Genomic DNA, 129,917 nt, shown 5'->3' on the forward strand with positions numbered 1-129,917 from the left:
CTTTTCTCTCCTATCAGAAGGGGTCTCCACTCTCCATTTCCTGCCCTCCAAACAGTGCCCCTTCCCTCAAGCTCCGCCCTCTTCCTTGTTCTTCTAGATTTTTATAGCCCAATAACTCAAAAGTTTAACCACTAGCAACAAAGAAGCTAGCACTTTCCTAGAAGGACGAAAGCATTTAATCTTCAAACCCTCCCCGGAGGAAAGGAGAACTTTCCATTCCATCTTTCCAGCACCACTAGAAAGGGAAGAAAACCCAAAACAGTTAAATTTCCGAGTCACTCAAGGCAGTGGCCTTCACACAGTAGGCGCTCAAGTAAGATTTTCTGAATGCAATAGCTTCTCATCTCAACATCTTTGCCTCGATGTTTTTCGCTAGGAAGGAACCCCGAGCCCCTACCCGATCCCTCGCTAAGGATAACCCAACGAAAACGAAAGACTACAAGTCCCAGGCTGCCTTGCGGTCGGCGCCGCGCGCCGCGAGGCCCTGCGAGGAGACGTGGCAGAGCGCGGCGCGTCCGCGCCAGACCGGAAAGCCAGGGGAGGTGGCAGTGGCGGGAGGGTCGGAGCCATGGCAGCTAAGGCGGCTGGTGGGGGACGCTGGGAGGTGGTGAAGAAGGGGCGGCGGCCCGGGGCTGGCGGCAATGGTAGAAGCGGCGGAGGGGACCGCCGGGCTCTCGGGGAGGCGAACGGTGTGTGGAAATACGACCTGACCCGTGAGTACCCACCCGGCCGGTCACCCGCGTCGCCACCCGGCCCCGGGCCTGCCCCTCCGGCGAGGTAGGGAGCAGCCACCCGAGCCCCTGGGCTCTCCTGCCCATCGGCACCCCCCCGGTCAGCTGCCGCGCGTTGCCTCTTGAGCCTCACAAGAGGTAGACCGCTTTGGGAGGGAGCTGTCCTCGCCTTGCCGATGAGTAAACTGAGGCCCAGTGGAGTTAGATGCCTTTCCCGGGATCACATGACAGAGGGGACCAGGACTGTGGTCTGCACACACGCTCTACCAGCTGTTCCCGGCCCTAGCCTGGCTTCCCTGGGCAGGTGTCTGAGAGCTGGGGAGAGGCATCCTTCATTGTACACGGTGCCGCCTCCTTGAGTAACCCAGCAGTGTTGCGGGGTGGGGACGGACCGTCGGGAGGCCTCAATCTCGACACCTACCGAGCATCGTAAGTGGTGCCTGTCTCCCCAAAGTCTCCTGGAGGAGTGGAGAAAGCTTGCCACTTGTTGATTAGAGAGTTGTCACACTGGAACCCAGATGGAAAAGGCCTGACCTCCCGGGCTGGCAGCCACTCACCAAGGAAGCCAGCCCTCTGTATCCGATTCCTCCACTAGTTCCCACATACTCTGGTTTATCTAATAAAGAAATGCCTTATCTCTGTGAAAGAGCCTGTGAACTCAAGAGCTGCCATGACTGAAAGCAGGAGGGCTTCCCACCCTGCTCCTTAAGCATGACAGCAAGAAGGGGTTTTGATTCAGGTTCCTCGCTGAAGATGAATTAGGTGACAATGTGGGGGAAGGGACCACTGTTCCTGTGAGGCCCTCATGACTCAAGGGCCCTCATGACCTTTTGTCTGCCTGTCATTACCCCAGCTCCAATCCAGACGACAAGCACCCTTTACGAGCGGGGCTTTGAGAGAATCCTGAAGCGGCAGAATAAGGAGCAAGTTCCACCCCCTGCTGTGGAGCCTAAGAAACCAGGGAACAAGAAGCAGACTAAGAAGGTGGCAGCCGTCACCAACCAAAACCAGAAGCAGGGTCGCTTCCGCAGCCTGGAAGAGGCACTGAAAGCTGTGAGTGTACCTAGACTTGAGGTGGGGAGATGACAGGGACATGAGGTGTAGAGAAGATGAAAGGAGCAGGAAGGGGGGAAGGCCACTGAGGGACCCGTGGAATTTGGGACATTATTGATTGGGAGGAGGTGTTCAGGAAAGGGCAGACACCCCAAGGGATAGAATGTTTGCATTTAAGATAGGTGAAGAAATAAGTTTATAGGGAAACCTAGATGAGTGCAAGGAGAGCCTTGAAGACTCAGGGATATCGGGGAGGGGGTAGAGAAACAGCTGTGGCTCCTCGCCCCGTGGAAGCAGCGATCTTCCATTTTCCATCTGGTCCCCTCGAACATGTGAAGGGCTTAAGAGTATTGGGCCTTGAGATCAGCAGTCCCAGCTGTGCTGTTTTCTAAATATCAGATGCAGCGATATTGTGGCATTCCACATCCTTAACATTTAAAAAGCAGGAATCCTTTGTTCTTCTACCTTCACTTACTTTAACCATTTTCCCACCTCTGTCCTGTTTACCTCTACTCACTCAACTCACCACGGGGGGGCCCTGTGTCCCTGGCAGCTGGACATAGCAGCTCTGCAGAAGGAACTGGACAAGAGCCAGAGCGTGTTCTCTGGGAACCCATCCGTGTGGTTAAAGGACCTGGCCAGCTATCTCAACTACAAGCTCCAAGCGCCTCTAACTGAACCCACACTAAGCCAGCATACTCACGGTTAGTTCTTCCAACTCCCTAAAATTAGATAAGTTCAAGAAATTCTAGAAAGGCTGTGTGTAAGCACATTAGTCAGTGACAGAGCCCAGTGCCCCCCACTGTCTTGATGTATGTGCGTGATTCAAGCTGTTCTCAAGTTATCACGGCTGTGAGAGTGGGCCTCATGGGGCTAGGGAGGCTGCCAGCCTTGTGCAGGGACCTCTGCGTGCATTCGCCGTTCTTGGGGAGTGCAGCAGGGCCCTCAGAGTCGGCAGAGGCTCCTGGTCCTAGCACTCAGGTGGAGGCCTTTCGGCCCCAGATTATCCCTACAGTCTGGTAAGCCGGGAGCTGCGTGGGATCATCCGAGGGCTGCTGGCCAAGGCAGCGGGGTCTCTGGAGCTCTTTTTTGACCACTGTTTGTTTACGATGCTGCAAGAGCTGGATAAGACACCAGGTGAGAGGGGACCCCTTGTGAGGGATAGCCCCACCCCATATTGGGAACCCTCTATTCCCTTTTTCCTACTTCCAGATTGGCTGGGTGGTTCTGTTTCCAGCAAAGAAATGTGCTAATCTCAATACTCTTTTGGAAAGAGAGGAAGAAGTTAGGAGTTACTGGCCCTGGGTTCTGGGCTCACAGCTGCTGGAAGGGAGATTTCAGGATTGGGGTACCAAGTAATGTATGTAGGTCTGAGAACACCTGTCTCTCCAGGGGAGTCACTACATGGTTACCGCATCTGTATCCAGGCCGTTCTGCAAGACAAGCCCAAGATTGCCACCATGAACCTGGGCAAGGTGAGCTCAGGTGGTGGTGGGGACATCAGGGGAGCTAGGACAAGGGAGGCTGGGCGAATCTACACTGTTGGACCTAACTAAGGGATAATGGAAGATGCTGGAAGACCAGTAACAACAGCTAACACTGCTAGTATTTGCTCTGGATATGCTTTATCTATATATGAGGTAGGTACTGCTGTTATTCCTGTTTTATAGATGAGAAGATTGGGCCACAGAGGGGTTCAGTAACTTTCCTAGTTAGCGAACTAGTAAGTGGCAAGGATGGGTGAAGGCCAGAGCCTGGTGCCAGAGTGCACACTCTGAATCACTACCCTGTGCTACTCCAGTGCTGCGCTACTCCGTGGCCTGGCCCTTCTCTCCCTGCCTGGCCTTGGGGGTGCTCCTGGTGCTTTGCCCTATTGCAGCTTGCCTTTCCCACTGGTCTCCCCAGTTCCTGGAACTGCTGAGGTCTCATCAGAGCCGACCAGCAAAATGTCTGACCATCATGTGGGCCCTGGGTCAAGCAGGTTTTACCAACCTCACTGAAGGACTGAAAGGTAACAAAGAAGTGGGGAAGAGAGAGGGATGGTCTTGGAGGCAGGAAGCTCCTCTTTAACCTCCCCAGTGGGTCCAGGCGTGAGGCTTCCTCCCTGACCTTTGTATCCTCAGTGTGGCTAGGGATCATGCTGCCTGTGCTGGGCATCAAGTCTCTGTCTCCCTTCGCCATCGCATACCTGGATCGGCTGCTCCTGTGAGTAATTGGGCCGGGGGTCGGGGGCGGGGGTGGTGTCAGCCAGGAAGGCCCATGGTGTCCAAAGTAACTGTTTGAGCAAAATGGGGTGCTGTGATCCTGGTGTCCATAGATGTGAGGAAAACCAGGACCAGCTCCTCCCAATCAGAACGTGATGGTGAGGAAGGAAAGGGAGGAAACCATGGAGGGGTAGGGCGTGAGGCTGAGTTCATGCCCATTTCCCTAGCTGGGATCATGGCCTGCCTGGTAGTCTCCAGCAAGTCTGTTTCCTCCTTTCCCCCTTAGGATGCACCCCAACCTCACCAAGGGCTTCGGCATGATTGGCCCCAAGGACTTCTTCCCACTTCTGGATTTTGCCTACATGCCCAACAACTCCCTGACACCCAGGTAGGCCTGCCCTGGGGCACACCTGCTGTGAAGGATCCCAGCAGTGGGTCAGGAGCAGGCAGAATATTTCCTGTCCCTTCTCCTCCAACCACCCTAAATCTGAGATTCTCAAGTTCAAGCAATCAGTGCAAGTTCAAGCAATCGGTGAACCCCCTAAAATTGTATGGACCCTCAAGTGTGATTGGCATATGGGCATTTTCCTGGGGAGAAGATCCATGACTTCCAACAGATTGTCCAAGGAGTCTCTGAGTCTGAAAAGACTCCGAGCCATTATAAGGCCCTTAGCGACACTCCTCCCGCAGGCAGGCAAAGGGGCACGTCACGTAGCTCCATTTAGAGCCTGTGTCTGGCTCTCCTCCCCACCCCCACCCCCAGCCTGCAGGAACAGCTGTGTCAGCTCTACCCCCGACTGAAGGTGCTGGCATTTGGGGCGAAGCCGGAATCCACCCTGCATACGTACTTCCCCTCCTTCCTGTCCAGAGCCACCCCTAGCTGCCCTCCTGAGATGAAGAAAGAGGTGAGGAAGTAACAGGAGGCCGCCACAGAGCTTCCTACCTGCTGCCAGGGGCCCTGCCTTCGCAGAACCTGTTTCCTGGGCCTCCCCTTAGCTCACTCCTGACAGCCACCTGTCCCACTCACTCGTGTGCCCCCCTCACAAGGACAGAGCTGAAAGGATGCACGATCAGGTGTGGCTGGTCCCTCATGGCCTGCCTCTTGTCGACAAGTGATCTTCAAGCTCAAGCTCTAGCTTGGGAGCCACAGCCTCTCCCTTGTGGATGCTCAGAGATTTCTGGGGTCTTGGCATGATTTCCCCATCCTTTGGGGCGGGTGTGTTGCATGGGCGGCACTCTCCCCCTCCAGCAGCCCCAGGCCCCAGCAGTCTCTCCTGTCCCCTGTGCAGCTCCTGAGCAGCCTGACCGAGTGCCTGACGGTGGACCCCCTCAGTGCCAGTGTCTGGAGGCAGCTGTACCCCAAGCACTTGTCACAGTCCAGGCAGGTGGGGTTGGGGGGCTGCCCACCTCTGATCCATACAGAGAAGCCTTAATCTGTGCTTCCCAGCCTGTCCCTGGCCTAGAAGCAGAAGGGGAACATTTGTCACTGTCTTCCGGGTTTGTGCCTCTCAAATTGGGAACATGGCTGGGGTGGCCTCTAGTAAGCTGCTCACTGTGGGAGGGAAGTGAAGGAGCCAGAGCCTAATGGGGGACTGGAGGATGGGAGGGGCTGAGTGGGCCCCCTGATTGGAAGGGGTTGTGCTTTCCCCATAGCCTGCTGCTGGAGCACCTGCTCAGGTCCTGGGAGCAGATTCCCAAGAAGGTGAGGAGCTGGGAGGACATGGCAGGCTGAGCCTCGTCTGGGTTCTGGGTTCGTACCCCTCAACCACCGCCCTCCCTTTGCTGAGAAGGCACTGTATTCGTGCATTTGGCATGGACAGCAAAGCAGGATGGAGGCTCAGAGTTCCCTTACAGACTAAATGTTATCCTCTCAACCCAGACTTTCTTACCCTACAGACGCAGAAGTCTTTGCGAGAAACCATCCAGTCCTTCAAGCTTACCAACCAGGAGTTGCTAAGGAAGGGCAGCTGCAGCAATCAGGACGCCGCCGCCTGCGACATGGCCTGCAAGGTGCCGGCACCCAGCCCTCCCCGAGCCGCACGCTCGCTGACACCACTCTCAGTGCCCCCACGAGCCCCCACCGCCGCCTCTGCGGTCATGGGAGGGCTTGATCCTCTTCCTTCGGAGGCAAAATCACCCGCTCCCTCTGACCACCGCTCCCTGCCGCCTCTCTCGCAGGGCCTGTTGCAGCAGGCACGGGGCTACCGGCTGCACTGGACACAGCTACTCCTGTTGGTCCTGATCTTTCTCATCGGTTTCCTGTGCCATGACTTCCGGTCGCACAGCTCTTTCCAGGGTGAGCAAGAATTGGCAGGCAGGGGCGGTAGTGTGAGGGTGAGGCCCAGAGCCAGGTGCAGCACCCACTGGCCCTATCACATAGCTTTGCCCTGATGCTACAGAAGACAGGCTTTTCTGTCCACAACTTCAGATTGCACTGTTGGCTTTGCCGTGCAGAAGTGTCCGTGTATTCATGGTCCTGTTCAAGTGCTGTCTTCTTTTTTTTTTTTTTTTTTTAAAGATTTATTTATTTATTTGAGAGAAAGAATGAGAGAGAGAGAGAGCACATGAGAGGGGGGAGAGTCAGAGGGAGAAGCAGACTCCCTGCTGAGCAGGGAGCCTGATGCGGGACTCGATCCTGGGACTCCAGGATCATGACCTGAGCCAAAGGCAGTCGCTTAACCAACTGAGCCACCCAGGCGCCCAGTGCTGTCTTCTTTTTAACCCCTGAGGAAATTGAGGGTCAGATTTAGCAATTAGCTTAAGGTCACAGCTGGTAAGTAGACGGGCGGACCCTCTAACCCCAGGCTTCCTGCCACCTACCTGACTGCCTCCCTCCTGTTCCCCGGGCCCAGCAGGAGAAATGGGCTTCAGCGCCCCAGGCCTGCATCCCTCCCTCTGAGTGAGCGTGCTCCGGCGCAGACTGGAGCACCTGAGTTCTCCATCCCTCACGAGCCCTGCTCTGGGGCCTGTCGTGTCTGTCTCCCCACTCCCTTGCCCCCCCTCACCCCCCAGCTCACCAGAGGCCCCCTTTACGCAGCCTCCCTTTCTGGCCGGTTGCTTCGATCATCTGGGTTCTTGCCTGCTGGCCAGCAATTGTGTGCGGGGGTCTACTCCTACAGCCTGCGGGGCTACAGGTGAGCTCCTGGGGAGGGGAGAAAGGTGGGAGGGACAGGGCCTGCTGTTCGGGGTGGTGACGGCATCAGTGGGAAATGATGGCAGTTTTCCCTTCCCAAGGCCTCCCTTCCCCTCCCCCGCCCCCGCAGCTGTTCTTGGGGAGCCGAGCCATCTGAGGAAACTCAGCCTTCCTTTCTCCCCCCAACTTCTCCCACAGCTGGCTAGAGGAGACATTGCCGGCCTGGGGCTCCCACCTGCTGGCTGTGGTGAGGCCCGGTTTGCAGCTGGCCTGGGCCCACACCAGTGCCACCGTCAGTGTTCTTTCTGCCCACTGTGCCTCCCACCTTGCCTGGTTTGGTGACAGCCTCACCAGCCTCTTCCAGAGGGTAAGCCAGAGACAGGGAGGTCAGGGAAGGGCTGGTCTCCCCAGGGGCTGGAAGGTGCATCCCCACATGGAGCGGGTCCTTGGGGCCAGGATGCTTTCTCCCGGCGCTCTAACCCCTCCAGTCTCTGTGCTCCAACTTCAGATCCAGCTCCCCGCTACCCTGGTGCAGCTGCTGCAGTCTCTGAGGGAGCTGCTCGTGCTTCTTTACCAGAATGTACTGCTGCCATGGTGGCACATACTACTGGAGGCCCTGGCCCGGGCCCAGGAGCACTGCCACGAGGCGTGCAGGTGAGAGAGACCCTCATCTCGAGCTCCAGCAGGAGCCCCAGAGCCCCATGCCCTCTCCCCAGGGACGAGGCTCTCGTTCGGTCTCTCACCGTGCCCCACACCACCCCTTGCACATCTCTTGGCCACTCTGGGATGCAGGTTATAGGTCTGAGCTGCGACCCTGTGACTCAACACAGTGCTGCTTCCCCACTCCCACACGTGTTCTGCTTTCCTCCCAGAGGTGAAGTGACCTGGGACTGCGTGAAGACACAGCTCAGTGAGGCTGCCTGCGGGGTCTGGCTCCGCCTACAGGACATCACCATGGCTTTCTTGGACTGGGCACTTGCCACGATCTCCCAGCACTAGGTCCTGCCCGCCTCGCCCCCGGTGCTGTCTGGGGCAGGCCGTCTGAGACTGCTGGCGGGTGGAGGACAGAGAGGCAGTTCTGCAGAGGCCGCTTTTTTACTTGGTGCCCGAGTTCTGTCTCCTAGGGACTGGCCGGTGGCCTTGGCCCCAGTTCTTCCCTCTTCGGTGGGGACTGAGCCTAGAGATCTCTCAGCCTCCTACCCATGATCTCACTGAACGTTTGTCTGGCCCTATTGCATGTAGCTCCCAACCTCTGTCCTTGGGCTGCTGACTTCTGTCGCCCCCTCTCGTCTCCTGCTCTCCACTTCCTTCCGTCTCATTCCCAAAGCCCCAGACAGCTAGCTCGTCTCCAGAACGGTGGGATTCCACTGAGGGAAAACTGCATTCTTCTGATGAAGGATTCCTGCTCCTAGACTCTAGCCCCAGTGGAACAAGGAAAGAGGCCTCCGGAAGAATGTCGCATCACAGTGGGCAACAGCAGCTTCACCTCAGCCCACAGCCTGGGCCTGCCTGTCACTGGACATGAGGGCTGGGCAGAAGGGTCTCTCCCCTCCGGACGCCCAACTTCCGTCTCTTGAGGCCTCTCACTGCCCCCTCTGTCATGGTCCTACTTTACTCGCCACTCCCTTCAGGCCTGGGGGGCTCTGCCTCAGGGTCCAGCTGTTCCCCGTTGCCCAGCCCTACACCATCTGTCTGGAGAGCAAAGCCCAAGTAGTTGTGTGCCTCGGGCGCAGTGAACCTTCCAGCAGCCTGTTGAGACAGGAGTCAGCATATGGCTCCTCGGTACACCTACTAGGTGGAATAAAGGACACAGATTTGATCTCCAGCTTTCCTCTCCGCATCCTCATATAGGAATTCCCGTAGTTGTGAAGAGGACAACAAAATACTGGGCACGCACATGTTCTTTGGCCCCCTGCCTCCTGCGGGTTGTAGCCACTGGCTGCAGTTGAGCTTCCCATCATTCTGAACTTTGCCCTATTGAGGATTCCAGACACTTCTTTTGCTCCCCTAATCATATTGTCTCACTTGTCACTGTGATTCATGTCCCAAGATTTGCCTCGATAGCTTGAGTGTTTTAAGCTGGGAAAAGCAGGGAGAGTCTCCCAGGAGAATTCTTGGTCTGTGATCAGTGGGGTCTTCTTCCTTGCCAAGACCTTAACTTATTAATTGGTTTTATAAGGCAAGAGTGAAAGTTAGGACTCCAAGAGACACATGAATCAAGGGTCTATCACCGAAGTCCCTTTTTGTGTTTGACTTGAGACTCTGAGAGCTGAACAGGCTTTCAGGTCTCACCTCAAGTTTCTTTCCTTGAATGTTTCAAATCTAAGCAGTACTGGAGGTACCCTGCCCACTCCAGCTCCCACAGGCTGGTTCCCGCTTCCATCCTGCCTGCAAGGACAACACGACGATAAACAGCTACCACTTTCCCATTAGCTTGTCACCCTGAGACTCTGCCTCAACTTCTCAGTGGGGAGATGATAAAGTAGCAAGTGTAGGAAAATCTTGACACAATGTGAGGTCATGAGTACAATAGCGCCCAACATTTGTATCCCCTTTCCTTGTTAGGACAGAACTATGTTACCTCTCGAGAGTTAAGCGGCCCACATTGGGCAGAGCCCTGCTCCCCTAGTAGCAGGTAACCATGACCACTTTTCCCCCGGGGGGGGGGTGGGTGGAATTCTCACCTGGCAACTAAGGTCTAGGCAGGACTGCCCAAGGGTCCCAAGACCTCGTTTCTTCCTCCCCGATCAGAAACAAACAGGTTCAGTTCTTAAGAATAGTGAGTCCTTATAACTGGCCTGTATTCAAGGCAAATTGAAGAAAGGGCTGGTGTGAACCTGGGTTGACAACAGCACAGGACAAGTAAAATGATGACCCTGTCCTGATGACATTGAATCACCAAGGCTGCTGGACTGCTACAATCCAGCAACTCCAAGAATGTTGCCTGAAGTGTGCACTGGTCTCCAGTGTGCGTACTGGGTTTACCTTGGTGGGTTCGTTCAATTTCTGACCTGGAATCCTGGGGTTCAACATTTAATCAACTTTGGCTAGCTGGGGTCTCCACAGACTCTCACGGGGACACTGACACCTTCATTGGCTTTATTTGATAAACACAGTTGTTTGACCCGATACTGGAATTGTCCAGAATTTTTCCTGGGTCAGTGAAGTAGTCCCAACCCTGCACCTGCTGCCCATTAAAACTAAACCGGACACCCAGATGTTTCACATTTTGCAGACCTGTCAATGCACAGGAATCCGAGTGGAGCCATTGTGGACTAGGAGAGCAGACTCGTGCTGAGAGGTGGGCTCTCCCACTACGACGATTGGTGTTCTTGGAGGAACAGAAGTAACCTGACACCTCAGAGGGTCACATCTGGACATTGTAACTTTACTTTTCACAGAGCAGGTGTTGCACAGATAACATGCCAGAAAAGGGGGCTGTTTGAATATGGTTATGTCTTAACCAACTTGAGTTATTACCAACTCTTGTATGGGCCTACAAGTTTTAGCACATGACTCATTTGAAACACCTCTTTCCAAAAGTCTTGAAGCACGTATCTGGATTTGAACCCAGTCTACAGCTCCAGCTTTACAGCCGGGCAGCCTGATGGGTGGTCTGCTTACTGGGAACAAATAGCATTGCTAGACTCAGCTGCAGCATTGCCAGTCCATTCTCAAATGCCATCACCCTTGGGGTGGAGGGTTTCCCACGGAGACGGGCATGCCTGCCCTGCTCTATTCCAGAAGGACCCAGTTGACAATTACACAGAAATTTCAATGGTAGTCTGGCCTGAGCATTTTAGTCTTCTCTCTCCTAAAGGACATTGGGTTTAAGTGAACACTTAGACTGATCGGTCCTTTTTTACATACTCTTCACGGTTCTGCTCTCTAAAGGGCTTGAGGGGACGAAGGCTCCGCTTTTCCCTATGGGGTATTCCATTTTACTGGGCAGTTTCATTGCCCCAAACTTGAAGTATAAGAAGAAATTTGGGGACGGGGTGGGGGGAGCTTCCATCATTCAGGATATGACTGAATACTTGTTGAATATTGAATAATCTGCCTATTAATAAAAACATTGAATTCAGATGCATTGTTGGATGTGCCTTGGTATATATATTTTTTATTATGTTAGCACACTGGTTATTAATTTTTAATAGACATTTTTAGAGTTTTAGGTTCACATCAAAATTGAGCAAAAAGTACATATGCCTTGCCCCCTGAACTCACACAGCCCCCCACTGTCAACATCAGTGAATCTACACTGACACATTGCTATCACCCAAAGTCCAGGTAGTTTACATGAAACATACTTTGTATGATTTTAGTCTTTTTTAAGTTTATTGAGACTTGTTCTGTAGCCTAACATGTGGGCCATCCAGGAGAATGTTCCATGTGTGCAGGAAAGGAATGTGTATTTTGCTATTGTTGGGTGGAAGGTTCCGTGCATGTCTGTTAGGTCTAGTTGGTGCATTGATCAAGGCCTCCATTTCCTTACTGAGCTTATCACATATATATCCTTAATGTTAAAGAACTCTTACAAATCAAGAAAAGCCTAAACACAACAATAAAAATATGGATAGAAGACAATTCATTTAAAAATGCAAATGAACAATAGACTTAAAGTCCATTTCATTGGCAAAGTGCAAATTTCAAATAAGTTACCACTTCCTTTTGCCAAAGATTTTTAAGTGATTGTATACTCAGTAGATGCCGTACTAGAATCAGTGTAATGTTTCTGGGAAGTAATTTGGTAATATCAAAAGGTTTAAAAGTTCCATGCTATTTTACCAAGTAACTCCACTTTACCAAGTAATTCCACTCCTGAAAATATATTCTAGAGACTAGAGAAGAGAAATATGGGCAAAGATTTATGTACAAGAACATTTATTGTAGTAGTAGGAGTAGTAATTAAAATTTGGATGTAAACTGTGTCCAATAATAATAAGATGAACATTATGATAAAATTGTTGTAAAACCAAAATGGAAAATAGTTATTTGAATGACGATTTCAAAGAATTTTTAATAACATAGGAAAATTCTTATAATTAAATTGAGCTCAATTTGTTGAAATATTGGCTATAATAAAAAACAGAAGAATGTCGGCAAGGGTATGGAGAAACTGAAACCCTCCTACACTGCTGGTGGGGATGGAAAATGGCTCAGCCATTGTGGAAAACAGTTTGGCAGTTCCTCAAAGAGCTAAACATATAATTACCATAAACCCCAACAATTCCACTCCTGGGTATACACCCAAGATAAATACATATATCCACACAGAAACTCCTACACGAATTAATAGCACTTTGATTCATGAAAGCCAAAAGGTGGAAACAGCCAAAATGCCCATCAATAGATGAATGGATAAAAAAATGATATAATGCTACAATGGAATATTACTCAGCCATTAACAGGGAGGAGGTGCTGACAAATGACACAAGGTGGATGCGTTTCAAAAACACTATGACAAGTGAAAGAAATCAGACAAAAAAGTGAAAGAAATCAGACAAAAAGTCCCATATTTTATTTGCCAGAATAGGCAAATCGATAGAGCAAAAGCAGATTAGTGGTTGCCGGGGTACGGAGGAAGCCATGGTGGGGAATGATGGCTTAAAGGGTACAGGATGTTCTTCTAGAGCGATTTAAAAAAAAAAAAAAAGTTTGAAAACTAGAGAGAAGTGATCATTTGCATCATACTGTGAATGCACTAAGTGGCACTGAATTGTTCATACTTTAAAATGGCTAATGGTACGTTATGTGAATCTCTCCTTAAAAAAAACAGAGAAGTCAGCAGAAGTGAATATGTTGTTTCCCAGCATCCCCTCCCCTCGAGAAAGAGAGCCAGCCAGCACGCTAAACGCCGAGCCAAGAAAACTGCCCAAGTTAACGCTCTCGGACACAATGGTAGCATTTGCAGCAACAGAATGAGGTTAAACCAAGAAATTGGTGGGAAGACGTCAACCACTTGCATTGTGGGTGGGCGCAAGGGTCAAAGCGGTGCTGTGCTCAATGACAGCAGAGACGTCGGATTTAAACACCAGCCTGAGAGTACCCATAAAGTGTCGGAGCTGCGAATGGGCCTGAAACCATGTCCCGACCTGAATTTGCGCAGGGAGACTGACTCCAGGTAGCACAGGCCGCAGAGCGGGGAATGGCCCAGGTCTCCCCGCACGCCCGCCCCGCCAGACCACCAAGCAAGGCTTCACCCGGCACCGGGGTATTAGGTTTGTTTCTAAGGCCCAGGAACTTATGGGGGGGCAAAGGAGTGGAGGCTGGCATTCCAGGCCCCTGGAAAGAGGCGCGAAGGCGTGACGGGGTAGGGGCAGGGGCGGCGGAGTGGGCTCGGCCCGGCTCAGGGCCCGGAACCGCCGGGTTTGTGTGCTGGCCGACGGGGCGCCGCCGGCACGCCGCTAGCAGCTCGGTGGTTCGGCCTTCTCATGCTCCAGCCAGAACGAACAGATCCTGGCCAAACGGTGGTTAACTGACCGAATGAATGTCCTTCACGTCGGGAGAGCAGTAGGATTTTATTGGCGCCCCCCGAGACACCCAAGGGAAAATTAGAGCAAATAACGAAAGTAAACCCTCGGCTTTGCAAACGGGGCTTGCGCCTTGCAACTGCGGAGCACGCTGCGTCCCAGCCGCGCTGGGAATATGCTGCCCAGCAGCCCGAGGTTGCGGGCGGGATCTCAAATTGCGTCCGCAATCCGATAAAAGCCACGGGGGGTGAGGAGGTGCCAGGTTTTTTGTTTTGTTTTGTAAAAAGCAGGGAAATGGAAGGGAAGTGTATTGCGCATTTCCTTCGTCCAGAGTTGAGAAGTGGGTCCTTTGCTCGCACTTCTGTTTCCGGCTTCCTTTGTTCTGTGCGGGGGGCTCGGCGGGGCGAGCTCCTCTATAAAGTGTTGGGGTGGGGCAGTTTTCCTTAAAACCCTTTAGATTCTGTCAGTGATGCGGCCTTGGTAAGCATTAGGGAGGAACTGGCAGGTGTTGGGGAGAGCGGAGCCTTCGATAGCTCAGTTGGTAGAGCGGAGGACTGTAGTGGAGTGAGCTGCGGCAATCCTTAGGTCGCTGGTTCGATTCCGGCTCGAGGGACTTCGTGTAATCTTTTTAGCCTCCGCTTAATTCAATTATCCCGTAGGGAGAAAGTTTCACTCAGACGCCCGCTGTGCATTTGCAGGAGCACTGCAGCTCTTTGGTAAAACAAATGTGCGGTACGTAGTCAGGATCCAATCCCGCGCTCTTGTGGGTTAGATGCGAAGATATGTATTACTATTACTTGCGTGTGATTATTATATGCCTGCTTTAAAAAATCTTGCCCATGACCCCCACCGTACTCTGCTGTATAAACGTCTTGAACTACGGTCGGTCCTCGGGTCAGCGGCCAGCCCAGAACAGCCTGTAAGGCAAAGGGAAGAGGAATGGCAGTAAGCGGGGGATTAGCTCAAATGGTAGAGCGCTCGCTTAGCATGCGAGAGGTAGCGGGATCGATGCCCGCATCCTCCACTCGGGCTTTTCTCTCTTTTTTTTTTTTTTTGCCCCGTGCATCAGAGGATCTCTTAATAGCGGGAGATCCGCTGACTCAGGAAGGTGTTTTGTAATACACGGAGGAGTACGGTAAGTAATGATTAGCTTCGCACATTGTCCTTTTATTTTACAGGTGAGTCTTTTCCAGTTTATTTCCTGGTCACTTTGCGTTTTCCTCATCTTGACCGGCAGGCCGTTAACCGTCTTCTGAGAAGATGCGGTGGAACCCTCCGGCCCGACCTGCCGGCCGAGCCCCCAAACGCCACTGGCTCAGGTACCAGCTAACGTGCGAGGGAACCCCGGCGTGCTGACCAATGGCAGCGAGCCTTACTGGGCGGGTAGCCAGCTGTACCCGCGGCCAATAGGCGAGAGACTTCTTGTTTCCTGGCAGAGCGGGGTCCCGGCACCGCGGCGCTCGGGTTTTGTTTGGGTCCTGGGTGGAGGGCCCGGGTGCCGGGGCACGAGGTGGCGCCTCGCTAGCGGGAGAGGGAGCGGGATCGCCGGCCCCGAGAGAGGTGAGGGGCGCTGGGTGGAGCGCGGGCCCCGCCGGCCCCGGCCCCGCCCCCTTGTCAGCCCCTTTCAGCCCGGAGTCCCTCTGGAATGCCGCCCCGCCCCCCCTCCCGGCCCGGGCCTCCCCGGCCCCACCCCCACGCCCGTGGCCGCACCTCTGACCCCCCAGTCCCTCCTCGAGTGTGAGTCTGACTCGCCCCTTCATGCCTCCGAACCCCACCCTGCCCTGGGCGAGCTCGGTCAGTGTGAGGCGAGGGTCTGTCGGAGTCGAGGGTCGAGAAGCCACCCCTTGCCCCCAAGTGGGTGTCTACCAGCCACTTTTTTAGGGGTGCTCAGGATACCCATCCCTCACCCACAACTACTGCCAGCGTAGCTTTTTCAGGGACTCCAGTGCTTTGCAGGGCGGGAGGGGGCTGCAGACAAACCCATGCCCTAACTGGAATTGAGCTACTGTCTCCAGGTGAGCAGGTGGCTACTGCCCAGTTTCTTTTGTCTTGGCAAAGGCCGCAGTTCTCTAGTTTTCTTTCATAATAGGCATAAGGTAGTAACAAAAAAAGTAAGACCCAGCCCTTCCAGGGCTCAGGGGAGCGACCGACTGAATGCCTGTGAGGACAGAGGAGGGAAGAGAAGCAGCTGCCCGTTTAAACTTGGAACTTTCTTCTCTCCGCTCTGCTGGAGAGGGGGAAGCCAATCCAGGAACCAGAGATCCAGAAAGGCCACCTCTCAAGATGGCCATGTGTTGTGGTGGGTTTATCTGGGCTAGGTGTGGGAAATCTGACTTCTCTAATGTTATTCTCTAACCTTTGGGCTGCAGAAAAGTTTAGAATCTAGCATTTCTCAACATAGTTAAGCCATTGAGTACTTCATTTTGGAATAGCCAAGCTGTTGTAAAATGGGGTCGTTTTAGGTCAGTTATAAACTCTTAGTGTGGGGACAGAATACTGCTTTCTCTTAGTGTTTGCCAGAAAGCCACTTCTACCTTTTCTGAGGTGGAAAGAGCCTGTTGCTTCTTAGGGCACTCCCTAAGAATAGCTTTCATTTATCAGGAGATACCCAAAAAACTTGGTTTTCATTTTTCTTCCTCTCCTTCCTACGCTCCCCACCCCCAATTTTTCCCCAGCTCTCAGGGCCAGAGTGGGCAGGAGGATGCTTTCCCAGCCTCACCATGGAGCTGCGCTGTGGGGGCTTGTTGTTCAGTTCTCGCTTTGATTCAGGGAACCTAGCCCACGTGGAGAAGGTGGAATCTGTGTCTAGCGATGGGGAAGGAGGAGCAGGTGGGGCATCAGCCCCCATCAGCAGCATTGCCTCTTCCCCTGACTACGAGTTCAACGTGTGGACCCGACCCGACTGTGCCGAAACAGAATTTGAAAATGGGAACAGGTAAGAGGAAAGAAGTGGAGGGCGGAAGAAGGAGAAGAGAGGAGATGTCCATGTCCCCAAATCCCTGCTCAGTCAGCTCTCTTACAGTTCACTACCCTTCCTCTCTCCTTGCCTCCTCCCTACCGAATAGGCCTTTCCCAATTTCGCTTGCTCCAGCTGTCCCACATACGCTCCCTCCAACCCTCAGTATCCAGTGACCTGTTTCTCCTCTGGCCTGCAGGTCCTGGTTCTACTTCAGTGTCCGGGGAGGAACTCCAGGCAAACTCATCAAGATCAACATTATGAACATGAATAAGCAAAGCAAGCTATATTCCCAGGGCATGGCCCCCTTTGTGCGCACACTGCCCACCCGGCCGCGCTGGGAACGCATTCGAGATCGGCCCACGTTTGAGGTAAGTTCTCCATGAGGAGAAAGACAGACTGGGGTACTAAAAGTAGAGGAGGGGCAGGAAAGAGGAGTTAGCCTCAATACGGAGTACCAGGCAGGCGGCACACCCGGTTTTGGTATCCGCTTTCCCTCCAGTGCTAGCTGGAGTCCAAGATAAGCCCCTGCCTCAGGAAGCCTAGAAGGAGCCGACTGTCCTACGGAAAGTCCCAGAGGGAGGGAAGTTGGTCACTGTGCTGAGGGTGTAGGGTCAGTTCCTGGTGATCCCAGTAGGATCTTAGTTTTCACACCAATGGCCCCCCCTCTTCCTCCTCAGATGACAGAGACGCAGTTTGTGTTATCCTTTGTTCACCGTTTCGTGGAGGGCCGTGGGGCCACTACCTTCTTCGCCTTCTGCTACCCCTTCTCCTACACTGACTGCCAGGATTTGCTAAACCAGCTAGACCAGCGCTTTCTGGAGAACCACCCTACCCATAGCAGGTGCCGACCCCATCCTTACTCCTGCCACACAGTCCCGGACCAGACAGCCCCTCTGCTACTTCTGGAACTTGCCCCAGGAGCCCTGAACCATAAATGTCACCAGTTCTTTTTTCTGTACAGAATGTGGGACTTTGGGTACCTTGACAAATATGTGTATGACCTTGATCTCACTGTACCACCACCTACATTCCACTCAACCGCCTGCCCATTTCAAGCCTCTTAATATCCCAGCTCCCATCAGGTATCCAGAACTTAGCACTGCCATTGCCCAGCGCACCTTTTTTTCTGTCCAACAGAGGGCAACCGTGTACACAAAGTCATCTATCCTAGGGAGCCATAAACTGGGGAGAAAACAGTAAGTTCACCCTGTCCTGTACTCTGCATCCTAGCAGTGCAGACCACCCAAATCCTCAGCCTCATTTAACATTGTGAGGGACTATAAGGTCCCAAAGGTTAAGGTAAAAGACCAGATCCTACAAATCCTAGGCTGGTGATGAGGCTCACCTCTTGTTAGGACTTTAGGGGATTCTCCTGGCTTAATGATTTCTGTCCCCACAGTCCCCTGGATACCATCTACTACCACCGGGAGATCCTTTGCTATTCTCTGGATGGACTTCGTGTAGATCTGCTAACCATCACTTCCTGCCATGGGCTTCGAGAAGATCGAGAGCCCCGTCTAGAGCAGCTATTTCCTGATACCGGCACCCCCCGACCATTCTGTTTCACGGGCAAGAGGGTGAGTGGGAATATGGCCGAAAGATAGTACCTGGGCCTTTCCTTAGCCCCAGGCCCTGCTGACAGCTTAAGGCCACGTTCTCTCTGAGCATCCTGGCCACCGCCTTAGCCTGCACTGGGAGGCAAGCGTGGCTGCTCCCACTCCGCTTGCAGACTCAGCCAGCTGGAAATCCAGTGGCTACTCCTGCCCACCCCCCGCCTCATATCCTGTTAGAGTGGACCTATAGCGTGACTGGCCTAATGACCGCTCTCCTCTCCACCTCAGATATTCTTCTTAAGCAGTAGGGTACACCCGGGGGAGACTCCATCTAGTTTTGTCTTCAATGGCTTTCTGGACTTCATCCTTCGACCTGATGACCCCCGGGCCCAAACCCTGCGTCGCCTCTTTGTCTTTAAGCTGATTCCCATGTTGAACCCCGATGGTGTGGTCCGGGGCCACTACCGGTAAGAAGCCTCCCCAGCCTGTGAGGATTGCTCCCAGTCCCCCTCGTGTCCTCCATCTCAGTTAGACACTATCAGTCTCTCCTTTAACTTCTCCTGTATAACAGTCCTCTTGCACCCGAACAAGGGCAAGCCCATCTCCTTGTCTAGTGACCAGAGAAGGTGGCACATCTTGTGGCACTCTCTGGAAGGAGTAGTTAGAATAACTGCAGGTTCCACTGGGTGCAGGAAGCTGTGCTTAGGTCTGTGGTAGGGGTGACAGAAGATCAGGGAGAGGGCCTGTCCTCAATGCTTGCCTTCCTCATGCAGCCTGAGCCTCTCATTTTATAAGTCCATCTCCCATGGTCTCCCTTTCATCCACACTCACGTCTCCCCCACTGGCCCAGCCCTCTTGAGCCCGCTTCAGTCCCTGTCCTCCTACAGCACAGACTCACGTGGAGTGAATCTGAACCGTCAGTACCTGAGGCCTGACGCGGCCCTGCACCCAGCCATCTACGGGGCCAAAGCCGTGCTTCTCTACCACCACGTGCACTCCCGTCTGAACTCCCAGAGTCCCTCTGAGCACCAGCACAGTCCCCGGCTCCCTCCAGATGCTCCCCTTTCCGACCTCGAGAAAGCCAACAATCTCCAAAATGAAGCTCACCTCGGGCATGCATCTGATGGGGACAACCCTGAAGCCTGGACGCAGACCAAGCCAGCAGAACAGAAGCCCAGCAGTGTGTGGATTATGCCCCAACAGTCCGCTGAGGCTGAGCAGCCAGCCCCCGACACCATCCCCCCTAAAGAGAGTGGTGTCGCTTACTACGTGGACTTGCACGGACATGCTTCCAAAAGGGGCTGCTTCATGTATGGCAACAGCTTCAGTGACGAGAGCACCCAGGTAGGGAGCCCCGGGGTGTCATGGGAGTGTGGGGGCTGTGGCAGGTCAGGAGATAAAGCTTAGGCCACAGACAGAGGGAAGGTGGCCTTTTGGCCAGAAGGCCTGTGGCTGCAAGAGATAGTCTACCTCCAGACAAACTTCAAAGAGTCGAGAAGGGTTGGCACTGGGGCTTTGTCTCGGTCATTACATCATGACCTTTGAACGAAGGTCTTTATTGTAGTTTGGGAATCCAGGGGGAAAGGACAAGTTTGCATTATTGGAGAGAAGAAGCTAAGAGCTTAAAAAGAGGCGGATTTGTACCTTTCCAACACCTGGAAATCATATCAGGCATATGGTGAGAATTCCAGAATGCTGCCTACTGCTGATGGTTGTAATGGTATCTGCCGTGGGTTTAGTCCCACAGCCCCGTTTGCCATCTCTTCTTTGCCCGCCCGTTCCTCCCTTCTGTCTGTCTCTCCTGAGTTGCCTTTTCCCTCCCCCAAACAGGTGGAAAATATGCTGTATCCAAAGCTCATCTCCTTGAACTCCGCACACTTCGACTTCCAGGGCTGCAATTTCTCGGAGAAGAACATGTACGCCCGAGACCGCAGGGACGGCCAGTCGAAGGAGGGAAGCGGTCGGGTTGCAATCTACAAAGCCTCAGGGATAATCCACAGGTTGGCTAGAAACTGGGGCGTAGCTGACGAAGTACCTTCAGGAAACCACCACCCAGTCTAGGCTGTCTGAGGAGCAGGGGACAGCCCAAGCCTTCTCTAAAGACAGGCTTATCATTAGCATCACTGTCTTTGGTCCAGGACTCTGTCTTTTGGGGACTTCCTGGGTATGCCAGACTGTGCCGAGGCTAGGTCTTATTAGCACTTTGTTCCAAGTGATTAGTTCTTAGACCACCGAGGCTGTCCCCCATGGTTCTGTCCTGATTCTGTCCAGGCAGGACACTGATAAAGGTCTCTGTGTCTTAGCTACACACTGGAATGCAACTACAACACTGGGCGCTCGGTGAACAGCATCCCTGCCGCCTGCCATGACAACGGGCGTGCCAGCCCCCCTCCCCCGCCAGCCTTCCCCTCCAGATACACTGTGGAGCTCTTCGAGCAGGTATGGAGGCACGGGGTACGTGGGGCAAGGGGGAACTTCCAAATCTGGAAGGGCCTTCGCTCATGCGGCCTGACTCGGGTCCCTTGAAGAGAGGCTCACCACTGTCACCATCTCACCCGGGAGTTCTATTCCTCAGCTCACGTCAGGGGCAGGCCTTGACTGTCATGGTATTGAGAGGGTGAACAGGCGCTATTTCTAACCCCGTACCACGGAGACTCCCCGGCACATCTGAGTCAGGGTCTTTGCCTCTGAGCTCATCTTCCTCCTCCTGCTGGGTTTATTCCCGCCTGGGCTTGAAAGCATCGCCTCTACATACACTGGTCTTGATGACCTCTGGGCCCCTAGGGCAAGAGAAGTAGAAAGAGCTAGCAGGTTATTGAAGAGCTCGAGGCGCCTTCTGCTAGAATTCCTTCCTGGTGCCAGCCAGAAAGCACACCTGCTCTTGCCCATAAAGGATGCGGGCCCCCAACTGAGCAACGGTCTAGGAAACAGCTTTAAATCTGCTGAGATAAACAACCCTGGCACAAAATTTGGGGCACCCACTGAGAAAATGTGAGGCCTGGCCTCCCCTGCCGCTGTGCTCTGCAGGGTACCCCAACACAGCAGCCTGGGTTGGAAGTCCCAGATGCTGAGCCAAATTGGGCTACCCCGCAGGTGGGACGAGCTATGGCCATTGCAGCTCTGGACATGGCAGAATGCAATCCATGGCCCCGGATTGTACTATCAGAGCACAGCAGCCTCACGAACCTCCGCGCCTGGATGCTAAAACATGTGCGCAGCAGCCGAGGCCTGAGCAGCATTGTGAACGTGGGTGTCAACAAGAAGAGAGGCTCTCGAACTCCACCCAAAAGTAACAGGTAAGACCCACAGGGTGGAGAGAGGAAACGGTAGGAAAGTGGAACAGGACTCTAGAGCAGGAAGTGCCAAGGAATTTGTGTTCCTTCCCTACTCAGAAGGATCACATGGTGGATATTTTCAGAGTAAATTAAAATTGGTAAGATTAATGCATTTTTTGGAAATGGGGTCCTCTTCCCTTTTACCTGGAGCTATATACTTCCTAGGCATCTGAAAACCAGGCCAGGGGATTCCCTACTCAGAGCCCTGCACAAAATTAAATATAATTGCAGTGGTGGTGGGAGCAAGGTCTTGGCTTCCAGTGGTTGGGAACAACGCGGGGGTCCAAGGGCCAGCACGAGGGAATAAGCGGGGAATTCACTGAGGGTTAAAGCTGCCAGAGACAGCCCTATAGCTCTTCGGGTGCTTTCCGCGAGAGCAGCTATGTGTGAGCGTAGGCATTCCAAGATCAGCCGGTATGCCCCGGGTCGGACACCTTGTCCGTGGATGCAAACTCCTCCCTTCTCTCTTGCAACAAGTCCGTGTGCCTGTACCCCTGGCGCTGCTTTACTGAGCATCAGACCCTGGGGACAGCCTTGGGACACAGCCTCCCTGGCCCGGGGTTAACCGGCCTCTGCTTTTTTGCAGCGGCTTGCCTGCTTCCTGCTCTGAAAATCCCTTGAGCCGGGCGCGCAGCTTTAGCACTGGCACGAGTGCTGGGGGCAGCGGCAGCAGCCAGAACTCCCCACAGATGAAGAACTCCCCCAGCTTTCCTTTTCACAGCAGCCGGCCTACCGGGCTGCCAGGCCTGGGCTCTAGCACTCCAAAGGGCAGCCACCGGGTGCTGGGCCCTGTCAGAGGTAAGCCGGTCTGGGAGCCCCTGCAACAGCTGTTCAGTTGTTTGGGGCATTGCTGGGGGAAGTGAGAGCTTGAAGATACACACTTGGCTGGGACCAAGGGGTCAATCAATAAAATTAGTTTATAGCAGCATCTGCAGCCTCTCCTGCGACCTTGGTGTTCCCTGCGCCACGAGCTCCAGAGCAGTAGTGTGTGTGGCCCGGGCAGGGGACCTGGGCACCGGGGCTTCAGCACATGCTGGGAAGCAGGGGGCTTTCCAAGGCCAAAACCCGAGCTGAAGCAGGGCCACACTGAAATGCGGAGGCTCCGCAGCAGGGCCGGCGTCAGTCTGTCTTGTCGGGAGCAGTGTAAGGAAATGTCCTCACGACGCAAGCTGCAGCACCGTAGAGCCGGAGACCCCTAGCCGAGGTCTCTGTGGGATGACACTGTCCCTGGCTTCAGAGCCTGTTCAGAAAGTGGTATCAGAAGGATTCCAACTCTTACAACGAAAAATGGAAGAACTACAGACAGCTTCTGGTTGAGGCTTACTAAGCAGCAGTCTGGCCTCTTCCGGCAGTGGCCACGGCTGCTCAACGGGGCATCAGTACCCCTAGGCTGGGCTTGAGGAGACCCTGCCTGATGAGAGATTCTGGGTTCAAATGTGTAACAGAAACAGATGGGCCTTTAGGGAAAAAGAAGAGGCGGGCTATGGAGCCATTCCTTGGGAGTGACTCAGACTTCAGTGGGGAGAGACTGCTGTGGTACCACTTCTAGAAATACACTAACCCCCAGATCAGTATTGTTTGTGGCCTCGGGGCTGGAGAAATCCTGCCAGAGCATGGAGGCTTGTTAGCTGGAGCTAAGAGTTCTGCAGGTCTTCAGGCTGCACTCGTCCTGCTTAGCGCTTCCCCGGGACAGACCAGAAGCTCGCACTGGGCTGTGGGAATCTGCCTGCACTGGGTAGAGCAGCACACGGGAGACAGCAGCTTTGACCAGTAGGACCTTTTCTCCCTGATAAGCAACGCACTTACCCTGCGTACGTTCCAAGCCCCATTCTTTGGGATTCTCCCATCACTGGGACAGGATGCTTTTGTATACTGTGTTTGAAGGACAGTATTAAAGTAATACTAACGCTGTGTATTTAAATAGCATTAAACAGTGAACAAAACAGAATCGCATATACATTTCATTTGATCCTCACAGGGACCTGTGGGGTGGATGGTGTTTCCATTTCTCTGGTGAGAAAACGGAGGCTGTGGAAGGGGGACTTGTCCAGGATCTCACAGCTATTCGTGGTAGCGTTATTCAAGCTTCTTACTATTCAAACTTCCTCTAATTTCTTTTCCCTTTTTTTCTTTACTTTTCTTTCTCTCTCTCTTTTTCTTTCTCTCTTTCTTTCTTGTCAGCCTCTCATACCTCTTCACTCATAGTTCCTGGGAAGGAATGTCAGCGTCCTAGATCCCCCTCCCCTGACTACAAAAGAGAAATAGGAAAGAGTCCTCTCTAGGTCCATGTCCTCCCTGGAGGATTCTAGGCAGTTTCAAATCAGTATTTTATTATCATCCCCACCTCCACCCCAATGCAGAGTGCTGTATGAAGCCCCTTCAGTGAGGGACATGTATTCTGTGTCTGCTACTTCCCCCAGATAATTAAGAGAAAATGTGCATATTCAGTACTAAGGATTTCCTTACAGGAAACAGACCTAAAACAGTCAGTCAACAGAACATAAAAAGCACACACTCATTATAAACACAGGGGACTTGGGGAGCCACTGTCGTAGATAAACTCAAGAGTAATTAGCCAAAGAATGCTCAGTTGAGAAATGGTTTTGAAGAATGGATGCTAGTATATGGCCTGATAAAAACATTCCAGAGATGAGAATGGTAGCCAGGACCAGCACTGCTGCGTAGAGAGGACAAGAAGCAAACATACCCAGCTGGCTCAAAGGGCCAAGCCCTTCGGCACCGAAATTAGGTGAAGAGAGGCAGGAGGAAGAAGTTGAAATGTCTTGAAAACAAAGATTATGAGTTAACTGAGACACAGCAACGATTGTGTGCTTCAGAGAATGATGAGAACAAAACACATATGGAAGAGCAGCCTGTGAACTGTGTGGATTGGGCAGGCAGGGGGAGGGGAATCCTCGCTGTAGTTTATCCATGAGATGGCTAATGGCTGTACCAGGGTCCAGAAGGGAGAGATGACTATATGTATCAGAAACAGAGGTGGCAGGGTTCAGTGATGGTGGAAGAAGGGCAAACTAAGAGTTTCAAGGCTATCAGCCAAAGGAAAGAGTCATGGTGATATTAAGACATTGTTTGGGAGAAAAGGTGTTGAGTTTATTTATTCTAGACATGCCTGGATGTCGTGGGCTAACTATATGGAGGTGTCCTGCAGGCAGAAAAAAGAGCCAGCCTGTAGAAAAGGTGACAACAAGGTTGGATCTAGGCGTCATCCACACATGCAGGTAAAACAAGTGAGAATCGATGTCCCCCCAGGGGAATGAACTCAAAGCAGAAAAAAAGAGTAAGAGACACCTGGGGACTTGCGTCAATATTTGTAAGACCTGAGAAACTATGTGTCTAAAGTCATAGAAGGTTGAGAAAGGGGTTACTAATGAGACCAAACAGGAATACTCTAAGGAGGTGAAAAGGTCAGAGTGCTGGAATCTTGACTCCAGTGCTACAATTTTTGCTGCTTCATCTCCTAAAATCCCTGATAGGACTCCAGGATAGGAGACTAGGCCTGGCTTAGGATAGGGACCTGCAGTGCAGACTGTGGTATCTGGACTGGGCTTCTTCAACCAACCCTCGGAGAAACAACTTTGTCCAGTTGATCTGGCCTGTAGCTTTGTGCTATTTCCTGGCTCCACACATCTGGCTCTTTGGCCCCTGCCACATCCAGGCATACTCTGTCTTCCAAGATAGGAAGAACACAACTCCCATATCTCTGAGACCGAACTATAAAGCAGCTATACTGGCCAAACCCAAAACTGAGACTGTGATTTAACAAAGGATTTTTTTCTGACTTGGAAATTTATGAGAAATTTTCCACTAATGTATAAAAGTCATATCACACTTAACTATACATTTAATTTACAACTACCCTTTATTGGCTAAAACATAGCATGAGATTGTGCTATCCAGAAAACTTCAGAAGAGATCTAGGCAGCCAGCTAGAAGCTTAAAGCAGAGGTTCAGGGAACTAGTCTGGCAGGTTCCATCCTCAAGGCTGGAGGGTGTGGCATTTTAGAAGGCCAACGTGTCAGGCAACTCGGGGATGAACGGGAATGTCCCTGGGACAGAAGGCTGCAAGAGCCTCCAAGGAAGCCCTGACCCCCACCACCCTCTGACCGCAGCGCCAGCTAGCTTACCTAGTTCCCCCAGCTGCAAAGGAGGTCCTGAGCAGCACCTTCCCTGCTCTGCGGGCAAGCTCCAATCCAGCAGGCGCAGAAGCGCTCGCCGAGCCGAGGAAGGCGAGGCCATGGGAATAGCTAGTCCACGACTGAGTCAGGAAAGCTGAAAGCCTGCAAGATACTGGTGCAGAAGGAGGTGCAAGCAGAGCTCGAAGGCAGGCCTGCTGGGGAGAGAGTGGATAAGTCAACCGGCTTTTCCGGTCAGTCCTGCAGGGCACAGGACTAAGGTGAGGCCAGCGGGGCACCCAGGACTCAGGGTCAGGCCAAGGCCTTCTCACATGGTGCACCCTAGGTGGTTCCTCCTAGTCCTGGCCCTGGATCCAGGCAAGTCCCTCTCAAGAACAACCTGGCCCATCTGGCAGGCCCCTGGGGTAAAAGAGGCAAGGTCAAAGTGGAGGCAGTCAGCTGGCACCCTTCCGCTGCCCAGTCCTCCCTTCCAGCTCCGGCCCTTCTGCCTGTGGCTACTAGAATTCTTTCCTGGCCTCTGCTGCGCCGTGGCTCAGCAGACGGGCGGTCCTGGCAGAGCAGGCCAAGCCCCACGGCAAGTGGAGGCGCCTCTGACAAGCGAGTCAGAGGACAGAAAGAACGCCTCCAGCACCATCCTGCTTCTACTTTTTCTGCTGCAAACCAGTTTCGTGGTGAAGGGCAGATGAAAGCTTATCTGAGGGCAGGACGTCTCCTGACACATCCATTTATTCCCTTAGCGCCTAGCACTGATTAAATGACCAGCAAATAACGTGTTGAAGGAATAAAAGGCAGGAAGTGGGAAGCCAAATAAAAGCTGGTCTCACCCTCCCCCACCTCGCTCCAGAGGGCATCGGTGAGGCCCACGGCCGTGCCAGTGACTCAGATCTAGGGCGCTACACGGAGGGGCAGTTCCAAAGAGGTCTCGGGGGGGGGGGGCATGATGCCAGACCTGGAAGCGGTGAGACCTAACTCCTGCACTGGGGAGGGCAGTCCACCTCTACCTCAGACCGTGCCCCAGGGTTATCCTCCCACTCCCAAAGTGGAATTTCTGGCTGATTACCATAAGAATACAGTCTCACAACCTCTGGAAGCAAAGCTGATTCACGTATCACTCTGCACTCAGCCTTAAGCCACTGACTCTAGAGTTTAGAACCAAGAAGTACTTGGGGCTCCTCCCTTAAATCGTCTCAGTGGGGACTTAGAAGGCCTGATTATACCAGGGGCCAGAAGTCAAAACATGAGAAATTGGGTTGTGCGCTCACACTGCCAAGTCCAGAGGCAGGCCTGGCCAGGTTTTAAGACTGAGTTAAAATGCAATCTTTAAATGTTTTATCCTTTCCATGTCAGGCCTCTCTCCTAAACCAGACTGGCCTCCCATCCTTAAACTCTCATTAAGGGCAGGATTCTGGAGTTGTATCCGTGGTATCCTTCCCAGAACACCTACATTCACACTGATAGTCTTTACACCAAATGCCTGTTTTACTTCATACCTTCCGGAGTGTTTCTCCGTTCTTGCTACAACCTACAAATGTCCCAAAGGTTTTCATTTGCTTTCTTACCTGCTCTTTCTTACCTTTCCTGGGATAGGTGAGGCTTCATCCTTTAACATGATTTCAGCATACCCCTGTATAGAGGTATTCCTCAGATCCATCCTTCATCAAGTTCAGGTTCATTTCTGCCTATTATGCACTGTCATTTGGACATCATCCTGATACCGTTGTTTTACTGAAGAATTACCCAGGTCTGGGTTCTGCAGTATTTCTTAAGTCATTGGTGGTGGGTAACATTTCAGGTTATTTGACCATGGCCATGAGTCTCTGACTTCTGCTGTCTTTCACTGCTGTGTCACCTCTTATTGGCACCCTACGGTCTGTTGTTTATTATTGACGCATAGTTGACAGGTCTGGTAATTTTTGACTCTTGGCTATAGCTGGTACCCAGCCTCTCAACAAACTTCTCAAAGCTAAAGTAGTTTCTGTCCTGAAATCTCTCCCTTTTTTCTATTCCTTATTCACATAAGTATCAGTTTTTAAAAATCTGGTTTGGGACTTCCAAAGGTAGCCTTGTCACTGCTAGCTACTGCTGAGTATAGCTGGACAAGTTATTGTCACCTACATCCTGAATTAGATGTGTTTTCCATCTAATACGCGTTGCTTTGTCAGGGGCCAACTGGCATCCTGTGACCGCCACTGAATTCAGCTCCATGAATGTTAATAGCCCATTTGGTCTGAGAGCATTTTGGCACCTCCTGTCCCTCTGTGATGTGGAAGGACCTGCCAAACCCAAAAGCCTCCCTACCCAATCCAGCCACATCTGCTCTCAGAACTTGTAGCAGTGACGCTTTAACCACAAGGAGTGGACCAGAGAGAGCTGCCACACAGGGCATAAGCCTGTGTCCTTAGGCTCAGAGAGATTACTGAGGCAGCCCGTGTCTATAGTGGGTGTCTGCTATTCAGGAAAACGAAACCTTTACTAAAGTCTCTGGTTTTCTAGGCAGAATTTTGTAGGCATTGGGATATGTAGACTGGAAAAGACAAAGTCTCTATCTTCAAGAGATTCAAGTTTCAAGTAGAACACTAGTTAAGATTTATTGAGTACTGTGTGCCAGGCACTATCATAAGTACTTTACATGTACTAACTTATTTCATTAAGGAGACAAAACCCATAAACAATTACTAGCCAGGTGAATAAAAGACAACGAAGGGAAACAGTTAATTCTACCTGTGATGGTCAAGGAGGCTTCACCGAGGTGACATTTGAGATGGGGCTTGTAAAGTTTGACTAGAAGAGGAAACAGACGCTGCAGAAGAACCATTGGGCTAGCAGCCACAGGGGCAACAGTAAAGGGTATGAAGGGTCAAGTCAGCACCCTACGAAGGGTGGGTAGCCTGGAACCACAGCGGGTGGAGCTCTGAAGGCCATGTTGAAAGGTTGAGACTTTATCCTTTAAAAGACCTTCAGTATCCCCCCCTGGCCTGAACCAAATAATTTTTTGATCAGGTCTAGGCTTTGGAATAACTTCTGGCGCCAGTGTGAAAGACCACTTGTTAAAAGGGAAGGGATTCAAGCTAGGGCAACCAGCAGGGCGTTTTTTTGTTTTTTGTTTTGTTTTTTGTTTTTGTTTTTGTTTTTCCCCAAAAGCCTGATGAGAGAGACAAAGACCTGTATCTGGACATGGGCCAAGGCAAGGGAGAATGAAGAAGGAATCCCAGTGAAGGCAGCGGCAGTGTTTGCCAGATTTGGTTAAACATGAATCAAAATGTAAGCAAGGAGTCAAAAGATGAAACAACGTTTCCAGCCCATTTTTCACCAAGATAAGAACAAAAGGAAGGATGGGAGAAAATAAGTTTTGCTGAGGTCACGAGAGACTAGCAGGTAGAGATGCCAGTGGACCACTGACCTGCAATCCCAGGGAAAGGGCCAGCGAGCAGCTTGAGAGTTTAGAGTATACAGAGCAGGAGGGGACCAAGAGTAGAATTGGGGGGGGGGGGTGAGCACTGGTATTTGGGGGCAAGGAAGAGCAGACGAAGAAGGGGCAGTTAGAGGTAGGAAAACCTAGGGGAGCCATGTTTCAGAAGCCAAGCTCAGTCACTTCTCTGCCAGAAGAGAACTGAACTGTTCAGAAATGAACTGGTGAGTGAGTAGGCTGGTTAGCCACGGAGAGGTGGATGAGGGCTGGCTGTGGCCTGGATAACTGGAATAAATGTCAGAGGTCCTTCTACCCATCTGAGATTTGCTTCTGAAGAGGGGTGCTGGTGTGATAACACGCCTGAGAGCCGGCACCTCCTGAGCAGGGGGCGCCAGAAGGACAGTGGAGCACCAGGGCCTCGCTTATTTGCCCCTTTCTCTCCTGTGTCCCTTCCACTCAGAGCCCCGAAGCCAGGACAGGAGACGGCGGCAGCAGCCACTGACCCATCGCCCTACTTCAAGCATCCTGGCCCCGTCCCTAAATCCTGCTAGTTCTAGCCCGGCCTCCTCACCCAGCATGGGCTCCTGTCTGCTGCCCAGCTCACTCAGCATATCAGGTCTGTACCCATGGCCAGCAAGATCTGGGTGGGCCAGCCTCCTTCCTTCCCTACCACCGAGGGTATAGACCAGGCTCCCTGCTAGGCTTAAACCAGTCCCTTCAGCTCCCTTGCCACCTGACCTGGACTTCTTTCTTGACTTGATGTCATGCAGCCCTCTGCACAGCAGGGATTATCAGTTACCCTCCTGGATTACCCTAAACTCCTAAAGCACCTATGCCCTTGTACAGGAAGCTGGAAATTGTCTTTGTATAATAAAATAAGAGTTACCATCTCTTGAGTGTCTACTATGTGGCAGGCACTGCTCTAAGCACATTACCTCACTTAATCCTCATTTTTAAAACTTAACAACCCGAGTACCTGCTACTTTGAGCTTCCTGACTCCAGCTTAGACAAAACTGAAGAATGAAAAAGACATAGGTCTTTCACCAGTCATCGGCAGCAAATGCTGTGTAACCCCATCATCCACAGAAAACCTAGGCCACCTGCTCTCCTTTTAAGTTATACCCCCAGCTCTGTAAAGGACTGGATGAGAAAGAGTCCTAAGACTCCAGCCCAACACCTTGTAACTCGCTCAGAGCCTGTAACTCCCAACCTGTCAACTGTCTTCAATGGGTAGCCCACAATCCACCAGTCTTGGGTACTTACTTGATCCTTAAACACTTACTCATTTGAATGGGACAGGCTCTTAGCTCTATAAATTCAGAGTGGCTCGGCTTGATGGGCTGTGATTCAAGATCCAAGCTGCCCCTCCAGCCCTTGGACCAGACTAGAGCATGCCGTGCTTTTCAACCAGGGGCCATTCTGCCCACTAGGGAACACGCGGCAAGGTCTGACGACATTTCTGGTTGTTACAGTGGAAGCGGGGCAGGGGAAGAAGAAATGCTACCCAGTGGGTAGAGGCCAGGAATGCTGCTTAACATTCTACAATGCACAAGACAGCCCCCCATAACAAAGAATTATCCAGCCCAAAATGAAATATTGCCAATCCTGAGAAAACCCTGATCTAAAGGAAGCTACCCCCGCTTCTCTGTGGTCTCCTACCCTGATATGTTTCCTTCGTTTCCTAGGGAGCAGCTGCTCACTCCTGTCCTCAGGGGACAAGCCAGAGGCTGTCATGGTGATTGGGAAAGGGCTGCTAGGACCTCGAATCCCCTGTATCAGGACACGGTTGCAGGTAACATTTTTGGGTCTTCCCCAGCCCCCAGCGAAACAACCCTGGCAGAGCCCAGCAAGGCATTGTTCATCTCGGCAGTGGGAGGGAGAATGCTCAGTACTGCTTTCAGCCTCTCCCCTCAACCGTATCAGAAAGCTACTCTGGTACCTGAGTGCCTCCGTCTGTCCAGTGCCCCCAGTCCCTTCAGCCAGGTTTCTTGCTTGCTTCCAACCCATGTCCCTGCCAGATATACCCCAACCTCAGCCTGCTAGCTTTGGCTTTGCCGGCCCCTGCCCTTAGCTTCTCCTCTCTTTCTGCCCAGACCTGCCCGAAGAGAGTTCCCGCCAGGAGGGGTCCCGGATTCCCCAGGTAACACATCTGGTTGCTGCTCCTAAGAACAGCTGTACCACCAACTCCAGTTCAGTCCGGTCCCCATGCTAAGTTGGCTGAAGCTGGGTATAGGCAGAAACTGGATGGTTGAAACCACAGCTGCTCTGGCAGGGGCTGAGGCACACAAGGCTCTGAGGGAGATCTCCCAATTCTCCAGCTGCTTTCCACACACTGCTTCTCTATTTAGCCAGATGTTAGCCATGATACAACCATGGAGGTTAAATACTGGATCCTTTTGCCTCCCCTAGTTAATTAAGACTTGGAGTCACAGACTGAACCCAAGAATTCTCTATTATCCTGCCTTACCTTCTCAGCCAGGGACAGTGCCCAGAAATTCAAGGTCCCAATACCTATGTTGACCCCTATACTACATTCTTACGCATGGAAACTCTAGAAGCAAACCCAGAAGCAAAACAGTTCATGGAAGAATCCAGCCTCTTAGCCCACCCCGTATCCATACAGGCTAGGCCCAGGTTGGGCCGGGGCTCACCGCCGACTCGCAGAGGGATGAGCGGCTCTTCCGGCCCCACATCCCCTATACCCCGGACAAGGGAGAGCAGTGAGCCGGAGCCGGGACCCCACTCTGCACCAGGGTGAGCACCCGGGTCCAGTCCCTGACCCCACCTCACTTCTATCCCTTCATTCTCATTTCTGCCGTTCAGGACCATTTTCTTCCTTCCCTACTCCCTCTGACTCCCAAAAGACTAAAGGTACTTTCATTAAGAATCTTGTCCCTGAATTTTTTCCCATCATGGCCTCAATCTTCCCTCCAAACAGACAAGAAAACAACTTCTTGTTAGGGCCTAAGGCCTAGGAGCTGGCTCGTTCCAGCATCAGCCCACTGTGCAATGCTCAACCCCTCTATTCTTACCATCTCGCCTTCTCATCTCCCAGCCCCTGGCAAACAGACCAGAAGAGGGGCAGAGTTTTCACAACCCTGATTCCTCTCTCTTCTCTGTTGCAGGCTGCCTCAGGCCGGGCCCCCACGGCCCCACTCTGCCCCTGCCTTTTCTCCTATTTCTTGTAGTCTGTCTGATTCCCAGTCCCGGATTTGTTACAGCGGGGGGCCCTTGGGCCAACCTGAGGTTTGTTTTGTCCCTAAATCTCCCCCACTCACTGTCTCTCCCCGGGTCTGATGCCTCAACCTTCATGCCCGGTATACAGTCCCAAGATGGGAACACAGTGGGGAATGTGCTAGTCCCCTCCCTCAGCTGTTGATTCCATGTGACAACCATAATTCCTTGGAATGCCAGCCACACTCTTCTGAGGCATCGCAGAGCATCACCTTGAGACAGGACAAAGCAGGAACCTGCTACCCCATCCCTCCCTCCACAGCACAAGATTTTGGGACCACAAAGAAATATATCTATATTTTTATATTGGGGGGAGTAGAAAAGAAACCCCTATACTGGGCCCTACTCAGTAACAGCTTCTTGTTCCATAGGGTTAAGGAAGACTTTGAGGAAATAAAAGTTGTTTGGAAAAATCCAGGTGTAGTTGCTTTGTATGCTGTGATGGGTAGAGGGATGAAGTGAAGTGTGAAGGCCCCTCATACCCTCCATCTTGCCTCAGACTATGTCCTGGAACCCTAGAAAAGAGGGGGAAAGACCCAAGGTAAGGAAAATGCTGCAGCTTTCCTCTGGGGAAATCTTTCAGGCATCAACTCCCATCCAGCCTGTCCCCCCTTTACATTTTTGACCCACACTTAAGGTTCCCCCACACCCCACCTTTCCGTAGGACTTGGGTCTCCAGTAGCCAACCGCTAACTCAGTGCCCCTTGCCCCAGAACACGGAAATAGAATTCTACATCTTTACAACCACGCACACACACACAGGAACAAATTCAGCCCAAACAACCTTAGAGAAGTGAGAACTACTTAAGTGAAGAGCCCAAATCCTCATACTTGGATGGCATCCTCAGCGCCTTTATTCCTACCGGTGTCAGTGCCTCCTTGTAGCCAAACCCGCAACTTGGGCATGGAGGTACCATGAAGACGGGGGCTGAGGAAGATTAGGAAACTCACCCCCATTCTAGCAGGGAGCAGTTTAACGGGGAGAGGGCAGGGCACTGCAAGGCTCTCCCTACTGTGTGCAGATAAAGGGGCTCAGTTCTGGACTGTATCATGCTTGGCCCGACACTTTCTGATTCTAAGTTTCGAACCCTGCAGGCCCTGGCGCGGCCTCGCCACTCCACTCTCCGGGGGCTGGGCGCTAAGCCCCGGACCGTTACCTGGGGCGGAGAAAGCGCCACTTTCATTCCTGCTTCTTGGGATTGTTGACGGCCACGTAGTGATAGAGAACGACAAGCAGGAAGAGCGACACGCCCAGCATGTTGGCGAAGATGGCGAGCTGGACGTCTGTGATCATCCTGCGGAGAAGAGGAAGGACTGAGCCCGAGGCCCGCGCACTCCTCGCCCAGGCCGAGACCCGTCCTCGCCCCCAGGACCAGCCACCGCCGAAGCGCCGTGGAGCCCGCTTGCGTGCCTCTCACCTGATCAGCTGGGCTCCCCGCGATGCGGTCTGCGTACTAGCTGAAGGTAGGAGTCCCGGCCCGGAAGTTGGTAGCGCGAGCGCAAGCCCAAACCAGGCACTTCCGGCCTGCCGCTCGGTCGGAACGGGCTCTCTAGCCCCGCCGTCTCGCCTGCTCCCCGCGGCGCATCGTAAGGGGCGGGGTCTCGGGGGGGTGCTGCGGAGGGACGGCCCCCCGTAGGGGGCGGGTGAGCCGCGGACGCGCGCCTAGGGCCGGCGGGAGGCAGCTGGCCGCAGCTGGCGCGGCGGGGGACCCAGCTGACCCGTGGCCGCCTCCCCAGAGCCCAGCGGCGGGCGAGGGTGCGGCGGAGTGGCGGGGTGAGAGGCTCGGCCCGACCCCTAGACTCCGACCCCCTTTCCTGCCCTGGCCCCCCGCGTTGCTGCCCACCCTCCGCTTCCCGGCTCGGCCCAGCCAGGTGCTTCCTTTGAGCCCTGCCCTCAGGGTCCCCTCCCTGGCCCCGGCAGCAGAGAGGGGGGTGAGAGGCGGTGCAGAATGGGGAGAGAGCTGGGGTGGCCGGGTGCTCCTCTCCTCGGCGCCCGCCTTTTTGCCCCACAGCAGCCAAGTGGAAGGATCCTGCCTGTGATCTGACCGGTGCCTCCCTAACTCGGGCTCCCTGCACCCCACCCCCGGAGGTGGGCGTCGGAAATAGGGCGGATCCTCCCGGAATCAAAACCCAAACCGTGGGACTTGAGCCAAGTGGGAAATCACCCCCCGGATGTGAGGGAGGGGGGCGGGGGGAAGGGCTGGGACGAGCAAGAGGGGTTAGTGGGTCCTGAGCAGAGTGGATCACTGAGGAGAAAGAAGACTGTGGGTAGATGTCTGAGGGTCTCTGGTGAGGGGAGAGGCACTGGAGCTCTACAGCCCTCTGCCGCAGGGAGATCCTACTCCCCCCTCACTGCTTGCTTTCGCTCAGCTTCACCATAAATGGGAACGGCACAGAGCCAGGCTGGGGCCGGGGGCTGGGCTGTTGCTCTGGAGCTGTCAGGGGTAATGGAAGCCAGTTGCTTTGCGGTAGAGGGGGGCCAGGGCTCAGGGGACGCCTCTGCTTCTCTGAGCCAAGGAAAACTGCAGGAGCTGCTATGGGACTGCAACAGCTGGGGCAGAGGACTGTCTTGCTGCCCGTGTGCACCATGAGCCAGGGGTGCACTAGCTCAGAGCTGGCTTCCCTGGCCTGGGACCATCGGTTTGTCCTCCATGCTCCAGCCCAGTGACTCCTAAGCTCAGTCTCGGCCTTTAGCAGTCTGTAATTCCCCTGGCCTCCCCCATTTCACCCCCCAGCCTCCACCCAGTATTTCCCAGAAGTTTCCTATTTAGAATCTCAAGCCCATGTTCCCTCCACATAATAGTGAAACCCCAGGCGTGTACTTCCTCATGTGTCCCTCAGAGAGTGGTCTGTTCCCAGCTCTGCTGTGGGAGAATGAGGGTCTGGGTCTTAAAGGATTACACACATTATGCTTTGTGGCTCCTGGAAATTTGAAGCAGATCCAAATCCAACCAGACACTTAGATCTACTGTTAAGACAGAACTAGACCCTGGAAAGCCGACTTTCTAGCCTGCAAATGACATGGGGGGAGGCCTTGGAAGTGCTTCAGATTTCCAAGGCAGTCCTGAAACAACTGACCAGAGACTTTCAGAGCTAAAGGGGGCCTTCAAGATCATTTTACAAAGAAGGAAACTGAGGCCCAGAAGGTAATTGATTTGACCAGGATTCTACGAATGGTTTGAAATCGTCACCTGAGCCGCTTTCCTCTATTCTACTCTCCATGTCCGACTGTGGGCTCGATGGGTTATCCTGGGGTCAGGGACAAGAGGAAAGGGGTTTTAGAACCATCCAGAAATATCCTTCACCTCCCAGAACGTGCTGTGCCTAGGCCAGCGACTCCTTATCAGCCTTGACGAGGTCATTTGGCCTCCTGCCTGGAGGAGCTGAAATTAAAAATGGTCCCCAGGACTAAACTAGACTCAGCTAAGAACTAACAAAGCTTGAAAAAAGCTTGGGTGGAAAAAGTATGTGGGAAGTGAGACAGGCAAAGCCTCACCCTTGGGGGAATTGGAAGACAGCGAGAATTTGGGGGAGGGGCATATGTGGAGTTTAATCTCTGCAATTAGTGTGACATTTTCAAGGAGAAGACATGAGTTTAGGATTAGGCTAAGGAGTGAAAAAGCAACAAGAACTGGGAAAGGGGCCTGGGCCCTGAGTCCAGAGAGGTTGGCTCTTAAAGTAGTATACCTATGGGAAGGGGTGGAAGGAAAAGGAAAATGCGCATTTGAGCAGGAGTGGACGGGGTCCTCTCAGGATTGAAATCCCATCTACGCTTTGCATAAACCAAGGCCCGATTCCTATTATTCTCCATTTTTTCCCTCCCAACATTCAGTCCTCTGACAGAGGGCATTAGACATGAAATGCTCCTTACCGCAGGTGCCCCCGGTGATCCCAGCCTCTGCACATGAGCTCCTTGCTCAGCCGCTGGTGGCTGACCGGAAGTGTTAGTTGCCCAGTATAGCCAAGATTTCCCATTGGCCCTAGACCCTTGACAATCCCCTATCTTGGAAAGGTTATAAAGTAGATCTCGTCCTAGTGCCCCTACGGACTTGGCCATTTTTGATCTCGGGAATTCTCTTGCCAATCGCTTTGGAAATTTGTGGCTACTCGTCAATACCACCGCCACCACCCGTGCATTTTCTCTAATCTTCGTCTCCATTGTGGCCTGCTTGCCCAACACCTCAGGCCTCCCCAGTGAACCCAGAGCCACCGATTTATTTGAGGTATCACAAACATTCATGTCAGCCCTCAGGTCTTGGCTCCTGATTACAGGACTGAATGAAATGCAACCTACTGCAATGGTATTTTAAAGCCAACATTTTTGGCTTGACACACTTAAAATACAACAGAGTTTTAGTATATGTGCTGCCGAAGCAAGCACGAAATACAACAGAGTTTTAAACTTAAGGGAGGCACCCATTTAAACTTAAGGAATGAGTGACAACCAGGCAGTGACTAGATGGCTGGGATGACTTTTCAGGTTGTCAGAGGCCCGCCGAAGGGAGAGAGCGGGGCAAGAACTGAGAAAGAAAACTGCAGCAGCCAGGGCAACCTGCAGTGGGTTGGTTTACTGCCAGGGCCAGGGCCAGGGCCTAGAACCGATGCAGAGACCAGGGACAACGCTGCAACCTTCCACTGACAGCAGCTCTCAGATCAGGATCTCCTGGGACTGTTTCCTTCAAGTCTTCCCGTGTGCCAATCCCCACACTCCTATGGGGCAGCTGCAAATTTCCGTTTCTGTGGATTCCAGCATTCGCTTTCACCATCCTTTCTTTTCGCCAACATTTCTCCCAGCCACCAAGATCACATACTGGGCCAGAGGACCTCAGAGGCAGGTCACACAGAGTCACATTAAAGACTTGGTGGCATCCTTTTTCATGGCTTCCAACTATTGCCCTGCACATGGTTCCCAGAAGCAAGACCCACATCTCTGACCGTCTCCTGGATACTTACTGCCACCCAGCTATGTTACTCTCATCTGAAACTCAGTATGTCCAGACTAAGGTCGTCTTTCTTCCAAAGCTGTTCCTCATCTCAACTTCCCCATCCCAGCTCCAACCCCAGAATCTTCTGTGATGCCTCCCTTCCTCTGGCCCCTCATTACTCGGGCAGTCCCCAAGCAACCACAGCCTTCTCTTTCCAGGCTGCATCACTCTGCAGTGTAGAATGTCGAAGGCACCCCAGACAGTAGCCAACAGACCTCCGGCGGAGTCGTGGCATTGGTTTCCCGGTGATAACACAACGTAAGGGAGGAGGTAGAACCAGCGTCCTTGTGGCCTGAAACCCTGTCCGTTGCTCTTGCCCACCATGTCTTCTTTCTGAAGGCGTACCGAGCTCCCACTCAAAAACTTGTAATCCAAGCTCTTAACCAGTCCTCTGGGCCTCTCCCCGATTTTTCCACAATTGACTTCTCTGACTTTCTGTCCCACTTCTTCCTGACACAAATAAGAGCCCTTACCAAGCATTTACCATGTGCCAGGCACTATTCTAAATGCTTTATGTGTATTAACTTAATCCTCACAAACTTAGGAAGGAGGGTGCTGTTATGATTCCCATGTTGAGGAATGAGGAAACTGAGGCAGGCCTCTTTCCCCAGTCTGCAATCTCTCCCCTCCCCCATCTCTGTGCTTCACTTTTTTCCCCCAACACTGTTCAGCCTCTCTCTCTCTCTTCCAACGGCCCTCCTCTGAGCCCCCCGAGCATCCAGCTGTCTTTCCCCTCCCCTTGCTCAGAACACATCACCCACTCGTCTGGCCCCCGTGGCATGCCGTCTGTCCTGCTTTGTGTTGGTTGCTTCGGTGCCTGTGTGCCGTTCCCCAGCGGTCCCAGGCGCTCCTTCCAGAGTGTCACACAGGCCTTTGCTCCCCGGGCACCTCCACGGAGCCTCCACACAGCACGCTCACCTCCCTTCTGTCTGGTACTTCTGCTTCGCTCTCACGAGCCAGCGCCGCACCACACGGGGACACCTAGGCCTGAGTACCGTGTTGAGGCCAGATGGTGAAGGCGGGGGCCAGCTGACAGATTCGGACTCCTCTCAAGAAGAGCTTTCGGGTCAGGCTGGTGGTTGAGCGTGACTGAGTTCCTTGCCTGCTGCAGAGGCCTCCAAGGCTTGCCTCCAGGCTGGGGAAGGACTTCCTTTGGGCTCCATAGATACAGATACCACCCGGTCTGCCTCGCTCCTTCAACTCCCCCACTTACGGCCTGACCTTCACCAAGACAAGCCTGAAACCATACTCATTTGGTTTTTTTTGAGAATGAGTCTTTCTCCTCTTGCCCATGTCCTCTCCGTGCCTGACAGGAGGCTGCGCCCTCGTTTCCAGATTCCTTTCTTCCTCTTCTAGTTTCTCCGAATGTCCTGCCTGCCTCAGTGGAGTCCTCTTCCGTCTCCCCGCTGGCCCAGTAGCCCTCTGTCCTCACCTCCTTCTTTGTCCCAGGTCACTGACCTAGGTACGGAGATCCTAATCAGAGCCCTGCTCTTGGCTTGCCCGGACAGGTTACTCTCCAGCGCGGGGCCTCATTGTTCGCATCTGTAAAAGGAGGCAGCTGGACTAGGTAGTGAGTGATGTCCTGCTGGAGCCCTACGAGTTCATTCTCCCTTTTACAGTCCTCCCCTCCTCCTCTCCCCTCCTGGCTCCCCTCTCGGGTCTTCTCTCCCCGGGGAGGCTTGCCCTAGCCCCGGGGGAGCTGTGGCCCCAGCTCCCGGTCCCTGTCTAGGCAAGCAGCCCTGGGCCTCCTCCCCAGCCCTGGCCCCGGCTCCACTCCATGTGGCCCGTCTGAGAGGCTGGCCCCAAGCCTGGCGGCAACTCCACATTTCTCTGTTTTTCCTTTTTTTTCCCTCTCTTTCCCGGAGTTAACAAGAAGCAGATGTGGCGCACGATGGTTGGAGAGGTGGGGGGAGGAAGGGGGAGGCTGGACCGCCAGCCAGACAGGGGGGAAGGGAGTGAGCAAGAGAGGGAGGCGGGAGGCCAGGGCCCGCCCCACAGCCACTCTTGCGCCTCTCAACAGCCACAGGGGCAAAGCCCTGTCACCTCCAGGATCCGGTCATTGGGGAAAACAGATAGGGAGACCAGAGGAGGGCCAGCTGGGGCGAGGGGGTGGAGGCCCAGGAAGCAGCATCTGAGAGGGGCAGGGACCAGGCACAGGAGGCCAGGGGGCACAGAGAACAAACTCCCCTCAGAAGTGGAGAATAGGAGAGCGGAAGGAACCAAGGGAGGGACGGACAGGAGCCTGAGGAGGAAAGAGGAGGGGGAGAGGGGTCAGGCCAGGCGGCCGAGAAGGAGGCGTGTGGCTGGGGGCTGCCGCAGGAAGCTGGGGACAGGCACCGGCCAGCGCTGTCCCTTGGAGCAGCGGCATCCCCTACGGCAGACAGAGGCGCCAGCGGTCAGGCCGGGATGTGCCTCTGAGGGCCACCGCGGAGCGCCCCCACCATGGCCCCCGGCACCCTCTGGAGCTGCTACCTCTGCTGCTTGCTGACCACAGCCGTGGGGGCAGCTAGCTACCCTCCCCGCGGTTATAGCCTCTACACGGGGGCCGGGGGGGCCCTCAGCCCTGGGGAACCCCAGGCCCAGAGCGGCCCCCGGCCTGCCAGCCGCCACAGGTAAGAGTCTGGGTCCCAGCCCAAGGCTGGACGTGGGTGGGAGGGTGGGTCAGAAGGGGGCTATCCTGGCCCCCACCTTGGCTACCCTCCCCGGGGCTGTATGCCCTAATGCGGGGAAGAGGGGGAGAGGAAGCCCAGCCATCAGGTGGCTCCGCACAAGCCCACCTTCCTGCAGAGCATTTCTAGGGCCCCCTAAATAGATAGGTCCCCCTCTAACCTCAGGGAGACCTGTAGTTGGGTGCCCAGGGAAACGACCCTGAGGGTCCTGGGCCAGGCCTTCCTGCAAGCTGCCGGCTGTGTACCAGCCTGGTGTCCTCCGGCAGACCTTTCTTTATCCCTTCCTCGGGCTTCATGGGCCCATCCAGTGATCTGTGATTCTTTCTTGACACCACTCCTGCTCTGTTCCGTTGGGCTCTCCAGCCGGACACAGATCAAAGGCCAGCTTGAATGGGGCCAAGAGTGTAGAACGCAAGCCCCAAAGGGGGCAGGGCTCATCAATGGCTTATTCTCTACTTAACCCTGAGCTGGACCCCTGCCTGCCCTGTCCTCTCCCCTGAGGGGTGGGTGGAAGCCAGCGTCCAGGGGATCACCAGAGGGACCCAGCCAGCTGGCTCAGACAGGCCACGCCAAGCTGGGGATTGACACAGAAAGGGACATGAATGAATGTGTGAATTCAGAGGCTCCCTAGGACCCCCCAGCCTTGAGGATTGACTTCTTATAGTTACGGTTTTCCATTCTGTGCCTCCTCTCGCGGTCTTGAAAAGTCCTTACCGACTCCCACTGCTCAGGAAGGCGTGGGGGCAGCTGCCCCTGCCAAAGCCCTGGCTCCCACTGGTCCCCGGGGGCCCTGCATCTTTTAACCCTCCCTCAGCCCCTCTGGTAGCCCCTGGGTCCTCCTCTGGGGCTCGTGTCTCTGGCCCTTGGGCCCAGGTGGGGTTGTGCCTACAGGAACTGGTGTGCCTATGTGGTGACCCGGACAGTGAGCTGTGTCCTTGAGGATGGAGTGGAGACCTTCGTCAAGCCTGACTACCAGCCCTGTGGCTGGGGCCAGCCCCAGTGTCCCCGCAGCATCATGTGAGCTCCAGCGCTGGGGAATGGGTACTTGGTGGGGGCTGGGCTAGGGCAGAAGGAGGGCAGCCAACTCAGGGAATTTCTGCAAAGCAGGTAGCCAGGGGCAGGACCAGGGCCTTCAGTCAGAGCCATTTTGAGACGACACCGAGGCAACAGTTTGGGGCGGATACTGAGGGCAAAGTCACCCGGACCACCCCACCAGGCCCCAGATGCCTTCTCTGGGCTGAGTCAGGCTCAAAATGAGGAGTTCGAGGTTCCAGCAGAAGATAGGGGGAGGAAGAACAGGGATTTGGCCTTTGGCCAGCAAGCTGACAGCTGTCAACTGAGCACGGCCACATGCCGGACAGTAAGGGGGACTCAGCCTGAGGGACAGGCCTTGTCCACCACCAGCAGCTGCCCATCTCTGAGGACATGACCCAGGGTCGCTGCCAGTACAGGGAGGAGTAAAGAGGCCTCCCTCTGCCTCTCCCAGGTACCGCAGCTTCCTCCGCCCTCGCTACCGAGTGGCCTACAAGACCGTAACGGATATGGAGTGGAGGTGCTGTCAGGGGTATGGGGGCGATGACTGTGCTGAGGGTCCCGCCCCGCCGCTGGGTCCTGCACCTACCACACCACGGCCCCGGCCCCGGCCCGCCCGCCCCAACCTCTCTGGCTCCAGTGCAGGAAGCCACCTGAGTGGACTAGGTGGGGAAGGTGAGTATGGGAGCCACTGGGGAGAGAAGTGGGAGCTGATGCTGGCTGGAAAATGTGGGGCCAGGCTGCCAAGGGTGAGAGCTCCATGCTCCAAGTCAGAAGAAGGGGACAGAAGGGAGTAAGTGAGACCCCTGAGATTCTCTGCCTGTGCGTTCACTGTGTGTGTAGTGTGTGTGTGTAGTGTGTAGTGTGTGTGTGTGTGTGTGTGTGTGTGTGTGTGTGTGTGAGTCAGAGAGAAACAGAATGAGAGATCAAGAGAGAAAGAAGGCAGAGAAAGAGAATGTGCTCACACACGCCCACACGTGGCCGAGATACTTCCCAGTTGGGAACGGCTTTGGGAGGAAGGGGGAATTCCTTCGAAAAGCTTGGTCACCAAGGGGATAGACCGTTCAGACTACAAGTCCTAGAATGCACCGCACCCGACTACAGGTCCCAGGCCCCTCGGTGGCCTCTGGAGACTGCAGGTCCCAGAATGCAGCAGTCCCTGTGGCCTCCTGGAGTGTGCGTGCGCGCTGGGCACTGCGGACGTGCTGTGTTTGCCTGCCAGGGAGATAGTCATGCTGTAATGATGAAAACAGGAACTTCTGGCTGACTCTCCCACCTTCCAGCCAGAGCCCCCGCAGTCTTCCCGTGGAACCTCGTCTGTCCCTGGGGTGTTATGGAGAGACGTTGCTCGGAATAGCCACTGTTGTGGGGCCCACAGTGCTTCCCCACATTCCCATTTCACAGATGAGGAAGCAATTTCTGAAAGACATTCTGGACAGTAGACTTGGTGGTCAGATGGATGAGCTGGGTTTGAAACTTGGCTCTGCCGCTTGTTAAACTTGTAATCCAGGGCCCAGTTCCTTAATTTCCTCTGGTTCTCTTTCTCACGGTCCACCAAATGGGAAAAGCTGCCGTGTCTGTCCAATGGAGTCTATTTTAAGGGGGGAAAAGCCATGGTACGGTTTTGGCCTAGAGGCATTCAGTAAATGGAGTTTCCTTCCACCTTTTCTTGCCCAAAGTACCCAGCTAAGGAGTGGCCAAATCAGCGAGGACCTCGTGTTGGAGATGGGGAGAGCAGGCCCTGGGAGGTAGGCACTGAGCCCTGAGGTCCGGCCCCCGTGCCTGATGCCATCCCCTCTCTGCCAGGTCCTGGGGACTCAGAGAAGGTGCAGCAGCTGGAGGAGCAGGTGCAGGGCCTGACAAAGGAGCTGCAGGGCCTCCGAGGTGTCCTGCAGGGACTGAGTGGGCGCCTGGCCGAAGACGTCCAGAGGGCTGTGGAGACGGCCTTTAACGGGAGGCAGCAGCCCGCAGATGCGGCGGCCCGCCCCGGCGTGCACGAAACCCTCAGTGAGATCCAGCAGCAGCTGCAGCTCCTGGACAACCGCGTCTCCACCCACGACCAGGAGCTGGGCCATCTCAACAACCATCACAGCGGCGGCGGCGGCGGGGCCCTGGACCCCACCCCGGCCCCTCCGGGCCCCAGTGAGGAGCTGCTGCGGGAGCTGGAGCGGCGGCTGCAGGAGTCCTGCTCGGTGTGCCTGGCGGGGCTCGATGGCTTCCGCCAGCAGCAACAGGAGGACAGAGAGCGGCTGCGGGCCCTGGAGAAGCTACTGGCCTCCGTGGAAGAGCGGCAGCGGCAGGTCCCCGGGCACGCTGTGGGCCGCAGGCCCCTTCAGGAGTGCTGCCCTCCCGAGCTGGGCCGGCGGCTGGCTGAGCTGGAGCGGAGGCTGGATGTAGTGGCCGGCTCGGTGACAGTGCTGAGCGGGCGGCGAGGCACCGAGCTGGGAGGAGCGGCGGGGCAGGGGGGCCACCCCCCAGGCTACACCAGCTTAGCGTCCCGCCTTTCTCGCCTGGAGGACCAATTCAACTCCACTCTGGGTCCCTCAGAAGAACAGGAGGAGGGCTGGCCTGGGCGGCCTGGGGGCCTGGGCCACTGGCTGCCTGCTGCCCGGGGCCGACTAGAAAAGCTGGAGGGACTGTTGGCCAACGTGAGTGGGGTGCTGGGTGGGCGGCTGGATCTGCTAGAAGAGCAGGTGGCAGGGGCCGTGCAGGCGTGCGGGCAGCTCTGCTCTGGGGCCCCTGGGGAGCAGGACTCCCAGGTCAGCGAGATCCTCAGTGCCTTGGAGCGCAGGGTGCTAGACAGCGAGGGGCAGCTGCATCTGGTGGGCTCAGGCCTGCACAAGGTGGGAGCAGCCGGGGAGGCCCAGCAGGCTGCACTGGAGGAACTGCAAGGGGTCGTGGGCCAGCTCCAGGGTCGCATGGACGCGCAGGACGAGACAATTGCAGAGTTTGCACTGCAGCTGAATCTCACGGCCGCACGGCTGGGCCAACTGGAGGGACTACTGCAGGCCCGTGGGGATGAGGGCTGTGGGGCCTGTGGCGGTGTCCAAGAGGAGCTGGGCCGCCTTCGGGATGGTGTGGAGCGCTGCTCCTGCCCCCTGTTGCCCCCACGGGGCCCTGGGGCTGGCCCAGGTGTTGGGGGGCCAAGCCGAGGGCCTCTGGATGGCTTCAGTGTGTTTGGGGGGAGCTCAGGCTCAGCCCTCCAGGCCCTGCAAGGAGAGCTCTCGGAGGTTATTCTCACCTTCAGCTCTCTCAACGACTCACTGCATGAGCTCCAGACCACTGTGGAAGGCCAGGGTGCTGATCTGGCTGACCTAGGAGCCACCAAGGACCGCATCATCTCGGAAATTAACAGGCTGCAGCAGGAGGCCACAGAGCATGCCGCGGAGAGTGAGGAGCGCTTCCGAGGCCTCGAAGAGGGACAGGCACAGGCCGGCCAGTGCCCCAGCCTAGAGGGGCGATTGGGCCGCCTCGAGGGAGTCTGTGAGCGGTTGGACACAGTGGCCGGGGGACTGCAGGGCCTGCGCGAGGGCCTTTCCAGACATGTGGCGGGGCTCTGGGCTGGGCTCCGGGAAACCAACAGCACCAGCCAGACACAGGCAGCCTTGCTAGAGAAGCTGCTGGGGGGGCAGGCAGGCCTGGGCAGGCGGCTCGGTGCCCTTAACAGCTCCGTGCTGCTCCTGGAGGACCAGCTTCACCAGCTCAGTCTGAAGGACTTCACTGGTGAGGGGGCAAGAGGAAGCATGCAGTGGGAGGTGGGGGGACCCCTTTCAAGTCCTTTCTTTCTCCTTCCTTCCTCCACAACAGCCAGTCTTAACCTTATATACTTTCTCCTTGCTCTGCCCAGCATGAATTACAGACCCACCACTGTCCTGGGGGTTGGTTTGTCCACAAGAGATGACCCAAGTTCCCAGCTCCCCACTCTCCCCGGGCAGCTCATACAGGCCAGTGGGTAGGGGTGGGGTGCTGCTCTGACAGCCAGGTATCCAGCATGGGCAGCAAGGAGCCCCACCAACCTGCCCATGGACCCACAACCTTCCTTGTCCTTTGGAAACTCCTTTTATGGCTTTCCCTCAACTTAATTTTGTCACTGTAGGGCCTGCGGGTGAGGCTGGGCCCTCAGGGCCTCCTGGGATACAGGGACCACCAGGCCCTGCTGGACCTCCAGGACTTCCAGGCAAGGAGGGACAAAGGGGGCCCATCGGGCCACCAGGTATGTGAGCTGAGGTTCCTACCGCAGCCAGGGCTCCCCACACCTCTAGCAGCCCTAGGCTTGACATTCATTCCATTCTGAACTTGACAGAGAAGGGAGGAAAGGGGCAAGGAGTTGGGGGGGTGGGGAGTCCTACATGGCTGACAGTGACTAGGAGCTGGGACAGTCACTATATGGGCTAGTTGGATATGGTGGCCTTAGTGCTGTATTGAAGACTAAGGCTGAGCTCACAGGGCTATGAAGGGTGTGAAAGGCTGGGGGCTAGTTGAACTGGATGGGCCCTATTCTTCCTTTTCTTGATACCCCCATTCCTGCTTTGGAGTCTATGTGACACCTAGCACATCTAGAGAGACGCAGCAGATGTTTGCTGAGTGACTTAGTGAGAGCTGCCCCACTTCTCACTCCTCCCTCTCCTCTTCCCACAGGTCCCCAGGGAGAGCAGGGTAAGTTCCTTTCATTCGGTGCTGGAGGGAGTGGAACTGAACTAGGGGTTGGAGGATGGAAGGCCTCAGGCAGCCCTGGAGGGAGAGACCCAGGAAGGGAAGGGGGCCAGGCAGCTCTGCACTGAGCATGCACTCTGACCCCCACCTTACCCCTACCCAGGAGTGGAGGGGGCACCAGCAGCCCCCGTGCCCCGGGTGGCCTTTTCAGCTGCCCTGAGTTTGCCACGGTCCGAACCAGGCACAGTGCCCTTCGACAGAGTCCTGCTCAACGATGGGGGCTACTATGATCCAGAGACTGGTAAGCCTGGAAGCAGGCTGGCTGGGCAGTGATATGTTCTCATTCTTGCGCCCTCGGGCAAGGGGAATCTTTTCATGCTCTGGTTTGGGGAGACCCCTATTTCCTTCATTTATTCATTCTCACCACAGCTTGGGCTAAGGGTGGGGGGAAGGAGCGCTTCTTTCTTGGAGGCCTGGGGCTGCCGTAATGAACAAAACACCCAATTCCCTGGCGTGGTGGAACTTACATTCTAGTGGAAGACAGGTGACAAGACCCAGCAGGTCTCTCCTTAGTCCAGGAGTTCTGGGAGGGCTCCCCAACACCTCCCTGGTCCCTGCCACCTGTCTCCCCTCCTGACTGCCATCCTTGTCCCCAGGCGTGTTCACAGCGCCCCTGGCCGGGCGCTACTTGCTGAGCGCGGTGCTGACCGGGCACCGGCACGAGAAAGTGGAGGCCGTGCTGTCCCGCTCCAACCTGGGCGTGGCCCGCATAGACTCTGGTGGCTATGAGCCTGAGGGCCTGGAGAATAAGCCAGTAGCTGAGAGCCAGCCCAGCCCCGGCGCCCTGGGCGTCTTCAGCCTCATCCTGCCTCTGCAGGCTGGAGACACGGTCTGCATCGACCTGGTCATGGGGCAGCTGGCGCACTCGGAGGAGCCGCTCACCATCTTCAGCGGAGCCCTGCTCTATGGGGACCTGGAGCTAGATCAGGTGTAGACAGGGGGCTGGGCCCGACCAGCCCGAAGTGTCTACGCCGGCCAAAGAGCCAGCGGGGGTGACGGGGTTCCGTCCTGGCACTCCAGCCCTAGGCGAGCCGCCGTCCCGTACCCTCTGTGGCACAGGCGCCCAGAGCACTCCTCTCCATGGCCTGAGTGCGCCGGGTCGGGGACTCTGGGGTCCCCTCGTCCAGACTTTTGGCCTGCTCGCCGTCCCCTGCAGGGCCCAGACTGCGGAGGAGCCAATCCTCGCACCCTCGCAGCTCCTCCAGCGGGTCTCTAGGCCGATGCAGGGCTCTCCCGAGGGGCTCCGGCCCCCATCGCCATACTAAACTATTCAGGAATAAAGACACTTGGTTTTTCTAAAAAAGAAAACAAAACAAAAGAAACTGTGTGCTCCAGTATGTGTTCAAGGGTAGAGAGAAGTACAGAGGGGCCGGGGTAAGGGGGGAGCCCTGGGTTCCCTAACCTGATCGCCCCCACCTCCCGGCTCGGTGGCTCTGTGCGCGCTTGCCGTGCACCCGCCTGCGGAGAGAGGGGCCGGCTGCTTTGGGCCGCGGCCCGGCGCTCCTCCCCCGAATGCCCGTTCCGCCGGCGTCCGCCAGGGGGTCCTGGGAGCCGGCCCCCGTCACGTGACCTCCGCCGCTCACCTAGCAGCCCCTGCTGCTCGGCGACGGAGGCGGGGCCTCGAGCTGGGATTGGCTGGACCTCGGGGGCGGGGCGCAGACGGCGCGAGCGACGGCTAGGGCTGAAGGGTTCAGGGCGCAGCTGCGAGGCCCGGCTCGACTCAACTAGGGTCTGGAGTGCGAGCCGCCGGTGCAGGAGAGGAAGGGGCAGGAGGCGCCTTGGTACTGCACTTTTTTTTTGCATTCAGGAGATTGCCTAGCTGCGCTTTAGAGAGGTTTGCATTAGCTCCGAGGCTGTCTGACAAGTGAGGCCGAGAAGTGGGAGGCGTTGCCATCTGCTGGGCCACGCCACCTGCGGAGGGGAAGCCGGGGACCAAAGCCTCGGGGTCTGCGCTCCCAGGCCCGCTTGAATCGGCGGGCGTGGGGAGCAAGGGACCTGCTCCCTTCTCTCCCGGCCGCAGGAGGCCCCCTGGGGGAGGAGCTCGGGACGCAGAGGAGGAGCCAAGTCAACCCCAGGAGCAGGGACACAACCCTCTGGGATAAGAGGCAGAGCCCAGGAGGAACCCCGTCAGCCAGGCGGGGAGAAAGCTCCGGGAGCAGGCTCATGGAAGACAAGCAGATCCTGTGCGTGGGGCTAGTGGTGCTGGACATCATCAATGTAGTGGACAAGTACCCAGAGGAGGACACCGACAGCAGGTAGGGGCGCCCGGGCCCCTCGGAGACCCCAGGGGCCGCTGCAGCCCCGCGTTTGAGCCCGACAACCAAGACCCCATCCCCAGGTCTGCGGGCCCCGCAGTGAAAGTCCAGCCTCGGGAGCTGGTATCCCGTGCCCTCCGCCCCGGAGGACCTAGGAAAGAATGGAGGCCGTTAATAATAAGACCCAGGCTTTGGATAGCACTGTGTTGGCCAATTCCCGTTTCAGGAATCATTATCCGCGTTTAGAAATTCTTTGAGATGAAGTGATTTATCCAAGGGCATGCAACTAGTAAGGGGCAGGACCAGCTTCTTTCTTTCTAACAAAAAGACCGATGCACTTGTCTCTCACCAGTGTTTACTTCTAATTTCTCTACTACGTATATCTCATCTGTTTCTTAAGTAAATTTTGAGGTAGCTTTCAATAATAAGTATGTGCAGGTAGAGTGCAAGAACACTTAAAACCATGGTATTTGAGCTTCACTATAGCTTCAGAGCTTGGCTGGCACTAGAGGCAAATTTAGAAATTCTGTGGGTTATGGATAGAGCTGGCTCATGTGCATGACCAACTTTTCCCTGGTGCTAAATTCCAAAAGGAGTTTACCAGAAGTCCTTTTTACAAAATCAGTGAATAACATCCTTTTTGGTTGTCTGGTAGAAGTCGCTCGTTGGCTCTCATATTTACTCTTGGTAAGAACCTCACCTTTACACTGTGATCCCAGAAGGGCATTTCTATGAGGCAGAATCCGAGCCTTTCTCTTGGTGCTGTCTGGTGCTTAGAATCCTGAGAGTTGCTCCTGGGCTATCAGTTTTCTCAGCCAAGAACCGGATAAATGGCTAGTTCAAGGTTTAACTCAGACAAGACACTATAGCACTCATAGCCATGAATACCCAGTTCTCCCTGTTCTGATTGAGGAGAGAGACCCGAGTAGTCTCCAGGCTCTGGGTCCACCCAGCACTGTCACGTACTTTGCTTACAGCAGCCCATGGGAAATGTGTCAGGGTCAGTCAAATTCCCTCCTTACAGATGAGGAAGCAGCTATCTCTGTGGAGAAATTAAATAATTATTGTAAAGGCCACATAGTGAGTGAGTGGCAAAGCAGTAATTACAATTCTTGGGAATCTAGCGCTCCAGCCCTCTGTCATCTCCTGAGCTCCCTCTCCCTTTGCTGCTGCCCATCTCATGGAATTGACCCTTTGCTTTGGGCTGCTCTGTTTGCCAGAGGTTAGAGCCCTTGCCAGGGAGGGCAGGGCCAGTGGGGGAGGGGCACAAGGGTAGGCTGCTTTGTAGACCTAGCCAGGTCAAGCTGGCCACAGGACACGGGCACAGTGAGGAGTTCAACCTCCTCAAGAGAACAGTGTGGGTTCCAAGGCCGCAGGTCCTCCCAAGGACTGGAGGGCCTGGGGAAGACCCAGAGTGCCACTTTCAACGACAGCTTCAGTGCCATTCCCTTTGAGATTACTTACTGGAGAGGCTAGGATAAGGAGATCCTGCTAGCTCCCACCAAGGTGGGCTCATTCTGAAGGAGGGCACCGTGTTCTCCATGCCCCCTGCTCGCAGGGTGTACCTCCTCCCCCTCCCCCAGCCGCATGGTTCTGCTCCTCTGCAGAGCGGTGTGGTTGTCCATAGGGCCTGTCTCTCTCTCTCTCTCTCTCTCTCTCTCTCTCTCTCGTGCTCAGTCCACCCAGCCCACCTTCTGGACTCTCGTGCCTCCCAGATGAGCAAGCCCAAGTGGGGACGCAGTTCTTCCCAGGCATTTCGGCCCCACCTCTCCTAGGCTGTCCGGGCTCCACAGGCATCTGGGGACCCTCAGGAGCCACCACCTGGAATTTGGCCAGACCCCTGAGTTCTGGCCTCGCCTCCCAGAGTCCAGGCCAAGAAGAGCCTTCCAGAAAGCATCCTCATGCTCAGCAGGGCATTTCTGCACAGGAAGTTGGGTATCAGTGTGACTTTGAATAATTTCCACAAAGTAAAATTGTATACACTTTCTTCGAAACCTCATCCAAGCCGGGGCCTGACTACTTTCCATTCACAACTACACATTACATGGCGGTGGTTTTGGAGTCAGGCTGCCTGGGTTCTGATGGCAGCTTTGTCACTAACTATTGGTATGATCCCAAGTCAGTCAAATCCCACGAGGCTCCCCGTTCTAATCTGCATGAAAATTCCTCTAAAGCTCATAGCTCGAAAAATGTTTGTCCCTTTACAAACTAGTATCCTTCCTAACAAGATCATGGACCCCTTTTCCCGAGACTGAAGGGAACTTCAGGGTTAAGTTTTGTGTGCCAATATACCTTAGCCTAAAATTCTGCTTCCTGTATTTTTCTTCATTAGTCGTTCTTATTGTACGCGGCCACAGTTACTCTTTTTGGAACTGGAAGAATAGAAATGACAGCCTGCACTGTCTACCCCAAAGTATTGTGGGCGCACAATGAGACATCATTAAAGTGCTTTGATGCGCGTGTAAGTCATTGTTTTTGTTGTTGATAACAACAAAGCCCTGCAGGTGCATCTCCAGTTGGTCTCCTCAGTTTACACCTTGAGTTAGATTTTCAGTCAAGATAGAGAAAAACGAAAGAAGAAAAAAAAGTAATCGTGTGATGGGGGTGGTGTGTTAACTGACCTTCCTGTGGTAATCATTTTGCAATACGCCCGTTTCAAAGCACGTTGTATACCTTAAATTTACAGAATGTTATATGCCCATTATATTTCAATAAAGCTGAAAGAAAGGGAAACAAAAAAATGGAGGAAAACTGGTCTTCATCCAATAATCTTTTTAACTTTTGACATTATTATGTAAGTTAGCTTCCCCTTTCCCTCCCCGCCCCCCACTTAAATGACCTTAATGTCCAGGTTTACTCCTTGTCTTACTTACTTTAACCCGAGTTATTATTGAAGTGGGCTCCCCTGAGATGGGAGCAGGGAGCCGATTTGACACCTGTGGGAAGAGGTACTTGGAGTTCTCCAACCATCGGGGCTGAAGGTATGACAGCTCTGTACCTCGGGGAGAGGCGGGTCATCGTAACTGAGAACCGGGTCACCCACAGTGGAGCCCTCCTTTGTGATGGACCTAAATGCATGAAAATGAGGAGGCTGGTTGAGATGCTTTCTGAGGGGGAGCTCCCAGCTTTTACACGTCATGGGCCCTACCCAGGGCACTGTGGCCGGCCTTGCTTATCCCGGCACCAGCCTGCTGGAGCTGCAGGGACCATCCGTGTGTTTTGCAGGTGCTTGTCCCAAAGATGGCAGCGCGGAGGCAACGCATCCAACTCCTGCACTGTTCTGTCCCTGCTTGGAGCCCCCTGCGCCTTCATGGGCTCCCTGGCCCAGGGCCATGTTGCCGAGTGAGTGGAGGAGGGAGCGGGAAGGTGGAAAAGAAGGAAGTCTTGACCCTGGGTGGGGGGGGAGGGGGCAGGCTATAAGAAACGGGGTGGGGTAACTCTGGATCCAGAGTTGGAGGGGGCGGAGTGGAGTACCAGTGTCCTAGACCCTCCCGTGTGAGCTTATCTGCTGCTCAGGTGTTCCGGCTCTCCTGCTAAAGCTCTCACTTCCACAGCCTGTTTCCTCGGCCCCTCCCCGGAGCCTGCTCCGCTTCCCACCTCTTCCTTCCTTGCTTCCAACAGACTCTGCGGTGGATATGACTTTGCCCTTCTCGATTCCCCGTGGTCCTGGCTTACGCTTGCGGCAGAAGGCAGTCAGGGACATGCCCTAGCCACCCTCCGCCCGGGGGTGTCCAGCCTCCATGGTCCTAGGGTTCAGGCCCACAGTTTCTTGCCCCGTTGAGGGGGCAGGGCAAGTGCTGGTGTCCTCCCTGTTCACTGAAGCCACAAGAGCACCCTGCCCGAGGACACCCCGAAGCCACGTGCTAACGCTGGGCCCAGACCCGGGCCTCAGCTGTCCAGCTATTTAGGCTGCAGCCCATGGTGGCCCACACACTGCCTCTGTGTTAGCTGCCGCAGGGACCCAAACGCCCTTTGACCCCTGGCCCTGCCAGTTCAGCAGATGCTTATCAGGAGGTGAGGCCCACACTTTGCCCACTGTGGGCACTAGGGCAGGCTGCCAGCTTGCTGGTCTGGGAAACTCAGCCCTTTGAACCCTGGTTTCAGGGGCGTTGCTGCCCAAACCCAGCCCCCTGAGTGAACTGGCACGAAACAGATCAGGGGGCAAGAGCCTGCCCTGTGAGGTGGGACAGAGGGACCTGGAGCCAACAGCTGGTCACTTGTTAACTTTCTCCAGCGGCTGTCTTCCTTCCCAGCAAGAGGCAAGACTGTGGCTCTTGCTTAGGATAGTGGACTCGCCTTTATGGAACGATAATGCTGGGAGGTGGGCCATTCCAACTTCTCCCCATGTGTTTAACGAACATTTAATGAGCGCCTACCATGTGCCAGGCACTGTGGGTGCAAAAAGTCATTCGGAAAACCAAACCATAGTTGGGATGCTTTGGGAAAGTTACTATTTAAAGGATCCTTGAGGTGTGAGATGAGGAATAATGCCCCAAGTTGGTACCTATATACAAGTCTGTATTGTCTAGCTTTGGTGTTGCCAAAAGTGGGGTCCAGCCATAGAGAGAAAGGTCGGGATGGTGGCTGACTAGTGGGCACAGGATGCTGTCTCCAGAGAGGGCCAGGAAACGTGGGGTGGCCCCCTTGTTCTGTGGGTGCAGGCTCCCCAAGGGGCCACCTCCTGCTCACTCTGATTGGAGGAGATTCTGGGGTGAGAGTCCCGGGCCAGGCCCACTCTGAGGAGCATTAGGCACTGGGAGCCAGCTCACTGCCTGGAGGGTTCACCCTGCCGCGAGAGCAGGGGCCCACGAGTGGCCTCACCAAGGCCACACCACTTCCTGGCTGGGCATTATGGAGGCAGGTGTCGAATGACCTTGGCCCCGGAAGGGCCTTCCGAGAGAAGAGTACCGTGAGGATGAGTGTGTGGAGGGCCACTGGGGAACAGAGTACCACCTTGGTGATTCGTAATTCTGCCTAGGCTGTGCGTGAAACAGGCCACGGTGCCCTCACCTGCTTTGTTCAAACAGGGTGTACATGCTCTAGGCCCCTGATCTACCCCATCCAGTTTAATGAATTTCAGCACATCCTTTCTGGCTTGAGTCAGACCGGAGACCCCGGAGGCCAGGTTCGGGGTTGGAGTTTACTTCAATCAAGATCTAAAAGAATGTCCCTTAGTGTTTTTCTCACTGAGTTCCCGCTATGCGCCCCTGCCTCTTCTTCCCCCTTGCACAGCCTGGGACAGCATGGTGGTTTCCAGTTCCCTCCTGCCCCCCACTCCCCCGCTTGCATCCAGGGTCCCCAGCGGCCCTGCCACCGGCCCTCCAGTCCCCAAACCTTTGTCGAGCCGCACCTCCCCGCGGGTTACTCCATCCCAGCAGTTTTGTCCTGGATGACCTCCGCCGCTATTCCGTGGACCTACGCTACACAGTCTCCCAGACCACGGGCTCTGTCCCCATCTCCACGGTCATCATCAGTGAGGCCACTGGTAGCCGCACCATCCTACATGCCTACAGGTTTGTATGCCTGTCTGCGCCTTGCCAGCCGCCGCCGTTGTCACTAACTCTCGGAACAGGACCCTTCTTCTCTGAGAGGCCCATGGGCTCCAGCACCCCTCCCATCCCTGCAGGAGGTCCAGGCCACTTGTAGGCTCTAATCTGTGTCTCCTTGCCCTTCCCTTGGCTCGGGCTCCGCCCCAAGCTTCCTGGTGGCTGACTTCAGGCAGCGGGGCGTGGATGTGTCCCAGGTGGCCTGGCAGAGCAGAGGGGAGACCCCGTGCTCTTGCTGCATCGTCAACAACTCCACTGGCTCCCGCACCATTGTGCTCTACGACACGTAAGGCCCCCTGGCCTCTCCCTCGCACAGACCACCAATCAGTTCCCTCGCTCGCCACCCTGGGCGTCCCAGCTGCCCGCTCTCTGTCGCCTTTCTTTGTACCGGAAATTGTCCCCATGCCAAACTGTTCAGTGATTTCTCAATTATTTTCAATTAGGGAAGAAGTGAGGGGGGAAGAGATGTGCTTTGCTCTGCCCGGTGCCTTGGCCTTGGTCAACACTAAGGATGGGCAGGCAAGCCTGTGCAAAACATAATTCATGATGTGATTCCTTCATAACTGGTCAATCAGCAGCCTGGGAGTGGGTGTGGGGAAATTGTTCTGAGGAGAGAGGGATGGATGGGAGATGTGATTCCAACCATCTTAAGCCCTGAAGGGGACCCACTGGAATTTCCAGGGTCAGCCCCAGAGTTGCCAGCCTGCAGCATGGCACCAAGGAGCTGGGTTTGGGTGTTCAGAAGAGATGAGCCCACCACAAAGGTCCCGGCATAATGAAGCCAGGCCAGAAGCCACACACAATTCACAGGCATCACTGAAGCAGCAAGAAGGGGAACATTGGGTCCGAAGATCAGGGCCATCAGATGCCATGTTAATTAAGGGGAAGGAATCCCCTTTAAAGTCCCAAGCTACTGGGGAGAGGCCCTGTGGACCCAGACCCTTCTCCTCTCTCCCAGAGTCCCTCCTGAAGAATCTCAGACCTTTAGTTTACTAAGAACCTAGTATGTGCCAGGTACTGTGTTAGGGCTGAGGTGGTCCAGATCCACCAGCCCTGGGGTTCAGGCTGTCCCTACCGCCCAGCATGACTCCTGGACCTGGGGGAGAGGGGGCGACTATACTAGGACAGGCTTTATGGCCAGTGGTCTCTGGCTCCGTGTGTCCCAGTGGGCATATGTGCTGGCAATGACCTTCTCCTTGGGCAGTCCTAGTCATCTGCCCATTAAGCAACAATCTGGCAACTTTGATCAAGGACACCACATGAGTATTCACAGGAAGAGGAGAGGAGCTCAGAGGAGAAATATTTGTTGCCTCCTGGCCTCAGTGCAAGGATATCCACACACATTACCTCCAACTGCAGCCGACTGGCGGGTTTGGACCCACTTGCCAATGGCAAAGCAGCCTCAGAGAGGCCCAGGTACACAGCTATTTAGATCGATTCAGCTACAGAACATGGAGGGGAGGACATAGGTTAGGTGTAGGTCTCTGGTCAAGGCAGACCCTTCCCGGGGCTCTACACCTAAGTCAGCTAAACTATAAACTCATCCTCGAGCATCAACCTTGACCTCAGGGTTGCGACATGAAGCTGCCAAACTTAGAACAGTGGTGCTGTCACTGCTGGGGCACCGGAAGTGAACGGGACCAGGCGCAGAGCAGCCGTGGCCTTTGGAGTTCACCGGGGCACTGCATGCTGGGAGCACGTGTGCCACTGGTGAGGGGGAATTCTAGGAATTGTAGTCCCTGGTCTCCAAGGCACACTCAGCTGGCCTCTTGACCCATGCCCAAAGGGCACCCTAGCAGACTGCCTCCAGCCCCCTGTCTGGGTGGAGCTGAGTAGGGCAAGGAGTGGTCAGGAGTTTAGCCTAGAACAGGGCCTGTCCTGGAGCTGAGCCTCAGAAGCCTGTGTTGGAGATCCAGTCTGGCCATGCTGCAGGCAGCACCAGGTATAGGGCCCCAGCAGCCAGAGATCCGGGCCCGGGCTGACCTCACCATGGCTTTTCTCTCTCCTTTCTGTCTTGTGACTTAGGAACCTGCCAGATGTGTCTGCTACAGACTTTGATAAGGTTGATCTGACCCGGTTCAAGTGGATCCACATTGAGGCAAGTCCTGCCCTACCTGTGTTTCGAGGGGCTCAACCTGCCAGCCCTTTCACGTATTCTGCCTTCTTAGTTTTTTTGAACCATGAAGTACTTCAAGATAAAGGACGCCAACCCCCCTCATCCCCTCTCCAGCTTGCTCTGTGTTTTAAGGCCTAGAAAGCACCTTACTCGGGTTCACACAGCAGGATGTAGGCACTAGAAGCAGGATGCTGGCTCCAGGCAAAGGCCCATGCTTTCTGTGTCCCAGGCTGCCCACCTCCTCCACACTCGGAGAAGTCCTGAGTTCTAATCCTAGCCTTGTCATTTAATTCACCATGGGTGCTTAGGAAAGTCTCTCTTTAATTCCTTTGTCTCCTCGTCGGTGAAATGATAGGGTGTGTGTGGGGGTGCTGGGAGGTGGTCAATAAGGTCTCCAAGGTCCATGACTGCTCTAGAATTTTGAAACTTCGGATGGCATTCCGACCCAGTCCCCCCTCGCCCACCAGCAGGGAGGGAAGAAGAAGCCAGAGCAGCTGCTCTGCCCAGCTGGTCCTGAGCTGCCCCATCCCGCCCCACCCCACCCCAGGGCCGGAATGCATCAGAGCAGGTGAAGATGCTGCAGCGGATAGAACAGCACAATGCCACACAGCCTCCGGGTCAGAAGATCCGAGTGTCCGTGGAGGTGGAGAAGCCCCGAGAGGAGCTGTTCCAACTGTTTGGCTACGGAGATGTGGTGAGTGGCCCATGCAGCTTCCCCTTGCCACATCCAGCTCATTTAGGTTTTGTGAGAGAGAGAGAGCACAGAGGGAGAGTGAGAGAGAGAAGCAGACTCCCCGCTGAGCAGAGAGCGGGAGTGTGGGGGGGGGGCGTTCCATCCCAGCACCCTGGGATCATCCCCTGAGCCACCCAGGCGCCTCTCATTTAGGTCTTAAAAGGAACCAAGCGTTCCCTTGGTCACCGGAAACGCCCACCACACCTGGAATGGCTTGCTGTCCTTGGCGGGTGGGGGGCAAAGAGGCAGGCCCCCAGCTTTGGACTCCCTTGCAGGCCTCGGTGGTGGAGATGGAGAAAAATGTCTCCATCCCAGTGGGTGCGTAGGTACGAGAGTGGCCAGAGGGCTACTAGGGCCAGCCAGCGCCCCCGTGTGGGAGCATTTCCTCTCTGGGCCTCCTCCGGCTCCGCCCCCCCCCCCCCCCCCCCCCCCCCCCCCCCCCCCCCCCCCCCCCCGTCAAATGAGGGACTAGGACTGTTCTGCCGGGTGTCCTCCAACTCTGGGGTGGGTGGCGGGCTGTGGGAGCCACCAAGGGGTGAGGGAGGATGGGAAGGGGACTTGCATAAGGTAAATTTGGGTAGTGCTGGGATGGAAATGAGTTCCGAGTGACAATCCTGGCATCATAGCCCAAGCTGGTTGGGCCTCCACTGTGGCTGCACAGAGGTGTGGATGCCTGAGCCACACCGCGGGTTTTTATTTGATTGGTGAGGGTGGAGCTTGGCTGAAGTATTTTTTAGCAAAACTCCCTCTGGCAATTCCTTTTTTTTTTTAAGATTTTATTAATTTATTTGACAGAGACACAGCGAGAGAGGGAACACAAGCAGGGGGAGCGGGAGAGGGAGAAGCATCCCGGGGTCCTGGGATCGCGTCCCTCTGGCAATTCTAACGTGTAGCTGGTGTTGAGGAAGCTCTACAACCCCTGCGCCTTTATTTTATTTTATTTTATTTTAAAGATTTTATTTATTTATTTAACTGACAGAGAGAGAGAGAGACAGCGAGAGAGGGAACACAAGCAGGGGGAGGGTCAGAGGGAGAAGCAGGCTTCCTGCGGAGCAGGGAGCCCGACGCGGGGCTCGATCCCAGGACCCTGAGATCATGACCTGAGCCGAAGGCAGTCGCTTAACCAACTGAGCCACCCAGGCGCCCCGTTGCGCCTTTATTTTAAAGGTGAAGAAACTAGGCCCGGAGGGCATAGTTGTATCAGGAAAAGCAAAAGAAAGCAAACCCCTCTTGAGAGCCGGAGGTGTAACTTGGCAGTGGTAGCTTTCACCGCGAGATGGCGCTCAAGGCTCGCTTTGGATTTTCAATTGCAGGGAAATTCGTTGATCTTAGACCAAATAAACCAGAGATTTTTGTGCCACAATTTACGGGACTGGCTTCTAGCATGTATCTTGGGCAAGTGTGAAAACGCATTCCTGTGGGACAGTGAGATGCTACGTTGGGGATTTAGGCGGCCATGTTGGAGGAGTGGCATTATAATACGGGGGCAACGCTAGGCTGCTGGTGGTGAGTGACTGAGCTGGGACGGCGTTTGGGGGACCGTCAGCCTCTCTTCCACTGCCCACAGGTGTTTGTCAGCAAAGATGTGGCCAAGCACTTGGGGTTCCGGTCAGCGGGGGAGGCCCTGAGGGGTTTGTACGGTCGTGTGAGGGAAGGGTGAGTAGGGGAAAGCCAGGAAGAGACCGAGGTGTGGAGGGCCAGTGAGTCTGGCGCGGGGAGGGGCGGCACTGCCCTGAGGAGCGGGATGAGGCTGGGGGCCAGGGGCGGGCCGACGACCCAGCTGAGTGGAGGGTCTTGCAGGGCTATGCTGGTCTGCGCCTGGGCTGAGGAGGGCGCCGATGCCCTGGGCCCTGATGGACGGCTGCTCCACTCGGACGCCTTCCCTCCACCCCGGGTGGTGGATACTCTGGGCGCCGGAGACACCTTCAACGCCTCGGTCATATTCAGCCTGTCCCAGGGTGAGTACCCCGGCAGGAGGCGCCAGGCTGAGGCCTGCCCCTGCCCAGAGGACCCGGCTGATCCAGCTCTCTGCCCCTCCAGGGAAGAGTATGCAGGAGGCGTTGAGGTTTGGCTGCCAGGTGGCCGGCAAGAAGTGCGGCCTGCAGGGCTTTGAGGGCATCGTGTGACTGCCCTGTGGCAGGGGGCACTGGCTCACACCACCCCCTCCCTGGAGGCTGGCGCCTCCATCCAGCCTGGCATCCACACTGCCCCGCTCCCTGGGCAGATGCAGCCTGTGGGGGGCGCTCCCCCTGTGTCCTGGCGGCTCACACCACTGAGCCGCCGAGCAAATAAATCTCCTGCCCCAGAGCCGGCTTCCTTCTGCCAGTCTGTTTGTCCTTGATGTCTGAACGGCTCTGGCTGGGGACGCCAGAGGCTTTGATGCTACAGCCCTTCACCCTCTTATTCTCTATTCCTCGAAGTAACCTCCCTGCGTAGGCCCAGAGGAGGGGCAGCCTACACCGGAGTAGCAGGAAGTACCCCCGACTTGCCACCAGCTGCGCCCTGGGTGGAGGCCCAGCTGGTTCTGGTGAAGAGGAGCCACAGGGGCTGGGTAGAGACCCTGAGCCTTCCTGGCTGGGGAGGACACGTATCTCCTTGTACCCCAGGGAACCTTCCAAATAATAAGCCACCAGAGAATCTCCTCTGGGCCCCTGGGCTGTCACAAGACTCCAGTCTGATGGCTCCAGGACTGTCCACACGGCTGAGCCAACCTGACAGGCCAGTGGGCAGGGAGACTTCTCTGTGGTTTGGTGGTGCCTTCACGGTCCAAAAATATCTCCCCTGTGACTGTCCCAGAGCCTGAAGCCCCACCCTTGGAGCCGCCTTGTCATTAAGGCGGTGCCTCGGCCACAGATGTGCCCCAGGACTCAGTGTTCATGTCCCTGGGGTAGACCAGGGCTGAGGGCATATTGGAATTAGCCAGTTTTCATATGGGAGTTGGGGCAGGGTGTGTGAGACCACAGAATGTGCTAAGGACCATGGGTTTTGCGGTCTGACACACCTGAATTCAAATCTGCCACTTAATTGGCAGTGTCACCTTGGGTACATTACTGACTCGGTCTTCCTCAATTTCCTCATCTGTCAAATGGAGCTAATTCTGCCTGGTGGTAGAATTATCGTGAGTATACAATCAGACAATGTAGAAAATGCCCAGCATGACGCCTGGTGTGTACTCGGCTCTCAGTAAATGGCCATTCTTGTTAATATTACGGGGAGGGCACCTACAGGGTGGTGGGGAGGACCGGCTCGGAGCTGCAGGAGGGTCCTGGGTGTCTGAACCCCAGGGGATGGGGAAGAGGGGCATTTGGGCCCCAGCGAGAGGCTGCGCTCTCTTCCCCAGCTTGTCTGCAGCTGGGCCCCGCTGCCGTCCCCTGCTGTCTCAGCACCCTCTGGGAACAGGGTGGAAGCCGAAGCCCCTCCCAGAGGCCTGTCCAATCCCCCACCCCCTGCGTCCCTGAGGCCAGACCGGCCAGACCAGTTAAGTAGATGGCCCAAGCAGATGAGTTCATTCAGTTCTTTATTGGTTATCTGAGCCCTAAAGCTGCCCCCTCAACTTCGGGTCTCCCTGAGCTGCACAGAAAGACCTGCCCCTCCGGGGCCAGGAAGCAGACATACACCCAGCATACACAGCCCACTCTTTGGGGCTTATGTTCTGGTGCTGAGACTTCTAGGGGTGCAAATCTCTAGCCTCAGGGTTCATATCTCATCATTCTCCAGTTGAATAACATGAACTTCAAACTCATTTGGGGTGTTCTTGGATTCCGGTGTTTCCCTTGGATGCTCCTCTGCGTCCTTTCCAGCGTCACTGGCCTCTTCCTGGCCCGTAGCCTCTGCTCTAGGGCCTGGGGCTTCTCTTTCAGCCTCTGCCTGTCCCCCAGCCTCCTGTACAGGCTCCAAGGACTCCCTTGTGGCCTCTACCTGTGCCCCATCTTCTCTGGGACCCAGGGCTCCCTGCAGCTCTTGTCTGGACGGGCTTTTGGCTAATGGGGACTGCCTCCCAACATCTTGTGGCTCCGGGGGCTCTTTGGGCTCTGTGTGCCTTGGGGCCTCTCCTGGGAAGTTGATGAGCTCTGCAGGGGTCATGAGCCCATCCCCATTCAGGTCCTGGGTCTCGAGCACCTTGTCCACTACCAGGATCACCTGTGGAAGCACACGTTTGCTGGAGAGTCTGCAGCAGAAAGAGATGTTCCCAGGAGCTCTGACCCTCCCAATACCTCCCCACATCCCTGCCAGGCAGGCTCAGAGCACTTCTTTTATTGTGGATTCACCAAAAGAGTCATGATGAAAAAGACTAAAGCCCCAAGAAGCTGAGTCTCCTTCGTGGGAGAAGGGGCCCCCCGGCCAGCAGGGCTTACCGGGTTGGCGATAGGAAAATCAGCAGCTCCGGGCGCCAGAGCTGCAGTTAACATGGACAACAGCTCCAGGCCGTCCAGCTGTCCACTTTGGTCATAGTCGTGGAGGGCAAAGAGGTAGAGGAGAACTAAGGAGGAGAAGCCGGATCAGAAGAGGCACCAGGAACAGGTGGAGGAGGCAGGGGGCAACTGACAGCCCGGGGTCAGTCCTGGCTCTGCTGCCCCTGAGCCCCCTGCCCACTGGCCCCGGTGCCCAGCCCCTCACCCTGCTCCCGGCTCATGTGTTCCGGCTCCTTTTCCATTCTCTCCAGTCCCTGTAGGTAGTTCTGCAGAAGCCTGGCAGAAATGGGGAAAGTAAGCCCAGAGAGGCCAGTGTGCAGACCCAGGCCCAGCCCCCGCCCGGCCCACTCACCGAAGCTGCTCCTGGCCCGGCTGGAAGGGGTTGGACAGGGGCAGCTGCTGCACCTCGGCGTCCAGCCTGGAGGAGGAAGAGAAGGGCCAGGCTTGCCAAGAGCCTCCCTGAGGATCCGGCCTACCAGCCTTCCACCCTCAAGCTCCTGGCAGAGTTCTCTCCCCAGACCCAAGGGGCGTTGTTCTCTCAAATTCCCAAACACCTTGTGGGGAGGAGGCCCTTCTGGTCTTAGAAGCAGAACCTGACTCCCTCAGACTGGTTTTACAGATTCCTAACTTAGATGTTAAGGGAAAACCCAAATAAAGCACCTGCTTAGACAGAGGCCAGATGAAGCCACACCTAGTAGATACAAGTTGGAGACCCAAGAAAACAGTGAGTGGGTGTCCGGACAGCGGGGCTCGCGGTCACCCTTCGGCTCTGGGGCCGGGCCCGAGGGGCAGGTCTGTGGCTCAGCCCCGAGGCACTGCCCAGGTTTCCGCAGACCGGATTTGCTCCACGACACAAGCTGAGGGCGTAGATGTTGGTTTTGGAGTTTTGATCTGCTCAGGCTCTCTTTCTCAGTCCTCCAAGCCCAAGATTTGCTGCCAGTTCTGGAAGGGGCTGCCTGTTTGCCCAGATCAGTCCAGACCTGTGAGGCCAGATGGCTGGCAGGAGCTGCGGCAGCAGCCTTTGTCCCCATGGCCAGCCTTGCTGCTCTCCCTATATCTGTCCCCCTACCCCAGCCCACGTACTCGCGGTGTGCTCTTCACACCGGAACCCTTGAGACTGTTGGGCACACAACCCCGAATTGGTCTGCTAATGATCTCCAAGGCTCTGGCATTCCCACATAAGGTCTTGAGAAGAGAAGCGCAGCCCCTTCCCCGGCCCAAAGCTTCTTCCCCAAACTTCACACCCCGCTGGAACGGAGTCCCCGGATCCCAGATGAGCTGATCCCAGCAAAGGTGCACCAGGTGCCCACTCTGCGAAGGGCGCCCCTATGGGCACAGAGATGGCAGTAACTGGGGAAGGGGGGTGGATACATACACTCCAGGCTCCTGCCTCCCAGAGGGGCCCAGCACACCCTCAGATTCTCCAGAGACCCTCCATAATCCCAGCCTATGGCCCTGCCCTCTGAGGCCCATTACCTCACGGTTCCATCCTTGGGCGCGGCCTGACTCAGGGGCAGCAGCACTAACATTCTCATTGCCAAAGGTAACAACATCCTTGCTGGAACTGGAACTAGGAACAGAGTCAGGGAGTCAAGGGGAAGGGAGGTCTGCCACAGAGTGGGGGGATGGGAGGGTTAGACAGGCACGCCTTTGCTCCCGGCCTCCACCTGCAGCCAGGTGACAGGACTCCTGCTCAGGGAGGAGGCCCGCACAGACATCAGCCATCCCCTGTGGAATTTGTCCGAAACAAATCTTACTCCGGACCCATTGTGTAAAGCACATAAATCAGACCTGCTGTGGTGGAAGCAGCTCTGCAGGCAGGAGCCCCTCCCCACACCCATGCCCCCCCTACCCCCACTGAGGTGCCCTGCCCTTCCCCCAACCCCATCCCCGCCCCTCCAGCCCGAGGTGCTCGGAGAAGTGCTGCTCAAGTACATCTATTCCAGTCCAGTCCCTCACTTTGTGATGGAAACTAGCTCCAAGACGTTAAGAAAAAGGCCAAATCAGAAATGCGGAGGGTCACAAAAAGACCATGACTTACATAGAGGCAGATTATTCGCCTGTATTTATTAAAACTCAGCCAAGAGCAAATTGGTAAAGGCTCAGACTCCTTGAAACAGATCTAAACTCAGTTAAGGATTGAAACAAATCAGAGTCAAACCAACAGTGGCCCTAGGACCTATTCCTTTCTCTTGGGAAATCCCAATAGAAAAGAAAAAACAAAAGCTTCCTTTAGACCTACACTGTGCAGGCCCATTGGCAACACAAGCACTTGGTTATATGAAAACAGAGAAAGGATCAGTCAGAAGCACAGAGCATGAAGCTTACTTGACTAGTCCCAGGTGGGACGGGACGGATGTTATCATAACGAATTCCTAAGGAAGCACACGCCCACCACAGCTGAGGCCTGAGACCCATCCCCATATCTAGCAAGATAAATCATCAGGTGCAGAGGATCAGGGACCTGTCATGGTCTTGGGCATTCTGGCTGGCACAGAATTCTCCTGGAGAAATGTCTGTAGCTTTCATCAGATGCTCAAAGAGCTCCATGGCTCTAACAAGGTGCAGAAGCACTGCTAGGCTGGACATCAACTGCTTCAGAGAGGTGGGGTAGGGCAGGGGAGCATCCGGCCCATGGGAAGATGCTTGTGGGAGGCTGGTTGTAGCTGTGCAAGCAGAGCTGCCTTGAGGAAGAAGCAACAAAACATGGAAGTCTACAAGAAGGTGAAGCTACCGAGAGGCATAGAAACTGTCTTTAGGGCACCTGGGTGGCTCAGTCGGTTGGGTGTCTGCCTTCAGCTCAGGTCGTGATCCCGGGGTCTTGGGATTGAGCCCCACATGGGGCTCTCTGCTCATCAGGGAGTCTGCTTCTCCCTCTCTCTACCACTCCCCCCTGCTTGTGCTCTCTCTCTCTCTCGAATAAGTAAATAAAATATTAAAAAAAAAAGAAAGAAACCGCCTTTAGTTTTCTCTGCATGCATGGCCCCAAGTAGATATCATGAGTCTACATAGTTGATTGGTGTCCATAATCTGCAGTGGCCAAATGGGTGTTGAAGCCACTGCTCCCCTAAAGGTGTTCATGAACATTGGCTGCAATATAGATCCTTGAGCTCCAGATGTTGCACCCAAGAGAGAAAACAAGTCTTGGGCCCATCCGAGGGAGGGAGTTGGAACTGAGATCCCCATATCATCAACTGGGGGCCCTCAGAGGTCCCACTGCCGTGGACACATCTCAGTGAAAGGGTCTTCTAGAAAAATATCCAAACCTCCATGTCTGGGCGTATCGTAGTAAATGTCCCAATGAAAAGTCATTCCAAAGCTGAATAAAAATAGAACGTATCTTTTCAAATGCATTGAGTTGGCAAGAAAGTAAGAAATTCTGAGTACGAAAGCACAGTGAAAATGGTAATCCTCGGGGTGGGGGCGGGGGGAATGAGCTTGAAGTTAGCTTTTGCCTTAAGAGTGTCTGCCAAACCAAACCCAAGTTTGCACTATCAGTCTGAGCCCTTGGTGCAACAGAGGAGCCCAGAGATAAGGCCTGGACCCACCCAGTGTGAGGAGACTAGTAGTGGATTCCCTACCTAAAGCTGGGATTCAAACAGCCCCACCCAATCATAAGGGTGATCAAAAAGTAAATGTGCCACAAAGAAGGGCAGCACAAATCTCGCCTGTCTTGACCTTGGTGCTGGGTGGAAGGGATAAAGTCTTCCCTGAGAATTTGTAAGAAGCTTGCTCTACTGTGGGTGCAAGACCTGAACTAAGCTACCTCTGTGGTTCAAAAACCTAAAGCAGATCATTTATATATTAAGTGGTACCTGGTTGAGAGTACCTCCAGTCAACTAGTAGAGGAAAATAGACATCTTGTCCGAGAAACACAACTCCAATCCAGGCCTCAAAGAAATTCCATTGGTAAAGTGTCATGGAGCATGACCTCACAGCCAGAAAGTCATAAACATGCAAGGAAATAAGACACTGTGAGTGAGAGCCAGCTAACCAATAGCGGGTAAAACCAGACTTGCAAATTAAAGACATGGGAATTATCATACAGAGAACATAAAGTATATTTAATATGTTTCAAGACATTAAAGAGAAGCTTGAAACTATGCGAAAGGAATATAAGCATAAAAATGACCAAGAAGATCTGAAGAAAACCAAATATAACTTACACAAATATAATGAAAAGATTGATTTTAAAATGCAAATAGTAAGCGTTAGACTCAGACGATGTGAGAATTAACGAACAAATTATCCAGAAGATAGCTCGTTGAGCCAAAGACAGAAAATATAAAACATAGGTTAAGCAGCATGGAAGATGGAGGAGATACCAGAGAACATTGGATCGAAGCAGTGTTCTAAGATATAACAGCTGAAATTTTTCCAATCTATTACAAAACACTAATACTCTAACCCAGGAAGCCCAACAATCCAAGGAAAATTAAATAAACAGGATACACACCCAGAGCTATTCTGAAACTATAGAATACCAAGAAAAAGAGAAGATCTTAAAAGCTATCAGAAAGAAAAGACAAATCCCCCAAAAGGACAACAGACTGACAGCTGATTTCTCAACAGCAACAGTGATTCCAGATTACAGTAGTACTATAGTATTTTAACACATTGAGAAGGGGGAGTGGTGGGGAGGGAGAACTGCCATTCTAGAATTCTAGTTTCAGCAAAATTATCTTCCAAGAATGAGGTGAAACAAAAAGTTTTCATAAACAACAAATTAGAGAATTTGCCACCAACATTCCTCCATTAAAGGAAATTCTAAGGGATCTATTGCAGGAAAAAGGAAAATGATCCCAGAAGGGTTTGAAATGCAAGGAAATATGGTGAGCAGAAAAGAAAAAAAAAATCAGAAAGTATTTGGGAAAATAGAAACAAACATAGACTGATAATTATGTTAATATAGGAAGCAAAAAAAGGTGGACTGAGCTACAATATTGGACAACATTAAGATGTAAGGTGAGGATGGTTGTTTGGGAAGAGAGTAGACATATTGAGCAACTTTGTTAAATATGCATGTAAAGGTCCTAAGGATAACCACTAAAAAAACAGAAATGGAATGTATGACCTCAAACCAGCAGAGAAAAAAATGAGTGGAATTTTTTTTTAGTGTAGATTTATTGTTTTTTTTAAAGATTATATATATTTTTTTTGACAGAGAGAGACACAGCGAGAGAGGGAACACCAGCAGGGGGAGTGGGAGAGGGAGAAGCAGGCTTCCTGAGGAGCAGGGAGCCCGATGCGGGGCTCGATGCGGGGCTCGATGCAGGGCTCGATCCCAGGACACTGGGATTATGACCTGAGCTGAAGGCACACGCTTAACGACTGAGCCACCCAGGCGCCCCGAGTGGAATTTTTTTTTAAATGACTTCAAAAAGGGCCCCTGGGTGACTCAGATGGTTAAGCGTCTGCCTTCGGCTCAGGTCATGATCCCAGGGTCCTGGAATCGAGTCCCGCATCGGGCTCCCCGCTCAGCGGGGAGCCTGATTCTCCCTCTGTTTTTCTCTCTCTCTCTGTCTCTCATGAATAAATAAATAAAATCTTTAAAAAAAATGACTTCAAAGGAAGGCAGAAAAGAGAAGAGAGAAACTTAAAAAATTAAAAAGGAAGGCAAATAGAAAGCATAAAATAAGATGGTAAAAATATATCTAAGTTTATCAGTGGTCATAACTATAAATTCTTTAAATTCATCAGTTAAGAAATAGAAATTACCAAAACATATACAAAACAAAATACAGTTACATGTAATTTTCAGGAGATGAACCTAAAAAGTATAGACACAGGTTGAAAGCAAAAGGATGGAAGAAGGACATATAAAGCAATTTTAGAAAGCCAGTAATAGACAAAAGAAAGCTAGTATAGCTTTACTGGCATTAGACTAGACTTTAAGATGAAAGGCATTATCATAGATAAAAGAATGTCATTACAAAATTCATAAAAATTTAATCCCCTGGGAAGATATCATAGTTCTGAACTTGTATATGTCTAATAACATAGTCCCAAAACATCTAAAATAAAAACTAGCAAAACACAACACACCTATTAGAATGGCCAAAACCCAGGACACTCACCACACTAAACACTGGCAAGGAGGTGAAGCAGCAGGAACCCTCATTCATTGCTGGTGGGAATGCAAAATGGTGCAGCCCCTTCGGAAGACACTTAGGCAAGTTTCGTATGAAGCTAACCGTATTCTTACCATACAATCCAGCGAATCCAGCAATTGCACTCCTTCATATTTACTGAGAGGAGCTGAAAAATCGTGTCCACAGAAAAACCTGCACATAGATGTTTACAGCAGCTTTATTCATAATTGCCAAAACTCAAAAGCAACCAAGATGCCCTTCGATAGGGGAGGGGGAAATAAATTGTGGTATATTCAGACAATGGAATATTAGTACTAAAAAGAAATGAGCTATCAAGCCATGAAAAGACCTAGAGGAATCTAAATGAATATTACTAAGTGAAAGAAGCCAATCTGAAAAGGCTATGCACTGTATGATTCCGATGATATGACATTCTGGAAAAGGCAAACCTGTGGAGACAGTCAAAATATCAGTGGTTGCTAGGGGTTGGGGTAGAAGGGATGAAGAAGTGGAGCACAGAAGATTTTAGGGCAGTGAAACTACTCTCTATGATACTATAATGATGGAGACATGTCATTATATATTTGTCCAAACCCACAGAATGTACAAGAATGAACCCTACCATAAACTATGGACTTTGAGTGATGATGTGTCAGTGTAGGTTCATCCAGTTGTCACGAATGTACACTCCGGTCTGGGATGTTGATAACGGGGGAACAGTGCATGTGGCGGGGGGGCACAGAGGTATATAGGAAATCTCTGTACCTCCCTCTCAATTTTGCTGTGAACCTAAAACTGCTCTAAAAAAATAAAATCTTAAAAAAAAAACTAGCAGAACTACAAGGAAAAAGTCTAATCTGCCATCATGGTAGGAGAATTTAACATACCTCATTCAGTATTTGAAAGATCAAGCAGACTAAAAATGAGGAAGAATGTAGAAGGTTGAATAAAGCACTTAATATGCCTGAGCTAATGAACAAATGAGAGACCCTCCCACTTCAGTCCCTTAGCAAATACATATTCTTCTCAATGCATGTGGAATATTTATAAAAACTGATAAGTAATAGGCCAGAGCACATGGCTCAGTGAATATCCAAGAATCTGTCTCACACTATATTATATGACTGACATGTAATTACATAGAAACTAATAACAAAAATGATGCAAAAAACTCACATATATGGAAATTAAAGGGTATACTTGAATGTGGATCAGAGAAGAATATCATAATGGAAACTGTTAAATACTTAGATGATACTGGGAAAGTATGCATGAAAACAAGATAGGTAGCCAGAGGGAACATGGACTGACTTAAAAGCATCTATTAGAAGAAAGGGCCAAAAGTTCATGAGTTAAGCTTCCAACTCAATAAGGTAGTAAAATAGAAGAAACTTAAAGAAATAAAAAATAAAAGATGGCAGAGATTAGGAATACGATAGAGAAGAGCAACAAAGCCAGATACTGGTGTTTCTTTAAAAGGACTAATAAAATAGACACACCTCTGACAACTCGCATTAAGAACGAGAAAAGGCACAAATAAAGAACATTAGCAGTGAACATGGGGACATAACTACAGAAACAGCAGAAATTTGAAAACTCAGAGGTCAGAGTTAATTTCCTAGAAAAACTTAATAGCAAAACTGACAGAGGAAGAAATAGCAAATCGTAATAGTCCTGTAACCATTAAATAAATTGAATCAGTGAGGATTAACCTCTATTGTTTGAGGGACTACAAACCTGAAATGTTTCTAGAGAGCAACCTGCAAAGGTGCAGTAATTGCCATGAAACTCTGACCCAACGATACCATCCTGAGGATTACATAGGGAGGAACTCACATGGAAAAGAAATTATAAAGATATTTATAATGGTGCTATCCATATTAGTGAAAGAAACATAACCAACCTGAATGGCTAACATTTAGGCAGTGGCTAAGCAAATCACATTCTATGACGGAGCAATTAGAAATGATATAAATATGTCAGAGCACCTGGGTGGCTCAGTCAGTTGTGCACCTGACTCTTGGTTTCAGCTCAGGTCATGGTCTCAGGGTCTGGGATTGGGGGGGGCACCCCACCCCCCTGCATCGGGCTCTGAGCTTGGTGGGGAGTCTGCTTCTCTCCCTCTCTCTCTCCCCTGCCCAACCCTCTGCTCTCTCGCTCTCAAATAATGTTTTTTAAATGATAAATATTGCAAACTCTTAAGTTTAAAGGAAAAAATAGATGTGAATATATCAAAGGTTTAAACTTCTGCATCAGGAGAGACACCATAAGTCAAGTACAACAGAACAGGTGAGAGAGGACTAGGGGCGTGCAAGTAGGGTTCAAAACTACCTGGGTTCTCAGGAGCGGGGAGCTCATGGAAGCCTGCCTCAACAGGGGGCGAAAGACAGAAATCTCAAGAGAGAGCCCATGGGGACTGAGGAAAGATGCCAAGTCTGCAGACGTCTGTGCCTGAACCAGGAGGATCAGGGAGAAGGTCCTGCACACAGGGTGCCTGAGTGTTCTGGAAGCAATGGCTGAAGGAGGGTACAGGTCAATGGGGCAGGGGGCCCTGGTTCTTTATGTCCAGAGTGCTGCTGGGTTTCTTGGGGGGGGGGGGCGGTGGGGTGCTGGTGGCTGGCTTCAGCTGAGGGTTCCAGTCTCTAAGGTGGAAGAAGAGGCACGTAATGGCTGAGAAGGCCAGCGGGCCAGAAGCCAGAAGGAGAATGCTGGAAAGTAGAGACCCTAGGACTAGAAGCCACAGAGGATAGCGTGGGTCGCACCAGACGTCAAAGACCTTTGTTGACAAAGACCAAGAGGGTGAGCATCCGCAGGGAAGGCAAATAGAAATATAAGTTTGTAGAATGAAGATAAAGTTTACTTACTTCTTTAATACTTATTAAGCACCTACTATGTGTGAGGCACTATCTTAGAACGGAGATGATAATATAAAGTAGAATTATTTATCCTTTTTGTTCTTTTTTTTGTTTTAAAGATTTTATTTATTTACTTGAGAGAGAGAGCACGAGAGGGGGGAGGGTCCGAGGGAGAAGCAGACTCCCCGCTGAGCAGGGAGCCCGACGCGGGGATCAATCCCGGGACTCCAGGATCCTGACCTGAGCCGAAGGCAGTCGCCCAACCGACTGAGCCACCCAGGCGCCCTATCCTTTTCGTTCTTAAAGCTTGCACATATGTAAGTAAGAAAAGATACAAATGTTAGACAATGATTGAGGGAAAGACAGAGAAACACATAATTACTAAAGGAGAGCTGGCACATGGGGCGCCTAGGGGGCTCAGTCGTTAAGCGTCTGCCTTCGCCTCGGGTCATGATCCCAGGGTCCTGGGATCGAGCCCCGCATCGGACTCCCTGCTCCGCGGGAAGCCTGCTTCTCCCTCTCCCACTCCCCCTGCTTGCGTTCCCTCTCTTGCTGTGTCTCTCTCTGTCAAATAAATAAAATCTTTAAAAAAAAAAGAAGAAGAAGAAGAGGAGGAGGCACAGCCTCAAGGTGAAGGGTATGGGCCCTCACCTCAGGCTGCCTGAATCCAAATCCTGGCTCTGGAACTGTCAGACTTCTGTGTTTTAGTTTCTCCATCTACAATGTGGGGCAGACGAGAGCACCTCTCGCGGGGTGTGGTAAGGTTCCACGACACGAGATTCTACACATTTTGCACAGTGCCTGGTTGTACAATAATGCCTGTTTCCCTCCAGAAGTTTTCCTGTACTGCCCTGCAGTGGCTCCACACATACCCACCGTCCTGGTCTCCCCACCTGGATACTCTCAGGTTGTTTCCTGTAGCCCCAACCCATCTGTTTACTGCCAGGACCGGGGCCTACAGGAGGAGCTAGAGTTAATTTAAATCCCACAGAGCTGTCAAAACCTATTATCTGGGCTTCTCATGCACTAGCAGTTGCCTTTTAAAAGAAGACTCTCTGGTGGTAGCAATTCAGGCATAAAGAGGAAGCACCCCTCAGATCCCACTAATCTACTCACTCGTTAGGCCAGATGCGCTGGTTTGCAAAACAGGTCTACAAATTCCTTGACACTTCTTCCCACAAAGGACCAAGTCTAATTTGCCTTTCCTTGTATACGATCTGGACTTAGCCACTCACTTCTAACCAACAGCTGAAATGAAGGTGTGGGTCAGAAAAGGTGCCATAGCTTGTACCTGGTTCTGCTTCTCTCTCACTCTGTCTCCGCACGCGCAGATATGCACCTCTGGGAGGCCTGAGCTGCCACGGAAGAAGTCTGGCGTCCCCGAAGCTGCCACGCTGAAAAGACTATGACCTTGGGTAAGTTAATTATCGTCCCTGAACTTCAGTTACCTTATCTGCACAATGAGATAATAGTGAGTGCATAATGAATTACTTCTTGCACAAATTAATGTAGTAGCCTCTCTCTTGCCCTTGCCTCTGGTAGCTTCTCCACTTAAGGAACCTTCCAGGGGCACCTGGGTAGCTCAGTCAGTTAAGCATCTTGACTCTCAGTTTTGGCTCAGGTCATGATCTCGGGGTGGTGAGATCGAGCCCCATGTCCTGAGCATGGAGCCTGCTTGAGATTCTCTCCTTCCCTCTTCCTCTGATCTTCCCCCGTGTGCTCTCTCTCTGTCTCTCAAATAAATAAATAAATCTTAAAAAAAAAAAGAACCCTCCATACCCACATTACATTAAGCTTCCTTAGCTAGAACACCACTGCTCCAAAATCTTCAGTGGCTCCCTATTTCTATTACAGTCCACGGTCCTCACCCTGGCATTCAAGGTCTTCTACAATCAGCTATCAGGTTACCATTTTATATTTGTCTTCCAGTGCTCCATTACACTAACACTCAGCTTCAAACAAAAGGGTGACTGGAGTACCCCCGAAGTGCTTCTCACTTTCACTTTTCAGTGCTTTAGCTTTTGCCCAAGCTGTTCTACCCTCTACCTGGAATACCCTGGGCTCTCCTGACAACCTGAGCATTCTGGTTATAGTTCATGTCACAAACTTAAATAACTGTATGGCTCACCTCTATTGTTTAAAAGTAGTCAAGCTAAGGCACCTCAAGTAACATGTAATGAGGTTGGTGTGATGTGATTTGTTCACGCTTAAGACATTTCTCAGCACTTAACAAAAGCTTTTGTAAGCAACAGAAATAAAGCCGTTATTGAACCACTGCCTGTCAAACAAATGTGTTCCTAATCATTTCCTACAACCATAAAGCGAACAAATGTAATTTACCCTCATGACCACCTGAAAGCCACCACAACTCTTAGTTAACAGTTGTGATGTAATTCAGTAGTTACTCACATCCTTCACACACACTCACATTCATACACTCACATTCACAATGACTCTCAGGCCTCAAATTTCTTTGAGCCTTGACACCAGCGCAGTGAGGAGAGCCCAGCCTTGGGGTCAGACCTCTGATCAGATCCTGCCTCTTGGTTCTGACAGTGTGATCCAGGCAGGTGTCTTAACCTCTCTGAGCCTGGGATAACAGTATCTGTCTTGTAAGGGCCTGGGGAAGATGCAATGGGATAATGCAGGTTAAATGACTGGCATTTGAGGGCGCCTGGGTGGCTCAGATGGTTAAGTGTCTGCCTTCAGCTCAGGTCATGATCCCAGGGTCCTGGGATCGAGTCCCGCATCGGGCTCCCTGCTCCTTGGGAGCCTGCTTCTCCCTCTGCTTCTCTCTCTCTCCCTCTGTCTCTCATGAATGAATAAATAAAATCTTAAAAAAAAATGACTGGCATTTGAGGATTTCCAGAGAATCTAGGATGTGGCAGGGGCCTTTGTTCTTTGGTAGCCTCCCATCCAGTGCAAAACTTTTTCCACAGCATCCCTGTCAATGGCCATTCAGCCCTTGCTTGACTTTCCAGGTCAAGGGTCTGGCACCTCATAGGGCATCCATTCTGTTTCTGGCTGAGTCTCATTGTCCAGAAGTTATTTTGAACCGAATCCTAACCCTTAACTTATCCCTCTGGTGCCCCTGTGCCTCCCAGGACACGGCCCCGCCCCCTAAAAAAAGAAGAGAGAGTGGTTCTACAGCCAAAAAGGTCCCACACCTGAGGGCCGGTCTCCACCCTGCCACTTCCAGCTGGGTGATAACCTGGGGCCCCTCCCCAGCCCCCCTTTTCTTCATCTGTCAAATGAGGATCAAACTCCCGCCAGCCCCCAAGCCCCCTCCCAGGATGTCAGAGCGACAAAGGGTCGGGAATTGTGGAACCCCATCATCACACCTAGGAAGCTCAAGATTCGCTTTCGAGCCCCTTCCTCTACCCACTCACCCGGGGGCTGGGGGTGGGGGGGAACCCTCCTCCCTGGAGGTGCCCCGAGGCGGGAGCCGCCGCTCCAGCCCCGTCCGCGCCGCAGGGGGACGCAGAGGGACTGCGCCTGCAGCCTGGGGACCCAGACGCCGGGAGGGCGCCGCGGCCCCGCGGTCCCGCCCCGCGGCGACCCGTGCGTCCCCGCCGGCTTTGGTGGCGGCGGCGGCGGCGGTCCTCAACCCGCCCAGCCCGGTGCCCGGCCGCCCCGGGGCGGAGCGCGGACCCACCTGCGGCGGCGCGATGAGGGCCGGGGTCCGGCTTCGCGGCGGCTCGACGCTGTGCGCCGGCCGCGCCTCGGCTCGCCGCCGCCGCCGCCGCCGCCGCCGGGCCCTCCCCCCGGGCCGCTCCACGTGGCCGCTCCACGTCGCCCTCCCGCCGGCCGCCGCCCTGGCCGGGGCAGAGCTCGCAGGGGCCGCGGCCGCCACCCTCCGCAGCCCCCGCACCCCCGCCGGGCTTCCTCCCCGCGGTCCCCGCGCGCGCGTGTGCGTGTGTGTGCGCGCGTGTGTGCGTGTGCGTGTGTGTGCGCGCGCGTCTCCGTGAGAGAGACAGAGACGGACATCTAGAGACACAGAGACAAAGAGGCGGATGGCACGCTGGTGTTTACGAGAAGCAGGTCTAACGGTGCGGGTGCCGCCGGTGCCACAACCTGCTGGCCCCCAGATGTGCAGGACAAGACAGCAGCTGTTAGTGTGACCGTGACTGCTGGCTGTGCGTGTGAGGCGCCCGTGACGGTAGGGGTGTGGGCGCTGTATCCAGACTGACAAGATGGCCCTGAGAGAGTATGGCCGGCGTGTGAGTGACTGGGTGTGTGACAGGAGAGGACATTCGTGGCACACGTGTCCGGGTATCTGGTGGAACTCTTCCTGAGTTGTCTGTGATGCTGAAGGGACAGCCGTGACTGCCGGTTTCCAGGGAAGGTGTCATTGTGTGGCTGTGACCGTGTGCATCACTGAGAAGTGGCTCCATATGAGACATAGGTGCGGAGGGCCTAGGAAAGGATCATCTTAAGGGCGATGGTGGCAGTCGTTTGTCAGCACAGAGTGTAGCTTTGCAGTCGAAATGGTGTGTCACCTACTTTCGTCACAGTGATCGGTTCCACCTACGCTTCAGACTACATCCTCACCCGCTGGCCCAAGGTCTTAGTTCTTTAAAGGAGTAACTTCAACTCTCCCAGAATCTTCAGAATCTTCAACTTCTCCCTCTCCATCAGTTCTTTCCCATCAGCATCTATCACGACAAACAGACTCTCATCAAGGTCACCCTGTCCTCCTTCCTATGGTGGACACTGCTGCATACTACCCGCTGGAATTACGGTATCCCCTGGCTGCAGCAACACCATTCTTTCTCTTGGCATTTCTTCTTCGTTTTGTGTCCGAGTCCTCTGGGCTGTCTCCTCACTCCCCATCTGCTCATGTGTTCATCTGTTCATGTAGTTTCCGTCACTATCTGTTGTGGGTGGAACTGAGTCCCTCAAAAAGTCATATGTTGTCATCCTAACCCCCAATACCTCAGAATGTGACCTTATGGGGAAATAGGGTCATTGCAGGTATAATTAGTGAAAATGAGGTCATGTTGGCCCACGCTACTCCAATATGACCAGTGTCCATACACACACACACAGGGAGAACAGCATGTGAAGACGCAGACAGAGATTGGAATGAAGCTTCTACATGCCAAGGAATGCCAAAGGTTGCCAGCAAACCCCCGGAAGCTAGAGAAGAGGCATGGAACAGATGCTTCCTCACAGCTCTCAGAAGGAGCCAATCTTTCTGAACCTTGGACTTCTAGTCTCCAGAACTGTCAGACAGTAAACGTCTGTTGTTTAAGACAGCCAGCATGTAGTACTTTGTTATGGCAACCCTGCAAACTAATATATCATTTAAATGCCGATGACTACCGAATCTGAAATTCCAATCTCCGAGCCCCAGACCAATTCAGGAATTGAACATTCTCTAATTTGTGCCTAGATTTTAATTTATAAAGGTGACTGAGTGACAACATGGAGAGGTCAATGCCACTGAAAGAAACATTTAATGTTACAGTTCCCCAAGAAGGGAGAGGCACAGCTCACCACACAGGACAGCCGGGGGAGGCACCAGTGTAGAGGGCAGAAAGGAGCCCGGGGTGGGGGGGGAATGGGGGGGGAGGCACAGGCCACAGCCTTTGCTAAATGGGAAAGGCAAGGCAAGGTAGACAGCTTAGGATTGGCTAGTTGGAGTCATTCAGGCAGGCTTTGGGACATAGGAACCGTCCCTAGTTATCTGACACCTGACCCTGGGTTGATTTTAGGAGAGGGGAAATATTGGTTTGTTGAGTGAGAATTAGATTAAAGAAGCAGCTCAGAGTATGGGCTCTGGATTGCAGGTGAGATGTCAACTTTGGCTGTTAGTTTGGCCCTGTGATTCATGGATGCCAAGTAGACAAATACAGAATCTAAGAAAACACAATTATCAGCGAGCACGCTAACCTCTATGTGTCTAAGAACGAATCTTCCTCCTCCTCAAACCTCCTCTTCCCCAGTTCCGCCAGCCCAGGGACTGGCACTGCCATGCATCCCTGAGTCATACAGTCAGAAACTTGGGACTCCTTCATGATTTCTCCTTCTCTCCCAACCTCCAACCTACCACCAGGTCCTATCAGTTCCGCCTCCTATCCTAAAGATCTTCACTCCTCTTTGGAGCTTCCTCCAGGCCAGGCAGCCATCTGTCATTCCAAAGTTCTCTTAACAGCCTAACTGGCCTGTTTCCTTTCTCAGCCTCCTCCAATCCATTCTCCAAGTTGCCTGAATGGTTCTTCTAAAACACAATTCCGGTCATGTCGCCCACCCCTTCGTAAAACTCTTTGATGGCTTTCCTCCACCCTTTGTTTAAACTCTAACATCCCCCCCCCTTTTTAAAGATTTTATTTATTTATTTGACAGAGAGAGAGAGAGATAGCAAGAGAGGGAACACAAGCAGGGGGAGTGGGAGAGGGAGAAGCAGGCTTCCCGCCGAGCCTGACACGGGACTTGATCCCAGGATCCTGGGATCATAACCTGAGCCGAAGTTGCCCCAAACTCTAATATCCTTTGTGTAGCTGCTCACACCTTGATTCTTGACCATCTCGTATGCCCCAGACACACCAGATTTCTTTTGGTTCCTTTAAGAAGTCTCTCACATCTAGGCTTTTGCTTATGCTGTTTCTGCTCCTGAAACTGTTCTCTCCCCACCTCTCCTTTGCCTGGGAAACTCCTACTCGTTTTTTGGTTTCACCTTAAGTGTACCATCATTTAACATCTGAGTACACTTTATCTGACCCATGGAGTTTGGGCACCCTCCTCAGTGCTCCCACTGCAGCTGTACTTCCCTTACCCAGCCCCATGCCCTATGGCAGGGGTTCAACCCTGACTACACATTTGAATCTTCCAGAGAACATCTAAGTTATATTGACACCTAGGCTCCTCTCCAGACCAACTATAGCAGGGGGTGAGGCCTGGGTGCTGGTAGTTTTTTTAAAACTCCCAGATGATTCCAATCTTCAGTCAAGGTCGCGAACCACTGCTCTGTTAGATTATGTATTTGTTTCCACATTCCAGTGATGAGAGGGAACAGCATCCCCGGGGCATCCCTAGTGCCTGATACAAAGTGGGTGATGAGTACATTCCATCGTGCTTACTTGACAGGGATTAGATGAGACAGTGCAGAGTGACACTGTGTGAATGACTGTAACCTGTGTGTGTGTGTGTGTGTGACTCTATGTGGAATGCCATGCACTCAATAGCTGAAACCTGTGTGACAGTCTGGGGTGTCACAGTGTGAATGTCTGTGTCCAGTCTGGGAAGACCACTGTGAATGGCTGAACACGGTGGGACTGCAGAGCGTTTTCACAAGGTGAGTGGCCGTGTCCTGAGTGGGGAGGTCACAGGATGCCACCACAGGAGTACCTGTGTCCTGTGTGCCAATGACTGGGGACCGTGACCAGGCTGCCTAACTCAAGCGGCCGGGGCACGGTTTGAAGAAGGCGCTGGAGGCACCTCTCACCAAGATGGCGGCGGTGCGGGAGGCCGCTAGTCCTCGCAAGGAGCGGCACCACCGGTGACCGCGAGGCGGAAGCAGGAGGCGCCCGGGCGCGCGACCCGGGCGATGGGGCGGGGAGGCCATCAGCAGGTGACTCGGCTCAGCTCGGCGGCCGGCGAGGTCCCGGCACCGCCCCTCACCACGCCCGCCGCGGGGCCCTGTGGAGGTGGGCGGGACCCGGACCCCCGCCCCGCCCCGCCGCGGCCGCGGTCCCTGCACAGGCCGGCCGATGGCCGGTAACGGGCGGGGCCGGGCGCTGGAGCCGGTCAAGAACTTGGGGGTCGGAACCCAAACACCCAAGATGCCGAGCTCCTCCCAGAGCCCTCAGAATGGCACCTGGACAGAGCCCATCTCCCTGCTTTTAGGTCTTGGCGTCACCCCCTACTTGGGCTACTACTGGAGATATGTGCCCCTGGTGGATGCGGGTGCAGAGCTCTGGCCGGCGGGTTTAGGATCCTCGGGCCTAAGGAGCAGCTTCCAGCCAGGGGCTCGAGCCCTTTGTGGGAGGTGGCACGATTGGGCCTCCCGCAACAGGTGAAATTTGATGCCCCCACCCCACCACCAGCCCTGCCGCGTGCTGCAGCAGGGTTCTGCTTTGCTCTGATCACCTAAGGGAGAGTCGGTTCTTTGCCTGCCTAGATTCTCTGCAGCCCGTAGGCTCCCCGTACCAGTTGGGCCTTTCAGGCACCGGAGGGGTGCTGCTCCCTAGGATGTGGGCAGACATTTGGGGAAGGGCGGGGTAGAAGGCATCCCGAGGTGTCAGGCCGATGCTTTCCTCTTCTAAAAAGGCAGTCTAGCTGAGTTTCTCACTAGCTTCACCGAATAAAGGAACTGGAGGCCTGTGTGGCTCTGGCTAACTCCCCCCACCCCATCAGCTTAGTAGGCCCTTGCTTCTCTCACAGGCTGGGGGAGGTTCCCTGCCTAGCTCAGGACTAATGGATAACCCTGTCGTTCATTCTGCCTTGTTTTAACTTCTAGGCTCTCCATGTATATATGGTGCAGTGGGAAAGTCTGAAGAGATTTTTACTGAAATTTAGATAAAATACATTAATTTACATACCCAGAAAAATCTAAGTCTTTTAAATCTTCATTAAACTGTTCTAGGTAATGGAGTCTAATATAAAACCAATTGATTCAAGCCCTTAAAAAAGATCTATAGGGAATTTAAATGTTGCCTAGACTTTTCTCTATTTTCAGAGCTTTTTACATTCGCATGTATTGTCTGCCTTAATAAAAGATCCAAACCCACAGTACCCTATAAATCTTACCTTCCAAGCCTAATTTCAAAAGTCAGTCATTTCAGACCAGAGCTCTACTTAACTAACCATTTTCCTTTGCTTGCAACCAGCCACGAAGTCAGAGACCTCCGCCTCTTTATATTCCAAACCCTTCCTTGACTTCCAAATGCTGCTTAAAATGCAGGAAGTGCATTCTGGAAGTCCTGAGGAGTTTGGATTGTCCAGCATGTTAATGAATTAGTATCGATTCATCCACAGAGACCAATGGCATATTACTAATTAATTCTCAAGAAATGAGTCAAGAAACTCTTCACTAGAGCTAAAATGAAATTAACCTGTGACCTAATCTGTTCTACACTGAGCTATTTGATCAAAGATTCCAAAAATTAGTAACTCAAAATCCTGGCAACGAGGAGGTAATAGAGTACAGTGACTAAGAGCATGAGCTCTAGAGTCAGACCTGGGTTTGAATCCCAGCTCCACCTCTAGCTGTCTTTGGCAAGATAATTTATTCAACATTCAAACCTGTTCCCATAGGGGAATCACAGGATCTATGCCAAAGAACTGTTGTGAAAATCACAGGATATAATCATGTAAAGTGCTTAGCACAATGCCTGAAACATGTGCACTCAACAAGTTTTACCTACTAGTATTGGTAGTAGCACAATTGCGAATTCCACTTTGCCTCTTGCTTGCTGAGGCACAACTTTGAGGAAACTTCATCTGAGCCATAGTTTCTTCACTTACAAATATCCCAGCCCCTAAGGTTGGGCTTAGCCTAGTACCTGCACATAGCACACAATGAATCACAAGCATCATTATTCCAGGGCTTAAGGAGCAGGGTACAAGTCACATCTCGAGACAGTGGCACGAACAACTTGGCCTCTCTAGTTCATAATTTGCCTAGCCTTTTGTGAGTACTGAGCCTGCAGAAGACCTACAAATCTGATCATCAGGTTCCTTAGGGCTCGCACCAGAAATGCAATTTCTATTTCTTGAGCCTGAGGCCTTTTGGCTTTCTACAGCACACCCCTCTTTCATAAGCCATGTGGCTAGGGCCTCTCACTCACTTGATGTGCAACCAGAAGAACCAGCAGAGGCGTTGAAAGTCAGGGCCAACTCCCCCACTGACCTGTCTGTCCCTGCCACTCTCTGTTACCTTCCTTCTGGCTGGCATAAGAGAAGAGAAAAATCTGTTCCCATCGGGACTATTCCTCCTTTGGAGTATGCTCTAACAGCAAGCCCCATGACTAAGAAAATGAGGTGCTGTGGTCGAAGCCCTTCAGCTGTGAGCACACGCTGTAGGGAATGCGAGTATGTGGCAATGGGGTGCTAAAGCCAGGAGCCAGCATGGCCAGAGCTAGTCTTAGGAAGATGCCAGTGTGGGTAATTCAACTGCAGAGCAAAAGTCACAGACTGAATGGTGCTGTACTTCTTCAGCCTCTGACGGGGATGCCAACCCTTTCCACAAGGAGTCAGTTGGGCAATGTATATTACCTGCTCTCTCCAAACTGGGGCTAGGGCACAGATAGGCTGAGCGGGAGAGTCAGCACTCGGTCAGCTGCAGCAGCTCCCAGCCCTGGCACTGAGTCAGTTCAGTCAGGCCGGGGAGGTGGCACTCCAGGACTGGAGTTCTTGAGGGCTCCGGCTGGACTACGTTCACAGAAGTGACTTGGCCGTTCTGGGCCGAGGTGTGCTAGATTTCTCACCGCCTGAGGCTGGCCTCTGGAGAGGGGTCACGCTGGTGTCGGGTGCCTCACTGGCCTTGCAAACACCAGGGGGTGAGGCAGACTGTGTTGTAGTTGCAGAGGCCTCAACTGGTGACTGGGTCCTGGTTTCTGGCCTTCCTGGAGCAACACTGTCCAGTCACTCTGGAGACTTTCTACCCTACGCTACGGTGTTTTGAGGGACGGCTACAAACCGTCTTCCGAGTGTTACTGCAGTCTCAGCCTCCAGTCCCTTACTGGAGGTAAGAAGGGACAGAGGAGTAAACATGAGGCTGCAACTACCGGGGAATCCTGTCTTCCTTCTTTAAACTGAAGGTAATCTTTGCCCCATCTACCCCGGTGTGTTGGGGGTAACAATGAGTGGCTACATGGAAGGGCTTTTTTTTTTTAATTTTTTAAAAAGATTTTATTTATTTGAGAGAAAGAGAATGAGGGACAGAGAGCATGAGAGGGAGGAGAGTCAGAGGGAGCAGCAGACTCCCTGCTGAGTAGGGAGCCCGATGTGGGACTTGAACCCGGGACTCCAGGATCATGACCTGAGCCGAAGGCAGTCGCTTAACCAACTGAGCCACCCAGGCGCCCTGGAAGGGCTATTTAATTGCTCGACCATGAGGTAGTATTTAATCATTTATGTCCCATTACACCTTGTTACGGTCTTTTTTTTTTTTAAGATTTTATTTGAAAGAGAGAGCATATGAGAGAGAGAACCTGAGCAGGGCCGGGGGCAGAGGGAGGAGCAGGCTCCCCGCTGAGCAAGAAACCCAACTCCATCCCAGGACCCTGGGATCATGACCTGAGCCGAAGGCAGATGCTTAACTGACTGAGCCACCCAGGCGCCCCACACCTTGTAAGGATCTTAATGTCTTGCAAAGTGTATGCCCTCAAATGATGCCAATGGGAAGGTTTGGGAGTTGTTTGTTGATCAAGAGAGGTAAACCTTTTGAAGTACACGGAATTCCTAATAGTATCTTTGTGTACCCTTTTCTCCTGAACCACAGTGAAGTCCTCCACACCCCAGATGGAAGCGTTTCTGCTAGACTGGGCCGGCCGGCACGGCAGCAGTCAGTACCCTGACCCTACTACCCAGCCCATTGTATTACTGCTTCCTGGTATCACAGGCAGTAGCCAGGACTCCTATATCTTCCAACTGGCCAACTAAGCTCTGAGGGATGGTTATAGGTAAGGATGGGCCAAGTCCAGAGAAGTGGGTGGTGTCTGAGAACCTGTAATAGGGAGGTCAATGAAGACCCTGATACCTCTGGGGAGAAGGCACTATATGAAGGGCACCTTCTGACTGGGGTGTTTCTGAAGGCTACCAGAGGGGAGTGGGGCTTCTAGGGAGGGTCTGGCTGAGATGTACCTGTGTGTGCCACAGAGCTGTTGTATTTAATAACCGGGGCTGCCGTGGGGAAGAACTGCTCGTGAGGACCCTCCTTCCCCATTGTAGCCCTTCCCCCCACTCCCTTAAGAGATCCTTGACCCTGGGGCTCTACCTACCTATCCTCCTTCCACGCCCCTTCCACCTTTCCGCCTTCAGGCCAGGGCCTCCCTCCCTCCCCAGTGATCTGGTTTGCCTCAGACCCACAGGGCCTTTTCTGCCAACAATACTGAAGATCTGGAGACAGTCGTGAACCACACAAAGCACCGCTACTCCCAAGCTCCACTGCTGGCCGTGGGCATCTCTCTTGGAGGGTAAGAGTTGCCTGGGCTTGACCCAAAGGCCCAGTCTTCCTTTGTTCCCTCCTCCATGCCCTCCTGCCCTCTCCTCCGTGCCCGCTCACTAATGCAAACCCTTCTTTCGTGGCCCCTGGCCCATCAGGGTACTAGTGCTGAACCACCCAGCACGAACAGGGCAGGCTTCGAGGCTGGTGGCGGCACTGACTCTATCTGCGTGCGGGGATTCCTCTGAGACCACCCGCTTCCTGGGGACCCCACTCCACTCACTGCTCTTCAATCAGCGCCTCACTGCTGAGCTCTGCCACATTGTGAACCGACAGGGTCTTGGCAAGTGGGAGGAGGCAGCAGACAGGGAGGGATGGCGGACACACCAGGTTCTCCCAGTGCTCAGATCAGTTCTCTGTCTGGGTTTGCTCACTCATGAGACAGACAGGGTCAGGTCCAGGGGAGGCAAACCTCTATGAACTCTTTTGCAGAAACAGAAAGGTGATGGAAAAGGTTGGGAACGTAGACTTCGTGCTACAGGTATAGTCTTTCAACCACTACCCCCTGCCCAAAGTTGTTCAGTTATCTTCTACTCCCTAGCCTCATCTTAGCCTATCCCACCCTCGACCCCGGGCAGGCCCGCACAATCCACCAGTTTGATGAGTGCTATGCAACTGTGGCCTTTGGATATCAAGACTGTGTTACCTACTATCAAACAGCAAGCCCAAGAACCACGGTAGATGCCATCCAGACCCCTGTGCTCTGCCTCAATGCAGCTGACGACCCCTTTTCCCCAATCCATGATGAGCAGCCTGAATCTGGATGCTTTAGAGGCCCCAGGGAAAATGGGCCATGAGGTGCAAGTGGAGAGCACCTGGGCTCTCAGGAAAGGCCTGGGTTCTGACCTCCTCTCCAACCCTCCCCAAGCCCTTCCCCTACAGGCTGCCCAATGCTCTGCCCACGTGGCACTGCTCATCACAGCCCGGGGTGGCCACATTGGCTTCCTGGAAGGGCTGTTCCCCTGGCAGCACTGCTACATGACCCGCCCCTTACATCAGTACACCAAAGCCGTCTTCCAGCCCTCGGCGGAGCTGCTCAACCTCAGCGGTCTCTTCCCCTTCCAAGAGAGGCAAGAGCTGACAGGAGTACCACCAGGGTCTTAATTCAGTCTTCGCTTATTTATTAAATATCAACTTTTCCCGAAGAACGGGCTGAGGTTCATTTTCCCTTTTCTCAAGGTTAGGGTAGACCATCCAGGAACTTACTGTGTCTGTAGCCGAGCTGGCCTGGAGCTACCAGCTGGACCCAGAGACGACAGCTTGAGTCTTCCTTTTGCCCCTTCCTTCCCTAACTACAAGTCCCAGGCCAGGGCCTGCCCCAGCAAACACCAGGGGCTCATGTGAAGAGCAACTGATGGACAGCAGTATCTTCAGGTTCTTGGGCATCCTCACATATTTCTGGAGGGAGAACACGCTCAACTCTGGAGCCTCTGTTAGGCAGAGGGAAAGATGCAGGTGGAGTGGCCTCGGCTGCAGGTACCACTGTCCTGGGTGGATCCACAGATGATGAAGGGTTCCCAGGACTCAGAGTCACACAGGGCCATAGCCAAGCTTTCACTGGGCGGGGCAGGCAGTGCCCATCAGTCTCATCAGAAGCAACCCCAACTGTGGACCCAGGTGGGGTGAGCAACGGGGTGCAGGCCTCCACTCTGGTATATAAGATGGCAGTGTCCACACTCGATTCCCCAGGAGCATGAAGGCTAAAGAAAACCTGGGAAGACACCCTGGAGCAGCACGATGGTCATAACAATAAGCCCGACACAGAGCAGGAGCAACAACCAGACAGGAACACTCCCTGCATGAGGGTAAGGAAAGAAGTCAGCAGGCAAAGGGATTCACAGCCCTAAGAACAGAACCGTTTAAGAGGGGGGGCAGATGGCTACAGACAAGCAGCCCATTCTCCAGGGGGCAAGTTTCTGCTATAGCTAGAGGTAGGTACCCCCCACCCCAATGACTCACTCCGCGAGGGCAGCAGGTGCAGCTGGCAACGACTGTCCACAGCCACAGAGAACAGGGCAGTTTCATGGAACCCGAGGAGCTCTGGACCACGACCCTTCTCAGGTAGAAAGGCCACATCCGTCACGACAATGCCATGAGCCTCCTTCACATAGTAGAGGCGCTGGAGACAGAAGAACTAGTGAGGCAAGGCCTAGTTGGAAACATTCCTTCTGGAAAACATGCTCCCTTGTCCCCAGATGGCCTTCCCTCTATGGGCTGGGCCAGACTCCTTCCCGCACACTTAGATTGAAGCAGGTCTAGATTCTCCCCCTCAAGAGCCCCCAGGGCTGTGCCCACCTCTACGCCTTACCTGGAGAGAGAAAGCTATGTAGATGGCGACAGAGCCGGTGACTGTGCCCAGGCCTAGGAAGGTACCCGACTCACTGCAACAAACAAAGTGTACACTGTTCTGGAGGCCTGTGCAGCAAAATTCACTAACAGTGGTCTTCAGAGCCTCAGACCGGACACCTTCCCAAGTTCCCCCAGGCACCCCGCAACCAGTCAAGCCACCACTGTCTCACACCTGACACTAAGGCAGGAGATGACTTCATGGCCACAGGACTTGGTCCGAAGGGGCAGGAAGGTGGAGCCATCCCAGGCTGTGAGGTAGCAGGGTGGGGGCTGGCGCAGACGCTTGTGGGGAATCTGCACTGTGAAGAGTCGCAGCCTGGTAGGTTGGTCTGGAACCTGCCCAAACCTGGGGGGGGGGGGGGCAGGCGGAGAGGCTGTTCAGCTCCCGGGGCCTGCCTAGCCCTTCTCAGAGGCTTGTGCCCTCCTGTACCCTGGTCAGGCCTGGGGTAATACCCACCAAGGTTGCAACCCTCCCCAGCTTCCCCCCTCCCCACCAAATCTAGGCTGGGCCTCTTTTAGCTACCCTCTGGGGTCTCACACCTGCAGGCCTGGTAGCGGTAAGGCGTGTTAGAAAAGGTGGGTCCGTTCTCTTGCCAGTGCAGCTGTGTCACCAGCTGATCCTTCTGCCACACGGAGGCCTTAAGGTCCCAGCCCACAGTTACCAACTAGTCAGGAATCAAGATTCCAAGGATGGACAGTTAGGGGATCCACCTACTGGACAAGCAGCATCATCACCTACTTTCACCACCCTCTCACTTCCTCACCTTGCCATTAGGCCCCAAAGCCAGGTCCTCAATCTCTCCTTCGTGGGCTCTGAACTCCAGAACTTTCTCTAGGCTGGGTACCTGCAGCCAAACCACCAGCATGGTTACCCCAGGTAACTGGCAAGGCGCCATGATCCCCACCCGTCTCTGCCACTCAGTGCAGGCTTCACTCACAAGTCTCCCAGAACCCAGGTTCAATTTCTCACAATTCTGGCCTTGTTGCTATCGACACTGATCCCCTAATCCCCCAAATCATACCTTCCAGATACGAACGTAGCCATCCGTCCCTCCAGTGGCAAGCAGGGTGTTATCATGGTTGAAGCATACAACTTTCTGAAACGGATCAGGGCTGAAGTCTGTCTGCACCGCTTGCAAATTCTCTACACTGAGTTCTATCCCCTCCTGGTGGGTTTCAGCTCCAGACTTCTTCTCTACTGGGGCTGCCCCCTTCCTCTGTCGAGGCCCCTGCTCCTTGCAACCTGCAATACAAAGAGCCTGCCAGGTTCCAGGCTTCTATAGTAAGTGGTACTGGTCTCCTCCCTAGTAGTGAACATCCGGCTTCTTCCCTGCTACCACAACCCACACTTCCAGCCCCACTTCTTTTAGAAACCAAAATAAGTGATCTTACTCATTTAACCCTTTCCCCAAAGCGAAAGAGGGAGCTTCTCACCTGCCTTCTCTGCCTTGGTTTTGCCCTTCTGCTGATGGGTCTGGAAGCGCAGGAGCTGACAGTGGGCATCCTGCCCTGCGGCAAGGATGTTACCAGCCAGTGCCAAGTTCATGGTAGCCCGTGTCTCTGTGTCATGGGAGTGTAGCAAAGAGGCACTCAGGCGCCCATTAATCTGCTCTAGCTGTAGAAAGTGCTGTGGAAGAGAGAACCAGGATGAGCAAGGTTCAGGGGTGCCCAGAGAGCACCTCAAGGGCAAACTTAGATCCTATAGTCTAAAGCCCTACCCCTTTGATTACTGCACTTTCTACTTTAAAAGGCTTTTTCCAGCCTGCTTGCTTCTTTCCCTTTCTTGGTTTCTTTCTTTCAAACCGCACAAATCTGTACAGGAAGGAGGGTTAGGATTAATACTTCCAGTTCACAAAATAACAGGGTGACCCTCAGAGGACTGAAAAAACCTAGCCTAAAGGCCAAATGCAGCATTCCTGCCGCTGCTGGAGAGCAGTGGGACAAGTCTTTGCGGCGCCCCCAGAAAAGTCCAGGATTAAGACCCCTGGAGCTGCTCTTGAGGTCGAGTTGAAGCCTAAGTTCCTGCCTAAGCGGCGCTGTGTATTTTTACTCTACCTTAGGAGTTGCTGGTGAGTAAGTTCTTAGCTGAAATTCGCGCTGGGGCGCCCGAAAAGCCTAGACTTCCCACCGGGGAGAGGTAAGGTCTGAAGCTTGAGGTGCGGCCATCCCCAAGATCCCCTACCACCATCACCCCTGGCGTGACCCGGCCCCAGTGGCCCTGAGCTCTCACCACGCCATTCTTTATGCCCGTCTTGGCAGCGCCTCCTCCGCCTGCAGCGATGAGCAGCCCCGTGCTGGGGTCGACCTGAAGCGCATACAACGGGAACGGGGCCCGGTACAGCTCTGGCGCCCGTCGCCGGCCCATCCTGCTCGCGGCGCGCTTCACTGTACGTACCGCGGCACCCGGGACATGCCGCGCCGGCTTTTGACCCCTGTCCCGGTCGCTATTTAACTTGGTCCTGTGGCCGCCAGGAATATTCCCGACTCCTCTGTCACAACCTCCGAGCTGCCAAAACTCTAACCCAGCGATTTGCCAAAACGACACTCAGTGACCCGGATCTCCACCGCCCGTCTTTAACCGGGTCTGCGTGTCGCGCAGTGCGCACGCGCACCTAGCCCGCTGCTCTCCTTGCGCAGGCGCAGGACCGCCAATACGCGTCAGCACTAGCGGGCCGGTGCCCCAACACCCGCTTCAGGATTCCGTCCCCCTTGTGACGTCAGCCTCCACCATGTTTGTGCAGGGTCGCGAGGCTTGCTCCTCTTCCAGGGGCTCGGCTTGGTGATCCCTAAAAGTTAAGGGATGTTAGCAAACCTTTAATAAATCTGTGGCGGCTCTTGGCTTGCTCATTTGGTAGAGCATGTGACTCTTGATCATAGGATTATAAATTTGAGCTTTGAGCTCCACGTTGGATGTAGAGATGACTTAAAAAAACATCCTTGGTTACGGCTGTCCCCATTTCAGGAGTGATACAGAAGCTCAGTCCTTACCTTTTATCTCAGAGACGGAGTGATTTGTTGCAGGTCACACACCTTGGAAATTCAGCATTTGGGAACATGAACTGTGTCTTTTGCCTTTTAATGGAGGCAGAGTGGGCTTTAAAATAAAACTGGCTTCAAATCCTCAATCCACCACTGCCTGGTTTAAGGAAACCGCAATTTACCTTAGCCAAGCACCTATCCCCTGTGGCTGGCAGATTTGAGAGTTGGCCATTCTTGTGGCTCTGCACACGACAGCCTTCAAGCGTTTGGGAGGGGGCTGCTCCCTGCTGACACCCTCAGAGGGAGGCAACTTGGCTCCCAGGCAGGGCAGGTCTCTTTTTTGCCTGGCATTTCCATCTTCCTGAGGGGGTCCCTTGGGTTTCCGATCTTCAACCTGAGACTCTTCATGTTTCTCTGCAAGTGAACCCTAGGAATGTCCGTCCCTTCAAGGAGACACCTCTTGCTGCTTCCCTGGCTGCCTAAGTAAGCATTCTTGTTAGCCTAAGGTGCACTCAGGAAGGAGCCCAGTGGCTTCATCTTTGGGAATGCTGTTGTCTGTCCCACCACATTGAATTAAATGTGTAAAGGGCCCCGCAGAACTGTCTGCACATCTCAGGTGCTCAGGCCTTATGGACTCCATGCCCTCCTCAGATACATGGCACCTACTCTCCTGGTCACCCTGTTTGACTCTCCGCCTCCCCTTGTTTAGTTGTGGTCCCCAGTAGGTTCAGCTACCCACTGTGTCATGCCACTTCGAAGAATGAAAAGGTAGACCAGACGAAGAGTGGTGGGCAGCAAAGCAAAGTTTATTGAGCGACAGCACAGAGCTCCGACAGAGGGAGGGGACCCGAGAGGGTTGCCAATGTGGTGGTTAAATCTAGGGGTTTTTATGGGTGATTTGGTGGGGCTGTTTTAATCTGATTAACCCTCCATGGGACCGTCACCCAGTCAGGTTTTTTGTCCACACGCTCATCTACCTATCAGGTAATTGTTCAGGTGGGAAAGGGTGGAGGGCTTCTTCCAGGGTGGTGTTTCATAGTAGCCTCAGGGATCAAGAGGGTGGGGCTGCCACTGCCTTAAGGCATGCTGGTCGGCCACAGGCCACTAGATCAAGCTCTTAGCTTAAATATCCCACTGGCTGTTGACCTGCCCCTCCCTCCCCCGGGGCCTGGGTTAGGACACCCAAGGCCATTCCCTTCCTTTCTAAAGTTGTAAATCCTCCCAGTTGAAAGACTTAAAGCTGGGACACTGAGTAAAGCCTAGAATAACAGGATGGGGGCTTTTTCCTTTTAAGGGTGGTTTCCTCTTAGGACGGACGGGGAGGGGGGGCACTTACCCCTGCCTGCCTGCCTTCCGACTACCCTCCATCAATGTGGGAAACGAAGGCAAAAGAAAAAAATTAGATTTCTTTGTAACTTAACAGCCCATTGACAAGTCCTTGAGACAGGGGAGTGGGGGGTGACCTTCCCCTAGAAACTCCACTGCCTCAATGTTAATACTTTGCTAGAGGCAAAAGGCAACCTTAGCTTAACATTATCCTAACTGTGCAGGATCCTGGACGTGTCCTTTAACAAATAAAAATTCCTTTGAAAACTTCCTTTATCTCTAACCCCAAGATATATGTTAGCGATCATCCTCCAAGCATATGGCCCACTGATAAACATCTGAAAGGTCTCATGACTAACATTTTATTAGACAGTAATAAATGACCTTTTCCTAACAATAGCTAGCCCCCTCAAGGTCCTGGAAACCTTGCTTCCAAAATTCCTTAGAGACTTAGGCTATCCCTAACCCCCTCCCAACTTGAAAGTATATAATCAGCCATTCCTCACAACCCCAGTGCAGCTCCTTCTGCCCACGGGTCCTATCCACGTGCTTTAATAAAACCACCTTTTTGCACCAAAGGCGTCTCAAGACTTCTTTCTTGACTGTTTACTCCAAACCCCAACATTTCCACATCAGACACAAGTTTTGCAGGGTCGGGCTTTATTGATACACTACAGGCTGAATGGGGTCTAAGGTGTCCTTCATCCTCTTCAGCCAGGAGAGAGCAGACTCCATAAGGGGCTCCCAGGGTTCAAGGCTGGAGAACACACCTGACCTCCTGCCAGCCAGCCCTTCAGGGTGTCTCGGGGACTCCCCAAGATCTGGGGCCTGGTGGGGGCAGCGGGGTTCGGAGGAGGTGCTCCAGAGAGCCTCCTCGGCTCTGGAACTAGGGTGGTGACTTTTGGAGAATGGGCTCTGGAGAGGCAGGCCCCATGGACACAGAGAAAGGCCTGGGTTTCAGGGAGACAGTGGCTTGTTTGGGTGCCTGAGGTAGAGGCCCTGAAAAGCGCATAGAGTTTGGTGACTGAAGGCCTGTAGATCTGAGACTCGTGGCCTGGGAGGATGTGCCCCGGGCTGGATGGGCCCGCGCCTGAGCCCCTGCTGCTTGAGCTGCTGGAGCCTGGGATGCCGGGGTTTGATATCCATGGGCCCGAGCAGCCTTGCCCTGAGGCCCTGCTTCCTCTGGCCTTCTTTCTGGCAAGAGATGCAAGGCCCTGGCCTGGCCCCGAGGCAAGCGGAGGCCAAAACCAATGCCTATGCGGAGTGGTCCGGATTCCTGGCCCTGTGCACAGGGCAGTAGCTGGGGAAAGGCAAGCAGCCGGGGTCCAGTCCTGTACCTGGGGATGGGGCAAGAGGGGCTGCGCGGCTTGAGGCACACCAGGCAAATGGGATATTCTACAACTGGGGCCTGGCCAGTTCTCCCTAGCCACAGGCGCTGCAAAAGCAGGAGCCGCAGGTCGTGGGCAATGCGCCGGTGCCCCAGATGGGCCACCAGGGCATGGGCCAGGGCTCCTGGGTCCCTGAACTCTGCAGGGTCCCTCTCGCTTGCCACGCATTCCCCCACCGCCCCAGGGGAGCTGGTGTCCCCGTACTGATGCCAGGGCGATGTCTGTCTGTTTGAGTGGACCCCACCAGAAGGTAGGCTGAGGGTCGGGGAAGTGACGGTGGAGCTAGGGCGGTCTCCTGTGGGGGAAGGAGAATGGCAATGAGAGTGGGGGAGAGAGGTGTTCTGTAGCTGAGAGGGAGAGGAGGAATGCGTGTGAGTAGGGGAGGGGTGTAGCTGGTGGGAGGGCGAGGAAGACTGGGGGCAGGAAAGAGAGAGGTAATTCTGATGAAAGAAACTGGGGGAACTTGGGAGAGAGGAAGAGTAAGGGTGTAGGATAAAGTCAGAATTTGAGTCAGAAGAGTAGAAATGGGAGCCTGGAGAGTGCGACCCTGGTGGAGGGGAGCAAGGGGAGTGGAAGAGAGGGGGTGGTCGCGGGGGAGGCAGAGGCTGTAAGTTGCTGGGTGGGGAGTGCACAAGTTGAGAGGGGCCCAGAGAGGGGTGCCCAGGGGGCGCTGCGTTCTGTAGCAGCACCTGGTCCTTGTTTTGAGGCAACATCGCCTTGAATCAGAAGGGGCTGGGGCCTCAAGACCAGAGACGAGAGACCTGGCAGAATCAGGACCAGTATCTCAGAGGCCAGACCTGGCTGAGAAATCAGGGCCTTCTGTGCGCAAGTGTGGCTCCAGCCCAGGGTTGGTGTAGCTGTTGGTGGCAGGACAAGGAGACCCCCAGCCCTGTAGCACTAGGCTCTCTGAGTGTTTGGATGGGAGCTTGGGTCTAAACTTGGCCTCTCACTTTGCAGTCAGCCATTGATGAGGGATGTATAAGGATGGAGAATCAGAGCTGCCTCTTGGGAGCTGAGGGACAGCATCAGTCATCTGGGTGCGCTAGGGAGGAAGACACAGCCCATGGGACCTGTAGAGAAAGAAACAGAATCTAAGATATTGGGAGAATTGGTCCACTTCTGGCTCTGAAGACTGATTTACCAAGACCCTAAATCCTTGCACCTTTGGGGTCAGAAGAGCTGGCAAAATGCTCCAGGGGAGGTGAGAGATGAGGAGAAGAATGGTGGGGGGGGGGGGGTAGAACGGAGGTGGAGAAGTGGGCTTGAGGATGGCCGCTGAGGTGGGATGAGAAATTGTGGTGTTCTGGTGCTGTGAGCTCTTACCAATGAGGGTTCCTCTGAGCTGTGAGCTGTGTTTCACAAGGCGCTTCAGCAGTGAGGAACCTGGGAGAGAGAGGGACAGTCACAAAATGGTGGCTACACCCCCTCTGTCCCCAGCATCTGTCACCCTAAACTCACTCTGACCCAGGTTTCTGTCCGAACCTTGCTCTCGGTGGTCCTCCAGCCAGGAGGAGGTCTTCTGTTACAGATTTTTGCTCCCCTAAACCTGAGTCAGGGATTCTGCAAGCATCCTGGTTTCCTGCCCATCCGGTTTCCCTGACTCCTTGTCACCCCTGATGCTGATGTCCTCTGGCTCGGCCGGGCCCTCAGCACGCCCAGCAGCGGGAGCAGCACCACCAGCAGCCGTGGGGCCAGCTGGTGAAAACTTCTGGGAGACTGAACTTTGTCTAAGGGGCGGCGTTGCCGCCCCCCTAGGGAGCTATGAGCCCCATTCCTTGGGGGGCAGTTCTGCCTGGCATCTCGTGCCTATGTCACAAAGGTCAGGTGCTGACATAATACATTCTCCTCCTCAAGGCTCTAGGACCTTCCTTCAGAGATCATCCAAAGGCTGGCCCTTGACAAAACTAAAGCAGACAAAATTCTTTGGGGGCACTCGGTCTCCACGTCAGGACCTACCTCCCCCCTCCTCTCTGCCCATAATATTTCCCAGTTCCCACCGCCTCCTACATCTGGGGTTCTCTCCAACCCTACGGCCTCTCTCAGCTGGGCTTTCTCTTCAAAGCCCTGTTTTCTTTTGCTTTCTGAGCAGTGGCTCATGCTCTATACCATTTCCGCCCTTGGGATATACTTCTATGTTTTAATAACTATTTTCTCAGCAGCTTTAGTGAGTATAACTCACACACCATAAATTCCACCCATTTAAAGTGTGCAATTCACTGTTTTCTAGTTTACTCACAGGTTACACAACTATCACTTATACCTAAGCATGTTCTTCCTTTGGCTGGTATCTATATCTAGACAGATAAATGATAGTTACAGATATATTCTATTGGTGTCCTTCCAAAAAAGTATCTGTTTCATTTAAGTCATCTATTCTTATTGACATACAGTTGTGTATATTTATGTATAGCGATAGGCAGATAGACAGATAAGAGATTTATTATAAGAAATTGGCTCATGTATCTATGGAGGCTGAGAAGTCCGAAGGTCTGCAGTCAGCAAGCTAGATACCAGGAGAGCTAATGGCATAGTTCCGGCCCAAGTCCAAAGGCCTGAGAACCAGGAGAGCTGATGGTGTCAGTTCCAGTCCAAATCTGAGTCCAAAGGCAAGAGAAAACTGATGCCCCAGCTTGAAGATAACCAGGCAGCGAGAGTGAATTCCCCCTTACTCTGCCTTTGTTGTTCTATTCAGACCTTCAATGATTGGATGAGGCTCACCCACAATAGGGAGGCAAGTTGCTTCACTCAGTTTACCAATTCAAACATTAATCTCATCCAGAAACACCCTCACAGACACACTCGAAATAATGTTTAACTAAATATATGGGCACCCCATGGCCCAGTCAAATTAACACATAAAATTAACCATCACAATATGTGACTGAAAGATGAGATGCCCTTCCAAGGAGCTATGATGCCTATATTAAAGGAGGCTGTGCCCATATCAATATTTCTAAATGTCCTGGTGCCTGGGTGGCTCAGTCTGTTAACTGTCCGCCTTTGGCTCAGGTCATGATCCCAGGGTCCTGGGATCGAGCCCTGTGTTGGGCTCCCTGCTCCACGGGGAGCCTGCTTCTCCCTCTGCCTCTCCCCCCCACCCCCACCCCCGCTTGAGCTCTCTCTCTTTCAAATAAATAAAACTCTTAAAAAATATATTTCTAATTGTCTTTTTTTTTTCAGGTACCCTGGAGGTTTATCGAGTCCAGGCAAGTCATAATAAATTCAGGAATGAATAGGAGTCACGGCTTATATAAAGTGAGAGACTGGCACTTGATGAAAAGGTGGGTGGTGGGAAAGGAAAACCAGGCAAAATCTCGGGCACATCCATTTTAGAGAGGAGGAAATAGGTGAGTTGTGATCCAGCCTTAGGGACTGAGGGACTTCCTAGGACGTGAGACTTTTAGTGCTAAAACCAAGACAGTTCTGGATAAACTGGGACAATTGGTCACCCTAGAACTTGGCTCCTCTTGGAAAATATTCATGTTCCCCTAGGGGTATGAGGACCCCACATTGAAGATTGCTGTTCAAACAAAAATTTCTATAATAACTTCAATTTACACTAACCAATCTCTCCCTTAGTTTATGTTAATTACTCTATGCTTAGTAAAATTTTATTGACCAAGTGAGTAGAGGTTCTCTAAGCACTTGGCGTCCCAGTTGGAAACGTGATATTGTAATGAACTTGTTTCAGTTTGCTAGTTGTTTCCTGTTGTAGATATATATTATCTACCACACACTCTTTCCACCCTCCCCTTCTCCAATCCTAGGCAAGAACACTGTGTTTTACTTCTTTCCAATGCTATATAGCACGCTCTTTCCAGAAATCTGCACGTTTCTTTTCTTTTTTTTAAGATTATTTATTTATTTGAGAGAGAGAGAGAGCATGAGAGGGGGGAGGGTCAGAGGGAGAAGCAGACTCCCCGCTGAGCAGGGAGCCCAATGTGGGACTCGATCCCGGGACTCCAGGATCATGACCAGAGCCAAAGGCAGTCGCTTAACCAACTGAGCCACCCAGGCAGTGCCCTGCACATGTTTCTTAAGACGATAGATGACTGAATGGGTAAATTGAAAATTACTTAAGAAAATTCGACTTTGGCACTTTTTTCTTTTCTGTTTTTGAGCTGTACATATGATACAGTAGGAAGGGGCTGTTTGTGGAACTACCTTGAGTATTCATGGAGAAATCATAATTATAAGAGAAGTGTCAGATAACTGCAGATCGGTAAATATTAAAAAAGGGGGGGAAGACAAATTCTAGGATCTCAGATCAGTTTCTAGTTGTTTGCTAGGAAAATTTTCAACTGGATTATTACATAGAATGTATGTGACCTCTTAGAAAAGAAACTGATGATCACAAAGGCCAGAGTTGGTTCAAGTAAAGTAAATTATAAAGTACTTGGTTCAAGTAAAGTAAGGGCCATCTGGAAGTGGCATGTTTGCTATGTCATTGGGGAAAACAATTATATCTGGACTTTTACTTTCCAGGATTAGAAATGTGCTCTTGACCACGCCAACTAAAACACAACAGCCTAAAGTAAGTGCCAGAATGCCAATTTTAAAAAAGTAGCTCACACAAACGGGAAATAATTCACATATTCTCTCTCTATAGTCTAATATTCGGGAAGACAATATGTGATCAGAATCCACATCATTGATTTACTATGAGAAATCAGAGTTGCAAGGACTGACTTATTGCTTTCAATAGCATCAGCATTCTAAAATCATGCAGCTAGACCTGCCTGGGAGTCAGAAAGATGTTTGATGCTTGGTCTCAGAAGAAGGAAAATTGAGTAAATTAATGAATTAATTGCCTAATGGCACCAAGCTAAGAGAGTTAGTTTCATTCACATGAATAGAAATACTCAAATAATGTTGAGCAAAGTTCTACCTTTTCTGTACAGTGCTGGGGTGAGTATGCCTGGATTTGCCTCTATAACCCTTCTTTTCTTTCTTTCTTTTTTAAAATTATTTTAGACAGAGAGATACAGAGAGAGGGAGAGCATGAGGAGGGGGAGAGACAGAGGGAGAGGGGGAAGCAGGCTCTCCGCTGAGCCAGGACCCTGGGATCATGACCTGAGTCGAAGGCAGATGCTTAACCATCTGAGCCACCCAGGTGCCCTATGACCCTTCTTTTCCTACTCTTCCAAAGTGGACTGACGCATTCTCTCAAACTCGCTACTAAAGACACTTGCTAGATGGGAATTGAAATCTACCTACCTGTGTTCTGACCCATGGTGAGTTGCTTTTGCAGTTCAGCAATGCAATGTACCTTATAGCCAAGTGCTTGTAGGAACTAAATATAGTCCTTAAGTACTTACCATATGTATTTTCCCACATTGCTTTTATTTCCTACTTTGTAAATGAGTTTTATAATTTGGGAATTGTAATAATCCCTATGTATTTTTTTTAAGTCTATTTATTTGGGGCGCCTGAGTGGCTCAGTCAGTTGAGCGTCGGATTCTTGATTTCAGCTCTGGTCCTCATCTCAGGGTTGTGGGATCTGGCTCCACACTCAGCGTAGAGTCTGTTGGAGATTCTCTCTCTCTCTCTCTCCCGCCCCTCCCTCTGCCCCTCCTCTGCTCTCTCTCTCTCTAATAAATAAATAAAATCTTAAAAAATTAAAAAATTAAAGTTTATTTATTTAAGTAATCTCTACACCCAACATGGGGCTCGAACTCACGACCTGGAGATCAAGAGCTGCCTGCTCTTCTGACTGCGCCAGCCAGGCACCCCTCCCTATATATTTTGATTTCATCAAGGCTCTGACTAAGTATGGTGGTGGAAAAATGTGAGCCAGCCAGTTGAACCACTATTGCTTTTTTGCCTTTCATCTCTTATTGTTCTTTGAAGTATACAAATAATATACAAATTCTACAAATAGGGGCACCTGGGTGGTTGTAGGTTAAGTATCTGCCTTCAGCTTGAGTCATGACCCTGGGGTCCTGGAATCAAGCCCTGCATCAGGTTCCCTGCTCAGCTGGGGTCTGCTTGTCCCTCTCCCTCTGCACCAACCCCCGCCCCGCTTGTGCTCTCTCTTGCTCTCTTGCGTGTGCTCTCTCTCTCAAATATATAAATAAAATCTTTACTTAAAAATCCAAACAAGGGGCACCCGGGTGGCTCAGTCGTTAAGCATCTGCCTTCGGCTCGGGTCATGATCCCGGCGTCCTGGGACCGAGCCCTGCATCGGGCTCCCTGCTCCGCGGGAAGCCTGCTTCTCCCTCTCCCACTCTCCCTGCTTGTGTTCCCTCTCTCGCTGTGTCTGTCTCTGTCAAATAAATAAAAATCTTTAAAAAAATAAATAAATAAAAATCTGAACAATACAGGAGTATACAGGTGAAATTTAAAAATTAGCCTTAGGGCGCCTGGGTGGCTCAGTTGGTTGGGCGTCCCAGGATCTAGTCCCACATCGGGCTCTCTGCTCGGCAGGGAGCCTGCTTCTCCCTCTAACCCTCCCCCCTCTCATGTACTTTCTCTCTTTCTCTCTCTCTCTCTCATTCTCACTCTCTCAAATAAATAAATCAATCTTTAAAAAATATAAAAATAAAAAATAAAAATTAGCCTTGACAGTCTTCCTATTTTTACTCTCTCCGGGAATATTCACTGTTTGTCCTATATTTTGGCTATATCTAGTATCTTGAGTTTATTAGCTATCATTCAGTATCTTGGCTTAGGTATCTCTATGTAATCTATCAGTTACTGGAAGGGGTATATAAAGGGGCGCCTGGGTGGCTTAGCCAGTAAGCGTCTGCCTTTGGCTCAGGTCATGATCCCAGGGTCCTGGGATCGAGCCCCACATTGGGCTCCCTGCTCCCTGCCTCTCCCTCTTCCACTCCCCCTGCTTGTGTTCCCTCTCTTGCTGTGTCTCTCTCTGTCAAATAAATAAATAAAATCTTGGGGAAAAAAAAGGGGGTATGTAAAGATCAACTCTAATTGATTCATCTATTCCTGCATTTCTGTCAGTTGTCATTGATTATTTTTGAGTCTGTTACTAAATGCAAGAATATGCTTATGATGATTGTCTTCTTGTTCCATTGTTCCTCTTAGCATTTAGCAAAACACGATAAACTTGAAGATAAACCAACGAAGCTTTCTTCTCAAGAAGTTGGAAAAAATGAACACTAGGGGAAAAGTGAAGAAATGAGAAGGAAGAAAATAAAAATGAGAAGACTAAAAATAAATGAAATTGACACTTAAAAATACTATAGAGTCACATGCATTAGGATGGCAATTACAAAACAGAGACGAGAAAATAACAAGTGTTGGCAAGGATGTGGAGAAATTGGAACCCCGTGCACCACTGGTGGGAATGTAAAATGGTATAGCTACTATGGAAAACAGTACAGCAGTTCCTAGAAAAATTAAAAATAAAATTACCACATGACACAGCAATTCCACTTCTGGGTATGTACCCAAAAGAGATACTTGTATACCCATGTTCACAGCAGCATTATTCACAGTAGCTAAAAGGTAGGAACAACCCAAAATGTCCACCGACCAATGAATGGATAAACAAGATGTAGGGGGCGCCTGGGCAGCTCAGTCTGTTAAGCAGCTGCCTTCAGCTCATGTCATGATCCCAGGGTCCTGGGATCGAGCCCCGCATCAGGCTCCCTGCTCGGCGGGGAGCCTGCTTCTCCCTCTCCCTCTACTGCTCCCCCTGCTTGTGCTCTCTCTCTCTCTCTCTGTCTCTGACAAATAAATAATCTTTAAACAAAATGTGTATATATCTACAATGGAATATTATTCAGCCTTAAAGAGGAAGGAAATTCTGACACATGCTGCAACATGGATGAACCTTGTGGATGCGTTAAGTGAAATAAACCAGACACCAAAGGACAAATATTGTAAGATTCTACTCATATGAGATGCTTAGAATAGTTAAATTCACAGAGACAGAAAGTTCAAGGGTGGTTGCCAGGTGTGGGATAGGGTAGGGAGAATGGGAAGTTATTGTTTAATGAGTATAGAATTTCAATTCTGTGGCATCTGCCCTTGGCTCAGGTCATGATCCCGGGGTCCTGGGATTGAGCCCCACATCGGTTCCCTGCTCAGCGGGGAGTCTACTTCTCTCTCTGCCTCTGCCCCCCTCCACCACCGCTCATGTTCTCTCTCTCCAATATAAATAACTAAATCTAAAAAAAAATTTCAATTTTGCAAGGTGACAAATGTTCTGTGAATGGATGACAGTCATGTTTGCATAAAAGTGTAAATGTACTAAATGCCACTGAACTGTATACTTAAAATGGTTAAAATGGTACATTTTATGTTATGTCACAATTTTTTATAAATAATTTTTTTAAATATATAGAGTATTAAAAAAAGAAAGTCTTGTCCTTGAAAAGATAGATAAGCTAAGCATACTTCTGGTAACACTTATTAAAAACAAAAAGAGTTGGGTGCAAATAAAACACAGAACAAAAAAAAAAGAGGGAAAGTATCTAGGGACATAATGGAGATTTAAAAATAAGAAAAGAGGGCTCCCGGGGTGCCTGGGTGGCTCAGTCGCTAAGTGTCTGCCTTCAGCTCAGGTCATGATCCCGGGGTCCTGGGATTGAGCCCCACATCTGGGCTCCCTGCTCCGCGGGGAGCCTGCTTCTCCCTCTCCCACTCCCCCTGCTTGTGTTCCCTCTCTCGCTGTCTCTCTCTCTGTCAAACAAATAAAATCTTAAAAAAAGGGGGGGCTCCCATAGTAGTAGTGAAACTTCTAGGGCACCTCTAAAACACTCGAGGTACTAGGAGAAGTATGAGTGACTGTTCTAGAAGGGGAGGAAGAAGGCTGCTCTTGTCCCTTCCCACTGGCCCCACTGCCTAGCAGAAGGATCCTGAGCTTGCCAAGCACTTCTTTTTCAAAGGGACAATCGGTATCCAAGAAGTCATTGTTCCATGTGTAAATAACAGCTCTTGAGAGATGGGGCTCAAGTTCCGAGGGGAAGATGATCCTACTCTACAACCACTTTCTCTCTATACCTTCGTGAGAGCCAATCCCACCCAAATGGGAAGGCGTCTGGCCTTCTGCCGTAGCCTGTGACCGTGGGGGTTAATGGTGCTGTGCTGAAACAAAACCCAGGGAGAGGAGAACCTGTCATCAGCACTAGAGGCCAAGGAGAAGCCATGAGGCCCAACTTCCATGAGCTGGACTAGTTGCCGGTACTGTGCCTGCGTCCAACCCAAGAACTAAAGATCCCAGACCAACTTCAAAAGCCAATACATGATAGAGAAGCTGAGCCTTCACCCATCTGCTGCCTGTGTGCTCCATGAAGCCCACTCAGACCAGGGTGGCAGAACCTGCCCTGTTATATCCATGGCCCGGCCGCTGAAGATGAAGCATAAGGTGGCGACAAAGTTCCATTTCACAGAGCCACCCACATACATGCATCCAGGTGGTACCGTGCCACAGAGAAAGCCAGGCACAGCATGGACCTGAGCCGTGCCCTGGAGATGAGTTTCACCATGCAGAACCCAGCTGCCTTGAAGATCAGCTTGAAGATGACAGAGTCTCTGCACCTTCTGGCCGGGAAGCGCCCCTCCTTGTACATCAGTCTCTCTCTCTCCTAGTTCACCACTTGGGGCTTTGTGGACACTGTTTTTTGCTGTGTAAATTTTCCTTTATATACCAACATCCCTGCTGTGGACGCAACACGGAGGTGATAGCCTGAGTCCCAGGTTCATCTGACCATGACCTTGAGGTCCTTCTGAGGACTGAGCCTTCAGGTGGAGGAGCTCCCTGAGGGTGTCCAGGTCATCTAACTCTGAAAGGCACTTGGCACAAGAAGATCTCTTTCCACATGGCCTCGAGCTTTAATACCTTCTTCCTTCCTACTCCGTGTCCTGCCAACACTCAGAAAATTTGGAGTCAGATCTCCCTCCTTCTCTGATAGGTAAGTTCCTACAGAAGGAAAGGATGATACACATTTACCATCTGGCAAGGATTTCCATGGATTCCCCTCTAAGTTTGACTTTGGCACTGACCTGATTAAATTTCAGATAGAAGCTTCTGGGAGAGGTCTGCCTTAGCAAAAACTTAATGACCTCTAAGAAAGAATATTGAACTGAAAGCCCGGGAATACCCACCATTCATTCCATGAGCTACCCCTCATCTCACAGATGGTTAGAATGCAAGAAACTCTGGACTGCCCAATGAGCTCCCTAGAGTTTTCTGTGGGTGGCTTTTTGAACCTGGTCTGAGGATCTTGGGATGGGAGCCCCTGCTGACGTTTTGGCTCATCACTGAAAGGTTGGCATCTAATACCATCAGAGTAGCTACATATATATGGGAGGACAAAAGACAGTTCTGTTATGTCTGAAAAACATGTTTTTGCTCTATTCTTCAAAATGCCGTTCTTCTGTCCTGATTTCCTGATGGGTAGTTCTCTCAAGATTAGAATGATGTCTGCCCCCGAAGGGGCTGTACTTTCCATAGACATGCTTGCTCTTTTTTTTTTTGAGAGAGAGAAAGAGAGCGAGAGCGCGCATGAGCAGGGGTGGGGGCCGGGCAGAGAGAGAAGGAAAGAGAGAATCTTAAGCAGGTTCCATGCTGAGCAGGGAGCCCAACTCGGAGCTTGATCCCACGACCCTGAGATCATGACCTGAGTCAAAATCAAGAGTTGGACACTTAACTGACTGAGCCACCCAGGCGCCCCAAATCAGTCTTATCTTGCTTGTCCAGCCACAGAACCGTTGGTCTGTTAGAGTCACTGGAACTTTGGGTTTTACCAGCGATCCAAGGCCATGCCCATTTTGTGGGCCAAGTGTTCTTCCTGGGCAAACTGCCTGGCCATTCTCAGAGTCCTACACTGTTCTCCTCAAGGCTGAGAAATGCTTACCATTTTGAAAGAAAATTTCTGCTGAATAGGACTTCTGTTTTTTTCTCATTTCCTTGGAGACATAAAGAGCATTTTGTACATTAAAGTGTTAGAATTCCTGAATGAAATGGCTAAATTCATAGAAAACTATAAAATATAAAATACTAAGTACCAAAGAAATTAAGGGGAAAGTTAACATTTCTTCCCCTCTTCACCAAAGGAAAACTAGGCCTGGTGGTTTTACAAGTAAGTTTTACCAGACTTCAAAGAAGGGTTAATTTCTATCTTATGTAAAAAGTTGTTTCAGAAAGTAGAAGAGTGAGAGCTCCCCAGCTCATTTTATGAGGTTAGTGTAACCTTGATCCCAAAACCAAACAATGACAGTTAAAGAGAAGAAAATTAGAATCTCATTTCACTTGTGAGATGGCTGTAAAAATCCTAAACAACATATTCACTATATGAATCAGAGAGTGTATTTTAAATAAATTAATCACAAGCAGATGGGATTTATCATAGGAACTCAAGCAAGATTTATCGTCAGAAAATACAACCAAATAATTTAACATATTAATAGATGAGGGAGAGAAATCATGACTGTATCTCAGTTGATGCAGAAAAAGCGTTTGATAAAGTTCTACACCTACTTATGATTTTTAAAAAAACACCAAAAAACCTCTTAGCAAACAAGGACTAGACCAATACTTCCTTAACCTGGTAAAGGTTATATATCAAAAGCCTACAGCAAATATTATGCCTAATGGAGAAATTCTAGATACATTCTACATAGGGTTAGGGGAAGAACGGGTGCCTGCTCTCACTACTTACAGTTAACATAGTATCAAAAGCATAAGTCAATGCTCTAAGGAAAGAAAAAGAAAGAAGTATAAAGATTGGAAAGGAAGAAATAAAATTGTGATTTTTTTTAATCTACTTAGAAAAACCAATGGAAGCAACAGTTTTAAGACTAATAAGAAGGTTCAGCAAGGTTGCTGGATTCAAGACAAACTTTAAAAATTTGCTAGCATTTCTGTATAGCGCCATCATCAACTAGAAAATAGAATAGAATAAGAGCATTTGCAAGAGCAATAAAAACTATGAACTACTTAGTTCAACAAAACTGTGAACTATTTCACTGAGGCAAGAACACACAGACATTCATGGAGTAACCTATACAATTAATAAAGGATATAAAAGATGTTTAAAATAAGATGAGAGACATTTCATGTTCTTGGAATGTTTGACGCAAAAGTGTAAAGATGGCAATTCTCCCCAAATCAACCCGTGTATTCAATAAAATCCCAATCAAAATTTCAGTTAAATTTTTTAGGAACCCAATGAACTTTCTCTAAGATCTAAGTGGAAAAATAAGGGTCCAGAAATAACTAAGTCAACCTTGAAAAATAAGAGTGAAGAGGGGAGTTTTACCCTACCAAATAATAAGATATGCTACAAAGTCGTAACAATAAAAGCAGTGTGCTATTAGCTCAAACACAGACAACATGATCAGCAAGACAGAATAGAGAACTCAGAAACTGACCAATGTATAAATATGGGAAATTATTATATGATAAAGTGGGAGCTGTAACTGAGCAGGGAGAGAGAATGGACTGTTTAGCAGATGATGTTGGGAAAACAGTCTCCCTATATGGAGAAAAATGAAATGCAATCTGAGCACCACCAAGCACCACACACACACACCTTTATCAGATAAAGGCAACTTAAAACAGCCCTTTATAGCTATCCTACCATAAAACTGGGAATCTGATTAATACCAGGTGGTGTTGAGCACGTGGGGTGCTTGGATGTGCAGATTCTGCCCTTCCGGATGGCACTCTGGCAATACTCAGTCAATTAATGCAGGGGGGAACCTGGTCTCAGTAACAGTAGAGGGACCTCCTCCCAAAGACACTGGTATGGCCCGAGTGCCACCTGCTGAGCTGCGGGAGGCCCAGGGATCAGCCTGCTGCTGGCACAGGAGTCCCAGCTGGGGTTCCAGTGGCCCGGGACCCTGCAGGACTTGCTGGGCCAGGCCAAGAGGTCGGTGGGCCATCCCAACAGGTGATGACCCCACAAGGAAGAGGCATTATTGCAGCCTCTGCCGCTGCTGTCATGGTCAAGACTGCAGGGGGGGCCCCAACCCAGTATCCACCTGGCCACAGGAGTCCTCCCCCACCTATGGGCCTCCAAGGGGCATCCCCTCCAGGCATGGTGGGCTTGCCACCTGGCTGAGGCCTCCCATGGGTCCCCCAATGGGGATCCCCGCTGGACGAGCAACTCCAATGAGCATGCCCCCTCCAGAGAGGCAGGCAGCCCCCCATCCCCAAAGTGAAGCCCCCCCCCCCTGGAATGCACCCACCTAGACTCATCTTGGCCCTTATCAGCTCCCTGCCTGTTTCCTGAAAGGCTGTACAAGTAAAAAGTAAAAGTCCTTTTACTTTCTTGTGGCTTGTGAAACTAGTTTATAATAAACTCTTAAGAATATTATGGAACAAACAAAAAACCCACAGGATTGAGTGGAAGCAGTAACAGTGAAGCTTATAGAATACTTACTACGTAGCTGATACCGTGTTATATACTGATAATATAAAATGCATTATTATGTTAATGAATTTAAAATTTATTCATACAACGATGCACAGGGTTGAGTAACACATATTGCATGAGTTCTCTACTGCTGCTTACCAAATTACCCCCAAACTTAATCAACAATAAACATTTATTGCCTCCCATGGTTTCTGTGGGTCAGAAAGTCTGGGGGTGTGATCAGCTTAGCTGGGTGACTCTGGCTCAGGGACACTCATGAGTCACACTCCAACCGTTGCCCAGGGCTTCGGTCATCTGAAGGCTGAATCAGGGCTGGAGGGTCCCTTCCGAGATGGTGCACTCACACCATTGCCGGTGAGTGCTGGCTGTTGTGAGAAGCTCCCTTCCTCACCACCTGGACCTCTCAGGGCAACTGGAGTACCTTCATGACACAGCAGCTCGCTTCCCCTAGAGCCGGAGGACCGAGAGATCCCAGGAGGAAGCTACAGCATCTTTTATAACCTAGTTCCAGAAGCTTCACGCTGACACTGCTTCCACGTTTTGTTTTGTTTTGATTTTTTTTAAGATTTTATTTATTTGTTTGAGACAGAGTGAGCAAGAAAGAGAGAACGAGAGAGAGCATGAGTTGGGGAGGGGCAGAGGGAGCAGGAGAAGCAGGCTCCCCACTGAGCGCAGAGCCCAAAGAGGGACTCCAGGATCATGACCTGAGCTGAAGGCAGACATGACTGAGCCACCCAGGCGCCCCTGCCTCGTTTCATTTGTTGGGAGCAAGTTGCTAAGACTGGTCCACACTCACAGGGAGGGGGATTGGGCTCCACCTTTGAAGAGAGAAGCATCAAAGAATTCATGTACATATTTTAAAACCACCACACAGACTAGCAAAAGAGTATACATTAAATACTTTGAAATGGCGGTAGGGAAGAAGCATGGCAACGGAATAAAAGGGGAGGAGTGAAGGAGGGCCAGCAGGAGTCCCTGTGGTGCCAAAGGCCAGGGTGTGCCACAGATCCAGAGCAAGTTTCATTCTCTGCATCTAGAGTAAAACAAACAGAACAGAACAAAACAACATGGTGTGCAACTTTTTGGTCTAGTTTCTATACATTCACATAAACACATAAACCTCCACGCTTACAGCTTTTGGTGTTTGGTGTTTTTGATCCCGGGTGGGATTTTATCAGGTATACTGATCCACAGCTAGGTTTTTCTCACTTAACCATGCATCTTGGAGAGTTATTTTCATGTCACTCCACAGAGGTCTGTCTTCTTTTTATTACTGCGCATCATTCCATAGAACGGAGATACCAAACTGTACGTGATCACTTCCTTACTGATGATGGACATTCAGGTGGATTTTCCTTGTCTTCCTGTTTCCTTTCCCTCTGGTTGGCTGTGGTTCTGTCTCACTCTACTATGTACCTCCGCCTTTACTCCTCTGTCCGTTCTCTCCTTTCTCTCTACTTATTTTGTCTCCCCTGGAGTTCATAATGGGTGGACAAAGGGACATCTCAGATGGATTGTGCTGCAAGCAGAGGTTGGGACTTGGGGACAGGCAGGGGCTACTGTGGCAGATTTGCTGTCCCTGCATCCTCACTCCTCCTGACTAGCTGTAAGGAGCAGATGATGTGACCAGCATGGGGACAGACATGTGAGTGACCCACCCACAGCAGAACAGCGTAGGCTGAGGGGCAGCCTTCCAAGTCTACCTGGCTGCCCTGGGCTCTCATCCCACTCCCATCACTTACTAGCTGCGTTTACTAGTTGTGTCACTTCCCGATCCCCGTTTTCCCATCTGTAAAACGAGGATATGAGAGTCTCTTTTTCCTTAGAAGGTTGTTCTGAGAAATAAATAAGAGAATACTGTGCTTAGCACAGTGCCTGGCACAGAGTGATCTACGAACACTGAACTGTGAGGGAACTCGCCAGGGTGTGGTCATGCATAAATTAGGGTATCCATCAAACAGGGAGACATGGGCTCTGCGCTCTGTGGGGTTTGAAGAAATCCTCACAAATAAAGGGTATAAGCCAACGGATGAAGGCAGCCTTTCCCCCCCGGAGGAAGGTATTCCGGGGAATGGAGAAGCACTGGGTTGGAAATAGGAGGCCTGCTTGGGGGATGGGGAGTAGTGCCCTGTGGCTGGAAGGTCATGTTCATTGGCAAGGGGGGGAAAGGTCCTTTTAGGGGTGTGTGCAGGCGGGCTTCTGGCAAAGGAGGGGGTTTGGGGCCCTTCCAGGGACTTGAGCCTCAAAGCTAGACTTGCATGTGCATGGCAGGACTACTGTCAGGGTCCGTCCGGCAAGGCTCTGGGAAGGGAGCTCCCTTCCCACCACCCTCCTGCCTCCTTCAGCAGGGGCCTCCTCCCAGGGCTCGGCCACTCCCGGCGTCAGTACCCCCACCCCTGAGCCGGTTGGGAGGCAGGCAGGAGGCTTCTCGCGGGGGCTGCGCCCGGTGGGCGGCTTTCCCAGAGCAAGGAGCGAAGCGGGACGGACTGGGCGCCAGCTCCCTCAGAGACATTGCTGGCTGGGCGACCCGCCTGCCCGCCGAGCTTGCGCCCACAGGCTCCGTCAGGCACTGTGTTCCCGTCTAGGGGCTGCAGCACCCCCCCCCCACCCCGGGGCTGTGGCATGTCACAGAGGGAGGTCAGAAGGGCCCCCGCCATGCCGGGAGTGGGGCAGAAGCCGGCCAAGGCCAAGCGGCGGCTGGTAGCAGGCCCTGGCAGGAAGCGGAGCCGCCTGAGCAGAACAAGGCAGGACCTGTGGGAAGAGACGAGCTGGAGCGACCAAAGGTGGAGCAGAGCTGCCCTGAGCCCACGGGGGGTCAGGCCCAGGAGCCTGGCTCGTGGCCGGGTAAGGAAATGCTGGACCTGTGGAGGGAGCGGGGGGGGGGGGGGGGGGGGCAGGGGGGAAGCAGGGGTTGGAAGGTTGGAAGGGCTGAGGTGTCACTCTGACGGCGAAGCCTCACTCAGCGTTACTGTCCCTGCCCGAGAGGGGGGACACTGGCGCCTTCGACCCCAAGGCTCCACGCTTGGGTGGATGGGGTAATTCAGGGGGTCTCAACCAGAGTGCGGCTCAGAGAGCTGGCCCAACTCACTTCTCTGGGGGCCCTGAGGCCTGGAGGAATGGGGTGGATTCCCCACAGCCCCGGAACTGCAGCCGGTGGTGAGGCCAGGACGGCAGCTGTGGGTTTTGGCCCCTGGTTGGGGGTCCTTTCTTCTTCACTGCAGCTGTGTCTTCATCTCAGGACCTGGCTGGGCAAGGGTCAGCCCTACAGAGCAGGGGTGGCTCTGAGCTTCCCGCGGTCCCAGGGCACCCTGATAAGCAGGCTTCAGACTTGGGTGTGGATGGAGCAAGGGCTAGAGTATTAGAAAGAGGAAAGGACTCTCAGTTTCTGAGCCCAGCCTTGCTACCCTGCTGCCATCTGACCCCAGGTGACACCTTCTCTGCATTTCCTCAGGCATAAAGCAGGGTAGGACTGAGAGTGGACAAACAGGGCCTGAGGTCCTCAGGTCTCTGCTGTTCAGTGCACTACTGCTCTGGAAGGAGACCTCACACTAGAATGCTCTTAGAAACAGGGGCCGATGGGGGTCCAGTCAGACCCACTCACCTGGGGTCCTCTGTGCAGAGTGAGGCCAGTCCCAAGAACGCTGCACGGGAGCGGAGCCGGGTGAGGACACTGCGCCAGGCCTTCCTGGCCCTGCAGGCCGCTCTGCCTGCTGTGCCACCCGACACCAAGCTCTCCAAGTTGGATGTGCTGGTGCTGGCCACCAGCTACATAGCCCACCTCACCCGCACACTGGGCCATGAGTTGCCCGGCCCCGCCTGGCCTCCCTTCCTGCGTGGACTCTGCTACCTACACCCTCTCAAGGTAGGCCACGAGCCCCGGGCCTTGGGGAATGGGGTTTGGGATGGACTGGACTCAGGCCCCCTGCCCTGAGCAGAGCTGACGTGGGGACCAGGGGACTGGCTGCTTCCTGCTCTCTCAGAGGGAGAGGAGCCAAGCCTGGCTCTTGGGAATCGGCTGACCCTGGGTGCAGTGGGGGTGGTGATTGGAAATGGCTTCATGGAAAATGCAGTTCCTCCAAGAGGAGGGAAATTCGGAGCGGTTTCTGGGGCTGGGACCTAGGAAAGGAAACCGCACCAGGAGAGTCCTAGATTCCAGGGCACATCACCTGATCATCATATAATGCGTCGGTGTCGTCTGGACTTCTGCCATAGGAGGGATCCCCCTCTGGGAGAACAAGGTCTCAGAAAGCCTCACTGGAGACGCAATCAAGCTGGGGTGGGGGAGGGACCAGCAGTGGGGGGTGGGCAGAATGTGTGTGTGTGTGTGTGAGGGGGGTGCTTCCCACCTCCTAGACCGGGACCTACCTTTCCTGAGCCTCAGCTTTATCATATGTGAAAGGGAAGCTAACACGAGCCTTACTTCCCCTCCATGGTATGAAATGAGATCATGAGTGAAAAGTATAATTAACAATATTCACCATCACTGGTGAATAACAGCAATAACAGTATTTGGGTGCTAAAGTTATGCCAGGAGCTGGGCTTAGCACTCCAGTTCTTTCCATCTTCTTGTCCACACGAGAACCCAATGAGGATTACTTTACAGATGAGGAAATCGAATCTTGGGGAGACTAAGTGGCTCAATGCAGTTTGAACCCGAGGGTGTCTGACCTCAGAGCCCATGCTCATAGCCACCAGGCAGGCCAAGGGTGCTGTAAGCTGCTGGTTGCAGAGTGAACTGTTATAAAGGATGGGTCATCTCTGCCCTCTGAGGCCAGACAGCACTGGAAAGGGCTCCGCCTTGTTTTTATGGAGGATACGTTCACCCTCTCTATCCCCTAAACATCACAGTTCTGAAATGTCTTGAAACTTGAGATTTCTTTTCTTTCATGCAAATATAGCTAAAATGCAAGAACTTGAGACTGAATGGGGACAACTCTGAAATGCTGACAGTGGCAGAGTCGTTTCCTTACCTGTAAAGCAATGACCCAAGTCAGGCCCTTGCATGTAGAAGGTGATGGATAAATATGCTGAAGAAAGAAGAGATGAGAGCCGGTTCTGTCTAGAACTCAGGCAGCGTGGTGGGATGGGATAGTTAGCGGGGAGCAGTGCCCCTTTGGGGCCCCACCCCATCGAGGGGCTGCCAAGAGGAGGACAGCCCTCAGAGCAGAGTCAACTGGTGTTTTCTGGGGTTGTCCACGCTCCTGCTGGAAGGATGCACAAGGAGGTCCCCAGCTTAGACAGACGGGCAGCACTGAGAAGTATGGCCAGGGATACCTGGGTTGGGGGCTGAGCAAGAGAAGAGGTCAGGGCTGTTCAGTATCAGGAGGACCCTCTCCTTGCCCCGGCTCTGCTGCCCTCCCCGCTGCCCAGCCCCTGGCTGCTGCCAGCTCTGCCATGCACCTCCCTCCCCACCGTCGGGGGGCTCCTTTCAGGACCTTGCTCTTCTCAGACAGCACCTCATGAGCCTCTCTGCCAGGCTCAGCGGGTCAGGGGAAGGCAGGGGGCCATAGGTGGTGGTGAGCCGAGACCACTGTCATCAGAGCAGTCATGGTAGGGGAGGGCCTCAGGGAGGGGGGCTAGTGAAGGCCAAGTTTGGGGTGCCAAGGACTACGAGGGGCTGCAACAGTGAGCATTACTCACTTCCCATCCCCGTGTCTTGCAGAAGTGGCCCATGCGATCTCGTCTCTATGCTGGAGGCCTGGGGAGCTCTGGCCTTGACCCCACCACAGCTACCACCTCAAGCCAAAGAACAACGGAGGCAGAGGCCAGACCCCAAGTCTCTGAAGAGGCAGACGCTCTCTTTCCTACGAGGCCACGCTCACCAGCTCTCGGTGACAAATGAGCATCACACTTGCCTTTTTCTCTTAGACTACGACTCGAGCTTAGGAACCTAGATTCTCTACCAGCCTGCCTGTCTTCCCTCTGACTCTCAGCCCTCGGATTGAACAGGCTCAGGTTCAGCTCCCAGGTTCCAGCACGCAGACCTGGCGAGGCAGTGGGCCCTTCGGCAATGGGAGGGTACTCAGGAGCACTGGGGGAGGCGGGTGTTGTGGTAGCTGCAAGGGAAGTGGGAGAGGACAGGGTTTGGTTGGGTTGGACGCTGCGTTAGGACACCGCCCCTGCTTTCTCCCCGAAGCTTCCCACAAACCCTCCGGACATGCAGGTGCAGAGGTTAGAGGCCTAGGAGGGCAGCAGCTGCAGGTGCTGATGGGAAAGCCAAGGGCAGGACAGGCTCTGGGCAGCTGTGAGTGTGAACAGAACTGGGCCAGGGTCACGTAGGCAGATGGAAACTGAAGAAGGGAGCCTGCTTGCTATTGCTCCAAGACGTTACCTGATGTCCAAGAGGCAGGGGGGGAATTTAGGAGTCTTGTCTGCACTGTGGTCTCTCCAGCTGCCCCTCATCACTACACTTCCTCCCTCTCTGGGCCCTGCGCCCTTCCACTCTTTTCTTGATAATGACTTAGATTTATGGGTTAAGCCAGAAAGCTTGCATTGCTTGCATTCCAGTTTCCAGAGAAACTTTTCGATGGTGTCAGCTGCCTAGTTTGACATGATCTTATCCCAGAGGAAGGCGTACCGGAACTGAAGCAGACAGCACCTGAAGGCCTTGCATCTGAAGGATATTGATGGGCCTGATTACCTCCTTGAAGGACCTTTGAAGGAGAACACTTACCTTTTCCAGGGGATGACAATTAGTCTTCTCTTTCCATTATGTTAGAAACCTAATCTCCAGGAAAAACAAGATGGGGCCTGGGTTCCCTGGGTTCTTTATATAATTTTGGCCTAAGGCCTCACTGGCTCTGGAGTTATTTCTACAATCTGTCTACAAATGAACTCTCCAGAGGCAGCTTCTCCCCACAGGCCCTGCCCTCCCAGGCACTCCTTAAGTCTTGCCACAGGGTGTCGGAGATCTCTGAGAGCTTTAGCGGAATTTCTCTCTGGCTCTGAAGAACTCATTTGAGGACATCCTAGAGTCTACACATACTAAAAGTAACTTTCCAGATCAGGTACAGCTTCAAAACCAAAAGGCACCTGAAGTCCAGACAGAGAAGGAACCAGCTTTTGGTTAAAGATCAGTGCCTCAGAGCGGGAGGGGATGGACCAGGCTGACTTGAGTCCCAACACGGGTAGCCTTAGAGCCACCATTGCCATTGTGGGACTAAATGAGGCTCTGGCATGACAAGCCACTGCTCCTCCACAGGGCTGGGACAGGGCAGCAGGGGAAAGGGGCTGAGGGGTGACTCAGCAAGTTGGGGTGGAGGCAGAAAAAGACAGAGAACGTCCCAGCGTGGGCTGCATGGGATGTGGGAGAGCAGCTGAACGGTGGCTGGGAGCCATGGGGAGAAGGTCTCAGCCAAGGCTGAACTCATAAATCTACCAAGTCTCCACTGAGGGGCCCACTGAGAATGGCTCCTGAGCAGCTGGATGAGGCCAGGCAGGGGCAGAGACCAGGTGTGGGTGGGCATGAGCACAGTGTTCTTCACAAGACCATAAAAGTCCAGCTTGAATGTTCTATTTTTAAAGCCAAATAGCAATAACTTCCTGGTTGACTTTGAAAGTGGTAGGCAGAGGAACAGATGAATCTCCTCCCAAGCTGGTGGCACACAATCTTTTTCTGGGGAATGGAACTGGGCAAGCTGGTTTGGGGCATACACTGGGGGGGGGGGACCCCTTCTGATAGCTAAGGAGACTAGTTTGGAGCCTGCCCCACCCTACCCTGCTGAGACTCCAGCTTTTGCCCAGTAGTATCAGGCCCCCCTGGGGTGACTGCATTACCCCGGTAGAGAAGATAAGGACAGCAAAGGAAGATGAAGCTGGTGGATGGTTGAGGAAGGGCAAGCGCATTCAATACAAGTTGCTTAGGCTGCCCCAGCCTCCTGTTTTCCTTCGTGCCCAGGCCAGCCTGGGGTCCAGAGGCCATGTCCTCCAGCTGGAGAGCACCCAGCACAGGCCAGGTTGCCAAAGGGCCGCGGAGGCAGGCAGAGTCAAGGGAAGGACCAGAGGACGAATGGGAATGACCGGAGGAAATGTCAGGTCAGAGACTGGGATCCACAAAGGAACCGGAACCAGGAGTTCTTTGCCTCTGCAGCAGAGGAAGAAAAACACCTGCTCACTGAAGACTTTTTATTCCCACCAGGTCTAGGGGCATGGGGTAGGCAAGAGTGGTAAAAGGCAGGTTAAGACTCAAGTCCAAAGACAGCTTTGGTCCCCATGGAAACAGGGGTGTGTGGGCAAGAGGCTCCAAAAGGAAACAAGCACAGATGACACAATGTCACCAAGGTGGCCTAACTCAGGAGTCAGGGGGATGGCTGGCCCACTTGGCTAGTTTGTACTACCTGCCCAGGTGCCCATGACCCGAGGTGGCGGGAGAGGCAGAGACAGAACAGCTTCCCCAGAGTTGGATGTGCATCTGCTTCCCGATGAGCAGCAGAGTTGCAGGGCAGAAGCTTGGGCCATGGGAGAAGCAGAGCTGGCCGAGGGATGTCTAAGTAGAAGGTGGAGACTGGATTTTACCAGTTGGGAACTAGGGTAATTAAAGTACAAGATCTAGTCTTCTCTGAGAAGTTCCTTTTCTCTTCCTCTGGAAGGGGCCTGGCTAGGATGAATCAGAGGGCACCGTCCACCCCTTTTTGTGGCACAAGCCCTAAACCCAGGGCCCCTGCAAGCTTGGTGTTGTAGACCAGGAGTTGGCTCACCGGCCACAGTATACCAAATCCAGCCCACCTCCTCCCAGCCCCTGCAGGTTTGTGTAAATAAGTTTTTGTGGGTTACGGTCATACCCATTTGTTTACATGTTACCCATAGCTCTTTCCTGATACCACAGCAGAGTTGAATAGCTATGACAGATTAAGCCTAAAATATTTACAATATGGCCCTCTAAGAAAAGGTGTACTGACCCTCACTCTAGATCACAGGTATTCAAAGTGTGGTCTGGGGACTCTGGGGGCGTCCCTGAGGCCCTTTCTACGTGGCCCAAACCATTTTCATAATACAAGATGCTATTTGCCTTTTCTCACACTTCTCTCACGCATCATGGAATTTTCCAGAAGCCACACAATATATGATATTACAACAGATGGGATGTAGAAACAGATAGGAGAATCCAGCTATCTATTGCAACAGACATTAAAGGTATTTGCAAAAATGTAAAACAATGCCACTCTTCTCACTAAATATTTTCCAGTATGGAAAATAATTATTTTTCATAAAAATGTTATACATATTCACATATAGTGGGCTAATTAATGTAATTTTTTGAAGATCTTTTTCTTTATTTGAGAGAGGGAGAGCACACATACACATGGGGGGGGCAGAGGGGGAGGGAGAAAGAAAGAAGACTCCCGCTGAGCGCAGAGTCCAACTACACACAGATCCCCTACAACCCTGAGATCACCATCCGAGCGGAGACCAAGAGCGGAGACCAAGAGTCAAAGAGTTAGACGCTCAACTGACTGAGCCACCCAGGTGCCCCTAATTAATGTAATTTTTAAATAACAGCAAGATGTCAGCTGTTGAGAAGCAAACAAAGGACAAGGGACCACCTCAGCTGCCTAGGGCAGGAGCTGCAGCATTATGTGTCACCTACAGAGATAGCGGAAGAAGCTGATCGTGCACTGAATAAACCGAGAAGTAATGAAGGGGCAAAGACGCCTGAGGTTTTTTTTAACCTGAAAAACCTTACAAAAAATTATGGTCCAGAAATCAGAACAAGAACAGTCCTCCACATTGAGGATGCTGGAAGGAGAAAAACAAGCTCAGTAAATCAGGCCTAAATCACATCAGTTACCTCCGGCTTCAGTGGGCTGGAACCTCTGGGTTGGGGCCAAGTTGGATGAAAACAGATTCCATGTCCCACATCCCAGAAACCACAGCTAACTGCAGGCTGGGCGGCAGAGCCCCTGGAGCTCCTGGTGCAAATATAGGTACACTCTCTGTAAAGGTACGAATTTTAAATAGGGCATGGGGAGGGAGCCCATGTCCGGTGAACAGAAGACCGTCAAGGTATCAAGGTCTGATGCTCTCTGAGAAGAAGCGCAGTAGCACAAACCAGAAGTTGAAGCAAAGCTCAACTATTACCGCTGAAGTGTGGCCATGTGCCAAGCCTGCTGGGGAGGGCTCCATCTCATCTCAAGTAGCCATGGGCCCCGGGTGCTGGGAGGGCTGCCAGATGCGGGATGTGCCAATCAGCAAAACTCCTCCTTCACAGGCCAGGCTGGGTGAATGTGCCTCCCTAACGCAGTTACACTACCCCACCAACTGGCCAAGCAAGTGAGACTCCCTTTCACAAGGTTCATCTATCTTGGCAACAGTGCACCACCACCATTATTTCCCTGGACAGAAAGGCGGGCCAGGACAGACCTTTTCCTTTTTTGCTTTTGGAAGCTTTGTCATAAAAATATGCCACTGAGGGCGCCTGGGTGGCTCAGTCGGTTAAGGTTAAGCGTCTGCTTTTGGCTCAGGTCATGATCCCAGAGTCCAGGGATCGGAGCCCCTGCGTCTGGCTCCCTGCTCAGTGGGGAGTCGGCTTCTCCCTCTGCCCCTCACCCCTACTCATGCTTGTGCTTTCTTCTCTCTCTGTCTTTGAAATAAATAAATAAATCTTTAAAAAAAAAAAAGTGTAACTCTAGGGGAGCCTGGGTGGCTCAGTCTCATAAGCCATGGACTCTTGGTTATAGATCAGGTCAGGATCTCAGATCATGCGATCTAGTTCCACCTTGAGCCCCTCAGGCTCTGCATTCCGATTAGAGTGCCCCTCCCCTCGTGAGTGCTCAGGCCTGCGAACGGGTTCTAAATAAATAAACAAATAAATAAATAAAATCTTAAAAAAAAGAAAGAAAGGTGGAACTCTACATGGGGGAAAATGGTGTTACTAAAAAATTATGAAATCCTAGACTGTATTTGAAATCCCAGGCTGAGTACAGGACGCAGGGTTAATAGATTTTCATGGGATTCTTGTTCTGTGTGAGCTACGGGGGGAGTGGAGGAAGAACAACTGGATAGCCTTTTTTTGAAAGGCAGTGTCACTTTGTAGAAGAGATCGTGATATTGCAAATCGCTCCAAGAAACCAGCTGTTAGAAACACTGTCAGTGATGTGGCGGGTGTGTTATTAATGCCGTGCTTATTTAAGACCTAGGATGGAAAGGGGCTGGTCTCAAGATGTCCATCGACAGATGAATGGATAAAGAAGAGGTGGTATATATACACAATGGAATATTATGCAGCCATCAAAAGGAATGAGATCTTGCCATTTGCAACAACGTGGATGGAACTGGAGGGTGTTATGCTGAGTGAAATAAGTCAATCAGAGAAAGACATGGATCATATGACCTCACTGATATGAGGAATTCTTAATCTCAGGAAACAAACTGAGGGTTGCTGGAGTGGTGGGGGGTGGGAGGGATGGGGTGGCTGGGTGATAGACATTGGGGAGGGTATGTGCTATGGTGAGCGCTGTGAATTGTGCAAGACTGTTGAATCACAGATCTGTACCTCTGAAACAAATAATGCAACATATGTTAAGAAAAAAGAAAAAGAAGAAGATAGCAGGAGAGGAAGAATGAAGGGGAGTAAGTCGGAGGGGGGGACGAACCATGAGAGACGATGGACTCTGAAAAACAAACTGAGGGTTCTAGAGGGGAGGAGGGTGGGGGGATGGGTCAGCCTGGTGATGGGTATCAAAGAGGGCACGTTCTGCGTGGAGCACTGGGTGTTATGCACAAACAATGAATCATGGAACACTACATCAAAAACTAATGATGTAATGTACGGTGATTAACATAAGAATAAAAAAGTTGATATTTAAAAAAAAAAAGAAAGGGGCTGGTCTCATGCATATCAAAAGAAGCCAGAGCCTTCCTCAGGCTCCCCGAAACAGTACAAATCCTATGTCAATCGTTTTATGTCCATCCTCCTAAAGCCCTTTTAAGAAGAAAAGTGTTCTTGGGGCGCCTGGGTGGCTCAGTTGGCTAAGCGACTGCCTTCAGCTCAGGTCATGATCCTGGAGTCCCGGGATCGAGTCCCATGTCGGGCTCCCTGCTCGGCAGGGAGTCTGCTTCTCCCTCTGACCCTCTTCCCTCTCGTGCTCTCTATCTCTCATTCTCTCTCTCTCAAATAAATAAATAAAATCTTTAAAAAAAAAATAAGAAAAGTGTTCTTTTCAGCTCAAGATGACCAAGAGATTGGTGGGGCTTTCTGCTCCACTCCCTTCACTGGAGGACTTTTTTTTTTTTTCCATCACCATATTACAAAGATGACTTTGTACAAGGTCAGAAGTAGAACTGTCAAGAAGCCTCCCACAGGCCATCTTGGAGCCTGTGGAGGCCTGCTGGGAACAGGACTCCTGTAACGCCAAATAGTGTCTGGAAGGCTGTGGTCCAAGGCCATTTTTGCTGGCTATAAGCGGGGTCTCCGGAACCAGAGGGAGCACACAGCTCTTCTTAAAATCGAAGGTGTTTATGCTCGAGATGAAATGGAATTCTATCTAGGCAAGAGATGTGCTTATGTGTACAAAGCAAAGAACAACACAGTGACTCCTGGTGGCAAACCAAACAAAACCAGAGTAATCTGGGGAAAACTAACTCGTGCTCATGGAAACAGTGGCATGGTTCGTGCCAAATTCCGAAGCAACCTTCCTGCTAAAGCCATTGGCCACAGAATCCGTGTGATGCTGTACCCCTCAAGGATTTAAATTTAATGAAAAGTAAATAAAGGTGTAGATTTGTTCTCTTGTATTTTTGTTAAAAAAAAAAGAAGCCTCCCACAAAGCCCTAAATTGACAAAGCATCTATGTTGAAATATCTCCTCTGGCTTTACCAGAATCTTCTCTTAAATTTACATCCTGAGCCAGGGAAATCAGTTATTTTGAAACACCTCCTCCCAAATTGAAAAATTGTGGAGGAAAGTGACTCTGATCTTGACAGAAGGGTATCTAAAGGAATTAATCAGTTCTCCCATAGTCTTTATTTTATCCCAACTTGATGTGGTCCTGGATGATCATCTCATTAGTACAATAATAGCTATTCTCACAGGGCTTTCATTCAATCTGTGCTCAGTTATGGAAACTATGCAACTCTGTTTCTCCAGAGACATTCTAAACAAACATGAAGAAACAGAGCAGGAAGGAGAAATCTTGGGTTTGTAAAACATACTTGATTCTGAAGTAGAAATTACCTGCCTTGTAGGACTCCTGCATGAGTGACATGTTTTCTAAGAAAAATCGTTGGATTTCTATTTCTGACAATATGGTGGACTAGATAGGCAGGGAAATCCTCCTGGTACAGAACACTTAAAATGATGGATAAAAAATTAAAAACATATTTTTAGGGTCGTCTGGGTGGCTGAGTCGGTTAACCACCCGACTCTTGGTTTTGGCTCAGTTCATGATCTCGGGGTTGTGGGATTGAGCTCCGTGCTCAGTGGGAGTCAGCTTGAGATTCTCTCCCTTCCCCTCTGCTCCTCGCCCCCCAAATAAATACATAAAATCTTAAATATATTTTTAAAGATTTTATGTATTTATTTATTTATTTGACAGAGAGAGGGAACACAAGCAGGGGGAGTGGGAGAGGGAGAAGCAGGCTTCTCGCTGAGCAGGGAGCCCGATGCAGGGCTCGATCCCAGAACCCTGGGATCATGACCTGAGCCGAAGGCAGACGCTTAACCGACTGAGCCACCCATGCACCCCCCAAAAACCATATTTTTAAATGCATTGTTGGGCTGGCAGAAAAGTAGGGGAAAGGAATCAGAGAAGGAATCAGAAACCATAAAACCAAATGGTAAGCCAGCACTGAGGCCAGTACTGCCTTGACAGTATCTGCGGATTGTTGGTGCCCCAGGCCAGGGTTTTAATAGGCCAAATTTGGGTGCAAGAGACAAAGCCTGGGACCCATACAAAATGGGAAGTTGAGTCAGAGACCCTGTCATAAAGCTGGGGTCGCCAAAAGGCAATACCCTCATCGTGTAAAAGAAAGTTGGCAACACTTGCTATAAAAATAGACCTTGGCTGGGGTGGGGTGGGGGGAGTTCCCCAAAGATTTCTAAGCCCTCAAACTTTTGCGGGCCAAAAAGCCAAAAATTTCAATTGGTCTCAATTTAGTAGTGTTTCTAGGCGCAAGCAAGTACAATTCTTCTCTGGGAGAATAGACTTTAAATCTAAGCTTTGAAGGATTCCCATGAATAAAGTTGTAACAAACTTGAGCTCAGAGCAAACAGTTATAAAAATCTGAAGGAAATATAAGCCAGCATAAACAAACGATAGCAGAAACACTGAACTGTAAAATCACACTGGCAATGACTGCAGATACAGTAATGTTTAGGTACATGATAAGCATTAAACATGTTTCAGATGTTTAAAGAAATAACAAGGATTTTGAAAAGACAATGCAGGAAAAAGAGGCTAAAAATGAGCAGGCAAAATTGGGGAAAAATAATTTCTAGAAATTAAAAATATAATATTTTAATTAGGAACCCAGCAGATGATTAGAAACTGCTGAAAACAAGTAAATTGGAAAACAGATCTGAAGAAATGACTCAGAATTCAGAACCTATGGACAAAGAAAAGAGATGAAAAATAGAAAAAGAAGCATATAGGAGAGTATATTCATGAATCTGAAATAAGGAAATACTGCTTAAAGAAAATATAGCACGAACTCTAAAGGAAAAAATCTGATAAGTTGTACTATATAAAATTAAGAGCTTCTATTCATCAAAAGGCACCAACTGAGAGAGTGAAAAAGACAAATTCACAGGCTGGGAGAAGATATTTGGGATGCATATAATCAGAAGGACTTATATCAAGAATATATTAAAAATCCCAACCAAGCAGTAAGAAAAAGACTGACCATCCAACTGTAAATGGGCTACAGACTTAATGAGGAACCTTTTTTTTAAAAAAAAATTTTAAGGGCGCCTGGGTGGCTCAGTTGGTTAGGCGACTGCCTTCGGCTCAGGTCATGATCCTGGAGTCCCGGGATCGAGTCCTGCATCGGCTCCCTGCTCAGTAGGGAGTCTGCTTCTCCCTCTGACCCTCTACCTTCTCGTGCTCTCTATCTCTCATTCTCTCTCTCTCAAATAAATAAATAAAATCTTTAAAAAAAATAAAAAAAATTTTAAGTAATCTCTTCACACAATGTGGGGACTGAACTCACGACCCGAAGACCAAGAGTCGCATGTTCCACCGACTGAGCCAGCCAGGCATCCAAATGAGGAACCTTTCTAAGGAGGATATCCCAGTGGTCAAGATGGCCAACTTCAATAGTAATTAGAAACATGCAAATTAAAATCACAATTCACATTCACCAGAACGGTTATTATCTGTATCTATTAAGTCTAGCAAGAACACTCCTAGGTATATATCCCCAAAATATGAGTGCACAAGTGCATGGAAAGATGTGTACAAGAATCCTCATAATAGCGTTTATCTATAATAGCCCCAAACTAGAACCTTGTATTCGTTTTCCTACGGCTGCTGGGGCTGGGCTTCCTGCAACTACAGTTCTCTTTGCCGGCTGGCCCCTTGTTAAGCTCCGCCAATAGGGGGTGCTAGAGGAAGCCTGCAAAGTGGGAGGAGAGGGAGGGGCCCTGCTTCCCACACCGGAGGGTTGCGGTGGTAAGAGCTCCCCGCAGCCCGCCCCACCCACAACCTCCGCCCTCACCCCTACCCCTGCCCCCGCCCCCGCCCCGCCCAGCCCCCTGCCTCAGGGGCTGCACTAGGTTCCACCTTTTCCCCTTCTTGGAACCAGCCTTAGTTGTTTCCCTTAAAGATACCAGCACCAACTCTTCAGTACTCCTTCCTCTGAGGTCTCAGTACTCCTTCCTCTGAGGTCTCTCCTCCTCTAAGCCTCTGGGTTCCAGTACACTTGTACCTTTTCCCTTTGTTAACCGCTACCTCTCCAGGGGCTTCAATTGCCACCTCTGCATTTCCTTGGCATTTCCCTTTGGCTTATGCTGTCCTTATAATAAATATCCTCTGTTAAATTAACTGGTCTGTGTACCTGACTGGACCCTGCGTGATAGGATGGCCAAGGTTTGAATCTTTTGGCATCTGGCCTGCCTCCTGACAAGGGATGCATTGAACATCACTCACTCCCCTTTTATATGGGGGAACCTGAGGGCTCCGGCAAGTTTCACAGATCCTCACAGCCTCGCTTGGTTGATTGTCGATGGCGTCTTGACCCGGTTGCAGAAATCAACCAGAGCCAAAGAGAGCAGAGCATCCTGGGTGTCTACTACGGTGACTGCCTGCCAGGAGGACACTTAGGGTCACACCGATCCTTATGAACACTCTCTGGCTGGACTTTCTTTTCCTTCTGTGAATGTGCACAGGAAGATGGCATCTTTCCTAAAGTCTTCGTGTTCCTCATCAATAGGTTGTTGAGGAAACTGAACTTGAGAACGTCTAATGTCTAACTGCTGTTGCTATGGCCACCATGTGTCCGTATGTGTTTAATAACGTCATTGTAAGGGCTGATTCTTTAACCAGATTGTAAATATGTGTGCAGAGGTTGCCCAGCAAAGGAACAAGAAGGTTATGCAATTTGTAAGCAAAACAACGTGAGCTAAGACCTTGATGGGCCATGATTTTTCAGTGTTCTTCCCTCAGGCGGCTGTACCGACCATTATGAATCATTATAAACCCAGACCACCCTCCTTCCCCCAAAAAATCCCTGATGGTATATAATTTTCTTAACTCAGGTACACACCCCCATAGTTCCCACCATTTAAATGTGTGTCTAAATAAGGCAGAATACGACCATCATTAAAAACCCATTTTTATTTACACTTTAAGCCAGAATATTCTCATAAGATTTTCCTACTGTATAAATTCTAGATTGTGCCAAAGTTTTGGTTCTGTCCAGAGGCATTATCCTTAGGATCTCAGCTCCTCACCTCCTCAAATGCAATTTCCTGTTGCTTCACTTCAGCCACCCACTCCTATGGTCATGACCTTCACCTTATCATCACCAATAACTGCACTGTCTCCAAAATCTCTATTTCAAGAATTCTGACTTGTTCCTTATCTCCTATCCTCCTCCTGTAGGCTAGTGCATGCATTCCAGCATTTCTTCAATCTTACTGAAACCTGTGACTCATATACTAACCATGTTGCCTCATGTCCAAACTTCCTCTTTATTCATGTCAGATTCCACGATCATTATTGTAATTGCTCTCTTGCACATACCACTATCCTTTGCCTCCCCTGCACTGTTTTTGCTTGGCAACATCCTGACCCTGTAGTATTTTCCACTCCAGGCCTTGCCTGAACATGGCTGGAGATGAACATACAACTTGCTCAGTGACCTCCCTTGAAATTCTCACCATGAATCTCAAATGGGCACTCAACACTCTGTGGCAACTTTCTCTGGTGCGTTTCCCTACCACATTCTAACACATTTATTTCCCGTTCTTTTTCTCTACTCAGACCTCCCAGCTTGCCTTCACCACAGGCAGGAACCCCTCCGTCATCATACCAACAGCCACACCTACCAATTTCCCAGCTGTGTGCTCACACTCAAAATGGACAAAGCCTGCCTTCTCTGTGAAGCAAGATCCCACCCCCTCTTGCCCTTTAGAAGGGCCTCACTTCTAAAAATATTCCCTCTGCCTCCCTCTACATCCTTAGCTTTTTCCACCCCTGGGTCATTTATATGAGCATACAAACACTCCCTAGTATAATATCTCCCATTTTAAAAAACTTCCTTGACCCCATAGAGCCACCTCACTACCACCACACTTCTCTGTCCCACTGCATAGCAAAACTTTTTTTTAAGTGTTATTTATTTATTAGAGAGAGAGAGAGAGAATGGGGAGAGGAGCAGAGGGAGAGGGAAAGAGAAACCCAAGCAGACTCCGTGCTCAGGGCAGAGCCCAATGCGAGGCTCGATCCCACAACCCTGAGATCATGCCCTGAACCAAAATCAAGAGTCGGACGCTTAACTGACTGAGCCACCCAGGTGCCCCTTACCTTTTTTTTTTTTTTTAAGCAGGCTCCACATCCAACGTGGGGTCTGAACCCATGACCCCAAGATCAAGAGTCACATGCTCTACCAGCTGAGCCAGCCAGGTGCCCAACTCTGTCCCTTCTTCTTCTTCTTCTTCTTCTTTTTTAAAGATTGATTTATTTATATTAGAGAGCAAGAGAGTACCTGTGCACAAGTGGGGGTAGGAGAAGAGAGGGGGAAAAAATCCTCAAGCAGACTCCCGGCCGAGAGCGGAGCCTGACATGGGGCTGGATCCCAGGACCCTGAGATCATGACCTGAGCCTAAATCAAGAGCCGGACCCTCAACCAACTGAGTCACCCAGGTGCCCCCAACTCTCTCTTCTTGAAACGCTTTTCTTCTTTAGGTTCCCTAACCAACTGTTCCTTTTCTTCTTCCTGGCCCCTCCTTCTCTGTTCTATTTCTAAATGTCAAAGTATCATGGAGAAAATTAGCAAGATACAAATCACTATAAGCACGGGTGGGAGGGACGGGGTGGCTGGGTGATGGACATTGGGGAGGGTATGTACTATGGTGAGTGCTATGAATTGTGTAAGACTGATGAATCACAGACCTGTACCCCTGAAACAAATAATACATTATATGTCAATTTAAAAAAAATCACTATAAGCAAAGTCAAAAGGCAAATGACAAAATGGCCAACTGTAATGGAAAAAACTTGGTTTTTTCCTTCCTAAGTAGGGGAAAACCCAGTTTCCCGTCTTGTGGAACTGAACCCTTACCTATGACATCAGTTCAGTTCCACAAGACGGCTCCTCACTCCCACCCTCACTTCAGACACCAGTCTCAAGCTCAGGTTATCACCTGTGCTTCTGATCTACTGGCTACAGACCCCTCCTCGGTTTAATTAATTTGCTAGGGTGGCTCACAGAACTCAGGGAAACACTTATGTTTTCCAGTTTATTAAAGCATATAATAAAGGATACAGATGAACAGCTAGATAAGGAGACACACAGGGTGAGGTCTGGAAGGGTCCCAAGAGCAGGAGTTTCTATCCCGGTGATTTTAGGGTACATCCTCCTCCTAGTGTGGATGTGTTTGCCAGTCTGGAAGTTCCCTGAACCCCATACGATTGGGATTTTACGGAGGCTTCCTCATGTAGGCATGATCAATTATTAACTGCATTTCCAGCCCCTCTCCCCTCTCTGGAGTATGGGGGATGGGGCTGAAAATTCCAAGCTTCTCATCATAGTGTGGTCTTTCTGGAGACCAGCCTCCATCTAGGAACCCACTCAGAATCACCTCATTAGAACAAAAAATATACCTGGCTCTCTTATCCCTTAGAAACTTAGGAGGGGGCGCCTGGGTGGCTCAGTTGGTTAAGCAACTGCCTTTGGCTCAGGCCATGATCCTGGAGTCCCGGGATCGAGTCCCGCATCGGGCTCCCTGCTCGGCAGGGAGTCTGCTTCTCCCTCTGACCCTCTTCCCTCTCGTGCTATCTCTCATTCTCTCTCTCTCAAATAAATAAATAAAATCTTTGAAAAAAAAAAAAAGAAACTTAGGAGGGTTTTAAGAGCCCTGTGTCAGAGATGCTCTTTGTTCTCTTACCATTTAGAAAATTACAAGGGTTTTAGGAGCCCTGTGCCAGAAACTGGGGGCAGAGGCCAACATATATATTTTCTATTATCTCATAACAGTATTTATAGTTCAGGTCATGGACATAGTGATAATATCCCTAATGTTTCTTTTTTTTTTTTTTTTAAGATTTTACTTATTTATTTGTCAGAGAGAGAGAGAGAGAGAGAGCACAAGCAGGGGGAGCAGCAGGCAGAGGGAGAAGCAGGCTTCCAGCTGGGCGGGGAGCCTGACGCGGGGCTCGATCCCAGGACCCTGGGATCATGACCTGAGCCGAAGGCAGACACTCAACTGACTGAGCCACCCAGGCGCCCCAATATCCCTAATATTTCAAAAGAATTCTCTTTATCCTAGAAATCAATAGGAAAGAGACCAATCACCCAACAGAAAAATGGAGAAAGAATATGAACAGATGGATCTCAGGAAAGGGATACAAATACCCTTTAGGATACAAAGAAATAGACAAACTCATTAATAATAAAGAGAAATAAAGATGAAAGTCACACCAAAATATCATTTTCAACTATCATACTGACAAAAATCCAAAAGTTTGACAGCATGCCCTATGGGAAAACAGGTCTCGTATATTGCTGTGAAATTAACATGAAAAGATCTCTGAGATAGATTTTTAAATGGGTAAAAGGAAAAGACCAGGGGCGCCTGGGTGGCTCGGTCGTGAAGCGTCTGCCTTCGGCTCGGGTCGTGATCCCGGGGTCGTGAGATCGAGCCCCGCATCGCGCTCCCTGCTCCGCGGGAAGCCGGCTTCTCCCTCTGACCCTCCCCCTGCTGGTGTTCCCTCTCTCGCTGTCTCTCTCTCTCTCTCTCTGTCAATTAAATAAATAAATAAAATCTTTAAAAAAAATAAAATAAAGGCGCAGGGGTTGTAGAGCTTCCTCAACACCAGCTACACGTTAGAATTGCCAGAGGGACGCGATCCCAGGACCCCAGGATGCTTCTCCCTCTCCCGCTCCCCCTGCTTGTGTTCCCTCTCTCGCTGTGTCTGTCAAATAAATAAATAAAATAAAAATCTTTAATAAAAAAAAAGTTAAAGGACAAACCAGCCTGTATATTATGCTCCCAGAGCATATATGATTTCCATTTTTATTTGCATAAGGACACACACACATCAATGAAAAGCGGTTACTTGTTGTAGGGGGAACTGGAGTGGATGGAGGATAAGGAGAAAGTGAGTCTTTAAGTGTACACCTTTTAACAAAAGAAACAAAGAACTATGGTCCAAAGAATTTCCTAAAAGGCAAATCATTATATGTGATAAAAACAAAACACTGTTCATTTTTTTTTTAAAGTATCCAGAAGTTTTGAAACCCTTATGGCTATGACTCCTGTATGTACAATTGCACAGAAATTTTTTGTGTGTGCCTGGATCCTGGTATGACTGCTTATTTCAGAGAAAACTAATCGCAGAGAACTTTTTTTTTTTTACATCAAAAGGGTAATTAAAGGGTATCTAAAGTGCCAGAAAAAATAATATGGTGCAATGGCTTCTTGGCAGCCCTTGAACAGGATGTTACAACACATTTCCCAAATATTCTGTTAATAGGAATCCTCCTGGCCACACAGAATGACAATGAGCTTATTTCATATGAAATGTGTCAATATGGTAGTTACGAATAATCTGAGAGGGAAAGCAGGAAATGGACAGTCAACTGAAATACCGTCACTGAACATTTACGCATCAGAATTTGGCAGCCTTTCCATCATTCAAAATATGTTCTGACTGGGCAAGAGAAGCCACACAATCAATTGATTTAAAAAGACAAATACCATATGATTTCCCTTATATGTGGAGTTTAAACAAACAAACAAAAAACTAGACTCATAGATAGAGAACAGATTGGTGATTGTAAGAGGCAGAGAGTAGGGGGTGGGAGAAATAGGTGGATTTTTTTTTTTAGTTTAAATAAATTGAATAAAATTTTTTATATAAAGATAAAACATGAAAGCAACCTGAATGTCCATTGACAAATGAATTGATAAGCAAAATATGGTATATACATACAATGGAACATTATTTAGCCTTTAAAAAAAGGAAATTCTGCAACATGGATGAAACTTGAGGGGAGCCTGGGTGGCTCAGTCATTAAGTGTCTGCCTTTGGCTCAGATCATGATCCCAGGGTCCCCGGATCGAGCCCCACATCGGGTTCCTTGCTCCCTGCTTGGAGGGAAAGCTGCTTCCCCCTCTCCCACTCCCCCTGCTTGTGTTCCCTCTCTCAGTGTCTCTCTCTGTCAAATAAATAAAGAAAATCTAAAGAAAAAAAAGAAACTTGAAGATGTTGAGCTTAGTGAAATAAGCTGGCCACAATAAGACAAATACTGTATGATTCCACTTACATGAGGTACTTCGAGTAGTCGAAACCGTAGAAGACAGAAAATAGAATTGTGGTTTCCAGGGGCTAGATGGAGGGGGGGGATGGGGAGTTATTGACTAAGGGTACAGAGTTTCAGTTTTACAAAATGAATAGAGTTCTGGAAATGGATGGTGGTGATGGTTGCACAACAATATGAAGGTATTTAATACTACTAAACCATACACTTAAAAATGGTTAAAATGGGGACGCCTGGGTGGCTTAGTTGGTTAAACCTCTGCCCCCAGCTTGGGTCATGATCCCAGGGTCCTGGGATCAAGCCCTGCATCCGCATCGGGGTCCCTGCTCAGTGGGAAGCCTGCTTTTCCCTCTCCCACTCCCCCTACTTGTGTTCCCTCTCTCGCTGTGTCTCTGTCAAATAAATAAATAAAATCTTTTTAAAAAAATGGTTAAGACGGTAAATTTTAAGTTATGTGTGTTTTATCACAATAAAAAAAAATTGGAAAAAAAGAAAGCTAGGGTGGCTTTGTTAATACCAGACAAAGTAGACTTCAGAACAGTAAAACCAGGGGTGCCTGGTGGCTCAGTCGTTAGGCATCTGCCTTCGCTCAGGTCATGATCCCAGGGTCCTGGGATGGAGCCCCGCATCCGGCTCCTCGGGAAGTCTGCTGCTCCCTCTCCCATTCCCCCCGCTTGTGTTCCCTCTCTCACTGTGTCTCTCTCTCTCTGTCAAATAAATAAACAAAATCTTAAAAAAAAAAAGAACAATAAAACAACCAGAGATAAAAAGGAACATTTTATAATGATAAGAGAGCCAACTGACAAGGAAGAAATAATAATCCTAAATGTGTATTCACCTAATAACAAAGTTTTAAAACACATGAATTAAAAACTGATAGAAACAAAAGGAGAAACTGACAAATCCACAATTATAGTTGGAGATTTCCACACTTTTCTCTGTGTAGCTAATAGAACAAGTAGACAGAAAATCAGTAAGCACAAAGAAGCTCTGAACAACACCATCAACCAATTTGATGGAATTAACATTTATAGAACAAGAACAGCCGGAAGTCTTTCTTTTCAAGTGCACATGAAACATTCATATCCAATAAGGTGGACCATATTCTGGGCCATAAAATAAACCTTAACACATTATTAAGAATTAAAATCACATAAGGTATATTCTATAACCTCAAAAGAATTAGATTAAAAACAATAACAGAAAGATATCTGGATAATTCCCAAATGACTGGATATTAAACAACATACTTCTAAGCAATCCATGGATCAAGGAAGAAGTCTTCAGTGAAATTAGAGAAAATATTTGAGCTAAACTAAAATGAAAATATAGCATATTAAAACTTGTGAAATGCAGATAAAGCAGTGCTCAGAGGGAAACTTATAGCATGAAAAGTTTTTATTAGAAAAAGTTATCTAAAATCAATCACCTAAGCTCCCACCTTAAGAAATTTTTTTTAAAAAATTAAAAAATAAGAACAAATTCAACTGAAAGCATGCAAAAGAAAATAAAGATAGGGGCGCTTGGGTGGCTCAGTTGGTTGAGCGACTGCCTTCGGCTCAGGTCATGATCCTGGAGTCCCAAGATCGAGTCCCGCATCGGGCTCCCTGCTCAGCGGGGAGTCTGCTTCTCCCTCTGACCCTCCCCCCTCTCATGTGCTCTCTCTTTCTCTCAAATAAATAAATAAAATCTTTATAAAAAAAAGAAAAATGTGACCCATAACTTAATTAAAAAAAAAAGAAAATAAAGATAAAGAGCAGAAATCAATACAATTGAAAACAAGAAAACAACAGAGAAAAATCAATAAAACTAAAGGCCAGTTCTTTGGGAAGAATAATAAAATTGATAAACCTCTAGCCAGACTGAAAAAAGAAGACACAAATTATCCATATAGGAATAAAAAGGAAATATCACTACAGACTCTACAGATCCTACAGACATTAAGTGTATCAGGAAAAAAACCAAAAACCAAAAACCAAAAACCAAAGTGTATCAGAAAAAAAACAAAAACCAAAAAACCAAAACCAACCAAACAAACAGAATCCTCTCTGCCCATAAATTTGACAACTTAGATGAAATGGGCTGATTTGCTGTTAAAAGATACAAATTACCAAAACCCATTCAAGAAGAGATAGATAAGCTGAATAGGCCCGTATCTATCAAAGAAATTGAGTTCATTGTGAAAAGCCTTCCAACAAAGAAAACTCCAGGCTCAGATGGTTTAGCTGGCAAATTCTACCAAATATTTAAATAAGTAATAACACCAATTTGACATAATCTCCTGCAGAAAATAGGAGAGAAGGAAACACATCCCAAGTCACTTATGAGACCAGCATTTCTGTCTTAGGTCAGGCTGCTATAATGAAGTAGCATAAACTGGGTGGCTTATAAACAACAAAAATTTATTTTTCAGTTATTTATTGAGGCTGGAAGTCCAAGATCAGGGTACCAGCATGGTTAGAATTTTGGTGAAGGCCCTCCTCTGGGTTACAGACTGCTGTTTTCTCATTGTATCCTCATATGGTAGAAACAGTGCAAGAGAGCTCTTTGGGATCCCTTTCATAGGGCCCTAATATCATTCAAGAAGGCTTCACCTTCATGACTAATTACCTCCCAAAGGCCCTACCTCCTAATACCACCACATTGGGGGGTAGTATTTCAACATATGAATTTGGTGGAAAAAACTTTCTGTCCAAATGCAATTACCTTAATATCAAAACCAGAAACAGTGTGGTATTAGGTTAAAGGATAGGCACATAGGTCAATGGAACAGAGCACAGAGTTCAAAAATAGACCCACACAATTGATTTTTTTTTTTTTTAAGGAGGCTCCATGCCCAGTGTGGAGCTCAACAAGGAGCTTGAAATCACAACCCTGAGATCAAGACCTGAGCTGAGATCAAGAGTCAGATGCTTAGGGCGCCTGGGTGGCTCAGTCGGGCATCTGCCTTTGGCTCGGGTCATGGTCCCGGGGTCCTGGAATCGAGTCCCGCATCGGGCTCGTTGCTCCGCGGGGGGCCTGCTTCTCCCTCTCCCACTCCCCCTGCTTGTGTTCCCTCTGTAGCTGTCTCTCTCTGTGTCAAATAAATAAATGGTATTAAAAAAAAAAAAAGAGTCAGATGCTTAACTGACCAAGCCACCCAGGTACCCCCACACAATTGATTTTTCACAAAAGTGCAATGTCAATTCAATGGAGAAATGATTGTCTTTTGAACAAATGGTGGTGGAATAACTGGAAGCCCATTGGCAAAGCAAAATGAGCCACAACCCACACTTCACATTGTATACAAATTTAACTCAAAATGGATCATAAATTTAAATATAAAATCTAAAAGTATAAAAACTTTAAAAGAAAACACAGGAGGGAATCTTTGTAACTTGGAGTTAGGCAAAGATTCTAAGAAATGACACCAAAAGCACAATCCAGAGAAGAAAAACCTGACAAATGGGATTTCATCAAGACTTAAAACTGAAAAAAAAAAAAAAAAAAAAAAGACTTAAAACTGACTCTGTGAAGAATACTCTTAAGAGAATGAAATCACAATTCATAGATGGGAAGAAAATATTTATAAATCATATATCAGACAAAGGACTTGTATCCAAGATACATGAAGAACTCTTAGGATGAAATGAAAGGAAACCAGTTTTTTTAAAATGCCAAAGATTTGAAAGTATGAAAATACTAGAAGAGAGCATAGTCAGTAAGTTCTCTGACACTGGCTGTAGGAACATTTTTCTAGATATGTCTCCTGAGACCAGGGAAACAAAAGCAAAAATAAACTACTGGGACTACATCAAAATAAAAAGCTTCTGCACAGCAAAGGAAACAATCAACAAACCTAAAAGACAACCTACTGAATAGGAAAAGATATTTGCAAATGACATATCCAATAAAGGGTTAGTATCCAAAATACATAAAGAACTTATACAACTCAATATGAAAAAACCCCCAAATAATCCAATTAAAAATGGGCAGAAGGGGTGCCTGGGTGACTCAGCAGTCAGTTAAGTGTCTGACTCTTGCTCTCAGCTCAGGACTTGATTTCAGGATTGTGAGTTCAAGCCCTGCATTGGACCCACACTGGGTCTGCAGCCTACTTAAAAAAAAAAATGGGCAGAAGTCATGGATAGACATTTCTCCAAAGAAGACATACAAATGACCAACAGACATATGAAAAGATGCTCAACATCACTCATTATCAGGGAAATGCAAATCAAAACCACAATGAGATATCACCTCACACCAGTCAGAACAACTAACATAAAAAACACAAGAAACAAGTAAACAAGTGTTGGTGAGGATGTGGAGAAAAAGGAACACTTGTGCACTGTTGATGGGAATGAAAACTGGTGCATCCACTGTGGAAAACAGTATGGAGGTTCCTCAAAAAATTAAAAACAGAATTACATATGATCCAGTAATTCCACTACTGAGTATTTACCCAAAGAATACAAAAACATTAATTTGGAAAAATATATGCACCCCTATGTTTATTGCATTATTTACAATAGCCATATTATGGAAGCAGCCCAAGTGTCCATCATAGATGAATGGATTAAGAAGATGTGGGCGCCTGGGTGGCTCAGTCAGTTAAGCATCTGCCTTCAGTTCAGGTCATGATCCCAGGGTCCTGGGATTGATTCCCACATTGGGCTCCCTGCTCCATGGGGAGCCTGTTTCTCTCTCTGCCTCTGCCTTCCTCTCTCTCTGTCTCTTATGAATAAATAAAGAAAATTTAAAAAAAGATGTGGTATATATATACAATGGAATGTTACTCAGCCATAAAAAATAGTGA

General features: G+C 51.3%; 11 protein-coding genes, 2 non-coding genes and 1 pseudogene across 36 annotated transcripts; 10 read left to right on the top strand and 4 right to left on the bottom strand.

Annotated features, from left to right (window-relative positions):
• The first annotated feature begins 525 nt into the window (after positions 1–525).
• TMEM214 (transmembrane protein 214) lies at positions 526–11,123 on the top strand. The gene is made up of 17 exons (XM_027623947.2): positions 526–713; positions 1,585–1,784; positions 2,338–2,488; positions 2,787–2,921; positions 3,177–3,259; positions 3,690–3,795; positions 3,908–3,989; positions 4,275–4,376; positions 4,752–4,893; positions 5,278–5,369; positions 5,642–5,690; positions 5,885–5,998; positions 6,167–6,284; positions 7,026–7,122; positions 7,320–7,488; positions 7,630–7,775; positions 7,994–11,123. Exons 1-17 carry the CDS (start codon positions 569–571, stop codon positions 8,118–8,120), a joined length of 2,058 nt encoding a protein of 685 aa, XP_027479748.1. The 5' UTR covers positions 526–568; the 3' UTR covers positions 8,121–11,123.
• A 1,987-nt stretch (positions 11,124–13,110) lies between these two features.
• Positions 13,111–32,372, top strand: AGBL5 (ATP/GTP binding protein like 5). Of its 11 annotated transcripts, XM_027620406.1 has the most exons (17): positions 13,114–13,342; positions 14,773–14,913; positions 16,364–16,529; positions 16,750–16,921; positions 17,231–17,394; positions 17,953–18,130; positions 18,395–18,573; positions 18,994–19,450; positions 19,937–20,106; positions 20,410–20,545; positions 21,200–21,402; positions 22,028–22,239; positions 29,465–29,620; positions 30,691–30,797; positions 31,099–31,145; positions 31,629–31,759; positions 32,131–32,372. In XM_027620406.1, the coding sequence occupies exons 1-16, from the start codon at positions 13,270–13,272 to the stop codon at positions 31,675–31,677; spliced, it is 2,610 nt and encodes an 869-aa protein (XP_027476207.1). In that variant the 5' UTR covers positions 13,114–13,269; the 3' UTR covers positions 31,678–31,759; positions 32,131–32,372. The 11 variants fall into 11 exon arrangements, with proteins under 11 accessions (XP_027476202.1, XP_027476200.1, XP_027476208.1 ...); XM_027620401.1 differs by lacking the exon at positions 31,099–31,145 and having other exon boundaries at positions 13,111–13,342; positions 18,527–18,573; XM_027620399.1 differs by lacking the exon at positions 31,099–31,145 and having other exon boundaries at positions 13,113–13,342.
• On the top strand, positions 14,118–14,207 carry TRNAY-GUA. The gene is given in 2 exon segments: positions 14,118–14,154; positions 14,172–14,207. It is a non-coding gene; the product is annotated as a tRNA-Tyr (tRNA).
• Positions 14,546–14,618, top strand: TRNAA-AGC. Its single transcript has one exon. It is a non-coding gene; the product is annotated as a tRNA-Ala (tRNA).
• A 145-nt stretch (positions 32,373–32,517) lies between the features above and the next one.
• Positions 32,518–34,291, bottom strand: OST4 (oligosaccharyltransferase complex subunit 4, non-catalytic). The gene is made up of 3 exons (XM_027620411.1): positions 33,658–34,291; positions 33,397–33,534; positions 32,518–32,754 (listed from the first exon to the last, which is right to left on the bottom strand). The coding sequence occupies exon 2, from the start codon at positions 33,531–33,533 to the stop codon at positions 33,420–33,422; it is 114 nt and encodes a 37-aa protein (XP_027476212.1). The 5' UTR covers position 33,534; positions 33,658–34,291; the 3' UTR covers positions 32,518–32,754; positions 33,397–33,419.
• A 284-nt stretch (positions 34,292–34,575) lies between these two features.
• Positions 34,576–46,941, top strand: EMILIN1 (elastin microfibril interfacer 1). 2 transcript variants are annotated; one of them, XM_027620396.2, is made up of 8 exons: positions 34,576–39,836; positions 40,785–40,910; positions 41,380–41,600; positions 42,732–44,648; positions 45,022–45,138; positions 45,564–45,581; positions 45,742–45,879; positions 46,235–46,941. In XM_027620396.2, exons 1-8 carry the CDS (start codon positions 39,667–39,669, stop codon positions 46,570–46,572), a joined length of 3,045 nt encoding a protein of 1,014 aa, XP_027476197.1. In that variant the 5' UTR covers positions 34,576–39,666; the 3' UTR covers positions 46,573–46,941. The 2 variants fall into 2 exon arrangements, with proteins under 2 accessions (XP_027476197.1, XP_027476198.1); XM_027620397.2 differs by having other exon boundaries at positions 39,701–39,836; positions 40,708–40,910.
• Positions 46,942–47,319: 378 nt separating this feature from the next.
• KHK (ketohexokinase) lies at positions 47,320–58,595 on the top strand. 6 transcript variants are annotated; one of them, XM_027621482.2, is made up of 9 exons: positions 47,320–47,893; positions 51,119–51,235; positions 53,269–53,406; positions 53,591–53,725; positions 55,465–55,537; positions 56,103–56,249; positions 57,856–57,944; positions 58,089–58,246; positions 58,329–58,595. In XM_027621482.2, exons 1-9 carry the CDS (start codon positions 47,802–47,804, stop codon positions 58,412–58,414), a joined length of 1,035 nt encoding a protein of 344 aa, XP_027477283.1. In that variant the 5' UTR covers positions 47,320–47,801; the 3' UTR covers positions 58,415–58,595. The 6 variants fall into 6 exon arrangements, with proteins under 6 accessions (XP_027477283.1, XP_027477284.1, XP_027477285.1 ...); XM_027621483.2 differs by having other exon boundaries at positions 53,272–53,406; XM_027621484.2 differs by lacking the exon at positions 53,591–53,725 and having other exon boundaries at positions 47,322–47,893.
• A 1,193-nt stretch (positions 58,596–59,788) lies between these two features.
• On the bottom strand, positions 59,789–73,436 carry CGREF1 (cell growth regulator with EF-hand domain 1). Of its 6 annotated transcripts, none has more exons than XM_027621489.2 (7): positions 73,303–73,436; positions 70,939–71,050; positions 62,177–62,270; positions 61,053–61,118; positions 60,906–60,976; positions 60,644–60,768; positions 59,985–60,428 (listed from the first exon to the last, which is right to left on the bottom strand). In XM_027621489.2, the coding sequence occupies exons 3-7, from the start codon at positions 62,251–62,253 to the stop codon at positions 59,985–59,987; spliced, it is 783 nt and encodes a 260-aa protein (XP_027477290.1). In that variant the 5' UTR covers positions 62,254–62,270; positions 70,939–71,050; positions 73,303–73,436. The 6 variants fall into 6 exon arrangements, with proteins under 6 accessions (XP_035584691.1, XP_027477290.1, XP_027477289.2 ...); XM_027621488.2 differs by lacking the exons at positions 70,939–71,050; positions 73,303–73,436 and adding exons at positions 64,516–64,631; positions 66,906–66,958; XM_035728798.1 differs by lacking the exons at positions 70,939–71,050; positions 73,303–73,436 and adding an exon at positions 64,516–64,636 and having other exon boundaries at positions 59,789–60,428.
• Positions 73,437–77,431: 3,995 nt separating this feature from the next.
• Positions 77,432–82,937, top strand: ABHD1 (abhydrolase domain containing 1). The gene is given in 10 exon segments (XM_027621493.1): positions 77,432–77,545; positions 80,171–80,337; positions 81,094–81,120; positions 81,122–81,274; positions 81,471–81,516; positions 81,675–81,787; positions 81,915–82,103; positions 82,249–82,297; positions 82,395–82,555; positions 82,680–82,937. Coding segments are annotated over 10 exon segments (1,260 nt in total). The 3' UTR covers positions 82,921–82,937.
• On the bottom strand, positions 82,917–86,786 carry PREB (prolactin regulatory element binding). 2 transcript variants are annotated; one of them, XM_027621479.1, is made up of 9 exons: positions 86,396–86,784; positions 85,600–85,792; positions 85,188–85,408; positions 84,930–85,010; positions 84,706–84,830; positions 84,338–84,511; positions 84,125–84,197; positions 83,776–83,935; positions 82,917–83,611 (listed from the first exon to the last, which is right to left on the bottom strand). In XM_027621479.1, exons 1-9 carry the CDS (start codon positions 86,528–86,530, stop codon positions 83,517–83,519), a joined length of 1,257 nt encoding a protein of 418 aa, XP_027477280.1. In that variant the 5' UTR covers positions 86,531–86,784; the 3' UTR covers positions 82,917–83,516. The 2 variants fall into 2 exon arrangements, with proteins under 2 accessions (XP_027477280.1, XP_027477281.1); XM_027621480.1 differs by lacking the exon at positions 83,776–83,935 and having other exon boundaries at positions 86,396–86,786.
• Positions 86,787–89,122: 2,336 nt separating this feature from the next.
• Positions 89,123–91,644, bottom strand: PRR30 (proline rich 30). 2 transcript variants are annotated; one of them, XM_027622566.2, is made up of 3 exons: positions 91,341–91,644; positions 91,182–91,241; positions 89,123–90,928 (listed from the first exon to the last, which is right to left on the bottom strand). In XM_027622566.2, exon 3 carries the CDS (start codon positions 90,569–90,571, stop codon positions 89,357–89,359), a length of 1,215 nt encoding a protein of 404 aa, XP_027478367.1. In that variant the 5' UTR covers positions 90,572–90,928; positions 91,182–91,241; positions 91,341–91,644; the 3' UTR covers positions 89,123–89,356. The 2 variants fall into 2 exon arrangements, with proteins under 2 accessions (XP_027478367.1, XP_027478368.1); XM_027622567.2 differs by having other exon boundaries at positions 91,317–91,644.
• A 10,818-nt stretch (positions 91,645–102,462) lies between these two features.
• On the top strand, positions 102,463–103,060 carry LOC113938380 (annotated as a pseudogene).
• A 2,622-nt stretch (positions 103,061–105,682) lies between these two features.
• On the top strand, positions 105,683–113,129 carry TCF23 (transcription factor 23). Its single transcript, XM_027620601.2, has 3 exons — positions 105,683–106,048; positions 106,824–107,066; positions 108,867–113,129. The coding sequence occupies exons 1-3, from the start codon at positions 105,827–105,829 to the stop codon at positions 109,044–109,046; spliced, it is 645 nt and encodes a 214-aa protein (XP_027476402.2). The 5' UTR covers positions 105,683–105,826; the 3' UTR covers positions 109,047–113,129.
• A 772-nt stretch (positions 113,130–113,901) lies between these two features.
• On the top strand, positions 113,902–115,936 carry LOC113938053 (60S ribosomal protein L35a-like). The gene is made up of 2 exons (XM_035729011.1): positions 113,902–113,965; positions 115,562–115,936. Exons 1-2 carry the CDS (start codon positions 113,902–113,904, stop codon positions 115,891–115,893), a joined length of 396 nt encoding a protein of 131 aa, XP_035584904.1. The 3' UTR covers positions 115,894–115,936.
• Positions 115,937–129,917: the final 13,981 nt, after the last annotated feature.

The sequence above is a fragment of the Zalophus californianus genome, chromosome 8 (genome assembly GCF_009762305.2).
Source record: "Zalophus californianus isolate mZalCal1 chromosome 8, mZalCal1.pri.v2, whole genome shotgun sequence".
Taxonomy (NCBI): Eukaryota; Metazoa; Chordata; class Mammalia; order Carnivora; family Otariidae; genus Zalophus; species Zalophus californianus.

Coding starts and splice junctions, on each gene's coding strand:
- PRR30 (XM_027622566.2), bottom strand. CDS start 90,571: ATGTTGCCTCAAAACAAGGACCAGGTGCTGCTACAGAACGCAGCGCCC.
- OST4 (XM_027620411.1), bottom strand. CDS start 33,533: ATGATCACAGACGTCCAGCTCGCCATCTTCGCCAACATGCTGGGCGTG.
- TMEM214 (XM_027623947.2), top strand. CDS start 569: ATGGCAGCTAAGGCGGCTGGTGGGGGACGCTGGGAGGTGGTGAAGAAG. Junction 3,990..4,274: donor TACCTGGATCGGCTGCTCCT/GTGAGTAATTGG, acceptor TTTCCCCCTTAG/GATGCACCCCAACCTCACCA. Junction 7,489..7,629: donor TCACCAGCCTCTTCCAGAGG/GTAAGCCAGAGA, acceptor CTCCAACTTCAG/ATCCAGCTCCCCGCTACCCT.
- LOC113938053 (XM_035729011.1), top strand. CDS start 113,902: ATGCGATCTAGTTCCACCTTGAGCCCCTCAGGCTCTGCATTCCGATTA. Junction 113,966..115,561: donor ATTAGAGTGCCCCTCCCCTC/GTGAGTGCTCAG, acceptor AACGCCAAATAG/TGTCTGGAAGGCTGTGGTCC.
- AGBL5 (XM_027620399.1), top strand. CDS start 13,270: ATGGCCCAGGTCTCCCCGCACGCCCGCCCCGCCAGACCACCAAGCAAG. Junction 14,914..16,363: donor CCCAAACGCCACTGGCTCAG/GTACCAGCTAAC, acceptor GCTTTGATTCAG/GGAACCTAGCCCACGTGGAG. Junction 20,546..21,199: donor CTGTGGAGCTCTTCGAGCAG/GTATGGAGGCAC, acceptor GCTACCCCGCAG/GTGGGACGAGCTATGGCCAT.
- EMILIN1 (XM_027620396.2), top strand. CDS start 39,667: ATGGCCCCCGGCACCCTCTGGAGCTGCTACCTCTGCTGCTTGCTGACC. Junction 44,649..45,021: donor CAGTCTGAAGGACTTCACTG/GTGAGGGGGCAA, acceptor TTGTCACTGTAG/GGCCTGCGGGTGAGGCTGGG. Junction 45,880..46,234: donor CTACTATGATCCAGAGACTG/GTAAGCCTGGAA, acceptor CCTTGTCCCCAG/GCGTGTTCACAGCGCCCCTG.
- PREB (XM_027621479.1), bottom strand. CDS start 86,530: ATGGGCCGGCGACGGGCGCCAGAGCTGTACCGGGCCCCGTTCCCGTTG. Junction 85,409..85,599: donor AACCAAGGCAGAGAAGGCAG/GTGAGAAGCTCC, acceptor TTTGTATTGCAG/GTTGCAAGGAGCAGGGGCCT. Junction 85,011..85,187: donor GCTACGTTCGTATCTGGAAG/GTATGATTTGGG, acceptor GTTTGGCTGCAG/GTACCCAGCCTAGAGAAAGT.
- KHK (XM_027621482.2), top strand. CDS start 47,802: ATGGAAGACAAGCAGATCCTGTGCGTGGGGCTAGTGGTGCTGGACATC. Junction 53,407..53,590: donor ACCATCCTACATGCCTACAG/GTTTGTATGCCT, acceptor CTCCGCCCCAAG/CTTCCTGGTGGCTGACTTCA. Junction 58,247..58,328: donor CATATTCAGCCTGTCCCAGG/GTGAGTACCCCG, acceptor CTGCCCCTCCAG/GGAAGAGTATGCAGGAGGCG.
- CGREF1 (XM_027621488.2), bottom strand. CDS start 66,943: ATGAAGGAGTGCAATTGCTGGATTCGCTGGATTGTATG. Junction 60,769..60,905: donor ACACATGAGCCGGGAGCAGG/GTGAGGGGCTGG, acceptor TCTCCTCCTTAG/TTCTCCTCTACCTCTTTGCC. Junction 60,429..60,643: donor ATTTTCCTATCGCCAACCCG/GTAAGCCCTGCT, acceptor GTGCTTCCACAG/GTGATCCTGGTAGTGGACAA.
- TCF23 (XM_027620601.2), top strand. CDS start 105,827: ATGTCACAGAGGGAGGTCAGAAGGGCCCCCGCCATGCCGGGAGTGGGG. Junction 106,049..106,823: donor GGAGCCTGGCTCGTGGCCGG/GTAAGGAAATGC, acceptor TCCTCTGTGCAG/AGTGAGGCCAGTCCCAAGAA. Junction 107,067..108,866: donor GCTACCTACACCCTCTCAAG/GTAGGCCACGAG, acceptor CGTGTCTTGCAG/AAGTGGCCCATGCGATCTCG.